The sequence below is a fragment of the Salmo salar genome, chromosome ssa22 (genome assembly GCF_905237065.1).
Source record: "Salmo salar chromosome ssa22, Ssal_v3.1, whole genome shotgun sequence".
In the NCBI taxonomy this organism is placed as follows: Eukaryota; Metazoa; Chordata; class Actinopteri; order Salmoniformes; family Salmonidae; genus Salmo; species Salmo salar.
This window is the reverse complement of record NC_059463.1, coordinates 29,441,487-29,575,000: the sequence shown is the minus strand read 5'-3', so window position 1 is coordinate 29,575,000 and position 133,514 is coordinate 29,441,487. Positions and strand designations below refer to the sequence as shown.

The window sequence follows — 133,514 nt, the reverse complement described above, 5'->3', positions numbered from 1 at the left end:
GCACTTAGATCCATCCATCCTTTGGTCAACTCTGCAGTATAAGTTGACGAACATACAAGAGCGAAGGGAGAGATGGAGATTCTGATTGTCCTAAGCCTTAAAGACATGCTTTGGAACTTTGACTAGTAAGTCTTTTTTTAAACTTCCAGCTTTGGGCTGGACGTGTCAATGTGTAATTCATGCATGCATAATCTATGAGCAGAGTTACTGTCTTACCTCAATTAGCTACGAAATCCCTAGTTTTCCGGAAGCTGTGCGACGCCATTTTCTCTACATTTCTCCCGCGTGGGCCAGCCCCCTAGCAAATCGAGTTCAAGCCAATGAGCTTCAGCCCCTCGCCATTTCAGTGACAGATAGGAAGATGCACACACAGCAGAGAGAAAGCAATGACATGGTGCACATATCTGAACATATGTGACGTAGCATGTAATTTCAGGGACCACTTTTGGCTCGTGAGCGCTATTTTCAGAACTACTGGCTAAAAGTATAGAAAAGTACTGGAGAATCTCTAAGCAAAAAAGCATGAAGAAACTGTGTGCACATGTACATTTACGTTGACATCCATCGACGCTGAGGATGACCCAAGCAGTAGAGGGATAGAACGAGACAACACAGCAGCTAAAAGGGGAAGAGAAAGGGTGATGGAGGGAGGAGAGATAGGAGAGACAGGAAATTGAGAGGTAGAGAGAGAAAAGAGGCAGTGTAGTATAAATTAAAGAATGCCCATTTTAATCATAGTTAATTACATTTGTGCAAGAGGGAAAGGCAAGAGGGAGAGGGACAGGGGCTAGAGGGTGATTCTATCTGAACCCATTCATTATTTGATCACTCGTGCTCATCACACAATGCAGGGGTTTTCTTTTCAATAGAAACAGTGACTATATTTCCGTCTTCATATCATCAATAACATAAAAATTGCCGCTGCTCTTTTATGACAAAGGTTAGATTATATTGTAAAGCACGAAGGATGACTTCATGTGAATACAGAGCTGTGACAACAGTACTATGAGACAGGGTTGTGTACTATAGGTGGGAACATTCACCCCATCTATCTTCTGAGCAAACTATGATCCAAAGACGCAGCCAGTGACTGGGAAGAATCCGCACATGATCCAAACCAATCATGGAGTAAAAAGACTGACACCACAAGTACAAAAGTCAACTAAAGAGAGAGAGAGAGAGAGAGAGAGAGAGAGAGAGAGAGAGAGAGAGAGAGAGAGAGAGAGAGAGAGAGAGAGGAAGAGTTGGGAGAAACAGAGAGAGGACGTCAGTAGCCTAACCACATGCCCACTGGTTAAACAGCTGTTAATTAACCACACTCTCGTTCATCAGTCAAACGCATGCTAATTACTCTTTTTAATCTTCTGCCTCTGCCTCGCACCACTTTCTCCTTCTCCCTCTTTTCTCTTACTTTCCTGTGTCAATTCCCCTCTCTTCATCTCCTTTTCTTGTGTTACTCTATAGCCTCTCTCTCTGTCTGTGTCCTTCTTCGTTCCTCTCTTCTGTTTGTAAATGTGGGTGCTCAGCTGTTGACCCCTGGCCCTGTCGTGACCCTGACGTCGTGGACAGAAACGATACTAGGGTCGCTGTAGACCTAAATTGAAACACGTCATTGATTGTCTGTTATCTCCGTGTGGAGGAGAGAAGACCTGGTGAAACCTCCCCATGAAATTGATTGTCTCAGTCACTGGATTCATTGTAGTTAAATACAGTGTGAGCATAGATTTACACATACAAGTAATCTAATAATATCACTTTGTGCAGTGAGTGTGGGTGTCTGTGTGCTGGCCTGAGAGTAAAGGTTTGATCGCTCTGTTTGTCTGGTGTCTGTCTCTTCTCCTCCTACTTGTCTGTATGTCTGTCTGTATGTCTGTCTGTTTGTCTGTCTGTTGTATTAGAAGAGGGGTGTCTGAGCTGGGACGAGAATGCACCCCTAGTCCCAGTCACATCGCCTTCTTGTCTGCCTCCTCCTGCCACAATCAGCCATGGCTCTAAAACCGGATTAGACCCCCCTTAACCCTCCTCACCTAAGCCTAGATTGGGCTCCAGCGATGCTCCCAGCACACACACACATACACACACCAACAGGATTAGCATGCATGTTATAATACACACACTGAAGAAAGCAGTGAGCACACACTGGCTTGTCTGTCTTAATGAACCGCGAGGAGATCTTTATCACGGAGGGAGAGAAGAATGAAGAGACGGATTGAAGACAGAGGATCACTTCTCCATATTCTGTTCCATCATGCCCCAACAAACACTGCTCAAATTGAAAAGTCATAGTCAATCGATTAATAATATAATAACTCTTAGCAAAACTGTTTATCTTTCATTTACAATCTGTAGAAACTATGAGAATAGAAAGTTTCGAAACTTTTGTGAAACCTCAGAGCGCAGTTGAAAAAAATATGGCAAATAGAAATCAAAACTAATGTTCAATATACTGCGTCTGTAAAATGTATATAGTATGTATAAGCTAGAAATAGAAGCCTAAGTATTGTTGTCTATATATATATATATATATATATATATATACAGTACCAGTCAAAAGTGTGCAAAGCTGTCATCAAGGCAAAGGGTGCCTACTTTGAAGAATCTCAAATATAAAATATATTTAGATTTGTTTAACACTTTTTTGGTTACTACATGACTCCATATGTGTTATTTCATAGTTTTGATGTCTTCACTATTATTCTACAATGTAGAAAATAGTAAAAATAAAGAAAAACCCTGGAATGAGTAGTCCAAACGTTTGACTGGTACTGTATATATATATAAAATATATGGGGGATTAGAAACGATGCAGACAGTTACATTTATAGAGGCCTCAATCTATCTGCAATATTAAAGCTGATCTACCCCTTAAACAAAAAAACACATTCTCTACGTTCTGTACAGTTTGGTCTTGCTTTGCAAAAAAACAGAAAACATAGTTTAGGTGGTGTGAATATTTAAGATCCATATAGTATGGGTTATAGATTATACAGGGAAAACCCCTGTTGATTATACATGATAAGTCTGCAGGACTACAGAAAAGAGCTAATAGGATGGATGATGGAGACTGTTTAGTACTCTTGTAACACAGTTATTCTCCATCTAGTTGGTGTGCTCATATCCAAGGCTTGTATCTGAAGTAACACCCAGTCACACTTGTCATATCACTTCACAAATAAAGACCAACACAATAAGGCAACATATATTGGTGGGAATTGTTTTAGCAAAAATATATTCATATTTCCTCATTCCCCAAATCCTCCTTGAGCCGCACTGTCTCCGTCTGAGGAAATGACAATGACACATGATCTGCACGTTATTGGGTACGTACACATACATTAGCTGGCACATGCACATGAAGCTAGGTACAAACACACACACACGCATACGCATGTGCACGCACGCACGCACACACACACACACACACACACGCACACACATGCACTAAATATACACAGCTGTGCAAATAATGTGTATATGAACATACGCATCCATGTTTTGTTGTTTCTGGTAAAGCCTTTCTGTTAACGCCACAACACAGAGAACAATATGATACAATCTGTGTGAGAGGAGAGAGGTTTCACACAAAGATAAGTGAGGTGCTACTGAGGACAACCAGGCAGAATGAGAGCGTGGGAAAATAGGAAGGCACAACGTGACAAGGGGATGAGAGAGTGACAGACCGGCAGAAACAGGCCGAAATAAAAAGCAGGATGGAGAGATGGAGAGACATGATGGAGCAGGGGAGAAATTTGAGAAAGAGAGGAATAAGGAGAGGAACAGGGAGAGGGTTTTTTCTCCCTCCGTCTGGTTTTCTAGAAGAGGAACTGGAGGAGATAAGACTAAAAGGACTGTCAGTCAGAGGAACAATCCTAGTAGTGTCCCCTTCTCCTCCCTCTCCCTCACTTTCACTCTCCTATTTCCAGTGATTCCTGCTCAGATATAGGAACGGTCCACAGAGACGCTTTGCTGACATCACACACTACATGCTCAATACCCCACTGGCTTACCAGTCCTGGTTTACCAGTCCTGGCTTACCAGTCCTGGTTTACCAAATCCACACTGGTTTACCGTCCTGGTTTACCAAATCCACACTTGCTTACCAGTCCTGGTTTACCAAATCCACACTGGTTTACCGTCCTGGCTTACCAAATCCCCACTGGCTGACCAGTCCTGGTTTACCAAATCCCCACTGGTTTACCAAATCATGTACAGTACATTCATAAAGTATTGAGACCCCTTCACTTTCTCCACATTTGTTACGTTACAGCCTTATTCTAAAAATGGATTAAATTGTTTTTTTCCCCTCATCAATATACACACACAATACCCCATAATGACAAAACAAAAACAGTTTTTTATAAATGTTTTGGAAATGTACTAAAAATAAATGGAAGGGTCTTGGTGGTTCCAAACTTCTAACATTTAAGAATGATGGAGGCCACTGTTCTTGGGGACCTTCAATACTGCAGAAATGTTTTGGTTCCCTTCCCAGATCTGTGCCTCAACATAATTCTGTCTCGGCGCTCTACGGACAATTCCTTCGACCTCATGGCTTGGTTTTTCCTCTGACATGCACAGTCAACTGTGGGACCTTATATAGACAGGTGTGTGCCTTTCCAAATAATTTCCAATCAATTGAATTTACACACAGGTTGACTCCAAACAAGTTTTAGAAGCATCTCAAGGATGATGAATGAAAACAGGATGCACCTGAGCTCAATTTCGAGTCTCATAGCAAAGGGTCTGAATACTTAAGTAAATAAGGTATCTGTTTTTTATTTTGAATACATTTGCAAAAATGTCTAAAAACCTGTTTTCACTTAGTCATTATGGAGTATTGTTTATTTAATCCATTTTAGAATATCCCTATGGTGAAGCATGGTGGTGGCAGCATCATGTTGTGGGGATGTTTTTCAGCGGCAGTGCCTGAGAGACTAGTCAGAATTGAGGGAAAGATGAAAAGAGCAAAGTAGAATGAGATCCTTGATGAAAATCTGCTCCAAAGTGCTCAGGACCTCAGACTGGGGCGAAGGTTCACCTTCCAACAGGCCAACGACCCTAAGCACACAGTCAAGACAACGCAGGAGTGGCTTTGGGACAAGTCTCTGAATATCCTTGAGGAACCCAGCCAGAGCCCAGACTTGAAGCCGATCGAACATTCCTGGAGAGTTGAAAATAACTGTGTAGCAATGCTCCCCATCCAACCTGACATAGCTTGAGAGGATCTGCAGAGAAGAATGGGAGAAACTCCCCAAATACAGGTGTGCCAAGCTTGTAGCGTCATACCCAAGAAGACTCGAGGCTGTAATCGCTGCCAAAGGTGCTTCAACAAAGTACTGAGTAAAGGGTCTGAGTACTGTATGTAAATGTGATATCAGTTGATTTTATATATTTAAAAAAATAATCTAAAAACCTATTTGTGCTTTATCATTATGTGGTTTTGTGTGTATATTGTATATTGATGAGGGGGAAAAACAATTTAATACATTTTCGAATACGGCTGTAACATAACAAAATGTGGAAAAAGTCAAGGGGTCTGAATACTTCCCAAATGCACTGTAAAGCCATAACACAACTTTTTTCAGCAGCAGACTATGATCGATAATGTCAAAAGCCACACTGAAGTCTAACAAAACAGCCCCCACAACCTTTTTATGAACAATTTCTCTCAGCCAATCATCAGTCATTTGTGTAAGTGCTGTGCTTGTTGAATGTCCTTCCCTACAAGCTTGCTGAAAGTCTGTCGTCAATTTGTTTATTGTAAAATATCATTGTATCTGGTCAAATATTTTTTGCTCCAAAAGTTTACTAAGTGTTGGTAACAGGCTGATTGGTTGGCTATTTGAGTCAGTAAAGGGGGCTTTACTATTGTTTGGTAGAGGAATGACTTTAGCTTCCCTCCAGGCCTGAGGGCACATGCTCTCTAGTAGGCTGAAATTGAAGATATTGCAAATAGGAGTGGCAATGTTGTCCGCTATTATACTCAGTAATTTTCCATCCAAGTTGTCAGACCTTGGTGGCTTATCATGGTGATAGACAACAATAATTCTTTCACCTCTTCCACACTTTACGGAATTCAAAATTACAATTGTCTTTCCTCATTTGATCAGTTATACTTGAATTTGTTGAGTCAGCGTTTGTTGCCTAAGTTTGCTAATCTTGCAAATGAAAAAAATCATGAAAATAATTGTCAATTACAGTGGGTTTAGTGATGAAATGATCATTTAGGTGCTCCAGAGCTTTTTACTATCATTCTTTATATCATTTATATCTTTGTTTCATAGTATAGTTTCTTATTATTATTGTTCACTTTAGTCACATGATTTCTCAATTTACAGTACGTTTGCCAATCGGTTGTGCAGCCAGACTTATTTGCCATTCTAACATGTATTGACTCAGGGGATTGAATTCTTATTAAAATATATTAGTGTTTTATTTTCCATTAATACAAATATGTTTTTCCCCACTTTGACAGAGTATTTTGTGTAGATCGTTGACCCAACAAATTACAATTAAATATATTTTAATCCCACTTTGTAGCACAACAAAATGTGGAAAAAGTCAAGTGGTGTGAATACTTTCTGTAGGCACTGTAGACATTACACACACAGCTGAAATCCAACAGAATCAACCCATGCCTACTCTGTCACCTGTCAATCACAATGATGTCATTGGGCAGGAGTCATTTGACGCCAATCACATGTATGTATTCACCAGACACATATGTATTCACCAGACACACACATCAATAAGAGACAGAAGTGGATGTTGAGCATGTGTTTCTTCTGAATAAACTCAGCAATAAAAGAAACGTCCTCTCACTGTCAACTGTGTTTCTTTTCAGCAAATTTAACTTCTCTAGGGTAGGGGGCAGTATTTTGACGTCCGGATGAAAGGCGTGCCCGCTACTCAGGCTCAGAAGGTAGGATATGCATATTATTAGTATATTTGGATAGAAAACACTCTGAAGTTTCTAAAACTGTTTGAATGATGCCTGTGAGTATAACAGAACTCATATGGCAGGCAAAAACCTGAGAAAAATCCAACCAGGAAGTGTGGAAATCTGAGGTTTGTAGTTTTTCAAGTGATTGCCTATACAGTATACAGTGACTTAGGGTTAATTTTGCACTTCCTAAGGCTTCCACTAGATGTCAACAGTCTTTAGAATGTTGTTTCATGCTTCTACTGTGAATAGGGAGAGAATAAGAGCTCCTGGAAGTAGCTGACAGAGAAAATGACATGAGCTCAGGGGCGCGCATTCCCATGAGAGTTAGCTGTGTTCCTTTTCTTTTTTGAAGACAAAGGAATTGTCCGGTTGGAATATTATGGAAGATTTATGATAAAAACATCCTAAAGATTGATTCTATACATCGTTTGACATGTTTCTACAAACTGTAGTATAACTTTTTTGACTTTTCGTCTGGACTTAGTAAGCGCGTGCCTTACATTTGGAGTAGTGGACTAAAGGCGTGAACAAAATGGAGGTATTTGGACATAAAGATTAACTTTATCGAACAAAACAAACATTTATTCTGGAACTGGGATTCCTGGGAGTGCATTCCGATGAAGATCATCAAAGGTAAGTGAATATTTATAATGTAATATTTGTAATTTCTGTTGACTCCAAAATGGCGGGTATCTGTATGGCTTGTTTTGATATCTGAGCACTGTACATAGATTATTGCAAAATTTGCTTTCGCCGTAAAGCTTTTTTGAAATCTGACACAGTGGTTGCATTAAGGAGAAGTGTATCTATAATTCTTTGAATAACTGCTGAATATTTTATCAACGTTTATGATGAGTATTTCTGTAAATTGATGTGCTCATTCACCGGAAGTTTTCGGAGGAAAAACATTTCTGAACATTACACGCCAATGTAAAATGGTTTTTTTTGGATATAAATATGAACTTTATCGAGCAAAACATACATGTATTGTGTAACATGAAGTCCTATGAGTGCCATCTGATGAAGATCATTAAAGGTTAGTGATTAATTTTAGCTGTGTTTCTGGTTTTTGTGACGCCTCTCCTTGCTTGGAAAATGTGTGGTTTTTCTTGTCTTGGCACTGTCCTAACATAATCTAATGTTATTCTTTCGCCGTAAAGCCTTTTTGAAATCGGACAATGTGGTTGGATTAACGAGAAGTGTATCTTTAAAATGGGATATAATAGTTGTATGTTTGAGAAATTTGAATTATGAGATTTTTGTTGTTTTGAATTTGCCGCCCTGCTATTCCACTGGCTGTTGAATAGTGTGTCCCGCTAGCGTCCCACATAACTCGGTGTAACACTCATTCCTTCGATGTTAAACGTGAATCCGACCATCACCCCCGGTGAGACAAAACCGCAACTCATCAGTGAAGAGCACTTATTGCCAGTCCTATCTGGTCCAGCGACGGTGGATTTGTGCCCATAGGCGACGTTGTTGCACGTGATGTCTGGTGAGAACCTGCCTTACAACAGGCCTACAAGCCCTCAGTCCAGCCTCTCTCAGCCTATTGCGGACAGTCTGAGCACTGATGGAGGGATTGTGCGTTCCTGGTGTAACTCGGGCAGTTGTTGTTGCCATCCTGTACCTGTCCCGCAAGTGTGATGTTCGGATGTACCGATCCTGTGCAGGTGTTGTTACATGTGGTCTGCCACTGCGAGGTCGATCAGCTGTCCGTCCTGTCTCCCTGTAGCGCTGTCTTAGGTGTCTCACAGTACGGACATTGCAATTTATTGCCCTGGCCACATCTGCAGTCCTCATGCCTCCTTGCAGAATGCCTAAGGCACGTTCACGCAGACGAGCAGGGACCCTGGGCATCTTTATTTTGGTGTTTTTCAGAGTCAGTAGAAAGGCCTCTTTAGTGTCCTAAGTTTTCATAACTGTGACCTTAACTGCCTACCGTCTGTATGCTGTTAGTGTCTTAACGACCGTTCCACAGGTGCATGTTCATGAATTGTTTATGGTTCATTGAACAAGCATGGGAAACAGTGTTTAAACCGTTTACAATGAAGATCTGTGACGTTATTTGGATTTTTACAAATTATCTTTGAAAGACAGGGTCCTGAAAAAGGGACATCTTTTTTTGCTGAGTTTATATCATTATTCAAATCGAAACTCTAGAGTAACTTCTCCCATTACAACTGGCAATCAGGCACAAAGGTCTGCTGCAACCCATCCAGAAATGTAAATGTCATTAAAAGGGAAAAATGACATTTGAAATCACATGAAAGGAATTAACGGGTCCATAACCAGAGAGAGGTGACCTTTCACCCCAACATGAGGGAGAGATCAGAGAGCAGAGCGGAGAGTTGGTGATGGGTTACGTTTGTAAAACGGATGATTGCTGTGGCAACACAAGCTAATGTGGTCATGCCTATTAAGGCAGAGAGAAAAAAGGCGAAATAGATATGGAAGAAAGAGCGCAAGAGCGAGAGACAGCCAGGATATTCAATTCAATTGAGTTTAAGGCTTAACTGAAATAACAACAGACACAAAATGCAATATGAAAGGTTATTAAAATAGTTTGGAGAGTGGCCTCGTCTCAGAGGGAAGACTCCCGGAGCTAAATGCTTTGATAGCACGTAGCCCTATTCGGAGCAGATGGCATCGAAACCCCCCCACTGGGAGAAAGGATTTCCAATGACAGGCCTCAGCTGGTAGGGATGGGGAGGTGCAGCGTTGTCTGTAACTTTTGCTGTAACACAGCAAGTAAGAGAACATGGGTAAGTTTGACATAAATACATCCCGAGATGTACGCCCATTGGTTGAGAGAAAGGTGAAAATTGCAAGAGCCATAAAGTTGAAGTCGTAAGTTTACAAACACTTAGGTTGGGTCATTAAAACTCGTTTTTCAACCACTTCACAAATTTCCTGTTAACAAACTATAGTTTTGGCAAGTCGGTTAGGACATCTACTTTGTGGATGATACAAGTAATTTTTCCAACAATTGTTTACAGACAGATTATTTCACGTATAACAGTGGGTCAGAAGTTTACATACACTAAGTTGACTGTGCCTTTAAACAACTTGGAAAATGTCAGAAAATTATGTCATGGCTTTAGAAGCTTCTGATAGGCTAATTGACATCATTTGAGTTCATTGGAGATGTACCTGTGGATGTATTTCAAGGCCTACCTTCAAACTCAGTGCATCTTTGCTTGACATCATGGGAAAATCAAAAGAAATCAGCCAAGACCTCAGAAAAAAATTGTACATCTCCACAAGTCTGGTTCATCCTTGGGAGCAATTCCCAAGTGCCTAAAGGTACCACGTTCATCTGTACAAACAATAGTACGCAAGTATAAACATCATGGGACCACGCAGCCGTCATACCGCTCAGGAAGGGGACATGTTCTGTCTCCTAGAGATGAACGTACTTTGGTGCGAAAAGTGCAAATCAATCCCAGAACAAGAGCAAAGGACATTGTGAAGATGCTGGAGGAAACAGGTACAAAAGTATCTATATCCACAGTAAAACGAGTCCTATATCGACATAACCTGAAAGGCCGCTCAGCAAGGAAGAAGAGACTGCTCCAAAACCGCCATAAAAAAGCTGGATTACGGTTTGCAACTGCACATGGGGACAAAGATCATACTATTTGGAGAAATGTCCTCTGGTCTGATGAAACAATAATAGAACTGTTTGGCCATAATGACCATCGTTATGTTTGGAGGAAAAAGGGGGAGGCTTGCAAGCCGAAGAACACCATCCCAACCGTGAAGCACGGGGGTGGCAGCATCATTTTGTGGGGGTGTTTTGCTGCAGGAGGGACTGATGCACTTCACAAAATAGATAGCATCATGAGGGTGGAAAATTATGTGGATATATTTTAGCAACATCTCAAGACATCAGTCAGGAAGTTAAAGCTTGGTCGCAAATGGGTTTTCCAAATGGACAATGACCCCAAGCATACTTCCAAAGTTGTGGCAAAATGGCTTAAGGACAACAAAGTCAAGGTATTGGAGTGGCCATCACCTCAATCCCATGGAACATTTGTGGGCAGAACTGAAAAAGCGTGTGCGAACAAGGAGGCCTACAGCAGCTCTGTCAGGAGGAAAGGGCCAAAATTCACCCAACTTATTGTGGGAAGCTTGTGGAAGGCTACCCAAAACTTTGATTCAAGTTAAACAATTTAAAGGCAATGCTACCAAATACTAATTGAGTGTATGTAAACTTCTGACCAACTGGAAATGTGATGAAAGAAATAAAAGTTGAAATAAATAATTCTCTCTACTATTATTCTGACATTTCACATTCTTAAAATAAAGTGGTGATCCTAACTGACCTAAGACAGGGAATTGTTACTAGGATTAAATGTCAGGAATTGTGAAAAACTGAGTTTAAATGTATTTGGCTAAGGTGTATGTAAACTTCCGACTTCAACTGTAGGTAAAACAGTAAGTGTGATGAAGGGGCATTATTGTGCTTATAGGCTATAAGATAAATAGGTGAATGAGATTCTGCACGTGGCTAATAGAAAAGAGGAGAGACATGACGCTATACTGATAAAGATACTCTTTTATACATTCCCACCACGCCGTAGAATAGGAAACGATGTGAATTATATTATGCTTACTGTATAAAGTTAAAGAGAGCTAACTATTAAGACCTGCTTTACTGACTGAACCATTGTATACTACATGACATTTGCCACATCATACATGAGCAACTTTCAGGTCAGCCAACAAAACAACGAGGGGGTGGCGTCTGCGATAACTGGGGAGTAACATGAGACAGAAAACCTAGGCTGTCACTACTGTCACTGGGAAAATGTGGTTGAAACAAAGAAGCACAAATATTTCCTGCTTTTCACTCAGGCTTCTCAGCAGACCACAATGATGGGAATTCAGGTGAGATCTTTAGGTCCTCAGTCTGTGTGTAAGAGAAGATGGAAGCATCTGTTCCCCAGATACAGAGGCCAGGCTCTACATGGTCTCTGAACCACTGTCCTCTCTCTCCTCTATCCATCATCACTGTAACATGGTCTTATCCAGTGGTATAGCGGAGGGAAAAAACGCACACAAACGACGCTTACGCACCTTTTTTTGTTTACATTTTTATTTATTTTTTAAATTGAACCTTTATTTAACTAGGCAAGTCAGTTAAGAACAAATTCTTATTTACAATGACAGCCTACCCCGGCCAAATTCTGACGACACTGGGTCAATTGTGAGCCGCCCTATGGGACTCCCAATCACGTCCAGATGTGATACAGCCTGTAATCGAACCTTGGACTGTAGTGACGCTTCTTGCACTGAGATGCAGTGCCTTAGACCGCTGCGACGATCGCAGAAAAATGCATTGAAAATATAGTGAGCAATACTTTCCCGGTGAACGGAGATCAGCTTTTACGCACAATTTATTTTTTTACACTACATCAAAGGTCTCATCCTATAGCTGCTGCTGCAGAGGTCAGATCTGAACCATCTTCTTGTGGGGGTCAAAGACGTATCTCTTGAATCGGAGGTTGATGCAGATTGGCTGAGAGTCTGTCTTGGCATCATCCTCTTTGGCTGGTTCCCCCTTAGCCCCACCCTTAACTCTCTTCTTGGCAGAGGAGGAGAGGAGCTGCTTAGTCTCTAGACTGAGACCCTCTGAAGAGAAGAGAGAGGGAATAGGGAAGAGAGAGAGGGAGAGATATAGAGAGAGATAATTCATATTAGCATTAGAATTGCTGTTAGTTTATACAAGTCATATTTCCCCCCCTTTAAAAAAAAGTCTTCACATATCATTTGTTTATTGGATAGGACAGAGGAATTAAATATGTATACATTACCAGTCAAAAGTTTGAACACCTAATTCAAGGGTTTTAATTTATTTTTACTATTTTGTGCATTGTAGAATAATAGTGAAGACATCAAAACTATGAAATAACACATATGGAATCATGTAGTAACCAAAAACGTGTTAAACAAATCAAAATATGTTCGATTTTAGATTCTTCAAAGTAGCCACCCTTTGCCTTGATGACATCTTTACACACACTTGTAATTCTCTCAACCAGCTTCACCTGGAATGCTTTTCCAACATTTACATTTTTACATTTTAGTCATTTAGCAGACGCTCTTATCCAGAGCGACTTACAGTAGTGAATGCATACATTTCATACCTTTTTTTTTCTGTGCTGGCCCCCCGTGGGAAGCGAACCCACAACCCTGGTGTTGCAAACACCATGCTCTACCAACTGAGCTACAGGGAAGGCCCCGAGTCTCAAAGGAGTTCCCACACATGCTGAGCAATTGTTGGCTGCTTTTCCACTCTAAGGTCCAATTTATCCCAAACCATATCAATTGGGTTGAGGTCAGGTCATTTGATGCAGCACTCCATCACTCTCCTTCTTGGTCAAATAGCCCTTACACAGCCTGGAGGTGTGTTGGGTCATTGTCCTGTTGAAAAACAAATGATAGTTCCACTAGCCGCAAACCAGATGGGATGGTGTATTACTGCAGAATGCTTTGGTAGCCATGCTGGTTAAGTGTGCCTTGAATTCTAAATAAAATCACAGACAGCGTCACCAGCAAAGCACCCCCACATCATCACACCTCCTCCTCCATGCCTCATCGATGGGTACCACACATGCGGAGATCATCTGTTCACCTACTCAGCATCTCATAAAGACACGGCGGTTAGAACCAAAAATCACAAAGTTGGAATCATCAGACCAAAGAACAGATTTCCACCGGTCTAATGTCCATTGCTTTTGTTTCTTGGCCCAAGCAAGTCTCTTCTTCTTATTGGTGTCCTTTAGTAGTGGTTTCTTTGCAGCAGTTTGAACATGAAGGCCTGATTCACACAGTGTTGCATTTAGCTGTGGTTTGGGGTTATGTGACATTATATGCTAGCTTGAAAAATGGGTGTCTGATTATTTCTGGCTGGGTACTCTGCTGACATAATCTAATGTTTTGCTTTCGTTGTAAAGCCTTTTTGAAATCGGACAGTGTGGTTAGATTAACGAGAGACTTGTCTTTAAAATGGTGTAAAATAGTCATTCCACTGGCTGTTGCAAGCGTCCCACCTAGCCCATAGAGGTTAACCTGTTGGGGCTAGGGGGCAGTATTTTCACGGCTGGATAAAAAACGTACCCGATTTAATCTGGTTACTAATCCTACCCAGTAACTAGAATATGCATATACTTATTATATATGGATAGAAAACACCCTAAAGTTTCTAAAACTGTTTGAATGGTGTCTGTGAGTATAACAGAACTCAAATGGCAGGTCAAAACCTGAGAGATTCCTTTACAGGAAGTGGCCTGTCTGACCATTTCTGGAACTTCTTTGCCATCTCTATCTTTTACAAAGGATCTCTGCTCTAACGTGACACTTCCTACGTCGTCCATGGGCGCTCAGAGCCCGGGAAAAAACAGAATGTCGTCATCCCAGCCCCAGGCTGAAACACATTATCGCCTTTCTCAAGTGGCCGATCAAGGGACTGTGGGCTTAGGCGCGTGACCTGGCCGCCCCGTCTTTGTGATTTTTTCCTCTGTTTGCCGAAAAGGAGATTCCCGGTCGGAATATTATCGCTTTTCTACGAGAAAAATGGCATAAAAATTGATTTTAAACAGCGGTTGACATGCTTCGAAGTACGGTAAAGGAATATTTAGAATTTTTTGTCACGAAATGCGCCATGCGCGCGACCGTTATTTACCATTTCGGATAGTTTCTGGAACGCACGGACAAAACGACGCTATTCGGATATAACGATGGATTATTTGGGACCAAACCAACATTTGTTATTGAAGTAGAAGTCCTGGGAGTGCATTCTGACGAAGAACAGGAAAGGTAAGACCATTTTTCTTATAGTAAATCTGATTATGGTGAATGCTAAACTTGCTGGGTGTCTAAATAGCTAGCCCTGTGATGCCGGGCTATGTACTTAGAATATTGCAAAATGTGCTTCATCCGAAAAGCTATTTTAAAATCGGACATATCGAGTGCATAGAGGAGTTCTGTATCTATAATTCTTAAAATAATTGTTATGCTTTTTGTGAACGTTTATCGTGAGTAATTTGGTAAATTGTTAGCGAATTCCCCGGAAGTTTGCGGGGGGTATGCTAGTTCTAAACGTCACATGCTAATGTAAAAAGCTGTTTTTTGATATAAATATGAACTTGATTGAACAAAACATGCATGTATTGTATAACATAATGTCCTAGGGTTGTCATCTGATGAAGATCATCAAAGGTTAGTGCTGCATTTAGCTGTCTTCTGGGTTTTTGTGACATTATATGCTAGCTTGAAAAATGGGTGTCTGATTATTTCTGGCTGGGTAGTCTGCTGACATAATCTAATGTTTTGCTTTCGTTGTAAAGCCTTTTTGAAATCGGACAGTGTGGTTAGATTAACGAGAGTCTTGTCTTTAAATAGCTGTAAAATAGTCATATGTTTGAGAAATTGAAGTAATAGCATTTCAAACGTTTTGAAAATCGCGCCACAGGATTCAACTGGCTGTTACGTAGGTGGGACGAATTCGTCCCACCTAGCCCAGAGAGGTTAAGAAGGCCCGTTAAATTGAAATGCATTCCAGGGGACTACCTCATGAAGCTGGTTGTGAGAATGCCAAGAGTGGGCAAAGCTGTCATGAAGGCAAAGGGTGGCTACTTTGAAGAATCTGAAATATGTTGTTTTGTTTAACCTGTTAGGGCTAGGGTGCAGTATTGACACAGCCGGATAAAAAACGTACCCGATTTAATCTGGTTACTACTCCTGCCCAGTAACTAGAATATGCATATAATTATTGGCTTTGGACAGAAAACACCCTAAAGTTTCTAAAACTGTTTGAATGGTGTCTGTGAGTATAACAGAACTCATATGGCAGGCCAAAACCTGAGAAGATTTCACGCAGGAAGTGGCCTGTCTGAGAAGTAGTGTTTCATCTTGGCTCTTTTTATTGAAGACTCAGGATCTGTGCAATAACGTGACACTTCCTACGGCTTCCATAGGGTCTCAGAGCCCGGGAAAAAGCTGAACGATATCGAGGCAGGCTCTGGCTGAAACACTTTATCGCTTTTGGCAAGTGGCCACTCAGAGTACTATGGGCTTAGGCGCGTGCCCGCGTCGACCGAATGCTTTCTTTTCCTTTGTCTGTTTACCTAAACGCAGATTCCCGGTCGGAATATTATCGCTTTTTTATGAGAAAAATGGCATAAAAATTGATTTTAAACAGCGGTTGACATGCTTCGAAGTACGGTAATGGAATATTTAGAATTTTTTTGTCACGAATTGCGCCATGCTCGCCACCCTTATTTACCCTTTCGGATAGTGTCTTGAACGCACGAACAAAACGCCGCTGTTTGGATATAACGATGGATTATTTTGGACCAAACCAACATTTGTTATTGAAGTAGAAGTCCTGGGAGTGCATTCTGACGAAGACAACAAAGGTAATACAATTTTTCTTATAGTAAATCTGACTTTGATGAGTGCTAAACTTGCTGGGTGTCTAAATAGCTAGCCCTGTGATGCCGGGCTATCTACTGAGAATATTGCAAAATGTGCTTTCACCGAAAAGCTATTTTAAAATCGGACATATCGAGTGCATAGAGGAGTTCTGTATCTATAATTCTTAAAATAATTGTTATGCTTTTTGTGAACGTTTATCGTGAGTAATTTAGTAAATTCACCGGCAGTGTTCGGTGGGAATGCTAGTCACATGCTAATGTAAAAAGCTGGTTTTTGATATAAATATGAACTTGATTGAACAAAACATGCATGTATTGTATAACATAATGTCCTAGGGTTGTCATCTGATGAAGATCATCAAAGGTTAGTGCTACATTTAGCTGTGGTTTGGGTTTATGTGACATTATATGCTAGTTTGAAAAATGGGTGTCTGATTATTTCTGGCTGGGTACTCTGCTGACATAATCTAATGTTTTGCTTTCGTTGAAAAAGCCTTTTTGAAATCGGACAGTGTGGTTAGATTAACGAGAGTCTTATCTTTAAAATGGTGTAAAATAGTCCTATTTTTGAAAAATTGAAGTAATAGCATTTCTAAGGTATTTGAATAACGCACCACAGGATTCAACTGGCTGTTGAGTAGGTGGGACGCAAGCGTCCCACCTAGCCCATAGAGGTTAACACTTTTTTGGTTACTACATGATTCCATGTGTTATTTCATAGTTTACATGTCTTCAATATTATTCTACAATGAAGAAAATAGTAAAAATAAAGAAAAATCCTGGAATAAGGTAGTATGTACGTGAATGTATAGTTAAAGTGACTATGCATATATATTTTATTCACTGCTTAAGCACACTCCGCCAACCCTGATGTTCTAGCCGTATCTGAAACCTGGCTTCGGAAGGCCACCAAAAATTCAGAAATTGCCATCCCCAACTACAACATTTTCCGTCAAGATAGAACTGTCAAAGGGGGCGGAGTTGCAATCTACTGCAGAGATAGCCTGCAGAGTTCTGTCATAATATCCAGGTCTGTGCCCAAACAATTAGAGATTCTACTTTTAAAAATCCACCTTTCCAGAAATAAGTCTGTCACTGTTGCCGCTTGTTATAGACCCCCCCCAGCCCCCAGCTGTGCCCTGGACACCATATGTGAATTGATTGCTCCCCAGCCATCTTCAGAGTTCGTACTGTTAGGTGACCTAAACTGGGATATGTTTAGCACCTCGGACGTCCTACAATCTAAGCTAAATGCCCTCAATCTCACACAAATGATCAAGGAACCTACTAGGTACAACCCTAAATCAGTAAACATGGGCACCCTCATAGATATCATCCTGACCAACTTGCCCTCTAAACGCACCTCTGCTGTCTTCAACCAGGATCTCTGCGATCACTGCCTCATTGCCTGCGTCCGTCAAGACCACCCCTCATCACTGTCAAAAGCTCCCTAAAACACTTCAGAGAGCAGGCCTTTCTAATCGAGCTGGCCCGGGTATCCTGGAAGGATATTGACCTCATCCCGTCAGTAGAGAATGCCTGGTTGTTCTTTAAAAGTGCTTTCCTCACCATCTTAAATAAGCATGCCCCATTAAAAAAATGTAGAACTAAGAACAGATATAGCCCTTGGTTCACTCCAGACTTGACTGCCCTTGACGAGCAGAAAACATCCTGTGGCGTACTGCATTAACATCGAATAGCCCCCGCGATATGCAACTTTTCAGGGAAGTCAGGAACCAATATACACAGTCAGTTAGCTTTCCTAAGGCCAGCTTTTTCCAAACAGAAATGTGCATCCTGTAGCACTAATTCCAAAAAGTTTTGGGACACCGTAAAGTCCATGGAGAATAAGACCACATCCTCTCAGCTGCCCAGCTGCCCACAGGCCAGGAAATACTGTCACCACCGATAAATCTACAATCATTTCAATAACAATTTTTCCCCTACCCGGCCAACAGCTCTGCACCCCCTGCAGCAACTTGCCAAAGCCCCACCCCCCCCTTCTCCTTCACCCAAATCCAGATACCTGATGTTCTGAAAGAGCTGCAAAATCTGTATCCCTACAAATCAGCTGGGCTAGACAATCTGGACCCTCTCTTCTAAAATGATCCGCCACAATTGTTGCAACACCTATTACTAGCCTGTTCAACCTCTCTTTCGTATCGTCTGAGATCCCCAAAGATTTGAAAGCTGCCACGGTCATCCCCCTCTTCAAAGGGGGACACACTCTAGACCCAAACTGTTACAGACCTATATCCATCCTGCCCTGCCTTTCTAAAGTCTTCGAAAGCCAAGTTAACAAACAGATCACCGACCATTTAGAATCCCACCATACCTTCTCTACTATGCAATCTGGTTTCAGAGCTGGTCATGGGTGCACCTTAGCCACTCTCAAGGTTCTAAACGATACCATAACCGCAATAGATAAAACACAGTACTGTGCAGCCGTTTTCGTCGACCTGGCCAAGGCTTTCGACTCTTGTCAATCACCACATTCTTATCGGCAGACTCAACAGCCTTGGTTTCTCAAATGACTGCCTCACCTGATTCACCAACTACTTCTCAGATAGAGTTCAGTGTGTCAAATCGGAGGGCCTGTTGTCCGGACCTCTGGCAGTCTCTATGGGGGTGCCACAGGGTTCAATTCTCGGGCCTACTCTTTTCTCTGTATATATCAATGATATCGCTCTTGCTGCTGGTGATTCTCTGATCCACCTCTACGCAGACGACACCATTCTGTATACATCTGGCCCTTCCTTGGACACTGTGTTAACAAACCTCCAAACGAGCTTCAATGCCATACAACACTCTTTCCCTGGACTCCAACTGCTCTTAAATGCTAGTAAAACTAAATGCATGCTCTTCAACCGATTGCTGCCCGCACCTGCCTGCCCACCTAGCATCACTACTCTGGACGGTTCTGACTTAGAATATGTGGACAACTTCAAATGCCTAGGTGTCTGGTTAGACTGTAAACTCTCCTTCCAGACTCACATTAAGCATCTCCAATCCAAAATTATATCTAGAATCGGCTTCCTATTTCGCAACAAAGCCTCCTTCACTCATGCTGCCAAACATACCCTCGTAAAACTGACTATCCTAATGATCCTTGACTTCGGCGATGTAATTTACAAAATAGCCTTCAACTCTCTGCCATCCGTTTTGTCACCAAAGCCCCATAAACTACCCACCACTGTGACCTGTATGCTCTCGTTGGCTGGCCCTCGCTACATATTCGGCGCCAAACCCACTGGCTCCAGGTCATCTATCAGTCTTTGCTACTTAAAGCTCGGCCTTATCTCAGCTCACTGGTCTCCATAGCAACACCCACCCGTAGCACGCGCTCCAGCAGGTATATTTCACTGGTCATCCTCAAAACCAACACATCCTTTGGCCGCCTTTCCTTCCAGTTCTCTGCCGCCAGTGACTGGAACAAATTGCAAAAATTACTGAAGCTGGAGACTTATATCTCCCTCACTAACTTTAAGCATCAGCTGTCAGAGCAGTTTACTGATCACTGTACCTGTACACAGCCCATCTGTAAATAGCACACCCAACTACCCCATCCCCATATTATTGATTTTTGCTCTTTTGCACCCCAGTATCTCTACTTGCACATCATCATCTGCACGTCCATCACTCCAGTGTTAATGCTAAATTGTAATTATTTTGCCACTATGGCCTATTTATTGCCTTACCTCCCTAACCTTACTATATTTGCACACACTGTACATAGATTTTTCTATTGTGTTTTTGACTGTACATTTGTTTATCCTATGTGTAACTGTGTTGTTAGTGTCACACTGCTTTGCTTTATCTTGGTCAGGTCTCAGTTGTAAATGAGAACTTTTCTCAGCTGGCCTACCTGGTTAAATAAAAGGTGAAATAAAAATACATTAAAAAAAAACATCTGTGGCATTGTGTTGTGTGACAAGTGCACATTTTAGGGTGGCCTTATGGTCCCCAGCACAAGGTGCACCTGTGTAATGATAATGCTGTTTAATCAGTTTCTTGATAATCCATCCACCTGACAGGTGTGGCATATCTTGGCTAAGGAGAAATTCTCACCAACAGGGATGTAAACAAATTTGTGCACAAAAATGACAGAAATAAGCATTCTATGAGTATGGAATATTTCTGGAATCTTTTATTTCAGCTCATGACACATGGGACTAACACTTTACATGTTGCGTTTATATTTTTGTTCAGTGTAGGAAGGTGTTCCTAATATTTGGTATACTCGGTGTATGTGATCTGGAGGCAGCAGCTTAGACCGCTAGATCACTCTAGGGCACACAAGTCACTTTTAAAAACCTCCACACCACTAGTCCCATTCTTACTGCTCTATAGTGGTGACTCAGGGTCAACAGTACATCTGCCCTTTACACTGACGATGACAAAGATAGGAGATGAGAGAGAGAACAGATAGATAGTGATCCTCTCTGCTCTACTTAAAGAGTGACAATGCTGGAGCCACTGTGGTCTGCTGAACCTGAACAGGATGGCCAACCTCAGCCTCCTGATCCTGCTGCTGATAGAGTGGAGACAAGGGTCATAGTCCTGCCTCACGGTCCTATTCCATGGTCATGTTTCATCTGACATTTACGCTCCAGATTGGGCATCCAATCACACATGCAACCATGTCCCACCAGTCATAGTCTCCTTAACTTATTAAGCAGTTGTGGTCTTGTCTCACGGTTCCCGTTTCACACTCAAGGTCGTGAAAGAACCTTGACTCTGTCTCTCTGTCAGGGTTCTGTGTGGCGGTTCTGTTCTGGCTGACATTTACGCTGATGTCTGACAGTCCTCAGGCGACTGGGCGCGTGCTGTGGATTCCTCTGGGGCATCTCTTCCTGTGTGTGTGTGTGCGTTTGACATGTTTGTTTGCTTGTTGTTCCACTCACGTAGAGGTGAGAAATGTTCCCTGAGCAAACCGTCGCACTGGCTGACCTCATCTACCCGCATCACATGGCGCCACCGAGGAGGTTGTTATGGTTACAGGCCAGGCAGAATGAATCTCTGATCTACAGAACTCACTTGGCCTTAGCTCACACCTCTCACACACACAAATTAATCAGTGTGATGTAATTTCAAATAAAATCCTTTATTTTTTGTTGTAAATGGAGTCAGCACACACACGCCCCCTTATTCAGCATAATTACAACAGACACTGAATTATCCTCCTAAAGCTGTCACCACAAACATAGAACAAGTTGTTTTTTGCATTAAACAACATAATGAACATGTATTTTATCCTTTTAATTACAGGCTTACATATCACATAGACAAAGTAGAGGTCCGATGTATATATGAACTCACTACTGTAAGTCGCTCTGAATAAGACCGTCTGCTAAATGACTCAAATGTAAAATGTGACCTGAATACCCGAGAGGGTCTGGATTCATAAATCAAACTTTTCCCTCGGGTCCAGGTTGGGTCCTGTTTGATTGTCCTTGGGTCTATGCAACTACAGCTGATTGAGCTGAGAGGACCCATAGCCTATAGCCAACATATAAAGATCTATTTGTTAACCAGAAGATCAACTTGGTTGATAAACATATTTTTATCATCACCCGGTCCAATCGGGTACAGGCCGGATCTAGATCTTGATGTCATCAGACCTGAACCCGATGGTCCTTGGGTCCATTCAGGTACCTCATTTCTTTTTAAATCGGTCCGATGGTCCTCGGGTCCGTTCAGGTACCTCATTTCTTTTTAAATCGGTCCGATGGTCCTTGGGTCCAACTTATTAGACCGGAGAAGATCTATACTTCAAAGCCTAAATGACAGCTATCCCCCTCCTCTGCTCCATTCCCTCAATCTGTCCACCTCTCTCTCCTCCTCTAGAATAGCCGTCTAGTGCCAGGCTGGTGGCCCTAAGGGGCTTGCAGGGGATGAGTTTGGGGTCAGGGCAGGTTGCGGGGGGGAATTGGACAGTAGTGTGTGTGAAGGGGGAGGTTGTGAGGGGTCTGGGGGGCCTTCAAAGACTCACTCAAATCTAACTAGCCCTCTTTTCCTTTCTCTCCCTCACTTTCTCCATTTTGAATCATGTGCCCTGAAGGGGCGAAAAACAATGAGAGAAAGGAAGCACACAGAAGCACACCCAGAGTAGCGAGAGGTCAGAAGAACACACAGAGGGCAAACTATGAGAGTGAATGATCAATGAGCATGCTGAATGTCTTAAGTGACTAGCCAGGTATGTGAGTGTATATATAAGAGCATGTTTGCGAGTGTGTACGCCAGTGTGAGTGAGTTGAGAGGAAGTAGGTATGGTTCTCTTTCTAAATGTTTTTGTTTTCTCTTCCCACCGGGCCCAGTGTGGAGCCTATCTGTGGGTCGGAGGTGAGTGGAGCGACAGAAGGTAAAATAAACAGGGTGCAGACTACCCCGGAACCAGAGCTACCCCCAGAGGAATCCTGGAGAGGGATTCCCAGCACACCACATCCTGATCCTGACAACGAACGGACCACGGACAACCACGGGAAGTAGAAGGAAAGACAGAGCATAATGAACGGAGGCCATGTGCAGTACTGCTGGGTGTCAACGAATGGTGGTGGTGTTTCAACATGTACAAACAGCAGGAAATTCATAGAAAATGGCTGATATCCGTTGGTCAGATGTGATCATACGCTGCTTTAAACCGATCAGCGGCGAGGTCTGTTTAATCATTAACACATTCATACAGGCCCATCCCTACGTACCTGGCACCCGAATCTTAAACTTCCCGCTCTGTCCGAAGCCGCCCTCGATGACCCCCGCCTCGCCTGTCGACAGCGTGACCTTTAACCCCACAAACAACTGCAGGTTGGTCTCCTTCTTGAACAGGTTTCGGCCAATCACAGTGTAGTCGTCTGTCACCTGACCAGAAGAAGGAGGAGACTTGAGAGAGGCACCAATGACAGATGCAACAAAATATAATTATTGTAATGTAATACGCCTAAATAATATTATCATTAAATGAGCAGCTTCCTGTAACAAATACAAGCAAATATCCTACAAATAATACCAATACCACCAATACCAACGTTCCAGCATATCCCTTAATGATTTGAGGCAGACAGTATAAGAGAGGTCAGTGTGTTTGTTTTTCATGTTCCGCTCTGATCTAACACACACACTACTGCATGATCTCGTGTGTTGCCATGCTGCCACTCTGTCGCCATAGTGACTGGTGGGGGGGTGGCTGACCCCACCATGACACTGTTTTGTCCCATCCCAACCCAACGCTGGCATGAGCCACATTCCCCTAGGACTGCCGTCTGTCTATCCTCGCATTCCTCTTCGCATTTTTCTTCTGTTTTGTATCTGTCCATCACGGAGACTCTCTCACCCGTCACTGATCCGATAAAGGGAGGGCACCGCTCCTTCCCTCGCTCACTCTGACGTTCGGTTCTGACTGTTGCGTCACCGCTGATAAGCTACAGATTGTTAAAATTATACTCTTATTTTAAATGTATGTTCTGTCCTTGAGCTGTTCTGTTTATTTTTGTTCTGTATTAGGTCATGTTCTGTGTGGACCCAGGAAGAGTAGCTGCTGCATTTACAACTGCTAACGGGGATCCTAATAAAATAACTCTAACTCAGTGACTAAGGGATGACAAAGTCATATCTCAAACGCAGATATTTGTCCTCTTAGAAAACATTCTAACAATTAGGACTTCCTCATTCTAGGAGGGGAACTCACGTCACAAGACCTGAGTCTGACCTCACAGGGAGAGGATCAACCTCAGGGTCAACGACCTATGTGTAACAGCCTAACAGCAGTAAAACTTGTCCACACACTTGACCTCTGAACTGTGAGTGATCCTGAGAGAGGGTGTACACACAGACACGCTGCTGGCTGCAGACAACACTGAAACAGACAGACAGGCAGGAGCAACGAGGCAGATAAGACTCTTATGAGTCAAAAGGGGAAGACAAACTGAGGAACAACAGAAGAGCCAGAGAAAGTGTGTTGAATTAAATGACAAAATAAGTAATTGAAGATATTACAAGAGCGAGATGGAGCCAGGGAGAAAGACGGTAAAGGTGAGAGATGGAAAAGCATAATGGATTGAGGACTCAAAAGAGAGAGAGAGATGAGAGCGAGAGAGCAGGGGCCAGAGTGAGGGCTGGGGGGAATGCAGAGAGCCATGTGGATGTGGGTATATTCCTGTGCCACTCAGGTACAAACAGCACCAGTCTGGCTGTTGCCGCTGGCGTCAGGGGGACACATGCCTGTGTCACAGCCCAGCACACGCAAAGTCCCTGCATTCTTCTCCACGCCACATCGCCGGGACTCGTGTGTGTGTGTGTGTGTGTGTGTGTCCACAATGAGAAACAGCCAAACAAGGACCAGAAGACAGGAAGGAGAGGGGGAAGGGGTAGAGAAACAAGGACCAGAAGACAGGAAGGAGAGGGGAAGGGGTAGAGAAACAAGGACCAGAAGACAGGAAGGAGAGGGGAAGGGGGTTAGAGTAACAAGGACCAGAAGACAGGAAGGAGAGGGGGAGGAGGGTAGAGGAACAAGGACCAGAAGACAGGAAGGAGAGGGGGAGGAGGGTAGAGAAACAAGGACCAGAAGACAGGAAGGAGAGGGGGAGGAGGGTAGAGGAACAAGGACCAGAAGACAGGAAGGAGAGGGGGAGGAGGGTAGAGGAACAAGGACCAGAAGACAGGAAGGAGAGGGGGAGGGGGTTAGAGGAACAAGGACCAGAAGACAGGAAGGAGAGGGGAAGGGGGTTAGAGTAACAAGGACCAGAAGACAGGAAGGAGAGGGGAAGGGGGTTAGAGGAACAAGGACCAGAAGACAGGAAGGAGAGGGGAAGGGGGTTAGAGGAACAAGGACCAGAAGACAGGAAGGAGAGGGGGAGGGGGTTAGAGGAACAAGGACCAGAAGACAGGAAGGAGAGGGGGTTAGAGGAACAAGGACCAGAAGACAGGAAGGAGAGGGGGAGGGGAGGGGGGCAGAGGAACAAGGACAGAGAGCCAAGCAGGAAGACTGATGGGAGTTGGGTGTGTGTGTTCAGACTATTAGAGGAGTGAGGGGGTGGAAGATGTGTCTGTGTGTGGCAGGGGGTCCACTCACCCTCTCCACCTGTCCCTCTTTGTGTTTGGTCTTGTAGATACGTAGTCTGGGTAGTGTAGTCTCAGAGTAGCTCTTCTCTTCAAAACCCTCCAGCAGACGCCCCTGGAACGCCAGTCGGCACGCGTTGGCGTGAATGTCTGTGTCCAGCTTGGAGCCAATCACCAGGCAGAGAGTGGGACATGTGACTGGACGCTCAAACTCCAGCAGCGCCCACTGCTCCGGGTCTTGTCCCGCCCCTCCGGCCTGCCGTTGGCCAATCACATACTCATCCTGGTGGAAGTACTCCCGGTCAAAGGAGAAGGGTGTGTCCAGGGGTCTACGGTCTGGCTCAGAGGCGTGGGGGTCTAAGGTGGGTAGCTGGGGGTCCGTGGTGGAGGTCTGGTGGGTCTCTCCAGGCGGCAGACCGAAGAAGGTGACCCTGGCCATGACAGTCTCATGTCCCACGGTGATGTGGAACTTGGCGCGGGTGGCCAGGGAACCCTTGAAGTAGCCAATCTTTCTGACAGAGATGAGGGCTGCGTGGAGAGTGTGTAGGGAACCAGGGGTACACACCACCCCCCGTTCTAGCAGTTTAGGGTCAAACTGGGTCACACACACACCCACCCGGTCACCCTGCATGGCCCCGGCCACCGGCCGCCGGAACATCTGAACTGACTTCACTTTCTTGGTCACCTAGGGGTTAAAAGACAAACAAAGAGAGACGGTCAAACTAACTCACCAGCTCTATTGATTGTTTGTGCAAGGTTAGGTATGCAATTGACAGATTATGAAGTATGAACATGTACAATATTACACTGAACAAAAATATAAAATGCAACATGCAACAATTTCAATGATTTTACTGAGTTACAGTCCATATAAGGAGTTCAGTCAATTGAAATACATTTATTAAGCCCTAATCTATGGATTTCACATGACTGGGAATACAGATATACATCTGTTGGTCAAAGATACCTAAAAAAGGTAGGGGGGTGGATCAGAAAACCAGTCAGTATCTGGTGTCACCACCATTTACCTCACGCAGTGTGACATCTCCTTAGCATACAGTCTTCAATGGCTGTGCGAAGTTGATGGATATTGGCGGGAACTGGGACACATTCACGTTGATCCAGAGCATCCCAAACATGCTCAATGGGTGACATGTCTGGTGAGTATGCAGGCCATGGAAGAACGAGAACATTTTCAGCTTCCAGGAATTGTGTACAGATCCTTACGACATGGGGTCGTGCATTGTCATGCTGAAACATGAGGTGATGGCAGCGGATGAATGTCACAACAATGGGCCTCAGGATCTCGTCACGGTACCTCTGTGCATTCAAATGGCCATCGATAAAATGCAATTAAGTTTGTTGCCCATACCCCCACCATGGTGCTCTCTGTTCACAAAGCTGACATCAGCAAAACGCTCGCCCACACAAGCCTACACGCTGTCTGACATCTGCACAGTAAAGTGGAGCTTCCCTGAGATGGATTCTGACAGTTTGTGTAGAAATTATTTGGTTATGCAAACCCACAGTTTCACCAGCTGTCCGGGTGGCTGATCTCAGATCTTCCCACAGGTGAAGAAGCCGGATGTGGAGGTCCTGGGCTGGCGTGGTTACACATGGTAGGCTTATGGTAGAGAAATTAACATTACATTTTCTGGCAACAGCTCTGGTGGCCATTCCTGCAGTCAGCATGCCAATCGCACACTCCCTCAAAACTTGAGACATCTGTTGCATTGTGTGACAAAACTGCACGTTTTAGAGTGGCCTTTTATTGTCCCAACACAAGGTGCACCTGTGTAATGATTGTGCTGTTTAATCAGCTTATTGATATGCCACACCTATTTTGGCAAAGGAGAAATTCTCACTAACAGAGAATGACAGAAATAAGCTTCCTGTGCGTATGGAATATTTCTGGGATCTTTTATTTCAGCTCATGACACATGGGACTAACACTTTACATGTTGCGTTTATATTTTTTGTTCAGTGTAGAACAGAATAATCTTTGAGTGTTGTTTTTATGTTGTGAGTGGGTGAGTATGGTCGGTGTGGCCTAACCACCATTTTTCTCTGACACTGAACGCTGAGACTACCTGCTGGTTTATCCAGGGTTCTGCCGCCACCCAGTGGAGGATGTTATGATGACACCAGTTGATAGTAAGGTTTAATAAACTGGGCTGGCCTACAAGTGTGAGTGACTGCATCTGGTCTAAATTAGCCAGCTCCTGTACTGCCAATACCCCACCCCTCGTCCCCAGTCTACCCAAAAACACACAGACACATCCTCCACCCCCATCCCTCCCCTTGCAGTCAACTTCTGAACTTCCCAAAAAATATCTGTAGCTTTTATCTTCTACTCCAGCCATCCAGGTCATCTGAGTCAGGGCTCTTCTACTACATCAATGATTCTCAACCTTTCTGGAAGCAGGGACTACCATCATGCTATAGTCTCTTTATAGGACCACATCAACTAAAATTACAACTAATTAAATTGGCTAATGCACGCAAATGTTCTGCAATGTCACAAATAATGGTTTCTGGTCTATAGACATGGGGGATTGAGGTTGAGAACCACTGATCAAGACTTATTTTAGTGGTCATGTACATCAGTGTTCTGTGGTAAGTGACCATACCTTGAGCGCAGGGATCTCCACAGTGTCGTTGACAGCCAGCGCCCCCTGTAGGATGGTTCCGGTCATGACAGTGCCCTGACCACGGATGGAGAAGCAGTGGTCCACAGCCATCAGCAGAGCTCCACCCGGATCTCTGTGAGGGAGGTACGTCTGGCTCTTCAACAACTAGGACACACACATACACATAAACACAAACACACACACTCCAAAGTCAAAACTGCTCTCATAACATTGTAACGTCCTTGTAGGCATGAGTGTGATTCAGAGTCATACACACAGAGAGCCATATAGTAGTGTTGAGTGTGTATCCTGTGGTTTAATCAACACTTCCTGACAGTGTCTATTGTGATTTAATTATAGGGCAGAACCCCTGACCTGACAGTGTCTGTCATATGTCTTTGTTCTGTAAGAGTGACCTTTTACTGAATCATACTGTGTGTACCATTGAAGGCTTCTAAACATCAGTCAGAATATTAAGCCAAACTGCTGATAGCGCAGACACTTCCTGGGGCACCAGTGTGTCCAGGGTCTTTACCTCTATTAACTCAGGCACGTCCTGGGGCACCAGTGTGTCCAGGGTCTTTACCTCTATTAACTCAGGCACGTCCTGGGGCACCAGTGTGTCCAGGGTCTTTACATGTATTAACTCAGGCACTTCCTGGGGCACCAGTGTGTCCAGGGTCTTTACCTCTAATAACTCAGGCACTTCCTGGGGCACCAGTGTGTCCAGGGTCTTTACCTCTATTAACTCAGGCACTTCCTGGGGCACCAGTGTGTCCAGGGTCTTTACCTCTATTAACTCAGGCACTTCCTGGGGCACCAGTGTGTCCAGGGTCTTTACCTCTATTAACTCAGGCACTTCCTGGGGCACCAGTGTGTCTAGGGTCTTTACCTCTATTAACTCAGGCACTCCATGGGGCTCCTCTGTTTCAGGGGCCTCAGGACCCCCAGGCTTTGCTGACAAGGCAATCACAGGACAGTCTTTAAATCTATCCAACAGGGGATGAAACAAGGGTTAGAATTATTGTGTGTGTGTGTGTCATAGACATTAAAACCAAAAGACAGTGATAGCATTGATGTCATCCATGTATTCCTTTGGAAAACTCGCGATGGCGCATGAAGTTGGTAGTATTTCAATTTGAAGCACACCATTATTGCTGAATGGGGCTGAATGGCACCCCAGAAAATAGCTAAGGATCATAGTGAAAGTGGCAATAAGTAGCAAAGGATCATGGTCGATGTAGTCATTTTCATCCTGCCTTAATGTCTATGGAGCCTCCTAATAGCCTGCAGGCCATGATTGGTCTGTGTCAGCACCTGATCCTGTGTGACGACAAATGTAGTAGTCAGAATGGATCACTATTTCATTCAATTCACATTTTACAGCATAAACAGCTGTCTAAACAAAATGTGTTTGGCAATACTGCCGATCGTAATTTACAGGCTTTCTAGGTCAGACCTGGGCCCATATCCACAAAGCATCTCAGAAACATTCTTAGAATCCTGTTAAAACCTGTTTAAAGACCAAGCTGGTAATCACAACAGTTGAGGTACCACAAAGGAAAGATGGTGATGACGCCCATTGACATGCTGCAAATTGGGGAATAACCAATCCTGATGAGGCGTCGCCAGCTGTGAACTCTATAGCACGTGTTTCTTCAGACAACCACAGTGAATGATCAAACGTTTCAATGGTAAAATGTTATATAATTTCCGACGGACACCATCACTTTGCCTACTCTTAATGATTGCTTAATATGTTGGCATGCATAAACTTTTTTAACCAATTCTGATGGTTGTTAAAAGCGGAATTTTGACAATTACCATTATATCAACACACTCGTCACTCCTGTTTAACATATCTAAATCGATTTGGCACAGTAGGCATCAATGTCACTTGCTGATAATGTTGCATACAATGTTTGAAAGGTCTATCATTTTCATCAAACAATCAAAGTTAACATAAGCCCTAGATTCCTTCAATTTCCCAACTTATAGACATGCCCAATTAGACATATTTATTAGCCTAGTGGTTCTAATTATTTAGGCTTATCATGTGTAATAGGCCTCATGTGAAATCATTGTGAAAGACGAGCATGAAGGTCTACATTATTTATAGATTTATCATATAGAAATATCTAAACATTCTTTCAACAACTCCAAAGCAGTTGCATGTGGTGCAGGAACCACTTTTCTATTATCAAGACACCTGCTGGTAACTATTAACCGGTTAGGACAGCTTATGAGGTGTCCTAAATAATCTGTCGACTTGGTATCTCTGTTGACTAAAGCCTTCCCTGCATAGCTTTATTTTTACCCGTAGGAGTAGGAGTAAAATGTCTCTATTCTCAGCACTTAGGACAAATGTTCTCCTCTGAAATGCATTGTGGTTACAGGCCCAGAGCTTTTGGCACCGCTAGGTTCCTACATAGTAGCCGACCAGCAGAACTGGTGACTTCACGCTCCAGAAAGGACACTGGGGGCCTGGTGTGTGTGTTACCTGGTGTTCTCCAGTGTCTTGTGCAGTCTCTTGGTCATCTTGTCGATGGCGGTCTGTCTCTTGTTGGGCGGCAGCAGGTCAGTCTTGTTGAGAATGACCACCATGCGGGGGCAGGTCAGCTCTCCTATCAGCAGACACTCTGCTGTCTGGGTCTGGATCCCCTTCACCACATCTACCACCAGCATCATCAAGTCTATGATCTGAGCCCCTGAAACACACACACACACACACACACACACACACACACACACACACACACACACACACACACACACACACACACACACACACACACACACACACACACACACACACACACACACACACACACAATTAGACTTACGTATGCTATATGGCTTGTCTATAATAAACACCCCAGTCCAAATACTTCAGTGAAATGATTGTGACCACTCAGCACTGCATGGTTACAGCTTATCTACACAGGGCCCATATGACCTGTCATAAGTTGCGCAATCAATGGAGAAACAGCAACAGACAACCAAGAATAATAACGAAGAGGGTGAGAGATGACGGAGGGTACAAAGGGTAAAGATGTAGAGAAGGGAGAAGGGCTAGAGGGCTGAAATTAGAGCCCCAGCTCACTTGGTTGTCTTTCCTCTCCCTCTTTTCTTTCCTTCACTTTGGCAGTCTTTCTTTCCTGTGCTCCCCTATTTTCTCTGCCTCTCTTTGGCTTTCCTTCTATCCTGTGCTCTCCCCATTGGGGACAGGAGAGGAAGTTGATTACATACCCTGATCCCCACACCTTCCTTCCGCCCTAATCCACAGCATGTGCCATCCACAGGGACACACTGGATTTATATAGCCAACTACCAGCCATATACACTGACTCAGGCCACACTCCCACTGTGTGTGTGCTCTCCTTATCCTGCTTTCCTTCAGCTCCAATCTTCTTCTCCCACCAATGCACCTTCGCCTCTCAGCCCTGTCAAAGCAGTCTCCACTTACGGCATACATAGTAAATTCCTTACCTAGAAATAATAAAACCAAAATAATAAAAATGTGGATAAAGCCTACAAACACTCCTCAGGAGTGGAGAGAGAGATCGTAGCAAGAAAGAGAGGGGGAATGACTAAGCAGGATTTAGCTGGGGCGTAAGGAAGTCACTTGTCCTCCTGGAGACTTCTACCCATTCCTCCTCTCTCTCTTCCTTGCCAAGCCACAGGCTAGTGGAGGGGCCAGTCAATCAGTGTGGGTTAACCATGTAATGGCTGCATTAAATGGTTGAGTCAAGAAATAATGTATATTTGTATCAGGTTTATGTGTACTCTTTATTCTGCAGTCCCAGTATGTTCCCATTTGCCATAATTGAAGCTGGCTGTCAAACTCATGGCTAGAGTACCAGGAGCTGTCAGACAGCTGACTGGACAGTTGAAATGTGTCACTACATGTCATGTACAGTCATTTAGTGTGAGTGATGGGATCTCCACCGTTACACAGGTGTCAACACCTGAACATTTGCTGTCTTGCTACTATGGTTAGGGTATCGATTTCTCTCTGCAGTAATATGATATTCTCCTCATTCACTTCTCTCACCCCCAATGATGGTGCGAATGAGGGACGCGTGTCCAGGACAGTCCACCAGCGTGAACTGCAGTTTGTCGTAGCCGTGGCCCCCGGGGTCCTCCCGCAGCTGCTCGGGGAGGTCCACGGTGAAGGAGGAGAAGCCGAGATCCAGGGTGATGCCTCTCTCTCGGGACTGGGGGTTCTTGTCAAAGGCAGCCGTCGACGCTGTGCTGCTGAGCGCCCTGGCAAGCGACGTCTTTCCGCTGTCGACATGCCCAAGTACCCCCACATTAAAATTGAGAGTCTTCGGGTGGTTGTTGCTCGAGTCTGCCATGACTGGTAGCTAGTTATCTGCTCCTGTCGCAACCTCAGCAGCTAGCGTTACTGGCTGGGCCTTGAACTCTAGTTACGTTCAGTAAGTTAATGACACAACACAATTGACAACATTTACGATAAACTAATATTCAATAACCTCATTCATTGAACTCCTTGCGTTACAATTAATTAATATGTTTGATGAAATATAGGTAGCTAAACACAAACGTTAGCCGTCGAGCTACACAAACTTTTCTTTCAACTTTTCTTCCTGCGTATCAGTAAAAACAGTCCTCTGGAAATAATGCAAGTGTGAGTAACGTTTTATTCCCTCTTGCAAGTAGAGGCTACAAAATCATGAGGTGGGAAGAAAATATCCGTCTAAAACTCAAAACTAATTATATTTATTAAGCAAACTTTTTGATAAGAGAGTGTTGGCGATGGAATGCGATCACAAAGGCAGGAATCAATCTCAAATGATGTACCAGTTTCCGTAAAGTCAAAGTGACGTGAACACAAGCGGAAATAAAAGCCCAAAAGAGGCGTGGTAGTTTTTGTATGAGTGAGATTGACAGTGCTTCTATCCAGTCGCTTTATAACAGAAGAGCATAATTGTCCAATAGTGTATCTCTTAGAGCTAAAAAAAAAGAACTTTCGGGTGGTATTTCCTTCAACTTCCTTGGTAACCCACATGGAAACAGTTCTTATCATACCTCACTGAAAAAGATCGCATCTGTTTGTTTTGTTTTACCGCGCCAATTCTAAAGGTGAATAAATAACTATCACGAAGGGAGCATTTTTGTTTGGGTTTGTTGCTTTCTTATACGACGTTCATAAAATACACAGACATGAAGATCGAGGAAGTCAAAAGCACCACGAAAACCCAGCGCATCGCGTCTCACAGCCATGTAAAAGGACTCGGGCTAGACGATGCCGGGAACGCAAAGCAAAATGCGTCAGGTCTTGTTGGACAGGAGACCGCAAGAGAGGTAGGTAAATTTGTATTGCATTTTTCTTAATGTATTACTTATTATTCTATTCCTCATTTTTAATTAAACTACCAACTGGGCTTGGCAAAGCCAAGTGTATTTTTTTATGGATGTTCTTTACCGTTGTTTTCTGTCAACAGGCTTGTGGTATCATTGTGGAACTGATCCGCTCAAAGAAGATGTCGGGAAGGGCTGTTTTACTTGCTGGACCTCCCGGTACAGGAAAGGTAGACAAGATGTTACTGCATTACTTCAATGATACCCCAAAGTCGTAATTGTGAAATGTCTGATATGCTTACTGTGTCTCCTGGCCTCCACAGTAATAGAAAGAATACAACTTTAGAGACTTTGACCAACCCTACTTTGCGCCATCTCATTCCGCAGACCGCCCTGGCGTTGGCAATGGCACAGGAGCTCGGCAACAAAGTGCCCTTCTGCCCCATGGTGGGCAGTGAGGTCTACTCTTCTGAGATCAAGAAAACAGAGGTGCTGATGGAGAACTTCAGGAGGGCCATAGGTGAGGGGCCACACACAAACACAGGGCCACTGGGAATGGATCACACATGCTAGTGCTGAGCGAGTTGTGCTTTTTGAGGTAGTTTCAGTTCGATTACGTAAAAAAAATTGTCAGTGAAGAGCACTTTTTGCCAGTCCTGTCTGGTTCAGCGACGGTGGGTTTGTGCCCATAGGTGATGTTGTTGCCGGTGATGTCTGGTGAGGACCTGCCTTACAACAGGCCCACAAGCCCTCAGTCCAGCCTCTCTCAGCCTATTGCGGACAGTCTGAACACTGATGGAGGGATTGTGCTTTCCTGGTGTAACTGGGGCAGTTGTTGTTGTCATCCTGTACCTGTCCTGCAGGTGTGATGTTCGGATTTACCGGTCCTGTGCAGGTGTTGTTACATGTGGTCTGCCACTGCGAGGATGATGAGATGTCCGTTCTGTCTCCCTGTAGCGCTGTCTTAGGCGTCTCACAGTACGGACATTGCAATTCATTGCCCTGGCCACATCTGCAGTCCTCATGCCTCCTTGCAGCATGCCTAATGCACGTTCACGCAGATGAGCAGGGACCCTGGGCATCTTTCTTTTGGTGTTTTTCAGTCAGTAGAAAGGCCTCTTTAGTGTCCTAAGTTTTCATAACTGACCTTAAATGCCTACCGTCTGTAAGCTGTTAGTGTCTTAATGACCTTTCCACAGGTGCATGTTCATTAATTGTTTATGGAACATTGAACACGCATGGGAACAGTGTTTAAACCCTTTACAATGAAGATCTGTGAAGTTAACCCGTAAAAATCCAAATATCTTTGAAAGACAGGGTCCTGAAAAAGGGACGTTTCTTTTTTTGCTGAGTTTATTTCACAGCGGTTTAGATGGTACAATGATTCTGTAAACATTGCTTTTTTTTCACATAAAGGCGGACTATTATAATTTTAGCAACCAGGAAATGGCAGAGCGATTTCTGCATATTGCACCTTTAAATGCATTAAGTGGGTTGAATGCTGTAACAACACAGAATAAAACAATCAATACAAGTACCATGATGGTAGTGACTGTCCATTACTGCTCATCACTTATTAACCATCATTTATTCACATTACTTCACTTTAATAAAATATTTCAGTTGTTATTACATTTGTTTTATTTGACTTTATTATTTAATTCCAAGTAATCTTATCTCTATAGAACTGCTGTCTGACAAAATCACTATTTTAGTAGTTCTTCAAAGTAAATAAGGCATACTTTTGATTGCTGAATACCAACTAACAATGACTTTGATAATGTATTTTGAGGCAGAGATACCTTGAAGCAACTGCTCTCTATCCCTCTCCATTATGCATTCTTCTCTCTTTTACATAGCAGGCGTAAAAGAAACACAGACCGGAGAAGTAGACGCGCAATGGATTATGGTGATTGTAGTTAATTACCACGTTTTAATGTGTGAAACTATACTGAACAAAATATAAACTCAACATACAACAATTTCAAGATTTTAGTTACAGTTCATATAAGGAAATCAGTGAATTGGAATAAATTAATTAGGCCCAAATCTATGGATTTCACATGACTGGGCAGGGGCGCAGCAGTGGGTGGGCCTGGGCAGGCATAGGCCCACCCACTTGTGTGCCAGGCCCACCCACTGGGGAACCAGGCCCAGCCCATCAGAATGAGTGAGTGTTTCCCGACAAAGGGCTTCATTACAGACAGAAATGCTCTTCAGTTTCGTCAGTTGTCCGGATGAAATCTCGCAGGTGAAGAAGCCGGATGTGGAGGTCCTGGCTGGCGTGGTTACACGTAGTCTGGTTGGACGTACTGCCAAATTCTCTAAAATGACGTTGGAGGTGGATTATGATAGAGAAATGAACATTCAATTCTCTGGCAACAGCTCTGGTGGACATTTCTGCAGAGAGTGTGTCAATTGCACTCTCCCTCAACGTGAGACGTCTGTGGCGTTGTGTGACAAAACTGCACATTTTAGTGTGGCTTTTTATTGTCCCGAGCACAACGTGCACCTGTGTAATGACCAGGCTGTTTAATCAGCTTCTTGATATGCCACACCTGTCAGGTGGATGGATTATTTTGGCAAAGGAGAAATGCTCACTAACAGGGATGTAAACAAATTTGTGCACAAAATTTGAGAAAAAATAAGCTTTCTGTGCATATGGAACATTTCTGGGATCTTTAATTTCAGCTCATGACACATGGGACCAACACTTTACATGTTGCTTATATTTTTGTTCGGTATATGTAGAATATTGGCCTGTTGGAAATTACAACTGCCTACTAAATTGCACAGTTTGGATAAAGCTGCACCCTTCATTCACCTGCTGCACCACCATCAGAATAGACTCCAGAGCCAGGCGTTCTCCTGCTGGACAGAAGCAGGACTAGGGGAGGGTATCAGTGTGGCTGACACTGGGGAGGATGGCCTTGGAGAGGGACTGTTGGAGTGTTGACATTACCTGTCACAGAGAAGGAAATGGAGCGTGGGTTGAGAGCGGAGTGGTGGTCAGCACCCTCACCCCACAGAACACACAAGTTTTACGATGGAGGAAAATGGCGGGGTACATTCTGAGCCTGTCGACACCCCCCTGATAAGAGCCCTCTGACAGATGGTCTCTCCCTCAGAAGTGTCTCCCCTCCTGCCACTCACACCGGGAGGCTGTATGCAGGAGGAACAAGGGCTACAGTGTGATCACATTACGAAGAGAGAGGACCATGCACTGTGCACACACTGTCTCACATTCTCCAATAAATGATCCACCAGGTAGACCAAAGGATGTGGCGTTTTTATTGATTCAGAGAGAGTAGGGCTTTACAGAGTCTTCATTCACTGTGTGACCCTGTCCTCCCTCCTCCAGGTCTGCGTATTAAGGAGACCAAGGAGGTGTATGAGGGGGAGGTTACAGAGCTGACCCCCTGTGAGACGGAGAACCCCATGGGTGGTTACGGGAAGACCATCAGCCACGTCATCATCGGACTGAAGACCGGCAAGGGCACCAAGCAGCTCAAGGTCAGGCACGAGTCCGAGTCTAGACCAGTCCGTATAGAAGTTGCCCATGTGTCTCACTGTCTGTGTCTCTGTTGTTTTTGTAGCTGGACCCCAGTATTTATGAGAGCCTGCAGAAGGAGCGTGTGGAAGCAGGAGACGTCATCTACATTGAAGCAAACAGTGGCGCCGTCAAGGTATCAGTACACTTCCACTTATTACAGTACACTTCTATACAAACACTCGCTTTGGAAAGGCTCCCATACACAAATTACACATTTGCAATGGCTCAAACATTTAAGTCCAGAGTAATTGTAAACGGAGTAAGTAGATAAACTAACAAACAAGTACACAAACTAAGAATACCCCCCCCAAAATAAAACAACACTAAAAGAACAGTGCGCAATCCTCCTGGGCCGCTCTGTTTCATCTCTGTTTCATCTCTCTACTGTAGGCATTCCTCCAGCTCTGTTTCATCTCTGTTTCATCTCTCTACTGGAGGCATTCCTCCAGCTCTGTTTCATCTCTGTTTCATCTCTCTACTGTAGGCATTCCTCCAGCTCTGTTTCATCTCTGTTTCATCTCTCTACTGTAGGCATTCCTCCAGCTCTGTTTCATCTCTGTTTCATCTCTCTACTGTAGGCATTCCTCCAGCTCTGTTTCATCTCTGTTTCATCTCCCTACTGTAGGCATTCCTCCAGCTCTGTTTCATCTCTGTTTCATCTCTCTACTGTAGGCATTCCTCCAGCTCTGTTTCATCTCTGTTTCATCTCCCTACTGTAGGCATTCCTCCAGCTCTGTTTCATCTCTGTTTCATCTCTCTACTGTAGGCATTCCTCCAGCTCTGTTTCATCTCTCTACTGGAGGCATTCCTCCAGCTCTGTTTCATCTCTGTTTCATCTCTCTACTGTAGGCATTCCTCCAGCTCTGTTTCATCTCTCTACTGTAGGCATTCCTCCAGCTCTGTTTCATCTCTCTACTGTAGGCATTCCTCCAGCTCTGTTTCATCTCTCTACTGTAGGCATTCCTCCAGCTCTGTTTCATCTCTCTACTGGAGGCATTCCTCCAGCTCTGTTTCATCTCTCTACTGTAGGCATTCCTCCAGCTCTGTTTCATCTCTCTACTGGAGGCATTCCTCCAGCTCTGTTTCATCTCTCTAGTGGTAGCATTCCGCGCTCTGTTTCATCTCTCTACTGGAGGCATTCCTCCAGCTCTGTTTCATCTCTGTTTCATCTCTCTACTGTAGGCATTCCTCCAGCTCTGTTTCATCTCTCTACTGGAGGCATTCCTCCAGCTCTGTTTCATCTTTCTCCTGGAGGCATTCCTCCAGCTCTGTTTCATCTCTGTTTCATCTCTCTACTGTAGGCATTCCTCCAGCTCTGTTTCATCTCTGTTTCATCTCTCTACTGTAGGCATTCCTCCAGCTCTGTTTCATCTCTCTACTGTAGGCATTCCTCCAGCTCTGTTTCATCTCTCTACTGTAGGCATTCCTCCAGCTCTGTTTCATCTCTGTTTCATCTCTCTACTGTAGGCATTCCTCCAGCTCTGTTTCATCTCTGTTTCATCTCTCTACTGTAGGCATTCCTCCAGCTCTGTTTCATCTCTCTACTGTAGGCATTCCTCCAGCTCTGTTTCATCTCTGTTTCATCTCTCTACTGTAGGCATTCCTCCAGCTCTGTTTCATCTCTGTTTCATCTCTCTACTGTAGGCATTCCTCCAGCTCTGTTTCATCTCTGTTTCATCTCTCTACTGTAGGCATTCCTCCAGCTCTGTTTCATCTCTCTACTGTAGGCATTCCTCCAGCTCTGTTTCATCTCTCTACTGTAGGCATTCCTCCAGCCTTCTCTCTGTTTCATCTCTCTACTGGAGGCATTCCTCCAGCTCTGTTTCATCTCTCTACTGTAGGCATTCCTCCAGCTCTGTTTCATCTCTCTACTGTAGGCATTCCTCCAGCTCTGTTTCATCTCTCTACTGTAGGCATTCCTCCAGCTCTGTTTCATCTCTCTACTGTAGGCATTCCTCCAGCTCTGTTTCATCTCTCTACTGTAGGCATTCCTCCAGCTCTGTTTCATCTCTCTACTGTAGGCATTCCTCCAGCTCTGTTTCATCTCTGTTTCATCTCTCTACTGGAGGCATTCCTCCAGCTCTGTTTCATCTCTCTACTGGAGGCATTCCTCCAGCTCTGTTTCATCTTTCTACTGGAGGCATTCCTCCAGCTCTGTTTCATCTCTCTACTGTAGGCATTCCTCCAGCTTTGTTTCATCTCTCTACTGTAGGCATTCCTCCAGCTTTGTTTCATCTCTCTACTGGAGGCATTCCTCCAGCTCTGTTTCATCTCTCTACTGGAGGCATTCCTCCAGCTCTGTTTCATCTCTCTACTGGAGGCATTCCTCCAGCTCTGTTTCATCTCTCTACTGGAGGCATTCCTCCAGCTCTGTTTCATCTCTCTACTGTAGGCATTCCTCCAGCTCTGTTTCATCTCTCTACTGGAGGCATTCCTCCAGCTCTGTTTCATCTCTCTACTGGAGGCATTCCTCCAGCTCTGTTTCATCTCTCTACTGTAGGCATTCCTCCAGCTCTTCATCGCTCCTGGGTTTTATTCTCCCTATCTCTCCATCTCTCCTCCGCTTCCTCTGTTCTGGTGGACAGCCTCATGGCATAGTTTGACGCTTGTGTTGACGGCTTCTTTAATCGGTGCAGGTGGGCCGAGGGTGTAGGTGGGACGGGGGGACAGGTGGGCTGGGGGCCTTACATTTGTTGCTGTTGACAGCACCCAGAGGACCCTCCCTGACTCTCTTTCATCCACCTGCCTTCCTTGAGATGGCATGGAGTCCAATCATATACCTGCTCTCACTCCTCCCATCCCTTCTTTTTGTTCCCCTATGAAGTGATTGGTCTAGTTTCAGCCACCTGACCACCTCTGATGGGATTGGCCTAGTTTCAGCCACCTGACCACCTCTGAATGGGATTGGCCTAGTTTCAGCCACCTGACCACCTCTGAATGGGATTGGCCTAGTTTCAGCCACCTGACCACCTCTGAATGGGATTGGCCTAGTTTCAGCCACCTGACCACCTCTGAATGGGATTGGCCTAGTTTCAGCCACCTGACCACCTCTGATGGGATTGGCCTAGTTTCAGCCACCTGACCACCTCTGATGGGATTGGTCTAGTTTCAGCCACCTGACCACCTCTGATGGGATTGGTCTAGTTTCAGCCACCTGACCACCTCTGATGGGATTGGGTTAATATTTGATGCCTGTGTTCTGTGTTGAACCATTTCTTCCATGTGTGTGGGGTGTGCGCAGAGACAAGGTCGGTGTGACACATTTGCCACAGAGTTTGACCTGGAGGCTGAGGAGTACGTGCCGCTGCCTAAGGGGGACGTCCACAAGAAGAAAGAGATTATCCAAGACGTCACGCTACACGACCTGGATATTGCCAACGCTAGACCACAGGTACACACAGTCTCTCCGAGACCCTGATTCAAGTCAATATGAGACTGCACTGCAGATATACATTTAGAAAATAACTATTGAATGAAAAAGAATTATGCACAAACAGACACACTTGATCTTTGGTTGTTAAAGTGAGGTTCCTGTCCTCTCAGGGAGGTCAAGATATCCTGTCTATGATGGGACAACTGATGAAGCCCAAGAAGACAGAGATCACAGGTAAGACCTGAAGCACGTAAACTAACTTTTTAAAACCCACAACCTTAGTTCTATCCTTGTAGTAATAGCAGCTTGTACTTTCAAAACACCAACCCCTCCCCCCAATAAGCATCATTCAAAAGAACCCCACCCTTTCTGCTCTGTCCTTGCCTTTTGATTGTCTCCCTTGCTTGATCCCTGGCTCTTCATTGGCTCTTCATGCTGTCCATTAGACAAGCTGCGAGCTGAGATCAACAAGGTGGTAAACCGCTACATTGACCAGGGTGTGGCTGAGCTGGTCCCTGGGGTGCTGTTTGTGGACGAGGTGCACATGCTGGACATCGAGTGTTTCACCTACCTGCACCGAGCTCTGGAGAGCACCATCGCACCCATCGTAGTGTTCGCCTCCAACAGGGGCAACTGTCTCATCAGGTGGGTGTGTGTGTGCTAATGTGCATGCATGTCATTTCCTCTCCCAGTCAGTTTGAATGTAAGTTACTGTGACAGTTTGTTTTGGAAGTTATAAAAATAAATAAAGTTGCACACTAATTATGCTCCCAAACATGTAAGGGTTATAGCAACCTATTACCCTGTTTCCTAACCTTTCTGTTGTGTGGTTGGTTATCAGGGGGACAGAGGACATCAGCTCTCCCCATGGCATTCCCCTGGACCTGCTGGACAGAGTCATGATCATCCGCACCATGCTCTACACACCGCAGGAGATGAAGCAGGTGTGTGTGTGTGTTATCATGTCTGAGATGGCATTCCTACATATGAAGTGTGTGTGAGTGATGGTATGTTAATATATGAAGTATGTGGTCACTGTGGCGTGATGCTGACAGCGTGTGTGTGTTCTCTGTAGATCATTAAGATTCGTGCTCAGACTGAGGGGATCAACATCAGTGAGGAGGCCCTCAGTCACCTAGGAGAGATCGGAACCAAGACCACACTCCGGTAACACTCACCATTCAGTTACTCTGTGCATGAGTGTTCATTCCACTGTCTCTAGTGCAGGGGTCTCCAACAGGTCGATCACAAGGTATGAGGAGCTCGCAGCCCAGCTATGAGGAGCTCGCAGCCCAGCTATGAGGAGCTCGCAGCCCAGCTCTGAGGAGCTCGCAGCCCAGCTCTGAGGAGCTCGCAGCCCAGCTCTGAGGAGCTCGCAGCCCAGCTCTGAGGAGCTCGCAGCCCAGCTCTGAGGAGCTCGCAGCCCAGCTCTGAGGAGCTCGCAGCCCAGCTATGAGGAGCTCGCAGCCCAGCTCTGAGGAGCTCGCAGCCCAGCTATGAGGAGCTCGCAGCCCAGCTATGAGGAGCTCGCAGCCCAGCTATGTGGAGCTCGCAGCCCAGCTATGAGGAGCTCGCAGCCCAGCTATGAGGAGCTCGCAGCCCAGCTATGAGGAGCTCGCCTAATAATTCACTTTCAGAATTGTTTAAAGAAATAGTCGTGTGTGATAATTTCAGCACCGTTTTGATTGGGACAGCGCCATCGCGTGGATTTGTGACTAGCGTGGTGTACTCTTGATAAATCACTCAATGTCAGATTTTTGTTTTCATTGAATCTCAGTTTGGATATTTGGTAACAATTAGGCTGGAAAAATGTTAGCTATGTTGAGATGAGTCCTAATGATTATCTTTATTATATATAGTTTGCTCACATTTTAGCTGATCAAAACATTTTGCTAGCATGTTATGTAGCTTAAAATAAAATTCCATCCCAAAACTTGCCCAGGCAGAGATCAATTAACCAAATGTACAGATGGAGATGAATTGAAACAAAATCATATTGATTGATAATCAGACATGTCACAGGCAGTTGGTCGGGAGAAGGACGGGCTACTACATGAGTGAAGAGCAAAATCCACTTGTTAAAGGAAAACTCCACCCAAAAACCATCTTTTGGTGTTTGTTTCATTAGTCTATTTTGGCATAGTCACAAACTGTTTTGCTTGTCAGCAATCAAGTTTTCAAGATGGGTAACTCAAAATACAGAAAGCATCCCCGTATGGAGATGATTCTTTTTAAAGTTACATACAGTATCTTGAAAACGAATCTAAAAAGTAAAAGAATGGAATTAAGAAATATAGAAATGTTACAACGAGCAATGTCAGAGTCCGGTGTATAAATATATGTGATGGAATGTGTACTATATATTCTATCCAGCCTGTCTATATCTGAAGAATACATAGAATAGTATATGTACAGCAATAGTTGAATAGGATGGACTTGACTAGAATACATTATATACAGTGCATTCGGAAAGTATTCAGACCCCTTGACTTTTTCCATATTTTGTTACGTTATAGCCTTATTCTAAAATGTATTAAATTATTTTTTCCTGCATCAGTTTCCACACAATACCCCATAATGACAAAGCAAAAACAGATTTCTAGACATGTTTGCAAATATATATATATATATATACATACATACATACATAAGTTTTCAGACCATTTGCTATGAAACTCGAAATTGATCTCGGGTGCATCCTGTTTCCATTGATGATCCTTGATGTTTTTACAACTTGATTGGAGTCCACCTGTGGTAAATTCAGTTTATTGGACATGATTTGGAAAGAAACACACCTGTCTATATAAGGTCCCACAGTTGACGGTGCATGTCACAGCAAAAACCAAGCCATGAGGTTGAAGGAATTGTCCCTAGAGCTCCGAGACAGGCTTGTGTACCAAAACATTTCTGCAGCATTGAAGGTCCCCAAGAACACAGTGGCCTCAATCATTCTTAAATGGAAGGTGTTTGGAACCACCAATACTCTTTCTAGAGCTGGCTGCCCGGACAAACTGAGCAATCGGGGGAGAAGAGTCTTAGTCAGGGAGGTGACCAAGAATCCGGTGGTCGCTCTTACAGAGCTCCAGAGTTCCTCTGTGGAGATGGGAGAACCTTCCAAAAGGACAACGATCTCTGCAGCACTCCACCAATCAGGCCTTTATGGTAGAGTGGCCAGACAGAAGCCACTTCTCAGTAAAAGGCACATGACCGCCCGCTTGGAGTTTGCCAAAAGGCACCTAAAGACTCTGACCATGAGAAACCAGATTCTCTGGTCTGATGAAACTAAGGCTGAACTCTTTGGCCGGAATACCAATGGTCACATCTGGAGGAAACCTGGCACCATCCCTACGGTGAAGCATGGTGGTGGCAGCATCATGCTGTGGGGATGTTTTTCAGCGGCAGGGACTGGGAGACTAGTCAGGATCGATGGAAAGATGAATGGAGCAAAGTACAGAGAGATCCTTGCGCGCTCAGGACCTCAGACTGGGGCGAAGGTTCGCCTTCCAACAGGACACCGACCCTAAACACACAGCCAAGACAATGCATGAGTGGCTTCGGGACAAGTCTCTGAATGTCTTTGAGTGGCCCAGCCAGAGCCCGGACTTGAACCCGATCGAACAGCTCTAGAGAGACCTGAAAATAGCTGTGCAGCGACGCTCCCATCCAACCTGACAGAGCTTGAGAGGATCTGCAGAGAAGAATGGGAGAAACTCCCCAACTACAGGTGTGCCAAGCTTGTAGCGTCATACTCAAGGCTGTAAACACTGCCAAAGGTGCTTCAACAAAGTACTGAGTAAAAGGTTTGAATACTTATGTAAATATGATATCTGTTTATTTATTTTTTATACATTTGCAAAAATTACTACAAACCTGTTTTTGCTTAGTCATTGTGGGGTATTGTGTGTAGATTGGGGGGGGTTAATACATTTTAGGATAAGGTTGTAACAAAAATACATTTGGAATAAGTCAAGGGGTCTGAATACTTTCCGAATTCACTGTACATATGAAATGGCTAAAACAGTATGTAAACATTAGACATGGAACACTGGTCACTTTAATATGTACATAGTACAGCAGCCTCTAAAGTGCAGGGTTGAGTAACCGGGTGGTAGCCGGCGAGTGACTGAAGTTCAGGACGGTACTGGGCGGAGGCCGGCTAGTGGTGACTATTTAACAGTCTGACGGCCTTGAGATGGAAGCTGTTTTCCAGTCTTTCTGTGTCAGTTTTGATGCACCTGTACTGACCACACCTTCTGGATGATAGCGGGGTGAACAGGCTGTGGCTCGGGTGGTTGATGTCCTAGATGATATTTTTGGCCTTCCTGTGAGAGCGCGTCCTGTTTTCTGTCTAAACGTAACTTCAATATAATCATTCATTCATTCATGCCATTACACAGCATCCAAGTCATTCATGCTGTTAAATGCAATCAAGCATGTTACTATTATGTATAAGACCAGCATGGGTGGTCAGCCTCTACCGCAAACTGTCCAGTATCAGACACCTCAAGCTCCTGGCTTCTATCAAATCCACATTGACATTATCCCTAGTTATCACAATTGGCTTTAAAAAAACAAACGTAACACTCTCTGTCGATTAATTTCCAGCCATATTGCCCCTGTATGTGTGTCACAGGAGGTTGGTGCACCTTCATTTGGGAGGACGGGCTCATGGTAATGGCTGGAGTGGAATAGTTGGAATGGTATCAAATACATGGTTTCTATGTTTTTGATGCCATTCCATTTGCTCTGTTCCAGACATTATGAGACGCCCTCCCCTCCACAGCTTCCACTGATGTGTAGCCAGTTAGCTACTTCTTTAACCTTTCTCCTCCCCTTCATCTACACTGATTGAAGTGGATTTAACAAGTGACATCAATAAGGGATCATAGCTTTCACCTGGATTCCCCTGGTAGTCTGTCATGTTTTGTATAGTCAGTGTATATCATGATTATTTGTATAAATCGGGTAGGCTTTTGTTTTGCAAGCTGTATCATGGCATATGCAGCAGCAAAAACATCACTAGACCAGCAAATTCCTCTCTTGCAAAATGCACAATTAAAGGGGTATTAATACACAAATCTGAATTATTATTTTTTTTCAGCACGCAAAAATTGTATTCTCATGTGATTTAAGCATTGATATGGACTCCAAACATCCAATTTCATTGTTTCTCTATGAATAGTTGTGATTTTGAGTGAAAATCCCCCCCCAAAATACCCATACCAGGAAAAATGAATGAATGCTAGGGGGGAAATTGAGTAGCTCTTGACATATTTCACAATTCTAAAGTAGCTCTCATGCTAGAAAAGGTTGGAGAGACCCGTGTGTGTGTGTGTGTGCGTATTGACTCACCCACCCCTCTCCTCTGTCAGGTATGCGGCTCAGCTGCTGACCCCAGCCAGTCTGTTAGGCAGAGTCCAGGGGAAGGAGGTAGTAGAGAGGGAGCAGGTGGAGGAGATCAACGAACTCTTCTACGATGCCAAGTCCTCCGCTAAGATCCTCCAGGACCAGCAGCACAAGTTCATGAAATAAAGAACTACCCTTCTCTACCTCCCTCCATCCTCACTTTCTACCACAAGGCTAGCATCAAATGTTTGTAAACCCTGACAGTCTCTTTTTCTCTCCTCATTCTCCTTCATGTAAAGTTCATCCTGCTCTTTCTTGTTTCTCTCTTTCCAGCCTTCCTCTCATCCTTTTGTTCAGAACCTCAAGCTGTTCAGAACCTCAAGCTGCCCCATCTGTGCCTCATCCACTGTAGTAGTTTGTTACGTTCAGATAAATACATTGTTTTAAAGGATCTTTGCTTGTTAATAAAATTAGATTTTTTCAATAAAAAGGAAAACTTGATGTTTGTCATTGTTGCTTTCAGACTTATCAGATACACTAGCTAGAGTTAACTGATACAGTACAGGACTGGGAATGGCAAAGAGATGCTCCTTAGCATAATGATGAGAACATCCACTTCTAAATGAGCACAGCTGAACAGCTCAAATATATATTTTGGGTATTTTTTTAATTTTATTTTTACCCCTTTTTGGTGATATCCAACTGGTAGTTAGTCTTGTCCCATCGCTGCAACTCCCATACGGACTCTGGAGAGGCGAAGGTCGAGCGCCATGCGTCCTCTGAAACCGAAGTCAGCGTGTGTCCGCCCGGCCGCCACAAGAGCGTGATGGGACAAGGACATCCTAGCCAGCCAAACCCTCCCCTAACCTGGACTACGCTTGGCCAATTTTGTGTCGCCTCATGGGTCTCCCGGGATCGAACCCGGATCTGTAGTGACGCCTCTAGCACTGCGATGCTGCGCCATTCGGGAGGCCCAACTCAAATATATTCACACACAACCAATACAGCCTACTCAACTGACATCCAGTTAATGCCCACTTAAACTCCTTTCTTAACAATCAGACTCCTGACAGAATGAGGGTTCAAGCTTTTTATTAAAAAGTTAAGAAATACTTGACCATAAGGCCCATTCAGTCACAAGTGTGGTTTTAAATATAGGCCAGGCTGGAGTATAAGAAGTGGCTTTGCTGCCTCTGCTACTTCTTGATTTGTCGAGCCTGGGGCTTGTTGAAGGCGGTCTCTCTCCCTGAACGCACTCCACTGAACACAGAAGGGGCGACTTTACCCGCACGCTCTGTGAACACAACACAGATCCATCCATCACTCTGAAGTCAAGTAGCTACAGTCGAAGAGCTATGTAATACAGTAGATATGTATAAACATCCATAGTTCATGCAGCAAGGAGACGGGCAGTGTGTTTGACAGTCTTGACCATCCTCAACTGTGCTGTATATGGAGTGGAAACTTCATCATGGTAAGGAACGCCCCCTCTACACACTAACTCCCTCTCTTGTTCAATAACACTCTGGCTTTGCTTAGAAAGGCAGCCCAATTCTGATATTTTTTCTCTCACTAATTGGTCTTTTGACCGATTAGATCTGATGTGAAAATATCTGATGTGATTGGTTAAAAGAACAGTTAGTGGAAAAAAATGCCTGTCTAAACGCAGCCCAGGTTCTCTACATGTACACTTATTTCCAATCTTAAAGGGGCAATCAGCAGTTGCTACATCCATTCTTGGACTTAATTCATATTTACCCATTGATTCTTGAAGAATATAACTTACAAATGCCTCACAAGCTTAATTCAACTGTCATATCCCATAATAACCCATAATAAGTTTTATTAAAATGTTTGTAAACAAATAAATGCAAACAAACACTATATAGCCTCAACAATATTCAAACTCTAATTTCGATATGTATAGCCAGTCCTTGCATCCATAGCTCTGTATATGAATTGAGATGTTACATTTCTTCAGCCCCATCCCTCAACCTTTTTACGGAAACGGGTGGGGAGTATATTTTGTTATAGTTTCAACTGTTGATTGCCGCTTTAAATCCGCAACAAAAACGACAAACAGATTTCAGAGGTTTTTAAATATATACTCCTACCCCGTAGACTTACCCCTTAACCCAGGGTTTCCCAAACTCCGTCCTCAGGATCCCAAAGGGTGCACATTTTGGTTTTTGCCCTAGCACTACACAACTGATGAAAATAATCAGCAAATATTCATTCTTTGATAATTTTAATCAGTTGTGTTTGGGCAAAAAACAAAATTGCACCAAGTTTGGGAAACGCTGCCCTAACCCCATTGTCATGCCAATAAAAACAGCACTCTGCTCACCACACTCATCCATCACTTCTATGGTCTTGCCCTTCAGCTTTCCTTTGGAGCTCAGGTTATCCTTCGCTCCGATCAGATCCTCCTCGCTCACCTCAGGACGCTTCAGCTGTCCCTCCTCCCCCTCTTCGGGCTGGAGAAGAGGGAAGAAATGGAATGCAGAAGAAAGACAGCTGAAGAAAAGTTCCCATGTAGAGTTCTCCAGTAGGTTTATTAAGCAGGAACTTTCTAGGCAAGTTTCAGTGAGATCATGTCATAACTCTACATGTCCCTCCCTAGTCCAGCACTGTAGTCTTACCTGAGACATGGTGACTGACTGTGAAGTAGTGGATGATTCTCCTGGATAAAGACTGTTGTGGTCAGAATGACTGCTGCGCTCTTTCTCCCTCTCTGCAGTGCAGGCCAACACACACACACTAACTCTCCAGTGAGCTATAAGTCTGTCCGCAGGCCCAGTAGATGACTCAGTGGACTCCTCCCTTCTTTCTTCTCTCTCACGTTCTCTGGGTCTGTTTGTTCTCAGGGTGGTGTATCATTAGGGAGTGAATGACGTGATCTGCTCTACAGTTGGAACGATCTTGCCTTCTTTTAAAGCAACTCCTCAAGGACGAATAAAAGATCCCAAATCAAAGTCTAAAACTCAACTCCTCCTCCACTATGACAACATTCTGTCATGGCCCTCCTCCTTTTCTCCTGTCACTAGGCCAAAGTTGAAATGAGATCAAGACTTCTTTCTGTCCTCAACAATAACAACCTAAGGAACCAATCTAACCCTTACACTCATCAATGGATAGAAGAGACCCTACAGTCAAAGAGCAACACTTTACCATGCATATGTCCATATCTCAATCATTCAATGGACAAACAAATAACATTGGCAGAGAAACAACTTACATGGCAACAGAGGTATGTGTCATTCCCTCCCCTTCCTTCCTCTGTTCTGTAATTAAGTCATTATTCTGTTCCTCTTCAGAAAAAAGGGGGGGCTGACAGAAGTCCCATATAAAACCTAGTAGGATTTTTAATTAACACTGTGAATCATGGAGAGAACAGCTGGAGCTACAGAAGGCTGTTTCCACCTTACATCTCCCTCTAGACATTTGAGAGCCAATACAATATACTCATGTTATCATTCTGTGCTGCTAGGCAATAGTTTTCAAAGGTGGACCCTAGCTTCACTAAATATGAATGAGATCATTCAGTGAAGATAGCTTCCTGGGATTAAACAAATGACACAATACAGGAAATATAAGAAAATCAGTTTATCATTTTGAGTTTCAAAAGCAATAACTTTAATAACGATCATTCTGTAAACATATTCACATTGGAAACATCCACAAACCAATAATAACCATTTACATTTTTGATTGTTTCATGAGAAACCCCTTTAGTTTACATTAACGACCAACACTTATTTCCAATATGAGCAACAGGGATGTAAAATCAAGTGTAATCGATATAGTGAATGAGAATGACAGCCCTGAATGAAACCAAGCTGATGTGGAATGTGAAAACGGATACATAAATAACAGGGAATGTCTCAAACATGGCACAACATTTTGTTTTTCAACAAAACCAACCTGAACCATATACAGAACTAATAAAAATGTAATATTACATTTAACAAAACTTCTTCAGCTTTGCCTTCAGTACCATTCGTTTTTTTAGATATAGCATTAGTGTATCATATTATCCTCAAAACATTACATACAAAAAAACCCAATAAAGACATGTTTTAGCTTACTCAAAGCCATCTGCAGAAAGCTTCCGAGCATAGTTTATATTCAATCTTTAGAAATACTTGTAAAAACATAACTTTATACTTTGATCAAGCTGCAATATACACGAGGTAAAATGAGGACAGACAGGTCCAACAATCTATAAAAAATATTTGTATGAACCGAGATGTCAATAATTGTCAGGACCATCTTATAACGCTGTCGTACACCCCATGGCCACAGAACGAGTGACTTACTATACTACACACAACTAAAGTGACAAAGTCATCATAAAGACAAAAGGTTAAGAACAGCCTAACCCCTTGAGAATCTAATAGGATGCATTTAAAATGCAATTAATCACAATCCAATGGCCGATTTCAGAGATCAAGACTAGTCCTGGACTAAGAACAACTTTCAATGGAGAATCTTCATTGAACTTGCTTTTTAGTCTAGGACTAGGCTTAATCTGTGTGTTGGAAACCGGACCTAAACGTCTGAGCTGCTATTTATATTCAAGAAGAAGTCAGTCAAATTGATAACATACCCCTATAGACCAATGTAAAAACCTAGCTGTGATAGTGCAAATGTGTCTCCCCACATTACGTGCTGTTGGTTATTCACATTATTCCGATTTTTACTGTTTCACAATGAGGGGTGAACTAGTACCTAAAAAGGAATCCAGATGTATTTTGTTGACATACTTTACCTTGGGTGTTCATTATACCCTGAATAGCTCAGTCATGGATGGATGAAAAAGAATTCCATCATGACTCCATACAATTATCTTGTGCTTTTCAATTCCCCTCCACGATGTATCTGATCGTACACAAACAAAATGGTAAACAAACACATACAGTGCCTTCAGAAAGTATTCACACCACCCCTTGACTTTTTCCACATTTTGTGGTCCTGTAAGGCTCAGTTGGTAGAGCATGGTGCTTGCACGGCCAGGGTTGTGGGTTCGTAAAATGTATGCATGACTAAGTCTGCTAAATGTCATATATTATTATGGTTGTGTTACAGCCTAAAATGAAAATGGATTCAATTTAGATGTGTCACTGGCCTACACACAATACCACATAATGTCAGAGTGGAATTATGTTTGAATAATATATATAATAATATATATATATATCAAATTCTAAGCTGAAATGTCTCGAGCCATTAAGTTTTCAACCCCTTTGTTATGGCAAGCCTCAATAAGTTCAGGAGTACACATTTGCTTAACAAGTCACATAATAAGTTGCATTGACTCACACTGTGTGCAATTAAGTGTTTAACATCATATTTGAAAGACTACCTCATCTCTGTACACCACACATACAGATAATTGTAAGGTCCCTCAGTTGAGCAGTGAATTTGAAACATATTCAACCAGGGAGGTTTTCCAATGCCTCACAAAGAAGGACACCTATTGGTAGATGGGTAAAAAAAAGAGCAGACATTGAATATCCCTTTGAGCATAGTGAAGTTATTACACTTTGGATGGTGTATCAATACACCCAGTCACTACAAAGATACAGGTGTGCCTCCTAACTCAATTGCCGGAGAGGAAGGAAACCGTTTAGGGATTTCACCATGGGCCAATGGTGACTTTAAAACAGTTACAGAGTTTAATGGCTGTGATAGGAGAAAACAGAGGCTGGATAAACAACATTGTATTTACTCCACAATACTAACCTAAATGACAGTGTGAAACAAAGAAAGCCTGTACAGAAAAAATAAAATGACTCCAAAACATGCACCCTGTCTGCAGTAAGGCACTAAAGTAAAACTGCAAAAAGAATTGGCAAAGAAATGAACTTTATGTCCTGAATACAAAGCGTTATGCTTGGGTCAAATCCAACACAACACATCACTGAGTACCACTCTTCATATTTTCAAGCATGTTGGTGGCTGCATCATGTTATAGGTATGCTTGTCATCGGCAAGGACTAGGACGTTTTTTTAGGGATACAAATAAATGGAATCGAGCTAAGCACAGGCAAAAACCTAGAGCAAAACCTGGATTAGTCTGCTATCCAACAGACACTGGGAGACAAATTCACCTTTCAGCAGGACAATAACCTAAAACACAACGCCATATACAGTTGAAGTCGGACGTTTACATACACTTAGGTTGGAGTCATTAAAACTTGTTTTTCAACCACTCCACACATTTTTTGTTAACAAACTATAGTTTTGGCAAGTCGGTTAGGACATGTACTTTGTGCATGACACGAGAAATTTCTCCAACAAGACCTCAGAAAAAGAGTTGTAGATCTCAACAAGTCTGGTTCATCCTTGAGAGAAATTCCAAAGCGCCTGAAGGTACCATGTTCATCTGTACAAACAATAGTACACAAGTATAAACATCATGGGACCACGCAGCCACAATACCGCTCAGGAAAGAGACGCGTTCTGTCTCCTAGAGATGAACGCACTTTGGTGCGAAAAGTGCAAATCAATCCCAGAACAACAGCAAAGGACCTTGTGAAGATGCCGGAGGAAACAGGTACAACAGTATTTATATCCACAGTAAAATTAGTCCTATATCGACATAACCTGAAAGGCCGCTCAGCAAGGAAGAAGCCACTGCTCCAAAACTGCCATAAAAAAGCCAGACTACGGTTTGCAACTGCACATGGGGACAAAGATCGTACTTTTTGAAGAAATGCCCTCTGGTCTGATGAAACAAAAATAGAACTGTTTGGCTGTAATGACCATCGTTATGTTTGGAGGAAAAAGGGGGAGGCTTGCAAGCCGAAGAACACCATCCCAACCATGAAGCACAGGGGTGGCAGCATCATGTTGTGGGGGTGCTTTGCTGCAGGAGGGACTGGTGCACTTCACAAAATAGATAGCAAAAAATTGTGTGGATATATTGAAGCAACATCTCAAGACATCAGTCAGGAAGTTAAAGCTTGGTCGCAAATGGGTCTTCCAAATGGACCCCAAGCATACTTCCAAAGTTGTGGCAAAATGGCTTAAGGACAACAAAGTCAAGGTATTGGAGTGGCCATCACAAAGCCCTGACTTCAATCCCATAGAACATTTGTGGGCAGAACTGAAAAAGCGTGTGCAAGCAAGAAGGCCTACAAACCTGACTCAGTTACACCAGCTCTGTCAGGAGGAATGGGCCAAAATTCACCTAACTTATTGTGGGAAGCTTGTGGAAGACTACCCGAAACGTTTGATTCAAGTTAAACAATTTAAAGGCAATGCTACCAAATACTAATTGAGTGTATGTAAACTTCTGACCCCCTGAGAATGTGACGAAAGAAATAAAAGCTGAAAGAAATAATTCTCTCTACTATTATTCTGACATTTCACATTCTTAAAATAAAGTGGTGATCCTAACTGACCTAAGACAGGGAATTTTTACTAGGATTAAATGTCAGGAATTGTGAAAAACTGGGTTTAAATGTATTTGGCTAAGGTGTATGTAAACTTCCAACTTCAACTGTATACACTGTAGTTGCTTACCAAGATGACATTAAATGTTCTTGAGTGGCCTAGTTACAGATTTGACTTAAATGGGCCTGAAAATCTATGGCAAGACTTGAAAATGGCTGTCTAGCAATGATCAACAACTAACTTGACAGAGCTCAAAGAATAAATAAAAATATTATGTACAAATATTGAACAATCCAGGTGTGGAAAACTCTTAAGAGACTTACCCAGAAATACTCACAGCTGTAATCGCTGCCAAAGGTGATTCTAACATGTATTGACTAAGGGGTGTGAATACTTATGTAAATTAGATATAAAACTTGTTTTCACTTTGTCATTATGGAGTATTGTGTGTAAATGGGTGAGAAAATAAATCAATTTAATCCATTATGAATTCAGCCCGTAACAACAAAATGTATAGTCAGTCAAGGGGTGTGAATATCTTCTGAAGGCACTGTAAACATGAAATCCCTGAAAGATACAGAATCCAGTCACATTCCAGGGTGAACAGCTGAGGCTATAAGCTGTGCCCATCCTGGAGCAGCACATACTGTACATTACAACAACGCTGGATGTGATATGGCTTAGTAATGAGCTTGAGACCAAACACACACACACATACTCCTCAGCTGGCAAAGTGCTGGTAAAAGGTCAGTTTGACCCTCTCTATAAGGTGGCACAGTTTGATGGCAGGGCCCAGCTTCAGCCCCATACACTCCTGTACTGTGGGCAGGCTCAGCAACAGCAGGGCCTGGCCGTCTATCTCCTGTCAACACGCACAACAACATGGCTCAGAAAATTTGCACACTGTGCGTGTGCGTATGTGAGTGTGTGTTTTTCCTGGTGTGTGCGTCACTCCTACCTGGTCCCTGAATATGCGTGCTAGCGGGGCACAGTCAGTAGTTCTGATGAAACGGGTCACATCAGTAATGCTCCAGCCCAGAGGACTGCTGTCCAGATGCAGCTTCTCCTGCACCTCCACCCGCCCACTCTGAGACAGAACACACACAAGGGGGGGGTTACACATATATAGTTCCAGGATCAGTGTGTGTTTGTGTGTGTGTATATTTGTCTGCATAATTATGTAACCATCACTACCTTAGGTAAGGTGGGCCCGTTCTCATCGTCTGAGTAGGAGGGTGAGCGGGCGGGTTTCCTGCGCTGGCGACGGGGTCTGTCCCGGGGGCGAGGTTCTGTAGGGGTGGGACAGGGGGAGGGAGAGGGGGGCTGGGACTTCCTCTCTGATACCTCATAGTCATCCTGCTGCTCTGAACCCGAGTCCTCCTCACTCAGATAGTAGTCCTCATCCAGGTCCTCCTCTTCTCCACTAGCCTGGGGTGGAAGAAATGTGGACAGTTATGATTAGTTTGATTACTGGCTCCTTCCATATAAAAGTTCCCCGAAACATCAGATCTAGAATTAGATTTCTCTGCAACATACCCCAAATCCTAACCTTAACCGTTAGATAACATCTGACCCTGGACCAATGGTTAGGGGCAACTCTTCTGGCTTCTCTGTGATGACTAAGTTAGTGGCAGTTGAAGGAGATGAATGATGTAAGAATGTGCAGTACCAGTGGGGAGCCAGCAGGGGTGCTGTCTACAGAGGTAGACAGGTGTTTCTTCTTGTGGACAAACAGGGGCTTCCTCTTCTTCCTCCTGCTCCCCTGCTTGGTGCTGCTCTCCAGGTTGGTGTAACCGCCAAGGGGAAGGCTGATTCGCTTGGTCTTCTGCTTACCATAGTAATGAGCTATAGAGCACATAGACATACACCAAGGAAACTATTTAGTAACCAAAAAAATTGTTAAACAAATCAAAATATATTTTAGATTTTAGATTCTTCAAAGTAGTCACCCTTTGCCTTGATGACAGCTTTTCACACTCTTGGCATTCTCTCAACCAGCTTCGTGAGGTAGTCACCTGCAATGCGTTTCAATTAACAGGTGTGCCTTGTTAAAAGTTAATTTGTGGAATTTCTCTCCTTCTTAATGCGTTTGAGCCAATCAGTTGCGTTGTGACAAGGTAGGGGTGGTTTACAGAAGATAGCTCTATTTGGTCAAAGACCAAGTCCATATTATGGCAAGAACAGCTCAAATAAGCAAAGAGAAACGACAGTCCAGCATTACTTTAAGACATGAAGGTCAGTCAATACGCAACATTTCAAGAACTTTAAAAGTTTCTTCAAGTGCAGTCGCAAAAACCATCAAGCGCTATGATGAAACTCACTCTCATGAGGACCGCCACAGGAAAGGAAGACGCAGAGTTACCTCTGCTGTAGAGGATAAGTTCATTATAGTTAACTGCACCTCAGAAATTGCAGCCCAAATAAATGCTTCACAGAGTTCAAGTAACAGACACATCTCAACATCAACTGTTCACAGGAGACTGTGTGAATCAGGCCTTCATGGTCAAACTGCTGCAAAAAAAACACTACTAGAGGACACCAATAATAAGAATAGACTTGCTTGGGCCAAGAAACACAAGCAATGGACATTAGACCTGTGGAAATCTGTCCTTTCGTCTGATGAGTCCAAATTTAAGATTTCTGGTTGAAACCACCGTGTCTTTGTGAGACAGACGGTTCTCACCATGAAGCATGGAGGAGGAGGTGTGATGGTGCTTTGCTGGTGACACTGTCACTGATTTATTTAGAATTCAAGGCACAATTAACAAGCATGGCTACCACAGCATTCTGCAGCGATACACCATCCCACCTGGTTTGCGCTTAGTGGGACAATGACCCAACACACCTCCAGGCTATTTGACCAAGAAGGAGAGTGATGGAGTGCTGCATCAGATGACCTGGTTTGGGAAGAGTTGGACTGCAGAATGAAGGGAAAGCAGCCAACAAGTGCTCAGCATATGTGGGAACTCCTTCAAGACTGGAAAAGCATTCCAGGTGAAGCTAGTTGACAGAATGCCAAGCGTGTCCAAAGCTGCCATCAAGGCAAAGGGTAGCTACTTTGAAGAACCTAAAAAATATATTTTAATTTGTTTAACACTTTTTTGGTTACTACATGATTCCATATGTGTTATTTCATAGTTTTGATGTCTTCACTATTATTCTACAATGTAGAAAATAGCACAAATAAAGAAAAACCCTAGGTGTGTCCAAACTTTTGACTGGTACTGTATGTATGCGTGTGTGCGTGTTTGGTATCACATACTGTATTTGGTCTTGGTGAGAAGGGAGCAGTTCTCCGAGCAGTGTTCCAGCACCATGTGAGGTGCGATCAGGTTGGGGCAGCACTCCAGCCTCACACACGTCTTCCTGCAGAACTCAGCCACCTGGTCAGCCGTACGGGCAATCCCCACAGTGGCCCGGTAACTCTTCCCTTTGTACCTTCACACCACAACATGGTCCAGAGCAGAATCTGATTCATTACTGTCTGTCAGAGACCAATGTGGAGGGGAGCATCTCTTCCAGTATGATATTTATGCAGTAGAGAGAGTGTATATCCTCAGTGTCACTTGACTACTACCATACAGTGGCTTGCGAAAGTATTCAACCCCCTTGGCATTTTTCCTATGTTGTTGCCTTACAACCTGGAATTAAAATAGATTTTTGGGGGGTTTGTATCATTTGATATAAACAACATTCCTACCACTTTGAAGATGCAAAATATTTTTTTATTGTGAAACAAACAAGAAATAAGACAAAAAAAACAGAAAACTTGAGCGTGCATAATTGCCACCTTTTGCAGCAATTACAGCTGCAAGTCTCTTGGGGTATATCTCTATAAGCTTGGCACATCTAGCCACTGGGACTTTTGCCCAATCTTCAAGGGAAAACAGCTCCTTCAAGTTGGATGGGTTCCGCTGGTGTACAGCAATCTTCAAGTCATACCACAGATTCTCAATTGGATTGAGGTCTGGGCTTTGACTAGGCCATTCCAAGACATTTAAATGTTTCCCCTTAAACCACTCGAGTGTTGTTTTAGCAGTATGCTTAGGGTCATTGTCCTGCTGGAAGGTGAACCTCCGTCCCAGTCTCAAATCTCTGGAAGACTGAAAACAGGTTTCCCTCAAGAATTTCCTTATATTTAGCGCCATCCATCGTTCCTTCAATTCTGACGAGTTTCGCAGTCCCTGCCGATGAAAAACATCCCCACAGCATGATGCTGCCACCACCATGCTTCACTGTGGGGATGGTTTTCTCGGGGTGATGAGAGGTGTTGGGTTTGCCCCAGTCATAGCATTTTCATTGATGGCCAAAAAGCACAATTTTTGTGTACCTTCTTCCATATGTTTGGGGAGTCTCCCACATGCCTTTTGGTGAACACCAAATGTGTTTGCGTATTTTTTTCTTTAAGCAATGGATGTTTTCTGGACACTCTTCCGTAAAGCCCAGCTCTGTGAAGTGTATGGCTTAAAGTGGTCCTATGGACAAATACACCAATCTACGCTGTGGAGCTTTGCAGCTCCTTCAGGGTTATCTTTGGTCTCTTTGTTGCCTCTCTGATTAATGCCCTCCTTGCCTGGTCCATGAGTTTTGGTGGGCGGCCCTCTCTTGGCAGGTTTGTTGTGGTGCCATATTCTTTAAAAAAATATTATAATGGATTTAATGGTGCTTCGTGGGATGTTCAAAGTTTCGGGTATTTTTTTATAACCCAACCCTGATCTGTACTTCTCCACAACTTTGTCCCTGACCTGTTTGGAGAGCTCCTTGGTCTTCATGGTGCCGCTTGCTTGGTGGTGCCCCTTGCTTAGTGGTGTTGCAGACTCTCGGGCCTTTCAGAACAGGTGTATATAATCTGAGATCATGTGACAGATCATGTGACACTTAGATTGCACACAGGTGGACTTTATTTAACCTTTCTTAGGTTGGGGGCAGTATTTTGAATTTTGGATGAATGAGGTGCCCAATGTAAACTGCCTGTTACTCAGGCCCAGAAGCTAGTATTGGATAGAAAACACTCTAAAGTTTCCGAAACTGTTAAAATGATGTCTGTGAGTATAACAGAACTGATATGGCAGGCAAAAAACTGAGGAAAATCAATCCAGGAAGTGGGATATTTTTGATGTGGGTACTTTTCTAATTGAATGCCTATACAGTATCTAAATGGTTAGTACCCAGATTGCAGTCCCTATGGCTTCCACTTGATGTCAACAGTCTTTAGACATTGTTTCAGGCTTGTATTCTGAAAAATGAGGAAGAATGAGACCATTTTGTAAGTGGCATGCAGAATGAAGCAGAGCTCGTTTACGCACATGACCGCTGTTCGTTGTTTTTCCTTTCTATTGAATGTGCTATTGTCCGGTTGAAATATTATCGATTATTTAGACAATAGACAACCTGAGGATTAATTATAAATATCGTTTGACATGTTTCGACTAACTTTACTGGTACTATTAGGATGTATTCGTCTGCATGTCGTGACCGCCTTTGAGCCAGTGGATTACTGATTACTGAGTTTTTGGGACATAAAGAGGGACTTTATCGAACAAAACGAACATTTATTGTGTAACATGGATTCTTGTGACTGCAACGATATGAAGATCATCAAAGGTAAGTAATTAATTTTATCGCTACTTCTGACTTTGGTGACTCCTCTACTTGGCTTGAAAATGTTTGTATGCTTTTGTAAGTGGGGCACTGTAAAATCTGACACAGCGGCTGGATTAACAAGAAGTTAATCTTTAAACCGATGTATAACGCTTGTATTTTTCTGAATGTTTAATTTGACTATTTCTGTATTTTGAATTTGGCGCTCTGCAATTTCACCGGATGTTGGGCAGGTGGGACGCTAGAGAAGTTAACTAATTATGTGACTTCTGAAGGTAATTGGTTGCAACAGATCTTATTTAGGGGCTTCATAGCAAAGGGGGTGAATACATATGTACGCACCACTTTTCCGTAAAATTATATTTTTATAATTATATATATTTTTTTCTCACCAATTTGGACTATTTTGTGTATGTCCATTACATGTAATCCAAATAAAAATCAATGTAAATTACAGGTTGTAATGCAACAAAATAGGAAAAACGACAAGGGGGATGAATACTTTGCCATGCACTGTATATAGTGGTGTTATGGTGCATACATAGTGACCTAGAACAGACCAAATCTACAGCACACAGAAATAAATTGTGTATGGTTTCTCATTTTATCACAATACTGTACAATAAATAGTATAATCTAAACTGTAATTATACAACGGGTAGGTCTAATCCTGACTAGTTAAAAGCGCATTCCAGCAGGTGTCTATTCCACAAGTTAACACCGCCTAAATCTATGACGTTAAAATACCTATTTACTCTGTTCCATCTGACTGTGCAATCCACTGTCGCATCAGCCCAGCCAGGCAATTTATAATTTTGATCTCCACTATAAAAAGCATCTAGACATTATCTCACATTTCTTTTAGACTAACATTTAGTTTTCAACAGCGTAGATTTGTACAACATTTTACATTTTAGTCATTTAGCAGACGCTCTTATCCAGATCGACTTACGTGAATGCATACATTTCATACATTTTTTCTCCGTACTGGTCCCCCGTGGGAATCGAACCCACAACCCTGGCGTTGTGGGTACAGCAACTGCTCTACCAACTGAGCCAAAAACCTTGCTGTTTGTCTATCCGACATTTGCAACATTGTTTCAATATTCAGATTCAATCTCCAGCAGTCCCAAAGTAATGAACGTGTCGGGAGTCGGGACGAGACAGACAGGCAGGCAGCGTTTCTCAGCCAGTTGAAATCATGAATCAGCTGGCATCATTTTTATGGGTATATACAAAGGAATGTCAGTTGAAAAATGGTAAAACAAAACCAATTGCTGCTAGTTTGCAGTCTTTCCAGCTTCAATTTGAATAAATTGTGTGAGCTGTGTTGTTGGCAAGGTCCTCTGAACAACAGTGTCCTGACGAATGAGCACATTTTCTATGCCAGGCGAAATCAGCCTCATTAACTCATTGTTATGGATGTATCCAAATAAATGTCACTAGAAAACAGCTTAAACAAATGCAAAAGCAGCTACTTTGCTGTTATTCTGGCTGTACTTTTTGATGTGACCTAGCCGTAGTTGGCTAGCTAGCAAGGAAGGGAAAATAAAGTTGCCAGCCAGTATGGCAATGGAACATTTAGAACGAACGACTGGGTCGCGTCCATAGATACAGAACAAAAAGACTGAACGACTGGGTCGCATCTCTGGCAACCGAACCGATAGAACGAACGACCAGCCGGCTTGGGTAGCAACCCTAGATTTGCCTTGGAACTAGATCTTGTGGAAGGAAAAAATAGTATGAATAAATTCATCAAAATAATGTTTTTAATTAAAACATGTCAATCATTATTTGAATATGTTAGTAACCCGTTATCCTCTCCTGTCCTGTGGTCCAGGTGTTGACTCTGCTTATCAGCTCGGCCTACAAGCCCAGCCAGGTGCTGAGGGAGCTGCAGCAGGACGCAGAGCTTAGGGGTACAGCCAGGGAGGGACTCTGAAGGCCAAGTCAGTCTACCCACCACACTATAACACCATAATAACGCTAATTAAGTGATAATGCCCTCGAAGCCGGTGTTTGTAGGATTTATTGGGACGGTTTGCCGGCCCTCGCCTTTGTCTCGGGCCCAACAATACCCATGCCAATATATCCTCCAAACACCGGCTTCTCGGACGTTATCACTAGAGGTCGACCGATTATGATTTTTCAACGCCGATACCGATTATTGGAGGGCCAGAAAAAGCCAATACCGATTAATCGGCATTTTTATTTATTTGTAATAATGACAATTACAACAATACTGAATGAACACTTATTTTAACTTAATATAGTACATAAATACTATCAATTTAGCCTCAAATAAATAATGAAACATGTTCAATTTGGTTTAAATAATGCAAAAACAAAGTGTTGGAGAAGAAAGTAAAAGTGCAATATGTGCCATGTAAGAAAGCTAACGTTTAAGTTTCGTGCTCAGAACATGAGAACATATGAAAGCTGGTGGTTCCTTTTAACATGAGTCTTCAATATTCCCAGGTAAGAAGTTTTAGGTTGTAGTTATTATAGGAATTATAGGACTATTTCTCTCTATACGATTTGTATTTCATATACCTTTGACTATTGGATGTTCTTATAGGCACTTTAGTATTGCCAGTGTAACAGTATAGCTTCCGTCCCTCTCCTCGCTCCTACCTGGGCTCGAACCAGGAACACATCGACAACAGCCACCCTCGAAGCAGCGTTACCCATGCAGAGCAAGGGGAACAACTACTCCAAGTCTCAGAGCGAGTGACGTTTGAAACACTATAAGCGCGCACCCGCTAACTAGCTAGCCATTTCACATCGGTTACACCAGCCTAATCTTGGGAGTTGATAGGCTTGAAGTCATAAACAGTGCAATGCTTGAAGAATTGCGAAGAGCTGCTGGCAAAACGCACGAAAGTGCTGTTTGAATGAATGCTTACGAGCCTGCCGGTGCCTACCACCGCTTAGTCAGACTGCTCTATCAAATATCAAATCATAGACTTAATTATAATATAATAAACACACAGAAATACGAGCCTTAGGTCATTAATATGGTCGAATCCGGAAACTCTCGAAAACAAAACGTTTATTTTTTCTGTGAAATACGGAACCATTCCGTATTTATTCTAACGGGTGGCATCCCTAAGTCTAAATATTCCTGTTACATTGCACAACCTTCAATGTTATGTCATAATTACGTAAAATTATGGCAAATTAGTTCGCAACGAGCCAGGCGGCCCAAACTGTTGCATATACCCTGACTCTGCGTGTACTGAACGCAAGAGAACTGACACAATTTCACCTGGTTAATATTGCCTGCTAACCTGGATTTCTTTTAGCCAAATATGCAGGTTTAAAAATATATACTTCTGTGTATTGATTTTAAAAAAAGGCATTGATGTTTATGGTTAGGTACAGTCGTGCAACGATTGCGCTTTTTTCGCAAATGCGCTTTTGTTAAATCATCCCCCGTTTGGCGAAGTTGGCTGTCTTTGTTAGGAAGAAATAGTATTCACACAGTTCGCAACGAGCCAGGCGGCCCAAACTGCTGCATATACCCTGACTCTGTTGCAGAGGTGACACATTTTCCCTATTTAAAAGAAATTCATGTTAGCAGGCAATATTAACTAAATATGCAGGTTTTAAAATATATACTTGTGTATTGATTTTAAGAAAGACACTGATGTTTATGTTTAGGTACAGGTTGGAGCAACGACAGTCCTTTTCGCGAATGTGCACCTCATTGATTATATGCAACGCAGGACAGGCTAGATAAACTAGTAATATCAACCATGTGTAGTTAACTAGTGATTATGATTGATTGATTGTTTTTTATAAGATAAGTTTAATGCTAGCTAGCAACTTACCTTGGCTTCTTACTGCATTCGTGTAATAGGCAGGCTCCTCGTGGAGTGCAATGTAAAGCAGGTGGTTAGAGCGTTGGACTAGTTAACCGTAAGGTTGCAAGATTGAATCCCCAAGCTGACAAGGTAAAAATCTGTCGTTCTGCCCCTGAACAAGGCAGTTAACCCACCGTTCCTAGGCCGTCATTGAAAATAAGAATGTGTTCTTAACTGACTTGCCTAGTTAAAAATATTATTAAAAAAATAAATCATAAAAATAAAAATAAAAAAAAAAATATATATATATTTTTTAAAATAAATAAATTCTTTATTATTATTTATTTATTTTTAATCGGCAAATCGGTGGCCAAAAATACCGATTACCGATTGTTATGAAAACTCGAAAAAAATGTGTTATTACATACAGCCCGGAAATAACTTTTAGTTATCAGGGTTGTGTAATTCAAAATTACACAAAATTATTCAAAATGTGTAATTCACCAGCATTACGACCATGAATACGACTTTCACGAATTGGATCCTTCGTTCGTACCCCCCACGGCAATTTAACTTATTCCAGAGGCTGCTCCAAAACACCACCGGCGTAGAAAACGTATTCGGAGTGGACTTCTCGTCTGACTCAGAAGGCATTCACACCATCCCCCGCTTCCGAATATGTTACTCGGTGATGTTCAGTCTCTGGATAATAAAGTAGACAAGCTAGGGGCGAGGATCTCCTTCCAGATAGACATCAGGGATTGTAACATACTGTTTCACGGAAACATGGCTCCGTCCATACAGCCAGCTTGGTTCTCAGTATAACGCGCAGACAGGAATAAAGAATTCTCCGGGAAGAAGAAAGTCGGGGGTGTATGTTTCATGATTAACTACTCATGGTGTGATTGTGATAACAAAGCAACTTAAGTCCTTTTGTTCACCCGACCTAGAATACCTCACAATCAAATGCAGACTGCATTATCTCCCAAGAGAATTCTCTTCGGTTACAGTCACAGGCGTGTATATTCCCCCTCAAGCCGATACAACGACGGCCCTCAAAGAACTACACTGGACTTTATGCAAACTGGAAACCACATATCCTGAGGACGCATTTATTGTAGCTGTGGATTTTAACAAATCAAATTTGAGGACAACGCTACTGAAGTTCTACCAACACATTGACTGTAGTGTTCGCTCTGGAAAACCATTGCACCACTATTACTCAACTTTTTGAAATGCCTACAAGGCCCTCCCCAACTCAATTTTGCTCCTCCCTAGGAAGAAACTCAAATAGGAAGTACCCTAAGGTCTATTCAACGCTGGTCTGACCAATCGGAATCCATGCTTTAAGATTTTTTGATCACCCGGACTTGGATATGTTCAGGGTAGACCTAAGAATATCGAAAAATACACAGATACGGTGACTGAGTTCATCAGGAAGTGTACAGGATATGTTGTACCCACTGTGACTATTAAAACCTATGCAAACCAGATACCATGGATAGATGGCAGCATTCGAGCAAAACTGAAAGAGCGAACCACCGCATTTAACCTGTTGGGGCTAGGGGGCAGTATTTGCACGGCCGGATAAAAAACGTACCCGATTTAATCTGGTTACTACTCCTGCCCAGTAACTAGAATATGCATATAATTATTGGCTTTGGATAGAAAACACCCTAAAGTTTCTAAAACTGTTTGAATGGTGTCTGTGAGTATAACAGAACTCATTTGGCAGGCAAAAACCTGAGAAGATTCCTTACAGGAAGTGGCCTGTCTGACCATTTCTTGCCCTCCTTGATCATCTCTAACAAATACAGGGGATCTCTGGCATGACGTGACACTTCCTACGGCTCCCATGGGCTCTCAGAAGGCGGGAAAAAGCTGAACGATGTAATTCCATCCCCAGGCTGAAACACATTAGCGCGTTTGGAAAGTGCTCTATCAGAGGGCCATTAGACTGAGGCTCGTGCATGAGGGGATAGCATGCTTTTACTTTCACTCTCTTTGTAATAAAAAACGATTTCCCGGTCGGAATATTATCGCTTTTTTACGAGAAAAATGGCATAAAAATTGATTTTAAACAGCGGTTGACATGCTTCGAAGTACGGTAATGGAATATTTAGAATTTTTTTGTCACGAAATGCGCCATGCTCGTAACCCTTATTTACCCTTTCGGATAGTGTCTTGAACGCATGAACAAAACGCCGCTATTTGGATATAACAATGGATTATTTGGGACCAAACCAACATTTGTTATTGAAGTAGAAGTCCTGGGAGTGCATTCTGACGAAGAACAGCAAAGGTAATAACATTTTTCTTATAGTAAATCTGACTTTGGTGAGTGCTAAACTTGCTGGGTGTCTAAATAGCTAGCCCTGTGATGCCGGGCTATCTACTTAGAATATTGCAAAATGTGCTTTCACCGAAAAGCTATTTTAAAATCGGACATAGAGTGCATAGAGTTCTGTATCTATAATTCTTAAAATAATTGTTATGTTTTTTGTGAACGTTTATCGTGAGTAATTTAGTAAATTCACCGGCAGTGTTCGGTCGGAATGCTAGTCACATGCTAGTCACATGCTAATGTAAAAAGCTGGTTTTTGATATAAATATGAACTTGATTGAACAAAACATGCATGTATTGTATAACATAATGTCCTAGGGTTGTCATCTGATGAAGATCATCAAAGGTTAGTGCTGCATTTAGCTGTGGTTTGGGTTTATGTGACATTATATGCTAGCTTGAAAAATGGGTGTCTGATTATTTCTGGCTGGGTACTCTGCTGACATAATCTAATGTTTTGCTTTTGTTGTAAAGCCTTTTTGAAATCGGACAGTGTGGTTAGATTAACGAGAGTATCGCGCCACGGGATTACACTGGCTGTTGAGTAGGTGGGACGCAAGCATCCCACCTAGCCCATAGAGGTTAACCATGGCAAGGTGACTGGGAATATGGCCGAATACAAACAGTGTAGTTATTCAATTCGTAAAGCAATCAAACACGCAAAACGTCAGTACAGAAACAAAGTGGAGTCGCAATTCAACGGCTCAGACACGAGACGTATGTTGCAGGGTCTACAGACAATCACGGACTACAAAGGCAAAACCAGCCACGTCGCGGACACGGACGTCTTGCTTCCGGACAAGCTAAACAACTTCTTTGTCCGCTTTGAGGATAACATAGTGCCACCAATGCGGTCCGCCACCAAGGACTGTGGGCTCTCCTTCTCCTCGGCCAACGTGAGTAAGACATTTAAGCGTGTTAACCCTCGCAAGGCTGCCGGCTCAGACGGCAAACCTAGCCGCGTCCTCAGAGCATGCGCAGATCAGCAGGTTGGAGTGTTTACGGACAGATTCAATCTCTCCCTATCCCAGTCTGCTGTCCCCACTTGCTTCAAGATGACCACCATTGTTCCTGTACCCAAGAAAGCAAAGGTAACTAAATGACTATCGCCCCGTAGCACTCACGTCTGTCATCATGAAGTGCTAGTTAAGGATCATATCACCTCTACCTCACATGTCACCCTAGACGCACTTCGATTTGCTTACAGCCCCAATAGATCCACAGACGACGCAATCGCCATCGCATTGCACACTGCCCTATGCCATCTGGACAAGAGGAATACCGATGTAAGAATGCTTTTCATTGACTATAGCTCAGTATTCAACACCATAGTAACCTCCAAGCTCATCATTAAGCTCGGGGCCCTGGGTCTGATCCCCGCCTTGTGCAACTGGGTCCTGGACTTCCTGACGGGCCGCCCACAGGTGATGAAGGTAGGAAACAACACCTCCACTTCGCTGATCCTCAACACAGGGGCCCCACAAGGGTGCATGATCAGACCCCCTCCTGTATTCCCTGTTCACACATGACTGCGTGGCCAGAAACAAAGAACTTTCTTCTGAAACTCGTCAGTCTATTCTTGTTCTGAGAAATGAAGGCTATTCCATGCGAGAAATTGCCAAGAAACTGAAGATCTCGTACAACGCTGTGTACTACTCCCTTCACAGAACAGGGCAAACTGGCTCTAACCAGAATAGAAAGAAGAGTGGGAGGCCCCGGTGCACAACTGAGCAAGAGGACAAGTACATTAGAGTGTCTAGTTTGATAAACAGACGCCTCACAAGTCCTCAACTGGCAGCTTCATTAAATAGTACCCACAAAACACCAGCTTCAACGTCAACAGTAAAGAGGCGACTCCGGAATGCTGGACTTCTAGGCAGAGTTCCTCTATCCAGTGTCTGTGTTCTTTTGCCCATCTTAATCTTTTCTTTTTATTGGCCAGTCTGAGATACGGCTTTTTCTTTGCAACTCTGCCTAGAAGGCAAGCATCCTGGAGTCGCCTCCAGGATGTTGTGAATTGTTAGATACTACTGCACTGTCGGAGCTAGGAACAGAAGCATTTCACTACACCAGCAATAACGTCTGCTAAATGTGTATGTGACCAATACAATTTGATTTCTTGTTATGGTGTATACTCTGTAATGTCCACTGACTTAGCCTAAGTCATCGTTCCCTGGCTCTGCATATAGTTAATGATCCCTATGAAGCAGTGCGAGTGTATCTCATCCATATCATCATATAAGGTGAGTGTTATTAACGTAGCATTATTATGGTGTTATAGTGTGGTGGGTAGACTGACTTGGCCTTCAGAGTCTCTCCCTGGCCGTGCCCCCTGAGCTCTGGGTCCTGCTGCAGCTCCCTCAGCACCTGGCTGGGCTTGTAGGCCGAGCTGATCAGCAGAGTCAACACCTGGACCACAGGACAGGAGAGGATACAGGGGGGTTAGAAAGCCATAGAAGATGACATGGTAGGATACACCACAGAATTAAATAAAATATGTATCTCTATGGGAATAACAATGGGTTGTCATCTACAGTTGTGCCTGTGTAAGATAGAGAGGAGCTGGTAGAGGTGTGCTGCTCTCTCGTTCACCTCTTTCAGCACCAGGACACAGTTGCCGGGGCCAATGCTCTGGGGCAGCTCAGCGATACGGCCCTTGTTCAGGTAGGGGCCAGAGAAACAGCGGTGGTTGAAATAGATCTTTGGGCAGCTGTACTTCCCGTTACCCTGAGCTGCTGACATAGACAGTCACACACACACGTAAGATTTTCTTATACGCATTATTTTTGCACCAATTATTTTACACAAGGAATTACACTCACCGTTCTCCGATTGGTTCAGATCCTGCTGCCTCGCTGCATCAGGGGCCGTGGCTTTAAGTGGAGATCTGCAATCGGATAAAACCAAAATAAACATACAGTTGAAAATAAAATAACACACGTTACAAAGTTGGGTAACAGTAGAGGTAAGTATCGCTTTTTTTATTTCGAATCCCTCGCTCTCTGTAATAATCAAGGTCTGCAAAGCTCACTGCTTCTCTGGTTGCACCACGGCCACACGGCTCTTCCTCGGAGCTGCAACAGAAGAGGAACAAAAGTCAACATCTATAACCTGCCAGTAACCTTCAGATAAAACACTGATATAGACCAATCACCAAAATGGTCAGGAGGTTCTTGTTTGGAGCCTGACCTCTAGGTTTGTAGGGGTGTTGGAGAGGATAGCCATTACTCTCACACCAGCTGACTGGAAAGATGTCCAGGGAGTCCACATGAGTGATGATGTCAGGGAGAGGCTGCTTCAACCCTGAGGAGAACACACAGAGCAGAGGGGAGTTTATGAGTGGCTGAACATGTGGCTGAATAGAATATGTAAAGTACCAGTAAAACAGGTTTGGACACGCCAACTCATTCAAGGGTTTTTCTTAATTTGTAATATTTTCTATACTGTAGAATAATAGTGAAGACATCAAAACTATGAAATAACACATATGGAATCATGTAGTAACCAAAAAAGTGTTAAACAAATCAAAATATATTTTAGATTCTTCAAAGTAGCCACCCTTTGACTTGATGACAGCTTTGCACACTCTTGGCATTCTCTCAACCAGCTTCATGAGGTAGTCACCTGGAATGCATTTCAATTAACAGGTGTGCCTTGGTAAAAGTTAATTTGTGGAATTTCTTTCCTTCTTAACCTCTTACATCGAGACGTTCCGCTAGCGGAACACCTGCTCCAATATCCAATGATGGGCGTGGCGCGAAATACAAACTCCTTTAACCTGTTATGGCTAGGGGGCAGTATTTTCACGGCTGGATAAAAAACATACCCGATTTAATCTGGTTACCACTCCTACCCAGTAACTAGAATATGCATATACTTATTACATATGGATAGAAAACACCCTAAAGTTTCTAAAACTGTTTGAATGGTGTCTGTGAGTATAACAGAACTCAAATGGCAGGTCAAAACCTGAGAGATTCCTTTACAGGAAGTGGCCTGTCTGACCATTTCTTGAACTTCTTTTCCATATCTGTCTTTTACTAAGGATCTCTGCTCTAACGTGACACTTCTTACGTCGTCCATAGGCGCTCAGAGCCCGGGAAAAAACAGAATGTCGTCATCCCAGCCCCAGGCTGAAACACATTATCGCCTTTCTCAAGTGGCCGATCAAGGGACTCTGGGCTTAGGCGCGTGACCCGACCGCCCCCGCCTTTGTGATTTTTTCCTCTGTTTGCCGAAAAGGAGATTCCCTGTCGGAATATTATCGCTTTTCTACGAGAAAAATGGCGTAAAAATTGATTTTAAACAGCGGTTGACATGCTTCGAAGTACGGTAATGGAATATTTAGAATTTTTTTCTCACGAATTGCGCCATGCGCGCGACCCTTCTTTACCATTTCGGATAGTGTCTGGAACGCACGAACAAAACGCTGCTATTCGGATATAACGATGGATTATTTTGGACCAAACCAACATTTGTTATTGAAGCAGCAGTCCTGGGAGTGCATTCTGACGAAGACAACAAAGGTAATGAAACTTTTATAATAGTAAAGCTGATACTGGTGAGTGCTAAACTTGCCGGGTGTCTAAATAGCTAGTCCGTGATGCCTGGGCTATGTACTTAGAATATTGCAAAATGTGCTTTCACCAAAAAGCTATTTTAAAATCGGACATATCGAGTGCATAGAGGAGGTCTGTATCTATAATTCTTAAAATAATTGTTATGCTTTTTGTGAACGTTTATCGTGAGTAATTTAGTAAAATGTTAGCGAATTCCCGGAAGTTTGCGGGGGGTATGCTAGTTCTGAACGTCACATGCTAATGTAAAAGCTGGTTTTTGATATAAATATGAACTTGATTGAACAAAACATGCATGTATTGTATAACATAATGTCCTAGGGTTGTCATCTGATGAAGATCATAAAAGGTTAGTGCTGCATTTAGCTGTCTTCTGGGTTTTTGTGACATTATATGCTAGCTTGAAAAATGGGTGTCTGATTATTTCTGGCTTGGTACTCTGCTGACATAATCTAATGTTTTGCTTTCGTTGTAAAGCCTTTTTGAAATCGGACAGTGTGGTTAGATAAAGGAGAGTCTTATCTTTAAAATGCTGTGAAATAGTCATATGTTTGAAAAATTGAAGTTTTTGTATTTTAGAGGAGTTTGTATTTCGCGCCACGCCCATCATTGGATATTGGAGCAGGTGTTCCGCTAGCGGAACGTCTAGTAGAGGTTAAAATCCGAAAACTTCAATTTTTCAAACATATGACTATTTTACATCATTTTAAAGACAAGACTCTCGTTAATCTAACCACACTGTCCGATTTCAAAAAGGCTTTACAGCGAAAGCAAAACATTACATTATGTCAGCAGAGTACCCAGCCAGAAATAATCAGACACCCATTTTTCAAGCTAGCATATAATGTCACAAAAAACTAAACCACAGCTAAATGCAGCACTAACCTTTGATGATCTTCATCAGATGACAACCCTAGGACATTATGTTATACAATGCATGCATGTTTTGTTCAATCAAGTTCATATTTATATCAAAAACCAGCTTTTTTACATTAGCATGTGACGTTCAGAACTAGCATACCCCCCGCAAACATCCGGTGAATTTACTAAATTACTCACGATAAACGTTCACAAAAACATAACAATTATTTTAAGAATTATAGATACAGAACTCCTCTATGCACTCGATATGTCCGATTTTAAAATAGCTTTTCGGTGAAAGCACATTTTGCAATATTCTCAGTAGATAGCCCAGCCATCACGGCTAGCCATTTAGACACCGACCAAGTTTAGCCCTGACCAAACTCCGATTTACTATTACAAAAGTTTGATTACCTTTGTTGTCTTCGTCAGAATGCACTCCCAGGACTGCTACTTCAATAACAAATGTTGGTTTGGTCCAAAATAATCCATCGTTATATCCAAATAGCGGCGTTTTGTTCGTGCGTTCTAGACACTATCCGAAATGGTAAATCAGGGTTACGAGCATGGCGCAATTCGTGACAAAAGATTTCTAAATATTCCATTACCGTACTTCGAAGCATGTCAACCGCTGTTTAAAATCAATCTTTATGCCATTTTTCTCGTAAAAAAGCGATAATATTCCGACCAGGAATCTGCGTTTCGGTAAACAGAGGAAAGAAAACAAAGCATTCGGTCGACGCGGACACGAGCCTGAGTCTCACAGTACTGTAACCAGCCACTACCCAAACGCGCTACTTTGTTTCAACCAGAGCCTGCAAAGCCACGATTCAGCTTTTTGCCGCCTTCTGAGAGCCCATGTGAGCCGTAGGAAGTGTCACGTAACAGCAGAGATCCTTCGTAATGGATAGAGATGGCAAAGAAGGCCAAGAAATGGTCAGACAGGGTACTTCCTGTACAGAATCTTCTCAGGTTTTGGCCTGCCAAATGAGTTCTGTTATACTCACAGACACCATTCAAACAGTTTTAGAAACTTTGGCGTGTTTTCTATCCAAAGCTGATAATTATATGCATATTCTAGTTTCTGGGCAGGAGTAATAATCAGATTAAATCGGGTATGTTTGAAAATACTGCCCCCTATCCATAACAGGTTAATGCGTTTGAGCCAATCAGTTGTGTTGTAGGGGTGTTATACAGAAGATAGCCCTATTTGGTCAAAGACCAAGTTCATATTATGGCAAGAACAGCTCAAATAAGCAAAGAGAAACGACAGACCATCATTACTTTAAGACATGAAGGTCAGTCAATACGCAAAATTTCAAGAACTTTCAAAGTTTCTTCAAGTGCAGTCGCAAAAACCATCAAGCGCTTTGATGAAACTGGCTCTCATGAGGACCACCACAGGAAAGGAAGACCCAGAGTTACCTCTGCTGCAGAGGATAAGTTCATTCGAGTTAACTGTACCTCAGAAATTGCAGCCCAAATAAATGCTTCACAGAGTTCAAGTAACAGACACATCTCAACATCAATTGTTCACAGGAGACTGTGTGAATCAGGCCTTCATGGTCAAACTGCTGCAAAGAAACCACTACTAGAGGACACCAATAATAAGAATAGACTTGCTTGGGCCAAGAAACAAAAGCAATGGACATTAGACCGGTGGAAATCTGTCCTTTGGTCTGATGAGTCTGAATTTGAGATTTTTGGTTGCAACCGCCATGTCTTTGTGAGACGCAGAGTAGGTGAACGGATGATCTCCGCATGTGTGGTTCCCAATGTGAAGCATGGAGGAGGAGATGTGATGGTGCTTTGCTGGTGACACTGTCTGTGATTTATTTAGAATTCAAGGCACACTTAACCAGCATGGCTACCACAGAATTCTGCAGCCATACGCTATCCCATCTTGTTTGAGCTTAGTGGGACTGTCATTTGTTTTTCAACAGGATAATAATCCAAAACACACCTCCAGGCTGTGTGACGGGTATTTGACCAATAAGGAGAGTGATGGAGTGCTGCATCAGATGACCTGGCCTCCACAATCACCCGACCTCAACCCAATTGAGATGGTTTGGGATGAGTTGGACTGCAGAGTGAAGGAAAAGCAGCCAACAGGTGCTCAGCATATGTGGGAACTCCTTCAAGACTGTTGGAAAAGCATTCCTCATGAAGTTGGTTGAGAGAATGCCAAGAGTGTGCAAAGCTGTCATCAAGGCAAAGGGTGGCTACTTTGAAGAATCTAAAATATAAACTCAGCAAAAAAAGAAACTTCCCTTTTTCAGGACCCTGTCTTTCAAAGATAATTCATAAAAATCGAAATAACTTCATAGATCATCATTGTAAAGGGTTTAAACACTGTTTCCCATGCTTGTTCAATGAACCATAAACAATTCATGAACATGCACCTGTGGAACGGTCGTTAAGACACTAACAGCTTACAGACGGTAGGCAAGTAAGGTCAAAGTTATGAAAACTTAGGACACTAAAGAGGCCTTTCTACTGACTCTGAAAAACACCAAAAGAAAGATGCCCAGGGTCCCATGCTGCAAGGAGGCATGAGGACTGCAGATGTGGCCAGGGCAATAAATTGCAATGTCCATACTGTGAGACGCCTAAGACAGCGCTACAGGGAGACAAGACGGACAGCTGATCGTCCTCGCAGTGGCAGACCACGTGTAACAACACCGGCACAGGATCGGTACATCTGAGCATCACACCTGCGGGACAGGTACAGGATGACAACAAAAACTGCCAAATTACACCAGGAATGCACAACCCCTCCATCAGTGCTCAGACTGTCCGCAATAGGCTGAGAGAGGCTGGACTGAGGGCTTGTAGGCCTGTTGTAAGGCAGGTCCTCACCAGACATCACCTGCAACAACGTCGCCTATGGGCACAAACCCACCGTCGCTGGACCAGACAGGACTGGCAAAAGTGCTCTTCAATGACAAGTCGCGGTTTTGTCTCACCAGGGGTGATGGTCGGATTTGCGTTTATCGTCGAAGGAATGAGCGTTACACCGAGGCCTGTACTCTGGAGCGGGATCGATTTAGAGGTGGAGGGTCCGTCATGGTCTGGGGCGGTGTGTCACAGTATCATCGGACTGAGCTTGTTGTCATTGCAGGCAATCTCAACGCTGTGCCGTACCCTTCCTGCAGGCTCATCCTGACATGACCCTCCAGCATGACAATGCCACCAGCCATATTGCTCGTTATGTGTGTGATTTCCTGCAAGACAAGAATGTCAGTGTCCTGCCATGGCCAGCGAAGAGCCCGGATCTCAATCCCATTGAGCACGTCTGAGACCTGTTGGATCGGAGGGTGAGGGCTAGGGCCATTCCCCCCAGAAATGTCTGGGAACTTGCAGGTGCCTTGGTGGAAGAGTGGGGTAACATCTCACAGCAAGAACTGTCAAATCTGGTGCAGTCCATGAGGAGACGCACTGCAGTACTTAATGCAGCTGGTGGCCACACCAGATACTGACTGTCACTTTTGACCCACCCCCCTTTGTTCAGGGACACATTATTCAATTTCTGTTAGTCACATGTCTGAGGAACTTGTTCAGTTTATGTCTCAGTTGTTGAATCTTGTTATGTTCATACAAATATTTACACGTTAAGTTTGCTGAAAATAAACACAGTTGACAGTGAGAGGACGTTTCTTTTTTTGCTGAGTTTATTTTGATTTGTTTAACACTTTTCTGGTTACTACATGATTCCATATGTTATTTCAAAAATATAAACTAAAGGAAAATAAAGGAAAACCCTCGATTGAGTAGGTGTGTCCAAACTTTTGACTGGTACTGTATATATAATAAGACTGAGTATTCAGGTAGGTGAAATTGACACCCAACAACATTATTGTCCCTCTCCCAAAACCTTACATCCCTCCAACCCAGCCCTTTTCTCTCTCCTCTAGCTGTTCTGTTCTCACCTTCCAGATGCAACCAGATGTGCTGACCTCTGACCCTAGTTATGGTTGCCACGTGAACTTGCTCAGGAGAGACAGGATTCACCGCCTCCAGCCTCATGGACTCAACAAAGTCATGATCACTCTGCCCCTGGGGAGAAAACACCTGTCATCATATCAGTTGGAGTGGTGTGTGTTTTTGGTTTTACTATCCTTGTGGGGACCAGAAGTCCTCACAAGGATAGTAAAACAAGGAAAATTCGGACAAGTGGGGACATTTGACTGGTCCCGACAAGGAAAAAGGCTATTTTAGGCTCAGGGTTTGTTTTACAGTTGGGGTTAGAATTAGGGGTTAGGTTTTGGGTTAGGATAAGGCTTAAGGAAAAATAGGATTTTGAATGGGAATCAACTGTTTGGTCCCAAAAAGGATAGTAAAACAAACATGTGTGTGTGTGGTTGTGTGTGTCTCACCACGGGGAAACAGCTCTCTGGCGCTCCTTCTGCTCCACACTGTTTCAGGTAATCCGCCCAGTCAAAGTTCTGGCCCTGGTAACCTACACACCCACATACCCAGGGACACAGTAAACTCTGTGATCCATTTCACTGGACCAGTAGAATGCCTGAGGTGAGTGTATTCTGCCCTACCTGGAGGGGGACTGAGGGGTACCCCATTTTTAAGGCTCCATTGGGCAGGGAAGATTCCGGTGCTCCCATAGTGACAGAGTAAGGATAAGCCAGGCCCCGCCCCTTCACTGTCTACCTGCAGGCTGTCCATCTGCACCCTGAAGTACTGGTCGCTCAGCACCTGGGGAACACAATGATGACATCACTGCTAAAGCCCCATACAACTAGGGGAAACCTACCACATGATAATTGTGTCATTGGTAAACACTTATCAGGAGAAGACGGATGCTGTGTGGATGAGGTGAGGGTGTTACTATGGTGAAATGTGAGCGTTACCTTGGTGACAGTAGCTGGGCGGGTGTTGAAGGGGGCAGCGGGGTCCACTGCCTCTAACTTCATCCCCTCAGAGAAGCAGTGAGGCGAGAGGACAGGCCTGTCCTACAAACACAGAAGATATGCCAGAGGGAGAGGGACACAGAAAGAGGGTGAGAGAGAGAGAGAGAGAGAGAGAGAGAGAGAGAGAGAGAGAGAGAGAGAGAGAGAGAGAGAGAGAATACCTTAAAGAAGTCTTCATTGATGGCTTCTTCTTTAGGCTGTCTAATGTTCTTTCTCACCTCCTCCCACTCTGTCTCGCTGCGCAAACCACGAAGCACTGCAACACAACACAGTGACATTATCACTAACTTTCACTAATACTTAAACACACACACACACACACACACACACACACACACACACACACACACACACACACACACACACACACACACACACACACACACACAAAACAACAGTGGTCACCAGGCAACCAGCCCAGCATTAACACATCTTATTCAACAAGATCTTGATGATTCATTGATTGAGGTGTATTTGTGTTTCTGTAGGATTCCAAAACCCGGGTTGGTCAACAGCGCCACAAGGTGCAAAGGCAGTTCTGTTCCTTACCAGCAGGTGGGGTGAGAGAGAAGCTGTTCTCCTCAGCCCAGCCAGGTGGGTGTAAGAGGGGGTCCAGGTAGAATACCCAGCGCCTGGTCTGTGACTGGGTGAGCCCCTCCGTCCCAGTGTAGCGCAGACACAGCCGGCCCCCTACGTTGTCCTCCACCTGGGCCCCCCAGGCCACCCCCGGGTCTACACTGTCCTGCAGCTCCACACAACACCCCAGGGGGAACAGGTCTCCCCCTGTCTGGGCCTGGACACAGACAGAGAAGGTTTTTTAAAAAATGGACATTTATTGATACTAAACAATCAACCTGTTCTGAAATTATTAGTAATGTTGAATAGGTCCCAACTATAGTTATGGTCCTAGTGTCCCCACCCTCCCCGCTCCTCCCTCCCCCAGACTCACCCCCTCCAGTAGGTGTGCTGGTGCACTCCCTCCCTGAGCCAGAGCCTCCTCTAGGACAGCTTCCCAGTCAGCATGTTTCTCACGGACACCTGGACACACATCATATTTATACATTTTGTACATCTATATCCTGTTCATTCCTGTATGAAAAGCTTTAACAGAGTTTTCCAATGCATTTATCTGAGCACAGGGCCAAACCGGTCTACAGCAACACAAACATCTATTTCCATCAAACCCTATGTCCCCCCTGCTCACCCTCAGGCGGTCTCATTGGTTGCCTGTGCTGCCTGCTCCAGCCCAGAGGGTGGAGGTCAGAGGTCATGATGTCACACCAGAAGTCTGCTCGTCGGTCGTCGTGGTAACCCTCGTAGCGCAGCAGCAGCAGTTGGCCACAGGTGGCGATGATGGTGGCTACCCAGTAGGGTTGGTCAGGCTCCGAACGCACACACACCTCCAAACTCATCCCTGGAGCCAGCCCTGTCTGCAGGCTACGGTCCACCTGAGAGGGAGGGAAGGGTGTGTATGTGGATATACAATAAATAGGACCATGACCACAAAAAGCTCTGGGCCCTAAATATAAGTACCATATCTGCAAATGGGCCCTGATGCAGTGTGATAAGACATACATGTTTGAAGGCGTGATGTGGAACCGCCAATACTCCATTCTCCTCCAGATACTCATCCCAGTTGAAGTCAGACTCCAGTTCAGAGCCGCCTTCTGAAAGGCACACACAAACTTACTTACAAAGACAGAAATATAATCTGAATACACCTCCGCCATTCAACAATTGTGAGACTCACCAGATTCCTGTGTCTCGGGGTTCATGATGCCCCCACTGTGTTCCCAACCCCACCCAGGAGACTGTATCAGCAGTAGCTAAAACCACTTTGATCCAACTGAAAAAGATACAAAGACAGGATGTTAATATTTAACATCCTGTCTTTGTTGAAGTACATCTGTTTAGGGCCTGGTACTCAGTGGCATTTAGATCTCACACACTACACACTTATACAGTTGCAAGTCCACCATCTCCCTCTTTCTCCATCTTATATTATACACCCATTCCCGAACTCACGCTGAAAAACCCCTTCCTGTCAAAGCAGTAATATCAAACGGTCATGGGATGTGATCGCAATGCGTGTGGAGTCTGCACTTTTGAGGTTATAAATTGCACCCTGGCAGCCTCTGCCTCGCGACAGGTGTTCCCGCCAGTATCTGAAAGAGATATTCCTATCTCAGAAAAGGTGTTGGTTGACCATGACAAACTCAGCACAAAAATGCTAATGCCAGCCTATACATAATATCTTCATATTTGGTTGCGAAAGGGGCTGAAAGAAACATTCAATATAGTATTGGTCACATACAAGGATTTCATTGGTCACATATAGCCAGCCATAGACTACAGTGAAACACTGTAATAGGCTGTACTGTGTAATAACTACGATGTTAAAATGTTTACGATGTTACTACATCAGGCCGCTTGCAATGACACATCGCAAGCTAAACAAACATCAGATAAAACACTAATCTCGAACAAGCTAGTCTGACTTTTCAGGGATAGTTTATGTCAGCATCAGCAATATTGCAATCTACTGTTGACACAATCTAGCAGGAAAAGGCGTAATGCGCCACCCCAACTTTCAATGTTATATTGTGTTCAAGTAAAATTTTATTGACAACATTGAAAAGAGAAAAGGAGAATAACAAAAGCTGGCTTGCCTATGACGGGTTTACAATGTTGATCGTGGATATTAAAGTCAGTGCGAGGAAATTGATCGGGCGCGCGAAGCTGGTGCAGTTTCCACTGACCACGAGCAAGTTAACAACTGAAATGTCAAGTATGGGTATGGCGCTGCCTACTCAGTCGAGCACAATACAGCTTATTTGACACCAGGAAAAAACACACGGGAGCCACCAAGGCAGCTGAAAATAGTACATAATAAATAATAGGTAAGTATTTCGTCCACGTACGTGAATCTCACCTTTTCCTAGTGCTTCCAAGTAAATTGAAAACGTTACCCCCGTCTTTCTCCTGTCCTCTACCTCGTTCCAATATGGCACGAACCTCAACTGCGCATGCTCGATCATTTACTTTCTCAACCTGGTGCTGTCAAGAGGCGTCCCGCACTGATGGACTTGTTCATGTATTTCAGCGATTAGAGGGGAAATATTGACATACTCTGCCCAAGGCATTGTGTTCTCTTTGTTTAAATTACAAATGCATATCTAAATTAATTCAACTTATATCCTGCCACAAACAACGACGTGCGGACCGAACAAGGATAAAGCATAAGAAAACAAGCATACACAGCCAGTCGTCGCGAACCACGCAATAAAGCACTAGTTAATACAAAAAAATGCAATTCAATACAGACCTATCTCGAGATCATTTTTCTGCATCAATTCTCTATCCTAAATGCTACTTTTCGTTTGTATCCCCCCATGTTCTTTTAAATCAAAGTCTACTTTTGTAGGCCAAAGACCAGGTTGGACTTTTTTGATTCCATAGCCTTCTTTCCTCTCGCAGGGTGGGGACTCGTGCAGTAGGTCTGACTGCTCCGTTTCCATGGCAACAACATCACGAGAAGCACAAAAGGATGGATGTGCGATGGCGGGAAACTCGACGCAATTATTTCCATTGAATTTCAATGATTGATTGATACTAGACAATATTCGCTGCCATGCAGAGTAAATTAGTAATGTTTTTTTATACAATGATATGGGACACATTTCCCTAATACACTGCATCTAATCTGGCATAGGCTACAAATAACAATTAGTCAAAATCCACCTGTTTTTATTTATCAAAACCTAATTTGGTTACAAAATAGCCTACCTCTCAAGCAGTTTACATGAAAAAACTCAACAATGTGCAGGTGAAACAGTGTTTTCCGTGCTTGCTCATACTGTACACACAAAAAGAGCTCTATTTTCATGTCATCCAATAAATGTAAACGCATGGAGTTTGCTAAACGCATTTGGACTGGAACCAGTGCTATGGTCAGATGAGATGAAAATAGAGTTCTTTAGCCATGCACACCAGTGGTGGGTTTGGTGTCAAAAGACAGATGCATATGCCGATAAGAACCCCATATTTACTGCAAAATATGGTGGTGGATCATTGATGTTATGGGGCTATTTTGCTTCCACTGGTCCTGGGGCCCCAAAGGCATCATGAACTTTACCCAGTACCAGGACAATTTAGCCAAAACCCTGGTTGCGTCTGCCAGGAAGCTGAAACTTGGCTGCAAGTGGATTTTCCTGCAAGACAATAACCCCAAGCACATATTAAAATCCACCTTTTTTTTGTTAATTGACCACAAAAATCTATATTTTGAAATGACCATCTCAGTCTCCAGACTTGAACCCCATTGAAAACCTGTGGTTGAATTAAAGAGGGCAGTCCATAACAGCAGATGGAGGATATCAAGGACCTGGAAAGATTCTGTATGGAGGAATGGTCTAAGATTCCTCCCAATGTGTTCTCCAATCTCATAAAACATTTTAGGAAAAGGCTCAGTGCCATTATCCTCACAAGGTGTACTGGAGTATTGACCACTATCTTTTTGAGAAAAAACAAACAGTACTTGTTAAACAAAATCTCTTTCTCTGAGCAATTGTATTAGTATATAATAAAGTATATAATAATATAATTTCCCCAAAATTTGAGCATACAATATACCTCAGTATTTGTATTTATTTATTTTATACAGTCTTTTTTGCTCATCTTTATCAATGTTGCCAATATTTTTAGACCTGACTGTACACACACACACGCACGCACGCACGCACGCACAAACATTTTTGGCCAGTGAGCTGCTCATTCCAACTTCACCCTCAGTCCATGACAGGGTTACTTAGGATTGCAGCTGTTTCCACATTCCCCTCCAAGTCACTGTGTTCAGATCCATCTATCCTTCTGCCATTCGGTTTATCCTGTCTCTCTCTCTCTCTCATTATAGCTGGCAGGTTACTCCTCTGCTGGGCAGGTTTAGGTGTGTTTCTTCCCATAGCGAGGTAAGAGCTGAGTCCAAACAAACTGAACAAGTTTTGTCTCTGTGAGAAGGACAGTGACAAGTACACCCAGTAGACACCCGGCCCCCACGGCGATGTGAACCAGCCTTAGTAGCCATCCTCCGTCACAACAGAACACACCCTGAAACAGCACAGTACAGACAGATGGGAAATCGGATTATATGGTAAATAAATGAGATAAGACAATCTGACTCACTATTAGCTCTGATTATTTGAGAAGAATAAATATATAGTTTGTATACTAACTCCCATTTCTATGATTGTAAGGTAGAAACAATAACTGTTTCATTAAACGTCAGAGACAGACTTAAGTGTGATTGGCTGATATGTGATTGGATGGTGTATACACTATGTGGGGTGTATCAGAGGAGGCTGGTGGGAGGAGCTATAGGAGGATGGGCTCATAGTAATGGCTGGAATGGAATTCATGGAACGGTGTCAAACACATCAAACATATGGAAACCACATGTTTGACTACGTTCCATTTATTCCATTACAGCCATTACAATGAGCCCATCCTTCTATAGCTCCTCTCACCAGCCTCCTCTGGCGTGTCCAGTAAAGCAGTGAGGAGAACAGTTATAGTGTGGTACCTCAGAGAGAGCAGTGAGGACTGCACTGAGAGCCAGAGCCAGCAGCAGAAGAGGGGAGGGCATCAGGCCGCGCAGAGGCGTCCACTGGCTGGACAGGAAGTAGCGGTGGATGTAGAACATGCTGTGAAGGATACGCAGGCCCATGTTCAGACAGTTAGCCAGGATGAAGCCAATGCCCCCTGCCCACCACGTCAGCATGTAAGACAGGAGCAGGAAGGAGATAGACAACGCCAACATCACCAGGTTATACCTGGGGACAGACGAGAGGACAACGTAAGCAACATGATACACACTGTGTGTGTGTGTGTGTCTGTGTGTGCCTGCCTTCTCTCACCTGTCAACCTCTTCCTTGCTCATGGCAGCAAAGACAAAGCACTCAGTAATTCCATTAATGGCCAGTAGGAGCACATAGGAGCTGTAGCATCGCAACAGACTGGGCCCTTCAATATAACACAAATATCATTACACACAACCACTCACATAAAACCAGTAGCTTGAGGAATTAGAATATTCCAATCATTGCTGAATAAGTTCCTTTATCTCTCTATAACTCCAGTGATTCAGTTGACTATGGTGGTTGACTCACTTAATTCATCAATTCATTTGGTTAGTTGACCCACCTGCACCACTACTCAGTAGAGATCCCCCATAGATGTCCAGAGCCAGGTGAGAGTAGGCGTAACCAAACACTGTGATGATCAGACCAATCACAAGCACCAGCTTCAGCAGACACTCTAGAACTTCAGCTGCTATGGCAACCTCCTCCTGCAGACCAATCAGCAAGCGGCATCAATGCACCTGCATGAGCTATGATGTGTGTGTCAGACAACTTTATTTATCATTGGCTACTGACAAATGGTGAAATGAGTGACAGGTATTTGATTGGCTGACTCTGCCCTCTGACCTGTTTCTGCTGCCTGACGTCCCGCCCCCTCTCCAGGACTTTGGCAAAGAAGACGTAGAAGCTCTCTTCGATGGGCAGGAAGATGAAACGGGCAACCATTGAGCCCAGGTTGTTGACGATGTCGTACACGCCCTGCTCGCCGAAGCTCAGCACATTGAGGAAGGTCATGACATAACGCTCGCCCTCCGTCAGGATCTGCTTCAGAAAGGACTGCTTGAAGAAGCTCCAAGTCAGCCTGGCCAACGTCCAGTCAATGACAGGCTACAGACACACACACAGCGGGATGACATAGCACACACAGTTGTGACCTGACATAGTATATGAATGAATGAACCAAACAATCAATTTATCATTGATTTGTCAGTTAATACAACCAATTGCTTTCGGGTATACTGTATACTAGCTCAGTGAGGAGTGTATGTGGTGAGTGACGGTTAGTGCTGTTGGGGTGAATGTTACCTCTCCTTCAACTCTGGAGGGCAGCAGGTCTGCCACACGCTGCAGGGGGAAGTACTTCCTGTTGGCCTCCCCAGAGCCCAGGAAACGCAGGAAGTAGACAAAGTAGCACAGCACCAGGAACCCTGTGTACACCAGCTATGAAGTACAGGCCAGTATAACAGTTAGCTAAGTAGACACTCGTTCGCAGTGATTTATGAGTGTTGCATGCAATACCATCTCCCCCTATATAAATTCATATTTACTAACACAACCTTACTCCATGGCCACTTCATCTTTTTGACAATACCTTCTATGCACACAACCCTCTAACCATACTCCCTTGTAACTAGTGATGTAGTGGTAAAAAAAACAACAAGTGGGTAAACGCTGATTGCTGTGAATTAAGCAGTGCTGCCTATACTTTCAATGCATTTTTTCTGCAAAAGATGGGTAAACGCTTGCGCTAAATAGACAAACATAAGATAATTTGCATAAGGGATGGGGCTGCGTACGTATGTACCTGAGCAGCAGAGAATATGTAGAGCCCCCACTGAGGAGCAGAGACCACCAGCACCACTGTCAGAACACACTTAGCCACCATGGCGAGGCTCTCAGCAACCACCTTCAGCCTGACAAACATGTGGGCCTGAGCCAGGACCCAGAGAGGCTCAGCCAGCAGCTCCTGCAGTGCGGCCAGGGCAAAGAGCCCCACAGCGGGGCCGTAGTGAGGGATAGTCAGGGGATCCGGAACCTCCAGGAGCCACAGCCACACACACACCAGGAGAGATGCCCATAGTACACCCAGCGGCAACCTGGGAGGATGACACACACACACACAATCATTTGTTTTGCAGATAGTGCCGATAAAAGACCCAACTGTGTATGTTCTGAACAGAGCCAACACTGTGGAGCAGCAGCTCCCCTATAGTCTCACTCACGTCAGCCATAGCAGGTTGATGACTTGTCTCCAGTGGTGATCTGTTCCGCCACTCAAACAGGCTCTCCTGAAGGCCTCTCTGGACAAGAAGACCAGCGTGGAGTACAGCAGTGTCAACCTGCGCACACAAACACACATGCGCGTACACATGCACGCACACACACACACACACAGTATGTAGTGGTGTTAGTTTTTGTTTAACTGCAGGTTTGGACAGCTCATATTGCAGCAGGTGTAATGTTATACAGAAGGCAATTCCACAGTAACAGACTGATGCTGAGACACTTTCCACTTTAAAATGTACGTCAAACCGAAACCAATGATTGCAAAGTTAAACAAACCACACAACTCCCTAAACTTTGCTTCTGCACTGTTCTTCAAGTAAATGTTTTTGTAAAATATTCTGTGGAAATTGCTCAAAGTCATCCTTGTGCATAGAGTTGTACAGTTTGTTTAACTTTGCCATCATTGTTTTTTTGTTTGGCATTCATTTTAAAGTGAAAAATCTGAATCCCAGCATCACTCTGTTACCATGGAATTGCCACAGTAAAACCATCTTACCTGACGTTGACCACACCAATCAGCTCTTTGGACACAAAGCGCAGCGTGAATGCGTTCAGAAAAAAGGTGAGCACACGAAACATGACCTAAAAATAACCAGGAACATATTCAGGAGGCACATAGATAGATATGCAATGGATAGAAATGTCATCATTATGATTATCTCACGTGGAATAGAGATTGCTCTGTAACTTAGATGTCTTTCTGCCACTTGAATATTTTATGCCTTAGGACAACAAACACACACTTGCTTATGTTAGCCCATCGTATCCGTTGACGACTTCCACTTCTGAGTTAACGGTGAATTCTTGTATGTCTCCTGAGCTGTTTTTGCTGTGACTTTGTGCTCCTCTCCTCCTCCCACCTCTGTACACCGCTCTGGCAGAACTGCACCAGGTGGAACGGTTGGCTGCAGCATCCTCTAGGTCTGTGGGTTTGATGTTGCATTTCTTCAGCAACGTTTTCAGCTGGTCCATGTAGAGCTTCATCTGGCCCCTGCAGACCACCGGCCAGAATGTTCCACGGCAAGCACTCCTGAAACATTCTAATGACATGCCCAAGCAAGCGCAGTTGGTATTGGATGACCATGACCTCTATACTCTTACAGTTGGTGTTGGGTGACCATGGCCTCTATACTCTTACAGTTGGTATTGGGTGACCATGGCCTCTATACTCTTACAGTTGGTGTTGGGTGACCATGGCCTCTATACTCTTACAGTTGGTGTTGGGTGACCATGGCCTCTATACTCTTACATTTGGTATTGGGTGACCATGGCCTCCATACTCTTGCAGTTGGTCTTAGTATATCTGTATGGGCCACACGGTTGCACCAGATGATTCCCAGGATGCGCTGCAGGCATCTTATGTGGAATCGCTTGAGCTGCTTGTTGTGGCGACTGTAGGTGACCCAGGCTTCACAGCTGTAAAGAAGTGTGGTGATGCAGATGGCTTAATAGACGGTAACTTTGGTGTAAAGGTGGAGAACCCTGTTTTGGAAGAGCCTGCACCTGAGTTTCCCGAAGGCAGCTGATGCTTGCTTGATCCTATTTTGAATTTCGAGGTCGATGCTGCAGTCCTCCGAAAGGATGCTGCCCAGGTATTTGAAGGACGGGACTATTGCCAGTGATTTGTGTTCAATGGTGAAGACAGGCATGGTGGGTGGAGGGCTGGATCTCCATTGGCAGACTACCTCTGTCTTGGTGGTATTGATAGACAGTCCCATCCTACTATAGACCCTCACAGCTGCTACAAGGACGGACTGAAGGTCTTCCGGAGTGTGGGCCACAAGAGCACAGTCATCAGCACACTGCAGCTCAAGAAACTGCTCCATCAAAACCTTGGTGGTTGCTTGGAGCCTCCTGATGTTGAATAGGTTTTCATCCAGCCTGAAGTCCACCGCAACCCGCTGCTGTCCTCAAGCTCCTTGTGGAGAAGCTGGGTGACACATAGGAGGAAGATGTTAAAGAGTATCGGTGTCAGCACACACTCCAACCAAGGCGCACTGACTCCTGCCCTCCTATGGCCACCCGAGCCATCATCCCATCATGGAACTGGCAAAGGATGTTGACAAATATGTCTGGACAGCCAAATTTGAGTAGAATGCCCCATAGTAGTTCCCTGCTCACAGTGTCGAAGGCCTTGGAGAGGTCGACAAAGGCCATGAAAAGGTCCTAATGTTGTTCGCGGCACTTCTCCTGGAGTTGCCGTGCCGTGAATATCATGTCAACCGTACTCCTGTTCTTTCTGAAGCCACATTGTGACTCTGGCAGCAGTTCCTCTGTGATGTTGTTCGCCAGCCTGTGTAGCATCACCTTAGCCAGGGATATCCCCCGGCTGTTGCCGCAGATGGACTTGTCACCCTTGTTCTTATAGATGGTGACAATGTTTGCATCCCGCCACTGTTGGGGGACGATCTAACGGTCCCAAACCTCAGTGATGTACTGGTGGAGCGTTCTGGTGCAGAAGTAACCTCCCTTCTGAAGTAGCTCTGCCGGGATGCTGTCAGCGCCAGGAGTCTTGTTGTTCTTGAGGGAACGGATAGCTGGTAACACCTCTTGGAAGGTCTGTAGGAGAGTGCTGATTGAGTAGTGCGTCAAAGTGGTCAGCCCACTTCATCAGGATCTAGTTTTAGTCCTTCAAGAGAGTCAGACCATCAGCTGTTTTCATGGGAGTGATGGAGCGACTTCTAGGGCCGACTTCTAGGGCCCGGCTCCCGAGTGGCGCAGCGGTCTAAGTCACTGCATCTCAGTCATTGTAAATAAGAATTCTTAACTGACTTGCCTAGTTAAATAAAGTTTAAATAAAACATTTAAAAATAAATGTGCTTTAGTTGATTGGTAGAAATATGGATTTCCTGTGACTTATCGTCCACCATTTGTTCTGCAGAGCACGCAAGGTTGTTTGCACTTCCTTGCGCAATGCATGCCATTGCTTGTGAATGGTAGCAGATGTGGGGCTGTTGAGAGTAGCCCTGTGCGCTTTGTGCATATTGTCCAGTAAGGTTGTGATGGTGTCAGAGTTCTCATCGAACCAGTCCTGATGTTTCCTACCTTTGTAGCCAATGGAGTGGGCCGCAGCCTGATAGAGCACTGAGCTAATAGATGCCCACTTCTGGTCCTCTGCGCTCAGAAGAGGCTCAGCCTCACTCAGCCTTTCAGCGAGAGAGCGACCGATGTACATATCACCTCAAATATGTCGACTAACCGGTGCCCCTGCACATTGACTCTGTACCGATAGCCACCTCACTATTGTTATTTTACTGCTACTCTTTTATTATTTGTTACTTTTATGTCACTTATTTTTTTCTCTTAAAACTGCATTGTTGGTTAAGGGCATGTAAGCAAGCATTTCACTGTAAGGTCTACACCTGTTGTATTCGGCGCATGAGACAAATACAATTTGTAGCATAACGCATCTTGGCTAGGGGGATACGGAGAGACATGAGTCTCACTTATGCAGACAGGTGTTTCGGTGAGGCTGGGTAGAAGGCTGTTCTTAATTGCCAGTCACACACCATGCTGATGTTGTCCACACGGAGGGTAACCTTACAAGAAGAAGGTGTAATCTTCTCCCTTCTCTCACAAGGAATCTGGTCTCACTCAGGGCACACACTAATCGCATCAACAACTGCTACAAAATTGCTACATAAAAGGATATTTCACTACAACTAACATAAAAGTATGTCCTCCACATGCTACTCTGAGGGAGTGGATATAAGGAATTTTAGCAAGGACACTATTGTCATCATGTGCAAAAAGGAGTTTGGCATAGCTAATTATAATAGCTAGCTACTTTACCTGAAGCAAGACATTGTATGACGCGAGAGTGGAGGCATTCTTCAACATATCTTGGGAACTCATCGTACAGCTAGCTAGCTAGCCCTCTTCCTTTGAGGCTTATGACAAGGCTTCTCCAGAAACTGCACCGTGAAAAGGAGCAGACTCACAGATACGGACAGTAAGTGCGTTATGAAGTATGAATCTGTACTAATTGTTGTGCCATTTGTCTTTTCTGGTGGATCGTATGACCAGACCTGACTACATACAGCTTTAGAGATTTCATGCTATCAACTTCCGTACACATGGAAAGTCACTACTACGTCACCAGAACGATTTGTGTACATTATACCACGCCCCGCTAGGCGGCGTGGTCACCCCAACGTTGAGTTTTTGATGCAGGAACAACTGTAAATAAGAAATGAAAGTCTCATGGGAATACTGCTATGTTACATTCAACATCGCATACCAAAAAAATATATTTGATTTTAGAATGGACATAACATTTACTTATGCCAATTGTGTGCGTTTGTGTGTCTGGTCACAATTTGCATAAAGCAAAGGCCATTTCTTCTTGAGTGCAGTGATAGCATGGTTTATAAAACGTCACTCCCTGCTATCTAAAGTGCTTTATATGGTAGAATGACTGAAGACACTAGAAGTTGATGATTTTTTATTAAGATGTAAAAGATGGAGACAGTAAAAAAAGCACATCCTTAGCACACCAATAATATACATTTTACAACAATATACATATAGATATATAAGATCTATATACAGCATCTCAATAAGTTCAATTCAAATAAAGAGATTCACGTAGCATCATACACAATAAGCACAATAATCATACACCAAATCTTTCCCTGTCCCTTAAGAGGCTACATGTAATGGCAGTGATACCTGTAGTTGCTCAGTCTGAACTTGGTCTTCTTAACACTACATGGCACACAGTCCAAATGACCACACAATAGAGGCAAAGGCTCCCCATGCAGTGACGAACTGGACATTTGGATTAAGTCAATCTTTCAAGAATATGTGACACATTTAGAGGTTGTTGTGATTGAGAGGTGGTTGGTGTTGGTATGAGGTCTTTAAACATTTCCTTTCACAGCCACAAACACACACACATGCACCTTCCAACCCTAATACAAGTCAGGTCACTAAAATATAAGGCCCCCAGTGTAAATCTGGACACCCTAGCATGCACACAAAACAGTAACACCTACAGTATATCTGTACAGCAGAGGCCCATTCCTGTATAAGTTTAAATCCTATAATTTCTCTAAGTACCAAAGACTGCTTGTGCTTCTATTGCAGTCACAAATACTAAACATACAACAGCTCACTCAAGTTGAGGGTTTGATCACATGAATGAGGACACCTTGACGCACTGACCCTGACCCTAGGGTCGTTTCACGAAATGGGTGCCTTTTGCGTCCCTTTGATATTTTAAGTAGAAACGATGCACCAATATTGAATTTTAAAAGCCTGTAAATGAAGTACACTATAATTTAAACCACATCAAAAATTCAATAAATCAGATTTTTTTTACATGAATAAAGGCCAATATTCTGCATTTTGTCATGTCCCTCCATCAACCCTGTGTTACTTATAGGAACATTTCATCCCACTTAATCCCAAAATATCTCAAGGTTTCACCATCATTGTAAAGGCCTAGTTATTGTGCTGCTATGACAGTCATTTCTGAAGATGATTATTTATATTCATGTGATTAGTGATGCATTCACGTCTGTCCCTCATTTTTAAGGCCAACCCTTATGCAAACAAATTGTCCCTTTTAAATAATGGACCATTCCTACCAGTGGACATCAATTGGGTCTTCTGAACAGCATGGTGGAAAGGGAAGGAAGTCTTCTCTCTCTTTTTGGTCTATTTATAATTGTTTTATCATCTTTGACTGAGGTGGTCGATCTCAACACATTAACCCTGTTCGCTCAATTAATGTTAGGAATATTTTTTATTTAATTAAACTTTCATTATGTGTGGAACATAAATATAGTTCCTAATTTCATGAGCACCATGTGGTCCCATGCTCTTCACCACATGAGGAGTAATGGCTGATCTTCACCTGAATCCTTAACCCTGTTATCGTCAACCCTGTTAAACGCCCAACGGTAACTTTATCAGTTTGATATTATATGTGAGTTATTTGTTCAAGGAATATTTAATCAATGAGAAAATGCTGGATTTATTTCAAACATGCTTTTAAATAATAGTTAGGCAGGTACATACGTGTCTTAGGTAACAGGGTTGACAATGCGGTACAAGTGAAAATAAAATGCTCTTAGTTCATAGGATTTTTATGTCTGAGATGTAAAAATGTGTTTTTCCGTAGGAGACTGCTTGTGTTTCTATTACAGTCACAAATACTGAACATTGAACAGCTCACTGAAGTTGAGGGTTTGATCACATTGAATGCAATTGAATGTTGAAAGAAAATATATTTGTATATTCATTTCTTAAAAGTTTGCATGTCCAAAAGGCAACCATTTCATGGAACGACCCATTAGTAATGTATCCCTGGCTTCCCCTATGACCCCAGTAATGTCACTGAGAACTAAGAGCATGAGGATTGGTTGACAGGCCCCTCCCTCACTTTTCCAGGAGAAGCTCCATCTCTGGGTTGATGAAGGAGAACCCAGCGAAAGCTGATTGGTCCATGGAATCCATGAAGTTCTTGTCACCATGGGAAAGGCAGGGTTTCTCACTGAGGAACTCCCGGTCGAAGTTGCTGCAGTCGTTGGGGGCTTTCTGTTATTGGCAGGAGAGATGTCAATCAGTAGGGAGGACAAGTGATACATGGAGACAATTGGTGATGAATCAAATTATGCCTAATTTCTACTGAGCATTCAGTAGTTTAATTATTGTTGATCTTTGTTTAGATACATGAATGGCTGTCAGTGACAGCCTCTTCTCCCCTTTGAAACGACCCCAAATACTGTGTGTTATATTATGGTAGGCCTATATATTACAACTGTTTTATCATTACTATAAAACTTCATGTCTATACCACTTTGGGTCTGAAGGGGGGTTCCACCTCCCTCCTCTCCAGGGCGGGCCAGCTGATGGTCTTGAAGAAGGGGTGGACACGAATGTTATCAACGATGCCTAGCCTGCGAGTCGAGTCTCTCTCAAACAGCTGCAGCGGCGGAGGAGAGAAACAGTGAGTAAAAACACACAAAGGAGGAGAGAAATAGACTCCGAGGCAGAATAGGACACTGTATGGGAGGAGGGAAAGGGGGTGAGCAGACCTTCTCCATCAGGTCCTTGGCCTCCTTGGTGATCCAGCGAGGGTAGTGTGGCGTGTCCATGCGGATAGACTCAAAAAGCTCGTCCTCGTCATCACCATGGAAGGGTGACTGACCAATCAGCATCTCGTACAGCAGCACCCCAAATGACCACCAGTCCACGGAGAAGGAGTACTTCTGACCCAGCAGTATCTAAAAGTGATGTCATCAGATAGAAAGGCACGGTCAGTGACATCATCATAGTGAGACACTCGCAAAGGTATATTCGCAGTGGATTGCTTCTCAAATAATACCCTATTCCCTATAGACAGGTTGGTTGTTTAGCAACAAAACCGGAGAAGAGAAACGGTGAACAAGGGATTAAAACACACAAAGGAGGAGAGAAACAGACTCAACTATGGGGCAAAACAGATAGGGTTGGCTTAGATTGTTGAGAACATGTAAACTGTACTTAGTCTCCAATTTTTATTGAAAACATAAATACATTTGCACAATGAACACTTGTTGTCTCTCAAATACATCATTACAGTTGTTGGTTAGCTAGCTTCAAAATTGTTGCCATATTAGCATAAACTTGACATCAGTGAAAAAAACTCAAAACAGCCACCTATGATTCCCCACATGGCAGCTTCTTGTCATTGTTGCTAGCTATCTGGCCATCCAGAATCACAACAACACATGGACGCAGACTTCTGCCCCATTGAAGCGTGTGCATCGATTTTGTGATGTTGTCACCTAACCCATCTCTCAGTGCACTACTTTGGCTCTGGTCAAAAGTAGGGTACTAAATAGGGAATAGGGTGTCATGAGATGCAGCCATGTATACAGTACACTCTTAGAAAAAAAAGGTGCTATCTAGAACCTAAAAGGGTTCTTCGGCTGTCCTCATAGGATAACCCTTTAAATAACCCTTTTGGGTTCTACATGGAACCCAAAAGAGTTCTACCTGGAACCAAAAAGGGTTCTCCTATGTAGACAGCCAAAGAACCCTTTGGAAGCCTTTTTTCTGAGAGTGTATGTCTGTGTTCCATACCTCTGGAGCGATGTAGTCAGGAGTCCCACAGAAGGTTGTGGCTAGGCTCTCTCCAAACACGTTCTCCTTACACATGCCAAAGTCTGCTATCTTTACGTGGCCGCTATGATCTAACATCACGTTGTCCAACTTCAGGTCTCTGAGGGCAGAAAAACAAAACAAGTGAGGGAGAGTTGGAGGGAAGACAGGGTGGGAAGAAATGTGTGGTGTAGAAAGGTCGAGAGGGTGACTAGAGTTGTGACAGTATAGAAAAGCACAGCTAATAATCACATACTTACTGTCCCACAACGTGATACTATCACTATATCAATCCTTGGTGGAAGGGCTCTGGCCATTTTCTTTTATCTGTATGGTAATGTGATTGAGTGAGTAAGAAGTTAGTGAGTGTACATTAGAGTGCTGATGATGGCATTTGCGATTTACCTGTAAATGATCCCTTTGGAGTGCAGAAACTGAAGGCCACAGATGATCTCAGCAGAGTAGAACCTGGAGGGAGGGAGAGAAGAAAGGAGGGAGGAAAAAGAGAGATAAATATCACTACACAGTCTAGAGATCCAGCTGGCTGGCAGCAGAGTACTACTCTATCTACTTTCCTATTGAACACTGCTGTCTGTCGCTGAGGACTCCAGTCCAGTGTGTAGCTAGCTGCATTATTGAAGAGGCCATTTGTATAGAGTGGTGCTCAGAGAGGAGAGCTGAACAATGGCCTCATACTGTAGGGTGAAACCTGAGAGGTGCTCCTGGCCCAGCGGCCCCAGCCTAGCCACAGCTGAAGGATTAGCCTACAGTATCTCTGACCTGCTTTTCTTTTCAACTCTGGCATGGGGAAACTGATTGGGCCTTGACATAGGTGGATAGAGACTCTGTATGCTCTTGTCGCTGGTGATTGATTGGGATTGAGAGACTGAATGATTGACTTGAAGTAAGCTTTGTCCAGACAGGTTTCTCCTCTGACTCTCACTCAACACACAAGTAGATACCGTCACACACATCAGCCGTATCTAAGATGTCCTGGTATCAACTGGCTACACACACGTCATCATATGGGTAGTTTGTTCAACGAACAGAGTGCTTTTGATATTTTAAGTAGAAATAGTGCACCAATATTGAATTTTAAAAGCCTGTTATATTAAATGATGTGCCCTTTAATATGAACCACATGGAAAATTCAATAAATCAGATTTTTAATATGAATAAAGACTTGTTAAAGTTCCAAAAATCAGCGTTTTGAGATGTCCCTCATCATGTTTTTCTGACTTATTGGAATATTTTAACCCACAAGTTTTCATCATTATGGTAAAGCCCTAGTTATTTTGTTGATTTGACAAAGTCATTTCTGAAGATGATTATTTATTTCATGTGATTACTGATTCATTTACCTCTGTACCTCATTTTAAGGTCAACCCTGTTACGTGAACCAAACTTGTAATTGCCCCTCAGTGTTGCACACAACAAGCTTCCATTCCCCCTGTCACAACAGGATTTAATGTTGAAAACATCTGCTGTGTTAGGGTCAACCCTGTTACTTTATTTGGCAGTTACTAAAGTATTTTTTTTATTTAACCTCTTGAGATGGGAAAACATGTTTTTATGACAGAATGTTAAAATTATTTAATTTCTTTACCAAATTACACTACCCAAATGGCACTATATTGGTGGAACGACCCATATACACTCACACACACACACACACACACACACAGTGTAGTATTCTGGGGTAATCGCACAACAATATGCCATATTGTGAAGAGGCAACGCAGTAAGAAACAGTGTGTATTGGGTTTTACTGTGTTAAGTCTGTTTAGGGTGTGGCCCAGTGTCTGTGCCACTGTGTTAACCTGTTTGGGATAGGGGGCAGTATTTTCACGGCCGGATAAAAAACGTACCCGATTTAATCTGGTTATTACTCCTGCCCAGAAACTAGAATATGCATATGATTAGTAGATTTGGATAGAAAACACTCTAAAGTTTCTAAAACTGTTTGAATGGTGTCTGTGAGTATAACAGAACTCATATGGCAGGCCAAAACCTGAGAAGATTCTATATGGGAAGTGCCCTGTCTGACCATTTCTTGTCCTTCTATAGCCTCTCTGTCGAAAATACAGCCTCTGTGCTGTAACGTGACATTTTCTAAGGCTTTCATTGGCTCTAGGAAGGCGCCAGAACGTGGAATGATAGCTCTGCAGTCTCTGGGTGAAAAACAGCAGGGGTTTTGGTGAGTGGTCCTTCTGAGGACAATAAGAGGTTTTAAGATGCTTAGGGTCAGTTAGTGGATACAGGTTTATTGTTCTGTGATAGTGGGACTCATTTGAAACTCAACAGTTCACCAAACTACCCAGGGAAACATATTACATAACCAGGAAACCAAACCCACGAGACTTTCCATTCTGCACTGCCAGCTTGTGTTCTGCGCAAACACACACACACACACACACACACACACACACACACACACACACATATACACAATTAGCTAATGATTAATACAGTGAGAGCAGAGAGGTGAGCATCTCTCTTCCTTTCTGAAACTGTCCTTGAGGACCCGGGGAGTGTGTGTGAGGACAATAGGAGCAATGCTGGATCAGTTATAGCTGGCAACAGTGTAGAAGTGAATGTCTCCTGTCATCTCACCTGTCCTGAGCATAGAGGGGATAGAGGCACCTAACGACTGAAAAACCTTAACACCACTAAAACTAAGCACCAGTTAGTTTAACATCACATTTCAGATCCACACTCAGAAGGGCTCAACAGCCATGCGACTCTGTACCTTCTCTGTGTTTGACCTCATTCAAACTATCTGAATCTAGTCTTTCTCTTGTGGGACTTCTGCAAAAACAAATACAGTCACACTGACAGAGAGAGAGGCACACACACTCCTTTGCAAGCTGAACAGCTACCCATAGACGGTGACCAACCCAAAATCCACCAATACATCATTTCCCTGTATGTAGAAGGGAAACCCCATAACACACAGCTACAGTCTCACACTGTGTAAACACCGTCTTTGCTTTATAGCTGTCTGGTTTCCATCAAAGTATTGGTGGTGAGTGTCTGTATGTCTCTTTGAGTGAGTAATAGTGACATTTGGGGTGTGTGTTTATCTCTGTGTGTGTGACTGGGGAAACTCACGTTGCTCTGTAGAGGTCAAAGCGTCCCTTCTCCTGAATATGGAACATCAGGTCTCCTCCATTCAGATATTCCATGACAAAGAACAGGTGTTCCTGTGGACAACACGGTCAAGGTCAGGCATCATAACACATACTGTAAAGCTACCTAGCACAGTAGTAGTGTAATAAGCTATGATAGCGAGTTTGTGTTTACATCACTTCTTATTGGAGACAGCTTTTGTAGACACTTATTGTTATTAGTAATGTTAATCAGAAAAAAAATGGTGTTGCTATAATAACCAGAATAACACACAAAAAGGGGAGCGAGGAGTGTGTGTAGGGTTACAGTCCGTACCTTGGACTGGAAGGTGGAGTAGAGGTGTGTGAGGAAAGGGTTGTCCCAGGCCAAGGCCAGGACTCTCTTCTCCACCATGGTACACTCCACATCATCATCCATCAGAACTACGTCTTTCTTCAGAGCCTTCACCGCAAACCACTCCCCCTGACCTTTCAACTCTGCCAGCAGAACCTGGGGAGAGAAGGGGGGGGGGGATTGGAGAGAGGAGGGATAGAATAAAGGAAAGAAGAGAAGAAAATAAGAGAAAACAAATGAAGAGAGGAGAGCCTGATTAAATATTATATTGATGGTAATATTAAAGTCTGTTGTTACTGCTTCATTGTATGTGAACTGTACTGTGGTGAGCTTTACTGCTTTACTGCTCTGGCATCCTGAATGTCTGCTGTACCAGGCTTACCTTGCCAAAGCTGCCCTTGCCTAGAACCTTGTGAAAGACAAAGTTGTCTACGTTGATGAGTGTCAGGTGGGTGAGGCGAGATGGGGGATGCAGGCTGGAGCCCTTCCACAGCCTGCCATAAGGGTGGCCGTCTGGGGAAGACACAGCTTATAAGGTCATCACCACAATTGTCATCATAATCATCATTATTATAATTAACGTTATATATAAAAACATATTTTACTCCAAACCATTCACACAAACTTGATTTCAGTGAATTTAAAATAACACATCATCATAAAATATGTTCATAAAATCAAACACACACAGACTGACCATTGACATCCAGACCACTAGTGGAATTTCTATTGACTTCCTGATAGACCCCTATATCTGGGTCAGCTAGGGTTGGGTCCAAGCGCCGAGTGGAGGATTTCTGAAAGACATACAGGAGATATAGGGAGAGATAATACATATATAGAAGGGTGATGAGAGGGAGAAGCAAATAACACCTTCGTTGTCACCTTTGACAGATATCCATAAACAAAGATGCATTACACTGTATGGGGACAGGGCTGTAAAATACTGTTGTTGAACAGTTATACAGCATTTCACTTGACCCCATTGTTATACTGCCTACATAATGCTGACTTAAGAATGACATAGCAGCTTATTCAGTCAGACCATAGTCATAACATGATATATAAACATAGTGTCCAGGGGGAGGTAGGTATTAATTGCTATTGGCTAGACAGGGCCATGATAAGGAGCATTAGGGTTGTTGGAAGCCTCAGCACCACAAAAAGTCTTCCTGTCCATAAACATACCAGGGCCCAGTTTTTCAGAAGTTATCTATCTGGATTTCACCCATCGGATAGGATAAAATGCATAGAAATAGAATGAATAGAACAGACAAATCATTGACTTCAATTGGGACTCCCGTCCTATTAATTCTTTTTCTATGCATTTTATCCTACCCGATAGCCGAAATCCAGAACTTTTGAAAAACTGGGTCCAGGACAAGAAGCTCAGGTTCCCATAGCCATACAGATAGAGTAGATCTGGGTCAGGTGTCACACACACATTCAGTAACATATTGCAACGCACACACACCCACACGTGCACTTGCAAGAACCCACATCCACACACATGCCCGAACGCTTGCACATGCACACAATCAGCTCCCTCACTCACCTGGCTGACTTGTGTAAGCGCTTCAGCCAGTAGTTTCTGGTTGATTCCACAAAGGTTGGCCACTTTATCCTGACACTTATGATGCACATTCATGGCACAATCTACGAGAGCATAGAAGAGTTACAGTATACAGTTAAATACAATGACAATGCAGACACAACACACACACACACACGCAGCTCCTTACCTTCACACTTGAGGCCCTGCCTGACAAGGCCCCAAAGCAGACTGCCACAGTGGTCACAGAAGGTGGGACTCATGTAGTTGTGGTTCTTGAAGCGGTGTGGCATGTCTATCTTAAAGCGCTCCTTCTGGAACTGTGATGGACACACACACACACACACACACACACACACAACTCATCAACACCCAGATCCATCGGTACGGGGGGGGCAAAATACCCGCCTGGGAGGGTACCTCATGGCCCGCATTCATCTCTCTCTCTCTCTCTCCTTCCTTCCTTGTTCTCTCCTCATCTTCTTTTGTTTTGCGTGCCCTGGTGTTATTCTTCCTGAGCCTAGGTCCTGTCTGTAGTAGTTTCAGTGGGGTCCTGTAGACTGCCATAGACAGGCACACTTTCTCTTGGTCTCCTCTCCTGCTCTCTCTCCAGTCTAGAGAGGGCCTTATATACGCCCCTTTCTAACTCAGAACACACCCCTTCTCACCACCCCTTACGTATGAGTGAAGGGAGATTCCCTCATGTTTGAATGTAACCTCTAAGCTCAGTTACCTGTGCTCTTTGGTCCTTTCTATTGATGAATATTGATGGGGCTGTGAGGGGACCTCATCCTTGGTCGAGGTTACATGTCTGATTGATGCCTGCTAGTTTGGACTCTGACCCTGTAACACCTTGACAGCTAATGGCATCACAGCTGTTGTTCACATTATTAATGGAGGAAAACCTCCGGACCAGTTTAATCAATGGAACCGAAAACTCATAGGGAGTAAACTCCACATCGGATTGACACAAATAAGTAAATGAATAAATCATCTAATTAATGAATGAATTAGTAGTCCCAACGTACCACAGTGTCCCGGCTGTTGGCTGCCGTGCCCGTACACCTGCCGATGATCTTGTCGATGCATTTCTTGTGAATAGCTGCATTGCATTCTGGGAGAGAAGAGATATGGACTACATTGATGACAAGTGAGCACCATTCATACAGGCAGATATCGAAGTCACTGGTAGGGCTGTACAATCTGCTCTGCATTGAGGTAGTGTTCATAACTACAGTGTTTATAGATGTGTATCTATGATGTTGTGTGTATGTGCTTGTATAGCAGTAGGTTGTCCACATTATTGTACACTTACGTCTGCACTTGTAGCCTTGCTTGTTGAGCCCCCTGTAGAATACAAAGGTATAGGAGTGAGAGATTGTGGAGGGCCAGTGAGGATGAATGGAGACAAAGTGAGAATGGGGTATATAGATGACAGGTCCGTTTATACAGCAGCACACAGAGACTCATCCACCGTCTCCTGAGACAACCTATTCTACCAGAACACAACTCACTCCAGTTTAATAATACAGGACTAGTAGTGGAAGCTGTGCTGATTTTGCGAATACATTGCTAAATGTTGATAAGTCTTGTGTGGGTATTTCCAGACAATGCAAGACTTCTGACCCGCTCCCGGAAACACAACCCTAAAGTTAGATAGATAGGAGGAGATCATAGTCCGTACTAAGACATCGCCTTATCTTATCCCTCCACTCAGTCTCTCAGTATAAAGTAGACCGACCAAGACGTTGCCACTTAAATTGGATGAATGGAACTGATAATAAAACTCGTACATAGGGAATGACTTCTGTTAGCATGAAGCGAACAGAAAGTAGAGCTAGGAGTAAAGAGCCATGAGGACAGGCCGCTGGACAAAATGAATAACTGACCAGACAAACTCTCTGCAGACGGAGCAGAAGGTGGGCTGTCTGAAGAAGGTGGCGATGAACTCGTGACATTTGACCTCGTGGATCTTGGCCTGTTTGATGGCTCCTCGTCTGCGGTTTATGGTGGGACCCCCTACCTCCTCCTTTGTGGGAGGCTTGCCCTCTATAGGTGACAGGCAGAGAGTCAGGCTAACAGCAGAGCGTTATGGTTAAGAAACATTAATGTAGCGTTAGGAACAGTAGTGACAACATTTGGAGTGCTTGGTCCACTGTTGGTTTGAGAAAACAGGCAAAACCTTATAGAGCCGGTAAGAGAACTATGTTTAAAAAACTAACAGACATGTATTCATACACAAAACCAATACATGACTGCAAGAATGTGTGTGTGTGTGTGTGTGTGTGTGTGTGTGTGTGTGTGTGTGTGTGTGTGTGTGTGTGTGTGTGTGTGTGTGTGTGTGTGTGTACGTGCGCTTGAGTGAGACAGATGAGAGCGGAATAGATAGCGCGTACACACAGTAGAGTGGGTCTTTGTGTAAAAGGATTAAGACTTTAGAACAGGGACCAGGGACTCAGGCTTATACTGTAGATATGATTCAATGCAGTGGACATATACTCCCAATCTCTCCAAGTCCTCTCTGTCCATGCTGACACCCACCCACACACACACACACAAACACCCACACACACACACACAAACACCCACACACACACACACACACACACACACACACACACACACACACACACACACACACACACACACACACACACACACACACACACACACACACACACACACACACACACACACACGGTCTTGTACTGCTAACCTTGTGGGGACACACAATTCAGTCCCATTCAAAATACTATTTTTCCTAATCCCTAACCCTAACTCTAACCCTAACCAGTACTCTTACCCTAAACCTAACCTTAACCCTAACCTTAACCCAAAGACCTAATCTTAACCCTAAACATAACCCTTGCTCCTAACCCTAAAACTAATCCTAGCTCCTAACCCTTAACGTAATTCTAACCCTAACACTAATTCTAACTTTTGGTCCCCACAAACACAAACACAAACAAACAGTTTGCTCTGTTCCTTCTTGCTCCGTCTGTATTCCAAAAGTGAGCATTGAACAGATGAGAACCAAGGCAACAGACAGACAGCTTCAGAGTGACAAACATGACATATAAAATATAGATCAAAAACAGACCAGATAGGAGGGGAACAGAGGAGGATGAGAAGAGTAAAGCTGGGCTTCATCTCAAGAGTCTCACCTGTATCAGTTGCTCCCTCCAAGAAGTACTGCACTGCCATCATCACCTTCCCTGAGGGCTGCAGGTCAACCTGAACACACACACACACACACAATCATCTGCAAGTTAGACACACAATTCATGCAGGACAGTAGAGAATCAAAGTCCATCTTACCCAGAATTCAGCGTGGCTGTTGGCCTTTTTGCAGCGCTCGGCAAGGACAGACATGCCCACTGTGACCTCGGCCAATGGCTCCTCTGCAGTCTTCATCAGCAGCACCTGCAGGACACGCCCCTCGTAGATGTGGGCGTCGAAGCTGGCCTTCCAGGCTGGAAACATGGTAGGCTTCTTCTGAACCAGCGTCTTACCACGCTCTGTAGAGAATGAGGGTGAGAGGGAAGGAGGGGGAGGGAGAGAGAGGTTAGATAGAGATTGATTTCTTTCATACTTGTCTAACAATCTAAAAACCTGCATATCTGTACCACACTGGTCCTCGTGTATGACTTTCATAGGACATACAGTATACAGTATTTAATGACAGGATTACAATGTGACTGTGTGGGACAATGGGACTAATATATTTCTACTATAACACACTAGAAACTATAGTAATAGTCAGATTCTCACCGGTGGTGAGGGCCTCCTTCATCTTGATGGCACAGAAGGGGGTATCAGAAGGGGCCAGGGGGGACAGAACACCCAGATCGTAAGAGTTGAAGGCGATCCGCAAGAAGGGTGCCATGTTGACGCGTCACTGGGCCACCTGTTCAAAGACATGGCCAAGCAGAATGTAACCACGGCAACATATTTCTAGTAACAGTCCATCACTCAGCCTTCTGTTCATACGCATATGACAGCCGTGATTCAGTTACAGATGTAGGATATTAATTTGAGCCAGTTTGCTACAGCAGGAAAATAATCCTGCAGCAACAGGAAATGTCAATTGTTATGTGGATTATAATTACTGGACATTTTTTGTAGGGGTTGATACATTTTTAATTAGGGCAAATCAAGTCTGACATTTTTGAGTGGAAATTACAAACTTTAGAAGCCTTTTTAAACCTTGAATACACCACTTAAAAATGTTCCTGCAACAACGGGAGGATCAAATTAAGATATGGCATCTGAACATCCCCAGCAGTGATGAGAGCTATACATACACATACACACACCCTGCATCATCAGTCACATGCTACTAATATGGATATTTGTTTAATTCATTGTTTGATCATTGTAAAAGTATAAGCAAAGCCTAAAGTGTGATATGTATCCACTCAAGATGACAAGCAAAATGGATTAGGTAGAGGGAAATGAGGAGAGACAGAGAGAAAGGCAGAAGAGATTTGATATCAGTCCCATTATCCAGTCATATGACAGAAAGAGATTGTGTGTGTGTGTGTGCGTGCGTGCATATGTGTGTGTGTATGTGTGTGTGAGAGTGTGAGAGTGTGAGAGTGAGAGAGACGTGTGTGAGAAAGAAAGAGATTCTATGAGTCACCTAAACAAACAGAAACTCTCTCCGTGAAATAGGCCTGAGATCCGTCACTGAACTAAGTAATTATTATAAACTGAGAAACAATGCCCTTCTCACATACTGCAACAAGTAGACTCTGCCTTTAATGACACTGTGAACTACCGATTAAACTTAAACTGAAGGTTCAATATCACATTAGGATAATCCTAATTCAAAGCAACACACTCATAGGCTACAGTAGGAACACAGAAAGGCAAAGCACTTCTGTTAATGACAGCTGCTTTGATCATTTTGTCCGTGAAAACGTATGTATGGTGTGAAATTATAGTAGCAGGTGTTGAAGAAGTGTGTGTGTGTGTGTGTGTGTGTGTGTGTGTGTGTGCGTGCGTGCATGCGTGCGAGCGTGCGCGCGTGCGTGCGTGTGTGTGTTTGTGTTTTGACGTGTTTAACTATTCTCGTGAGGACCAGAAGTCCCCACAAGAATAGTAAACAAACAAAAATTTGACCAACTGGGGACATACACTGCTCAAAAAATAAAGGGAACACAAAAATAACGCATCCTAGATCTGAATGAATGAAATAATCTTATTAAATACTTTTTCCTTTACATAGTTGAATGTGCTGACAACAAAATCACACAAAAATAATCAATGGAAATCCAATTTATCAACCCATGGAGGTCTGGATTTGGAGTCACACTCAAAATTAAAGTGGAAAACCACTCTACAGGCTGATCCAACTTTGATGTAATGTCCTTAAAACAAGTCAAAATGAGTCTCAGTAGTGTGTGTGGCCTCCACGTGCCTGTATGACCTCCCTACAACGCCTGGGCATGCTCCTGATGAGGTGGCGGATGGTCTCCTGAGGGATCTCCTCCCAGACCTGGACTAAAGCATCCGCCAACTCCTGGACAGTCTGTGGTGCAACGTGGCGTTGGTGGATGGAGCGAGACATGATGTCCCAGATGTGCTCAATTGGATTCTGGTCTGGGGAACGGGCGGGCCAGTCCATAGCATCAATGCCTTCCTCTTGCAGGAACTGCTGACACACTCCAGCCACATGAGGTCTAGCATTGTCTTGCATTAGGAGGAACCCAGGGCCAACCGCACCAGCATATGGTCTCACAAGGGGTCTGAGGATCTCATCTCGGTACCTAATGGCAGTCAGGCTACCTCTGGCGAGCACATGGAGGGCTGTGCGGCCCCGCAAAGAAATGCCACCCCACACCATGACTGACCCACCGCCCAACCGGTCATGCTGGAGGATGTTGCAGGCAGCAGAACGTTCTCCACGGCGTCTCCAGACTCTGTCATGTCTGTCACATGTGCTCAGTGTGAACCTGCTTTCATCTGTGAAGAGCACAGGGCGCCAGTGGCGAATTTGCCAATCTTGGTGTTCTCTGGCAAATGCCAAACGTCCTGCACGGTGTTGGGCTGTAAGCACAACCCCCACCTGTGGACGTCGGGCCCTCATACCACCCTCATGGAGTCTGTTTCTGACCGTTTGAGCAGACACATGCACATTTGTGGCCTGCTGGAGGTCATTTTGCAGGGCTCTGGCAGTGCTCCTCCTGCTTCTCCTTGCACAAAGGCGGAGGTAGCGGTACTGCTGCTGGGTTGTTGCCCTCCTACGGCCTCCTCCACGTCTCCTGATGTACTGGCCTGTCTCCTGGTAGCGCCTCCATGCTCTGGACACTACGCTGACAGACACAGCAAACCTTCTTGCCACAGCTCGCATTGATGTGCCATCCTGGATGAGCTGCACTACCTGAGCCACTTGTGTGGGCTGTAGACTCCGTCTCATGCTACCACTAGAGTGAAAGCACCGCCAGCATTCAAAAGTGACCAAAACATCAGCCAGGAAGCATAGGAACTGAGAAGTGGTCTGTGGTTACCACCTGCAGAACCACTCCTTTATTGGGGGTGTCTTGCTAATTGCCTATAATTTCCACCTGTTGTCTATTCCATTTGCACAACAGCATGTGAAATTTATTGTCAATCAGTGTTGCTTCCTAAGTGGACAGTTTGATTTCACAGAAGTGTGATTGACTTGGAGTTACATTGTGTTGTTTAAGTGTTCCCTTTATTTTTTTGAGCAGTGTATTATTGGTCCCCACGAGGTCAAATGCTATTTCTAGGAGGTTTAGGGTTAAGGTTAGAATTAGTGTTAGGGTTAGAATTATGATAAGGGTTAGGAGCTAGGGTTAGTTTTAGGGCTAGGGTAAGGAGCTATGGTTAGGTTAGGTTTAGGGTTAAGGTTAGGGTTAGAGTAAGGGTATGAGTTAGGGTTAGGGAAAATTGGATTTTGAATGGGACTGAATTGTGTCCCCCCACAAGGTTAGCTGTACTAGACTGATTCTCTCTGAGTGTAGCTCTGGGAGTGAAGGTATTTCCCTGCATTCCTGGGAGGGAGCAGGTCTCAATATGTCCAAAGTCCTGTGTTTCTGTTCACCAGCTCTACACCACCACCCATACACATCAATAAGTCAGGAGGCAAGGAAATGGTGGCAAAAACAAGGAAAGAAAAAAAAGAAAACGTAAGAGGACAGAAAAGAGGCGGAAGAGAGACAGAGAGAGGAATGTCATGCAGTGTGTACTAAAGGAGGTGTCCATGTGTTCAAGCCTTGAGCTGTGCTGCTTTCAGGTGTTGATCAAAAATAAACTCTGTGTGTGCGTGCCTGTGTTTGTGTGACTGCGTGCCTGCCTGTGTTTGTGTGACTGCGTGCGTGCCTGTGTTTGTGTGACTGCGTGCGTGCTTGTGTTTGTGTGACCGCGTGCGTGCCTGTGTTTGTGTGACTGCGTGCGTGCCTGTGTTTGTGTGACTGCGTGCGTGCCTGTGTTTGTGTGACCGCGTGCGTGCCTGTGTTTGTGTGACCGCGTGCGTGCCTGTGTTTGTGTGACCGCGTGCGTGCCTGTGTTTGTGTGACTGCGTGCGTGCCTGTGTTTGTGTGACTGCGTGCGTGCCTGTGTTTGTGTGACTGCGTGCGTGCCTGTGTTTGTGTGACTGCGTGCGTGCCTGTGTTCGTGTGACTGCGTGCGTGCCTGTGTTTGTGTGACTGCGTGCGTGCCTGTGTTTGTGTGACTGTGTACCTGCCTGTGTTTGTGTGACTGCGTGCGTGCCTGTGTTTGTGTGACTGCGTGCGTGCCTGTGTTTGTGTGACTGCGTGCGTGCCTGTGTTTGTGTGACTGCGTGCCTGCCTGTGTTTGTGTGACTGCGTGCGTGCCTGTGTTTGTGTGACTGCGTGCGTGCCTGTGTTTGTGTGACTGCGTGCCTGTGCGTGTGTTACCAGGGAATCACAGAGATCGATATTGATTACCTATCAGATCATAGCCGGGTTGACAAGGACAAGGGACTCTTTCTATGTTCAAGGTCAGTTGTTAACTAATCTTGTCCACCAGTTAGTTCTCTCTCTGTACAGTATATGTGGTAGGAATTTAACCTAATAATAACACATTTATGTAGCGGTCACGATCTTGGAAATGAGCGGACCAAGGCGCAACGTGAATTGAGTTCCACATCTTTAATTACAAAGTGAAACTATAAACAAAACTTACAAAGATCGTGACGACGTAGTGCTCAAACACACTAACACAAACAATATCCCACAAAACACAGGTGGTGAAAAGGCTACCTAAATATGATCCCCAATTAGAGGCAACGATTACCAGCTGCCTCTAATTGGGAACCATACAACTCACCAACATAGACATATAATGACTAGAACACCCCCCTAGTCACGCGCTGACCTAAACACCATAGAGAACCAAGGGCTCTCTATGGTCAGGGCATGACAGTAGCGCTTTTCAAGGACCCAATGTTGCTGTGAGCTCATAATCTCTTCCTTTTCATCTCTCTCTCTCTCTCTCTCTCGCTCTCTCTCTTTTATTTTATTGTTTTGTCCCATGCAGACATGCATTCACACATCTTCCCCTTATGACTCACAGACAGCTGACTGTTAGCACCTCAGACAATGACATCACACACACACTGGGCTCTATTTCAACAAACCTAACAAAATGGTAAATCAACCACAGGCGGTAGCTTATATATTCAGGGGTGTGTCAGAAATAGTTTTGCTATTTTCACTATCACAATTATTGGCGAACTTGCTGGCGTTGGCTCGAAAGAGCTGGGTTTTGATGAATAAACAAGTTGTGGGTGTGTCGAGGCTTGGCCCTCACTGGCCAATCAGAGCGTGTTCAAAGGCAAAATATGTGGTTGCTTCAATTTGTGTATTTACAGTCTTTAATGTATTGTGTATAATCAACTCCAATTCCAATCTTAGTCCGCTATAGTTTGTTAAATGGCTTACAGAAAAAAATACAAAATGTAGACCTATCTTTTCTAAATACGTTAAGTAATTGCTTGGTTTTAAAGTGAAAATATATACATAGAATTAGCACTGATATAGGGCCTAGGATTACTGTAAATTGCATTATGGCTGAGCATGGACATGCTAAACGTTGTCAATAAGCAATTTTAAATGAATGATTGATAAAGCCTAAGAAGATAACGAATAATTGTAATCAAAACGAAACAACAACTTGTTTTAAATCGGCTATGCCACACTTACAGGCACCATAATTTCTCCCCATGGGCATTTAATATTAAAACAACGCAGACAATGGAGGGTTTACGTACATCCAAACTTTTTACAGTTGCTGGACAAAGATCCAATATAAATAGAAAGGGAGAATATCCACGCAGCGTTATACTGCTCCCAATAGGCCTATGTTTTATGAAAATAATCGGAACAATCTTACAGATCAGATCGCATTCACACATCTCCAGAAGTTGCAAGCACGCCACGGACCTTGTCACCATAATACCAGGAAGGTGAATCATTCTAATAAGTTTGGTTGTCATAAAATGTAACGGAAAACAAGCCACCAGTTTTTTTTTAAACAACAATAAATACATGTAAAATGTAATGATATCATAAAATCTCCATGATAAAAAAAGACAGGCATTGCTGTTGAACCAGCCTTCGTTATAGTAGGCCTATGGGAGGGCTTGGGTTTTGAACATATGAAACGGAAAACAAGCTATTTTTACTGGTTACTTATGACTTCTAAATACGAGGTTCACCAGTATTCACCAAGGTTATCATCTCTCGTTTCATGATGGGCATGGAAACGTAGCCTACATCATGGAGGGGGTTTTACGCACGTCCAAAACGGGACCTGCATAACTAAAATACTGTGAGCCTGCCTACAATGCATAAAAAGGGAATGTCAGCTCACTGTTTTACTCCTCTCAAACTTGATATTATAATAAAGCTTTTAATGATTAAGATTTATTTTCAAGCGGTTTCAGGAGCCAAACCCTTTATCGACAGTCTTGACTACTTTGTGATTGCATTGGGCAGACAAAAAAAGCCTTAATTGAGAGGAGGGGAGGCTATATTTGGTTTTTAATAAAATAAAATGGGGAAAAAATATGAGTTTTTATATTTCTAAATACAGGCACCAAAAGCACATTGGGCTACTTTTGTTACATGTGCACATGGGCATTAAAATGAATGCCATAACCAACTGTTAGCGCTAAAACCAGCTTTTGGTTGGTCTTAAATATCCCTACCAGCACTGCCTGAAATCATCACTTTGGGTCATGTTTTTAAGGACACGCCGAAAATATTTCCACCTTTCCCATCTGAGCGCAAGCGTGCTGGTGTTAGACAGGTAAATTGCCGAACCTGGCGTTAGAGCTGGAAAATGCCAGTGCACCAGTTTTTACATGATGAAATTTTAACTAACGTGCGTTTGACACGAAAATAGAGCCCACTCTCTTTCAGAGAGCTCTTTACACTGCGTGTCTGTGATCTGTCAAACTATGGAAGGGATTCTTACAGGCTTTTTTTAATCGCTTCGGTACAATTTTCACAAGTATGTGGTAAATTTTCACAACTCTTAGTACAACTCAAAATAGATCATCAAAAAGGCAGTTGTTTCACAACTCTAAGCACACTTTTTATTGACTAAGTACATTACACAAAATCATATAGTCACTTTTTCACCAAACCTATTTTTTATATATATATATTTATTTCTCCTTTATTTAACCAGGTAAGCTAGTTGAGAAAAAGTTATCATTTACAACTGCGACCTGGCCAAGATAAAGCAAAGCAGTGCGACACAAACAACAACACGGAGTTACACATGGAATAAACAAACATACAGTCAATAACACAATAGAAAAAAATCTATAAATACCTAATCAGTGTTTCATCTAGAAATACATGTTTCACATTGCAATACATGTTCATATTAAGTCATTGCCTTTCACAATGCAGTGCGCACATTACTTTTGACATGATTATCTTCTCTTTTGTTAAAATATATTTTACTATTACTTAATCCGACTGCTCTTAATTGATGATCACTTAAACATTTGGTAAACCTTTAGATTTGACATGTAATCTGGTTTGTCTACTATAGATTAGCAGATGTTACAGCAGGTGCAGCGAAATGCTGTGTTTCTAGCCCTTACAGTGCAGTTATACAATATCAATACAATACCAATACGCAAATAATCCAGAATGTCCAAAACAAGAAAGGGTTCATACTGCTTTACTAAAATTGCGTTGGCCAATACTGTGCTGTAATACTGTAATATATGCAATTTATGTAGCAGACACTTTAATCCAAAGTGACAACAGTCCACACATTTTGGTATGTGACCCCAGTGGAAGATGTTTGCTTGTCATCCCCATGAGCGTACCACCCTCCTTCAGGCCATGGATGAGGCATGCAATGACTTCAGTCCAGACCTAAATCAGGCCATGCCAAAAGGTTTTTTCCCAGGTGCATGAACAATGAGGATATTCACTGCGATTTCGATGGGAACCTATGGCCAAATGCTCAAGACAGGTTTGATGCAAACTAGTGCCTGCTAAACATTGTTTAGTTCATTTCTTCAGTGATCACACATGGTATAGAAATGATGGAAATTTGATGTTTAGTCAATTTTAATGGGTAGTGCAAGTGTATTGCCTAATGTGAAAACAGTGTAATGTACTGTAGCATACTACATTCAAAGGGCAATTTGTATGTATCGTACATTTTTTTGCTATTGGATAACTGGTTGTTAAAATAACAAAATTGAGAGAAGAGATAGAGAAGAGATAGATTAGAGATAGAGAAGCGATAGAACGAGGATCGGAAACGGAACGAAAAGCTCCACTCTCTTCCAAGTTACGTAAAGTCTATGGGCCAAATATTCCCTCCTGAAATTCGAAGGATGTTAACAGCTGCGAAATTGTGATTTGTCCAAATAACCAGTGATAAAAAAGCCACCGGAAGTAATGCGGCTTGTTATCTCACACATCCCGCTGTATCATGACAGATCTACGGTACCATTTATGTTTACGTAGTTTGTCCATGAGAGATTAGAGCCAGTCTTGTGTTGTACTATATATATAGTGCAATTTGGGGTTGGAGTCTGTTACCAAACCGACGGGCAAGAACAAATACTTATGACCTAACAGAGAGAGGGAGATGAAGGGAGAGTGGGATGAACGGAGAGAGAGCGGTAATGACTACAAGATTTCTAACACAGACTCATAACTTAAATGTAATGGGCCATTCAAAGTGATCATTATTCAGCTGTTACTCTATGACAAACAGATCCAATGCAGTCACAGCCGAAGCCATGCAGCTAGTGAGCTGAACAATGTTACAGTGTAGGCATGATCTTCGGACCGTTGAGCTGTGCAATTACAAACACTGTAATTGGCTTAAAAATGCTAAAATTGCAACAACAAAAAACACCACCAAGATGAGGGTCTCTAAAATGTTCTCTAAAATTCAGTCCGCCAGCCGTGCCCATTGCCACGCCCCTTGTCACGCTCACCACCTAAACCCTTTTTAATCCAGAACAAAAAGCCAGGTAGTATATGGATAAAGATGAATACCCTGTGATGGAGGATGCAGCACAATGCACAGTCCAGTGTTTATAGTGGGACACAATGGAATAGGAAGTTAAATGATATCTTTACTCCATGTACCTGTACACACTTCCACACACACACGCACAACATCATCATCAGATCAGTACAAGTTGGTTAACGGGTGGGTGTGCAGAAATCATGTCTTGTTCTTGCTTCATCTGTGCACTGTTTGTCAAATGTGGATGTGGTTCACAAAATTCAGTTGGCATTATGATAAGACACAGTGGTGACTCATCAAATGCAATGCAACTTAAAAAGGGGCTTCTTTTAGCAAGTAAAGTTGCATATAAAAGTTTGACAGTAAATGTATAGAAACTACCTTTGTTTTCAACCTAGTTATTAGTGAACAACAAACATGCAGAAGTGGTCATGACATGTCCAGTAATTGGGAAATAGACTGAACAGTGTGGATAAGTGGAAGTCTTCAAAACGGCTTCTACATCATTGGCAATGCCTTGCATCATGCATGTCACAATGAACCCACAGAATGTCATGATCTTGAGAAACCCCAGAGTGCTTTGAAAGCAAGGTATTACAAATGAAGAAGAATGGTTTCTCTCATTGTCTCATAACCGAGTATGGTCTGGTTTTATGTATTTAAACATGTTGACAGTCTGCCCACAATAAGATCCGTGCGTTTACAGTTGAGAATAATTTGAAGTATTGAAGACCACGGTTGGTTGTCTCATGGATTGATTGTCACTGCTTATTATTGCTGTGTAATCATTTCAAGATAAACATGTGTGTCCTCTATAGGAGAGGTCATCCATGTGGTCAAATCAGGACAGGATCACAAAACATTGAGGTGAGAGGAATATTAGAATGTTTCATGGTTGAAAGCAAACATTTGTCTGCTTGTTATTTCTTTAATAAATAGTTGATGGAAGTATCCATAAAATATATTTATTGGAACGTGGAAAGGGATAGCTTTATTTCAAGCCTATTTGTGAGTTCCTAGGTCAAGCAATGTGGTAACTAGCATGTTAATTAGCATTGGGGTGGTTGGCCATGGTTGTTAAATTGATGTTGTCACAATCTGACAACCATCCCCATTGTAACAATGTACCCAGTAAGCTAAATGACTTCGAAAAGATGCCTAGAATACTTATTTTCACAAGTTTGGACAGCACAGTACAGCACAGTACAGCACAATACAGTACAGTACAGCACAGTACAATACAGCACAGTACAGCACAGTACAGTACAGTACAGTACAGCACAGTACAGTACAATACAGCACAGTACAATACAGCACAGTACAGCACAGTACAGTACAGTACAGTACAGTAGAGCACAGTACAGTACAGCACAGTACAGCCTAGTACAGTACAGTACAGCACAGCACAGTACAATACAGCACAGTACAGCACATCACAGCACAGCACAGTACAGTACAGCACAGTAAAGTACAGTACAGCACAATACAGTACAGCACAGTACAGTACAGCACACAGTACAGTACAGTACAGCACAATACAGTACAGCACAGCACAGTACAGTACAGTACAGCACACAGTACAGTACAGCACAGCACAGCTCAGTACAGTACAGTACAGTACAGTACAGCACAGTTCAGTACAGCACAGTAGAGTACAGTACAGTGCAAAACAGTTTAATTTGGTAGAGTACAGTTTAGTTTAATTCAGTAAATTATAGTACACCACAGTACAGTTGAGTACAGTAGGATACAATACAGTACATTATACTGTAATTTACCCTACTGTGCTGTACTCTACTGTACTGAACTATACTCTATTTTACCTTACTGTACTGTACCCGACGGTATTCTACACTACTCTACTGTACTGCACTGAGTACATTATACTTTTATTTACTTTACTGTACTGTACTCTACTATGCTCTACTGTATACTGTGCTGTCCAAACTTGTGAAACACAGGCATCTCTGATTGGTTCAGATTTGGTCCAGTCCGGACCTGCTTGTCAAAACTGTGAGTCATGTGACTCCGACTGAGAGTCAGCAACATTCACACACACACACACACACACACACACACACACACACACACACACACACACACACACACACACACACACACACACACACACATTTCATTTTCATCCAAATATCTGATGGTTACTGTTTATTTTATTAAGCGTTGATATGACAATTTGAGTGGAGTAAGAACTACATTGTCAAAGCAAATATTGAACTATGTTGAATACATTTTTACTTATTTATTTGTATTATGTTAGATAGAAATACTGTTAAATAAATAAAGACTTTACTTTTTTCAGATAACGGCTTAACTTGTTTATTTTATTGTAAATTAGTTAAATTGTTGCTAGAAAAAAAGGCAAACACTGCAACAATTGTCAAATACACCAGATAGGTGCAATGAAATGTGTTATTTTACAGTGTCAGCCATAGTAGTATAACTGCCTTGCTCAAGGGCACTTCAACACATTTTTCACCTTGTTTGCTCGGGTGTACTTGGCTCTGCCCACCTCCTTACTTGTGCTGCCCACTATGATTCATTTGCTCCATTGGAAACGACAGGCTGTGGTCTATCTTGGGTTAGATATAAACATCTTTGCCCATACTGTGTGACAACCAACCCTGGATGCAGCTGTTTGTCACAAGTGGTGTGTTTAATGGCTTGTAACTCTATGTTGGAATAAGATATGGGGATACAAAGGTTCCCCATTTCAACCCAAGACCTTGGTATTTCTCCTAATATTGAAAATAGTATCGTAAGATATAGCCTAATGGTGGGGCTCCCGAGTGGGGCAGTGCTTGTGTCACTACTGGCCCTGGTTCGATTCCAGGCTGTATCACAACCGGCCGTGATTAGGATTCCCATAGGGCGGCGCACAATTTGCCCAGCGTCGTCCGGGGTAGGCCGTTATTGTAAATAAGGATTGATCTTAACTGACTTGCCTAGTTAAATAAATGGTGTTGAGAAATACACAAATTAGTAAAAAGTATGAAAACCAACCACGGTTTCCCCCGTATTCGACAATGCCAAGTTTCTATTGAATAATTAATTTGCCAATTGCACATGAAATTGTACTGTACCATTTTTTTACCCGGAATGTAGCGGATTTCAGTGCACGCCAATATCAATATATAACATTACAGTTGACAACGCTTTCTTCATTTTTTCTGGGGTTACGGAAATACTAGCTACCTAGTATTCTCGCAAGTTTTCGTAGTTTCCAGTGCACAGTATGTAGCCTAATGTTTTCTTCAATAAAGGCTATTTAAATAATCAACCTAAAAAAAGGTATTAAACTACATTGCAAAACGTAACAACAGCGAAGTTACCAACGTATATGCGTCTTTATTGTTCAAATGACCGAAAGTATTTCCCCATTGACTTACCTCGTCTTGCAAATGTTCGGATTATTTATTGTTCTGTGACTTTTCTTTTTCTTGTCTTCCTTCCCGTTGCTCGTTCTGTGATTCCGTTGATCGAGGAAGTAGCTGCTCGCTCGCTCGCTCTGTAGACCGTGGCAATGTGACGTCGACCAGGTAGCTACATACACACTGCACTGTGGACGCAGCAGTCTTAGTTATTATGCACGTGTCCTCGTTTGGTTTCACAGATTCTTGGTCATCTCCTGTGTAACATTGAATGATCTTACTATTGTACACACATCAGGAAACATTTATACCAATGGGAGATGATGATTGACTTCCCTCTTCAACCTTTGGTTTTACAATAGTGCAACTGCTTAGTCAAAACTGCCTCCACTCCCTCACTGAATTTCACTGTGACTTGTTGTAGTCTCCTAAACAGGCTAGAGTGTAGTATATGTGCAGTACTGTGAGTATGTCTGTCCTAAAACTCTCAATGTGGGAGAAGACTTGTGCTGAGTTTTACGTAAAGTCCTGATGTGTGTGGGTTTGGATCACACGGGTAGGCTGTGGGTGTAGTCTGGGTTTGGGCAGAACTCTGCGGGTGTGGAGGTGGTAAGAGTTGGCTGCTGCTGCTGCTAGCACTGTCCCTGAGGCTAAACTGGCACCAGAACTGTAAATTACTCAACATCATCCAATGTTTCGGCATCATGTGCAAATATATCCACCACACACGCAGGCACACACATCGGCAAACACGCATTCACAGACACACACACCATCACTACTAAAGAGCTCATCACAGAGTTAAGTTAAGTGCACATAGAAATGTGTCTATAGCCATATAGAGGCTTAATTATACATTAATTAAACTGTGTGTGTGTGTGTGTGTATGCAGGTGTATGCATGCATGTGTGTACGCCCTGCTGTAAGGTAAGACATCTGTGGGACAGGTAGGTACAGGTGTGTGTCACTGCTCTATTCCAGTCATGGTTACATAACAGGTAGATCCTGACTCATGACAGAACTGGGGAAGTCCTTATCCTGCAGGATGCCACTCTGTACACCTGTGGTGTGGAACTCAGCTTCTGACTCTGCACTTTTGATTTAGTACTACTACACTGAGTCTCTACACTGAGTCTCTACTACTGAGTCTCTACTACTGAGTCTCTACACTGAGTCTCGACACTGAGTCTCTACACTGAGTCTCTACACTGAGTCTCGACACTGAGTCTCGACACTGAGTCTCGACACTGAGTCTCTACACTGAGTCTCTACTACTGAGTCTCTACACTGAGTCTCGACACTGAGTCTCTACACTGAGTCTCGACACTGAGTCTCTACACTGAGTCTCTACACTGAGTCTTGACACTGAGTCTCGACACTGAGTCTCGACACTGAGTCTCTACACTGAGTCTCTACACTGAGTCTCGACACTGAGTCTCGACACTGAGTCTCTACACTGAATCTCTACACTGAGTCTCTACACTGAGTCTCTCTGGTAAGTTAATGAGAACCGCTCAGTGTAATGTGGTAATGTAATCATTGTTTGATTAAATTGAAAGGAAGCCCTGTCGTGCTGGTGAGCATAATGGGACTTTGCGTTGTTATGAAAGCCCAGCTAATGACCCCCAGCCAATAAGATACCTTTATCCCCCAGGGACAGTTTATACCACCCACCACCACTACAGACAGACATAGCCTGAGTCCCAAATGGCACCCTATTCCCTATACAGGTATAGTGCATTACTTTTGAACAGAGCCCTATAGGCCCTGGTCAAAAAATAGTGCACTAGGGGATAGGATGCCATTTGGGACACAACCATTGACACAGACACCGGCACCTACCCACTGAGCTGGACTTTAGTGGTGTCCATTTGGGCTCCTGAGTGGCGCAGCGGTCTAAGGAACTGCATCTCAGTGCTTAAGGTGTCACTACAGGCACCCTGGTTCGAATCCAGGCTGCATCACAACCGGCTATGATTGGGAGTATCATAGGGTGGTGCACAATTGGCCCAGCGTCGTCTGGGTTTGGCTGATGTAGGCCGTCATTGTAAATAAGAATTTGTTCTTAACTGACTTGCCTAGTTAAGCATAAATTTAAAAAGTGCTGCTCGCATGTTTATGTTCCCCCTCTGCAGACTGACACTGATGACACAGAATATGGAAACCATGACACACTCCCCATGTATAGATAACACAGGGCCGGGAGGTCACTCTCCATGTATAGATAACACAGGGCCGGGAGGTCACTCCCCATGTATAGATAACACAGGGCCGGGAGGTCACTCTCCATGTATAGATAACACAGGGCCGGGAGGTCACTCTCCATGTATAGATAACACAGGGCCGGGAGGTCACTCTCCATGTATAGATAACACAGGGCCGGGAGGTCACTCTCCATGTATAGATAACACAGGGCCGGGAGGTCACTCTCCATGTATAGATAACACAGGGCCGGGGGTCACTCTCCATGTATAGATAACACAGGGCCGGGGGGTCACTCTCCATGTATAGATAACACAGGGCCGGGAGGTCACTCTCCATGTATAGATAACACAGGGCCGGGGGGTCACTCTCCATGTATAGATAACACAGGGCCGGGGGTCACTCTCCATGTATAGATAACACAGGGCCGGGGGGTCACTCTCCATGTATAGATAACACAGGGCCGGGAGGTCACTCTCCATGTATAGATAACACAGGGCCGGGGGGGGTCACTCTCCATGTATAGATAACACAGGGCCGGGGGGATCACTCTCCATGTATAGATAACACAGGGCCGGGGGGGATCACTCTCCATGTATAGATAACACAGGGCCGGGGGGGATCACTCTCCATGTATAGATAACACAGGGCCGAGGGGTTGAGGGACTTTATGTTTTGTTCAGGGAGGGAGAGCGGGAGGATTCTAAACCTGGACTGGTGGAGGGACGGAGGTATGGAGGAAGGGGGAAGAGGTGTAACAGTGACTTGTCAGTGTGAGCGGCATGTAGAGTCACAAAAAATGGGACATAACAGCTTGTCCCTCTCTTCTTCCACCCTCCTCTACCTCTCCCTTTCTCTTCTCCCCTCTCCTGTTCTCCTCTCTCTCTCCACTGCGTTGCGAGACAAGGTGCAGACCCAGAAATGTCAACCCAATGCCATGAGAAAGTATTTTGTTCTCTTTTTTCTCAATCTCTTTTCTTTTTTTCTCATCTCTTTCTTTCCTCTCTTTCTCTGTCACATATCCAGTTCTATGACTCTTTAAGTCTCTTTATGGGTTAAACCACCTCCTACATCCCTATTGATAATGCTTTCCGTTTTTGAACATAAAGCAGCAGAAAAACCCTGTTTGTGGGTGATGCTTTACGCACAAGAAAATGAGGGTGTATATGGTAACCAATGGCAATAATATTTTCAGAACTAATACACACGCCTTATTCACCTCTCTGGTGAGTGGGTCAGATAGCTTATCCTTGTAATTTTTTACCTTCATTTAACTAGGCAAGTCAGTTAAGAACAAATTCTTATTTTCAATGACGGGCTAGGAACAGTGGGTTAACTGCCTTGTTCAGGGGCAGAATGACAGATTTTTACCTTGTCAGCTCAGGGATTCAATCTTGCGGTTACAAGTCCAACGCTCTAACCACTAGGTTACCTGCTGCCCAATAAATGATGTGTGTGTCAGTGTGAATTTGGCCGTGGGAGTAAGGCAGAGTTCAGACAATACAGCTCTCACTTTGTCATTCTCTAAGGTCAGAAGGAATAGTTGAATAAGTTTACTTCATTATAGATATTTGAGCAGTCTTTAATAATTTGATGTGCATTTGAGAGACAATTAGAGCCCAGGGCAGCTGACCTTATTAAGCAGTTCTGTTCTTTGTGATTGATGAGCAGCATGCTTTGCTCTCTGTGGCTCATGCCCGGGGTGTGTGTGTGTGTGTGTGTGTTAGGGTTATGATACTGTTACAGTACCATCTCACTAAAACAGCATATCCTCCCACCTTTGACCTCCATCCTAAAGCACTCAACACTCAAGTGCACTCAACACTCAGTCAGTGTCAGTAATTAGCACACAGGGAAGAAGTAACAGGAAGAGAAGAACTGACCTCCCTCCTCTCTCTTTTTAGTTCTCACTTCTCCTTCTCACTACTTCTTACTTGTACAGACACCACCATTTTTCTAATATCTCACTCTATCTCCCTGTTTCATACTGTCCCGTCCCGTCCCGTTCTGTTTCTAATATCTCACTCTATCTCCCTGTTTCATACTGTCCCGTCCCGTCCCGTTCTGTTTCTAATATCTCACTCTATCTCCCTGTTTCATACTGTCCCGTCCCGTTCTGTTCTGTTTCTAATATCTCACTCTATCTCCCTGTTTCATACTGTCCCGTCCTGTTCTGTTTCTAATATCTCACTCTATCTCCCTGTTTCATACTGTCCCGTCCCGTTCTGTTTCTAATATCTCACTCTATCTCCCTGTTTCATACTGTCCCGTCCTGTTCTGTTTCTAATATCTCACTCTATCTCCCTGTTTCATACTGTCCCGTCCCGTCCTGTTCTGTTTCTAATATCTCACTCTATCTCCCTGTTTCATACTGTCCCGTCCCGTTCTGTTTCTAATATCTCACTCTATCTCCCTGTTTCATACTGTCCCGTCCTGTTCTGTTTCTAATATCTCACTCTATCTCCCTGTTTCATACTGTCCCGTCCTGTTCTGTTTCTAATATCTCACTCTATCTCCCTGTTTCATACTGTCCCGTCCCGTCCTGTTCTGTTTCTAATATCTCACTCTATCTCCCTGTTTCATACTGTCCCGTCCTGTTCTGTTTCTAATATCTCACTCTATCTCCCTGTTTCATACTGTCCCGTCCTGTTCTGTTTCTAATATCTCACTCTATCTCCCTGTTTCATACTGTCCCGTCCCTGTTCTGTTTCTAATATCTCACTCTATCTCCCTGTTTCATACTGTCCCGTCCTGTTCTGTTTCTAATATCTCACTCTATCTCCCTGTTTCATACTGTCCCGTCCTGTTCTGTTTCTAATATCTCACTCTATCTCCCTGTTTCATACTGTCCCGTCCCGTCCCGTTCTGTTTCTAATATCTCACTCTATCTCCCTGTTTCATACTGTCCCGTCCCGTTCCGTTCTGTTTCTAATATCTCACTCTATCTCCCTGTTTCATACTGTCCCGTCCCGTTCTGTTTCTAATATCTCACTCTATCTCCCTGTTTCATACTGTCCCGTCCTGTTCTGTTTCTAATATCTCACTCTATCTCCCTGTTTCATACTGTCCCGTCCCGTCCCGTTCTGTTTCTAATATCTCACTCTATCTCCCTGTTTCATACTGTCCCGTCCTGTTCTGTTTCTAATATCTCACTCTATCTCCCTGTTTCATACTGTCCCGTCCTGTTCTGTTTCTAATATCTCACTCTATCTCCCTGTTTCATACTGTCCCGTCCCGTTCTGTTTCTAATATCTCACTCTATCTCCCTGTTTCATACTGTCCCGTCCTGTTCTGTTTCTAATATCTCACTCTATCTCCCTGTTTCATACTGTCCCGTCCTGTTCTGTTTCTAATATCTCACTCTATCTCCCTGTTTCATACTGTCCCGTCCTGTTCTGTTTCTAATATCTCACTCTATCTCCCTGTTTCATACTGTCCCGTCCTGTTCTGTTTCTAATATCTCACTCTATCTCCCTGTTTCATACTGTCCCGTCCTGTTCTGTTTCTAATATCTCACTCTATCTCCCTGTTTCATACTGTCCCGTCCTGTTCTGTTTCTAATATCTCACTCTATCTCCCTGTTTCATACTGTCCCGTCCCGTCCCGTTCTGTTTCTAATATCTCACTCTATCTCCCTGTTTCATACTGTCCCGTCCTGTTCTGTTTCTAATATCTCACTCTATCTCCCTGTTTCATACTGTCCCGTCCTGTTCTGTTTCTAATATCTCACTCTATCTCCCTGTTTCATACTGTCCCGTCCTGTTCTGTTTCTAATATCTCACTCTATCTCCCTGTTTCATACTGTCCCGTCCTGTTCTGTTTCTAATATCTCACTCTATCTCCCTGTTTCATACTGTCCCGTCCTGTTCTGTTTCTAATATCTCACTCTATCTCCCTGTTTCATACTGTCCCGTCCCGTCCCGTTCTGTTTCTAATATCTCACTCTATCTCCCTGTTTCATACTGTCCCGTCCTCCGTTCTGTTTCTAATATCTCACTCTATCTCCCTGTTTCATACTGTCCCGTCCCGTCCCGTTCTGTTTCTAATATCTCACTCTATCTCCCTGTTTCATACTGTCCCGTCCCGTCCCGTTCTGTTTCTAATATCTCACTCTATCTCCCTGTTTCATACTGTCCCGTCCCGTTCTGTTTCTAATATCTCACTCTATCTCCCTGTTTCATACTGTCCCGTCCTGTTCTGTTTCTAATATCTCACTCTATCTCCCTGTTTCATACTGTCCCGTCCTGTTCTGTTTCTAATATCTCACTCTATCTCCCTGTTTCATACTGTCCCGTCCTGTTCTGTTTCTAATATCTCACTCTATCTCCCTGTTTCATACTGTCCCGTCCCGTTCTGTTTCTAATATCTCACTCTATCTCCCTGTTTCATACTGTCCCGTCCTGTTCTGTTTCTAATATCTCACTCTATCTCCCTGTTTCATACTGTCCCGTCCCGTTCTGTTTCTAATATCTCACTCTATCTCCCTGTTTCATACTGTCCCGTCCCGTTCTGTTTCTAATATCTCACTCTATCTCCCTGTTTCATACTGTCCCGTCCCGTCCCGTTCTGTTTCTAATATCTCACTCTATCTCCCTGTTTCATACTGTCCCGTCCCGTTCTGTTTCTAATATCTCACTCTATCTCCCTGTTTCATACTGTCCCGTCCCGTTCTGTTTCTAATATCTCACTCTATCTCCCTGTTTCATACTGTCCCGTCCCGTTCTGTTTCTAATATCTCACTCTATCTCCCTGTTTCATACTGTCCCGTCCTGTTCTGTTTCTAATATCTCACTCTATCTCCCTGTTTCATACTGTCCCGTCCCGTTCTGTTTCTAATATCTCACTCTATCTCCCTGTTTCATACTGTCCCGTCCCGTCCCGTTCTGTTTCTAATATCTCACTCTATCTCCCTGTTTCATACTGTCCCGTCCTGTTCTGTTTCTAATATCTCACTCTATCTCCCTGTTTCATACTGTCCCGTCCCGTCCCGTTCTGTTTCTAATATCTCACTCTATCTCCCTGTTTCATACTGTCCCGTCCCGTCCCGTTCTGTTTCTAATATCTCACTCTATCTCCCTGTTTCATACTGTCCCGTCCCGTTCTGTTTCTAATATCTCACTCTATCTCCCTGTTTCATACTGTCCCGTCCTGTTCTGTTTCTAATATCTCACTCTATCTCCCTGTTTCATACTGTCCCGTCCCGTTCGGTTCTGTTTCTAATATCTCACTCTATCTCCCTGTTTCATACTGTCCCGTCCCGTTCTGTTTCTAATATCTCACTCTATCTCCCTGTTTCATACTGTCCCGTCCTGTTCTGTTTCTAATATCTCACTCTATCTCCCTGTTTCATACTGTCCCGTCCCGTCCCGTTCTGTTTCTAATATCTCACTCTATCTCCCTGTTTCATACTGTCCCGTCCTGTTCTGTTTCTAATATCTCACTCTATCTCCCTGTTTCATACTGTCCCGTCCCGTTCTGTTTCTAATATCTCACTCTATCTCCCTGTTTCATACTGTCCCGTCCCGTCCCGTTCTGTTTCTAATATCTCACTCTATCTCCCTGTTTCATACTGTCCCGTCCCGTTCTGTTTCTAATATCTCACTCTATCTCCCTGTTTCATACTGTCCCGTCCTGTTCTGTTTCTAATATCTCACTCTATCTCCCTGTTTCATACTGTCCCGTCCTGTTCTGTTTCTAATATCTCACTCTATCTCCCTGTTTCATACGCTGTCCCGTCCCGTTCTGTTTCTAATATCTCACTCTATCTCCCTGTTTCATACTGTCCCGTCCTGTTCTGTTTCTAATATCTCACTCTATCTCCCTGTTTCATACTGTCCCGTCCTGTTCTGTTTCTAATATCTCACTCTATCTCCCTGTTTCATACTGTCCCGTCCTGTTCTGTTTCTAATATCTCACTCTATCTCCCTGTTTCATACTGTCCCGTCCCGTTCTGTTCTGTTTCTAATATCTCACTCTATCTCCCTGTTTCATACTGTCCTGTCCTGTTCTGTTTCTAATATCTCACTCTATCTCCCTGTTTCATACTGTCCCGTCCTGTTCTGTTTCTAATCTCTCCCATTCAGTGTTTTCATTGAAACAGTATGGTAGTATGGGATAATGGCGTATGACTGCTAACGAAGACTTTTTAAGAAAACCCAGGCTGGATAATAGGAACAGGTGCAGAAGGCAGGTGGGGGGGGGCTAGTTTCTGGAGAGGGAGAGGAATTGGAACAAATGAATGGCCATTAGTCAAGAACAGCAAGCATCACTGGAATGGTATGCAGTATGAGTAGGGCCTGAAGTTTTTCCTAGTCAGATCATGAAAATAAGATGAGACCTACATGAACTAAAGAAGACCTAACCAACAGCCTTACAACTGAGAAACAGGATACGTTGTGAAACACAAAGAGAGCTAGACAAAAATAATGAGGAAGAGTTGAAAGAATGAGGGATGCTGTTGAAGAAAGTAAAGAGAAAGATAGGGAGCCTGGGACATAGAAGAAAGGAGAGCACTGGATGATGAATCATCCAACCTATATAGAACAAGGTGTCTGCAACTTTCAGGTACCCCAGAAAACAAACTTTCCCCCTTACTATTCTGGGTCACGAAACCTCAGGGGAGAGGTAAGAAACAGAGCAGAGCTGCCCTTTCTCCTGCCCTACTCTCCTGTACTGCAACCTGCTGCCTGTCTGTCTATCTGTCTGGATCACCCAGGCTCTGTTGCCTTACTGCTGCAGCCTTCACAGTAATCTAATTTTCACTCAGGACCCCCTTCCAGCATTGGGGAACATTGTACTATTGCAACTTCTGCTTATTTAGTGCCCTGTTAGGCACAGTGGAAGTAAGGGCGGTAGTCTAAGGGTGCGTTCGTATATTCGCTCTGGCTATATTCTCCGATTTCAGAGCACTCTTGTCTGAGTGTGCCAGAGCGCAGAATAAAACGCTCAACACCTGTTGAATATGGCCGGTGCCGGTAAATGCCGGCAAAAAAGCGTATTTAAATTGTTGCCAGCAGCACAGCTACAGTCCCCAACGCTCTGGATAACGTGAAAACAGACTAACCAGCTCTGCTAGGGTGAGTAAAATGGTCAGAGTGAGGTGTTCTCCCATTAGTGTCTAGAAGTAGCTAGCAAGCTAGCCAACGTTAGCCAGTTAGCTTGGGTGCTTAACTCTCTTTGTGAGGTCAGAACTCTCGGACCAACCCTTCTCCTTGGCCAGAGGGTCCAGTGTGCGCTCTGAGCGCTCCGAGAGCGAAACGCTCTGTGGATGGTGGGATAGTTTTGGGGCAACAATCAACATTGTGTGTATGTGCGTGTGCGTGTGTGTGTGTGTAAACAATCTGACAATGCTCTGAATTTACAAACGCCCAGAGCGCGAATTTACGAACGCACCCTAAATCAGCCAGAGTGTTCTCACACCTGGTTTGGTCTTTCATCACAAACAGTAAATATGTTACATTCATATCATATCAAATCAACTGATTTTCAACTGTCGCTGTGCTTGTTGATTTTTGCATGTTTGAATAGCAGCGCGCTGATGTCCATGCACTGTAACTATATACAGTACTCTCCTGTACCCTCATGATACAGACATGACAGATGTCAGTCAGTCTGAATGTCCCCTGATTCTACACTGAACAAAAATATAAACGCAACATGTAAAGTGTTGGTCCCATGTTTCATGAGTTGAAATAATAAATCCCAGAAATGTTCCATATGCACAAAAAGCTTATTTCTCTCAGATTGTGTGCACAAATTTGTTTACATCCCTGTTAGTGAGCATTTCTCCTTTGCCAAGATAATCCATCCACCTGACAGGTGTGGCATATCAAGAAGCTGATTAAACAGCATGATCATTACACAGGTGCAACTTGTGCCGGGGACAGTAAAAAGCCACTCTTAAATATGCAGTTTTGTCACACAACATAATGCCACAGATGCAATTGGCATGCTGACTGTAGGAATGTCCACCAGAGTTGTCAGATAATTGAATGTTAATTTCTCTACCATATGCCGCATCCAACGTCATTTTAGAGAATTTGGAAGTACGCCCAACTGGCCTCACAACCGCAGACCACGTGTAACCACGCCAGCCCAGGACCTCCACATCCGGCTTCTTCACCTGCGGGATCTTCTGAGACCAGCCACACAGACAGCTGATGAAATTGAGGAGTATTTCTGTCTGTAATAAAGCCCTTTTGTGGGGGAAAAACTCATTCTGATTGGCTGGGCCTGGCTCCCCAGTGGGTGGGCATATGCCCTCCCAGGCCTACCCATGGCTCTTCCCCTGCCCAGTCATGGGACATCTATAAACTAGGGCCTAATTCATTTATTTGAATTGACTGATTTCCTCATATGAACTGTAACTCAGTAAAATCTTTGAAGTTGTTGCATGTTGTGTTTATATTTTTGTTCAGTGTATATGCCATCTAGTGACCAATATAGGAATAGCACAGGGTAGCGAGAAGAAATCACACAAAATGATACACACAAAGGATATCCAACGTTAGTCACTTTACTTGTTTGAGAAACCCCAACAGTTTGAAATAAATAACTCATCCATTTCAAAGTCCACTACAGTGATTATGGCTGATAGCAGTGTTTCACATCAGGGTAACCACTCCCATTATAAGGTGGAGCTGAGGCTTGGTACAAATAGGAATTTTACATAATATGCAACTTAACGTTGAGGACAAGCCTCTTTTTTGTCATTGATCTGATATAGTTGATATATCCATGGTTTGCTAACACAGAGAACGAACTCCAGGCACTGGGCTTAGTGAGTTTGGCACAGGCTGACCAAGACACATGATCAAATAAAAACATTTAGAAGAAGAGTGCACTTCACTACTTTGCTCTTTAAGTTCCATTCTTCTTTTATGAGTGCAAATAAAGCAAAATCATTTTTGCCTATCAAAATCTCTACATATGTATTTACATGAACTAATTGCTGTATGTAAGGCCATTTCAGAAAATACAGTACATGGCGAAAATACGTAGCTAAGAAACACATTAAATGCAAAACAATACAAGACAACAGTCATACTTTGAGCAGAACAAGGGCTTCAAAATGTCAGGCACGTGAAGCTGGCTAAGTCCAGCGCAGAAATGTGTTCTGATAAAACGATGGAAATAGGGAGTCCATTCAGTAAATAGAGGGAGATCTTTTAAAGTACCGCTGTGTTGGTGCAGAAAGGCTGTATTGCACTGTGAACATGGAAGCACATACTGGGTCTACCAGGAGGGGGAGTGACCTTACGACCTCAGACCTTGGTGGATGGTAGAATAATACATGGAGATCCACTCTCATTCTTCTGACATCACATTAAGACTGCAGTCACGTTGGCATGTGGTCAATGTGTATTAATAACAGAGTCATCATTTTCATAACCTCTGCATGTAGGTTACACACTAGTAGGACATGCAGTTTAATAACATTTACTGCTAATGTTCTGTTTCCTCTTCTTTACCCCCAAATGTAACCCCTTGTCAGGGTTCTTAGTGTCAAAAACATGTCAGATAGCTTGATATCAATGAACATATTCTTCTTTGCTTTGATAACATCCAGCATTTTTTTTGCATGTCATTTTCCTTCCATTTTTATAAGTAATCCAGAGTAGTTAATTCCACGAAAAATCGGAGGGGGGGTGGGTCATAGGTAGTCTTGGTGGAATTTTCCAGAATGGAACATATCTCTGCCAGCTCCTCACTTGGCTCTGGGCGTCACACCTTCTGTAGCAGCGGGACGGGGACATTGGAGGGTGACAAAGTAGGCGAGCGTGTCCCCTCCTTTAAGAACACCATGTTTCCTTCTCTCCTCTCTCGGTCCATACACAGTAAGACACAGCCGTCACAGCTGACTAAAGGCAAAATTAACATATTCCTCCTTCTTCCTCTTCCCTTTTTGTTTTACATTCAGGCATTCTGAGGAAGGCTATGTGTAACAGGAGAGTGGCAGTGAGGTCCCCAGGGTAAGTCTGGAAGGTGAGTGATGCACATCCAAAGATACAGTCTCAACAACCCACCCAAGATGGCCACTGCTATAAAACTGTGGCTTCCTCCATGGCGTTGACCCATCTGGGTAGAAAGAAAAGTGCTGACTGTAATTATAATACATTGTAATAACAATCTGATTGTTGTGTTGATGCTGTTGCCAATGTGAGTCATGCCTATGACATGTCTTAATGATGCCTGTAAGTGGGGCCAGGAGTTTTACCTCACCACGTAAAAAGCTAAAGACTATAACTATGGCCCAGAGTCAGTTTTGGTCAGATGATGTGGTGATATATTTTTGGTGCAGTGCAGGGCTCACCTCTTAGCAGTGTGGTTGTCCTCGGCCTTAAAGGTGTAGTACAGGGTCTTCTTGTGGTACAGCTCAAAGACGTTGGTAGTCTCCTCTCCACCTGGCCTATCAGGCAGCTTCACTGTGAAGCCCAACAGAGGCAAACTCTCAGACGCCACCTTCTCCTGGAGACAGAGAGAGACAGAGAGAGAAGGAGGAAGAGAGAGACCGAGAGAGAGAGAGATAGAGACAGGGAGAGAGAGGAGGAAAAGAGACAGACAGAGAGAGAGAAATACACAGTGATCATTAACCTGCATCGTTTTAAGGATGCAGTTTGTGGAGGTTTTGCTGACTAAAAAAGTAGAGAGGGTGAATTAGCTTTACTAGAGAAACTCTATGCTCTTTCTCCATCTGAGTCGGGTATGTGTACATTACAGAGTTACAGGGAATGGTGGTTTGGGTAGAGGTGTGTGTGAGGGTTCAGGTTTAAGGGGAGTGTGTTTTCCCCCTCACCTCGCAGGCCTGGTAGGTGTAAAGCACCTTGTCTTTGAGGAGGAACCACAGTCTCTTCCAGTTCCTCTTGCTCCTCTTACTGCGCTGCAGAGTCCCGCTCATAGAGCCCTCCTCTGACACACTCACCTGGAGAGAACACAGGAACACACAGAGAGATTACTTACATACATAACATACTGCTACTACCTCAGTACAACCAAGGTGCTTGAATTGAAGATCAAGCTGGAAAAAACCCCGTCAAAGAGCCACTTCTGGAGGAAAATGTATGTTTACATTAAAATATAAGTTTAGTGCGTGGACAATAGCTTTTACCATTCATTTGGTAGAATATTAGTGGTTTGTGTGTGTGTGTGTGTGTGTGTGTGTGTGTGTGTGTGTGTGTGTGTGTGTGTGTGTGTGTGTGTGTGTGTGTGTGTGTGTGTGTGTGTGTGTGTGTGTGAGATTACCTGGGTCAGAGAGGCGGTGCCCTTGCGTCTCCACAGGCTGGGAGGGTGAAAGTTCTGGAAGACGGCAGAGAGCGGGCGGATGGAGCGGCGATTAGAACGAGGACTGTCAGTACCACTCGTCCCAGACACATTTCCTCCTATGGAGACAGAGAAGCACTGACCTTAACACCTGGACTCACACACATTCAATATGCTCCAGTAGTCAAGAGCGGCATATACAGTACAGTACAATACAGTATAATACAGTACAGTTTAGTACAATACAGTATAGTACAGTACAGTTTAGTACAATACAGTATAGTACAGTACAGTTTAGTACAATACAGTATAATACAGTACAGTTTAGTACAATACAGTACAGTACAGTTTAGTACAATACAGTATAGTACAGTACAGTTTAGTACAATACAGTATAATACAGTACAGTTTAGTACAATACAGTACAGTACAGTTTAGTACAATACAGTACAGTATAGTACAGTTTAGTACAATACAGTATAGTACAGTACAGTTTAGTACAATACAGTACAGTACAGTTTAGTAAAATACAGTATAGTACAGTACAGTTTAGTACAATACAGTATAGTACAGTACAGTTTAGTACAATACAGTATAGTACAGTTTAGTACAATACAGTATAGTACAGTACAGTTTAGTACAATACAGTACAGTACAGTTTAGTACAATACAGTATAGTACAGTACAGTTTAGTACAATACAGTATAGTACAGTACAGTTTAGTACAATACAGTATAGTACAATACAGTATAGTACAGTACAGTTTAGTACAATACAGTATAGTACAGTACAGTTTAGTACAATACAGTATAGTACAATACAGTTTAGTACAATACAGTATAGTACAGTACAGTTTAGTACAATACAGTATAGTACAATACAGTATGGTACAGTACAGTATAGTACAGTACAGTTTAGTACAACACGGTACAGGAAAGGAGGAGGAGTTATGCACCTCTCTTCTGGAGCTCGCTGTAACAGTGGTCACACACGTTGGCCATGCGGTCCTGCAGGTACTTCAGAGGGGATCTGTTCCTGGAGCAGCTCCGACACACAATCTGAGTAGAGCAGGACCACATCACAACACCCAACACACACAGGTCAGGCCTGACTGTGGAAAACACACTCCAGCCACATCATACTGCGCTAAACTGTCCTAGGTGACGTAGCCATGCATTGTCTGTGAGAGACTCACCCTCCCGCAGGCGTGGCAGTGGTGTCTGCGCAGTGTGAGGCTGAAGTCTGAGGTGCAGTTCATACACATCATCACATGGGACACAGGCACCAGAGTAGGAGCCTTCTCCCCCAGGGACAGCCACAGACGCTCTCTGGCCTGGAAGAGAGACAGGACAATATAGTTAGAGCTACGTCTACCATACTAGACTTCACAGTCTTACTCAGTGACTCATACTCAACTTAAAAGAGAAAATACTCCCTCTGCAATGTTAATATAACCTCAGTAAATGTATGAGTATTGGTTTGCTATTGTCATTGAGTGGGGAGCATTGTAATGCTATTGCTAACAACGCTAGCATCACGTTTGTGTATGCTCTGTGTATGCTCTGTGTATGCTCTGTCTCCCAGTCAAAGTCCTCCTCACCTCTCCAGAGCAGCTGCTGAATGGCGCAGGTCCTCTGGCGTGGTCAGATACTGTCCGACTCAGAGTGTGGAACCAGTCCTCTCTCTCACTACAGGAGCTGCACAGGGACACACAGAGCACATGTCATTAAGCCCTCTCACCATACTTCTCATATACCAGTGATGGGTTTGACTACACTACTTTCAGGGCTATAAATGGCCCAGAGTGGTCTAGACAGATGGTCAGGAAAGCAACACTGACACTACTTATAAAAGATCCAAAAAGCCTGGCACGAGAAGCTTTACTATACTTAATTCACTGTTTAAACAGTGTATTTGGTGACCGTGGGAACTGTGAACTACAATCATTATACCGACCATGCCACCCAAGGTGTGAGTGTGTGTTAGTGTGACCCACCTGGCTGCCAAGGTGATGGAGATGTCTGCTCCCTCGATACTCAGAGCGTTCTGTACATTCTCTATGACGGGTTTACCGATCTGGAATGTCAACAACACATTACACAGACCCATCAGGAATCAGTGAGCGAGAGGACAGATCGGTTTGAGAAGGGTATAGAGAGAAAGAGAGGATGAGGAAAGAGAGAGAGGAAAGGAAGGAGAGATATAAAAGTGAGAGGGTGTAACATAGAGACAAAGACAAAATTATAGAGAGGACAAGGGAGAGAGGACAAGGGAGAGGGAGAAGTGAGGGGGGTGAGTGATATTGACAAAGAGAAGAGAGAAATTTGGTAAATGGTGATGGGAAAAAAACGGGAGAGAGAGAGAGAAACGGGAGAGAGAAAAACGGGAGAGAGAGAAAAACGGAGAGAGAAAAACGGGAGAGAGAGAAAAACGGGAGAGAGAGAAAACGGGAGAGAGAGAGAGAAACGGGAGAGAGAAAAACGGGAGAGAGAGAGAAAAACAGGAGAGAGAAAAACGGGAGAGAGAGAAAAACGGGAGAGAGAGAAAAACGGGAGAGAGAGAGAGAAACGGGAGAGAGAAAAACGGGAGAGAGAGAAAAACGGGAGAGAGAGAGAAAAACAGGAGAGAGAAAGAGAGAAAACGCGAGAGGGAGAGATGGAGGACTCTGACCTTCATCCCAGTCAGTGGGAGGCTATTCTTCAGTCTGTATTTCCCGTCCTGCTGAGGGTAGGTGTATAGCAGCACATCATTCATCTGTTAACACACAAACACACTCAGAATTCACTAACAAACCTCAGAATCACACATACTTTCATTCTGTATCCTCAGAGCCAATGAACAAGATAATACTGTATACAAATATTTCACTGATTCAGCTGTTGGACAGGACAAGTGCATGGAGAAATGACTTATTATTGTCAGTACTCTCCAATCCAAATAGCATGCTACTTAGTATTATATATCTTGATGCCTAGTCACTTTACCTCTGCCTTCATGTACATACTGTATCTACCTCTATAACCACATGTCCCTGCAAATTGATGTGGTTTTGGTACTCCTTGTATATAGCTTCATTCTTGTGTTTAATTTTGTCTTGTTTAATTCTGCATCATTGGTTAAGGGCTTGTAAGTAAGCCTTTCACTGTAAGGTCTACACCTGTTGTATTCAGCGCATGTGACAAATAAAAATGTATTTGATTAAAAATACATTGTACATTATTTCGGCATGTTAAATAACCACATGGTGGTGCCCTAAACTAAGAGGAAACCATCTGTTCCTCAACGAAGAGTTGGGCTGTTTTACTTATCATCATTTCATTACATTTTACAGTTAAATGCACTGGCGGTTTTAGCATATAAATCTTGGTGGGGCAAAAAATAAATACAAGTGGAATGCATGCCAGCAAAGCCACTACACAACACTAAACAATACATTCATTGCACTATAACAAACGGTGCCCACCACCTGTTAGGGTCTGCATAAAGCTGTCCCAACACCTCACCACTGCTACACCTGGCTATCAGCGGAGCCTATCTGGCTATCAGCCGAGCCTATCTGGCTATCAGCACAGCCTATCTGGCTATCAGCGGAGCCTATCTGGCTGTCAGCGGAGCCTATCTGGCTATCAGCGGAGCCTATCTGGCTGTCAGCGGAGCCTATCTGACTATCAGCACAGCCTATCTGGCTATCAGCGGAGCCTATCTGGCTATCAGCACAGCCTATCTGACTATCAGCGGAGCCTATCTGGCTATCAGCGGAGCCTATCTGACTATCAGCGGAGCCTATCTGACTATCAGCGGAGCCTATCTGGCTATCAGCGGAGCCTATCTGGCTATCAGCACAGCCTATCTGACTATCAGCGGAGCCTATCTGGCTATCAGCACAGCCTATCTGGCTATCAGCGGAGCCTATCTGACTATCAGCGGAGCCTATCTGACTATCAGCGGAGCCTTGTCTGGCAGCGAAACAGTTCATTCAGCCTCATTTACTGTCTTTTAAAAAAACATAGCTGATATGGCTGACTTGCTTAAACAAGTGTGGATTCTACTGACAATTGAGATGTACAAACTATGGCATAAGGGGGTGACAAGCGGATAAGAGGCAATCTGTAATTTTGATTTAGACATTAATGAGCGAGCTAGGACGGACGTAATCAATATAACTATTTGTTCAGCACTTCTGAAATGTACAGCGACAGAATTCAGAACATGGTCTGATCTTACAGTGTTCTCCCTGTACACCAAGTCAGAACCGTAGGATAAATAAAGGGGGCATATAAGCAGACAATGAAAGCTCTTACAATATTAGATGATTACATTTCTCTAGAACAGGTTATAGGCTACATGTGCACCACCAAGTCAGAACAGTAGGCAAAATTAAGAGGGGAAAATAGACCAAATTATTAGGGTGAGGCACATGGGCTACTAACAGCTTACTACACAACATACACTTAGTATTACTTTCTTAGCTACAGTATACATATCTCCCTGGCATATTACATCATTTATGAAGCAGCATACAATACATTTTTTGACTCACATTGGTGGGCTCGGTTCACTTGAACAGGATGAGTTCACAGTTGTTTTGAGCGCTGCACAAAGCATGCTTTATTGACAGCATGACCAATGTCGAATGTTTATCATTTTAAACTTGGATTTTGGACCACACAGCCACTGTCACTGGTTCCTTCCAAACCACTCATTAAATTTGCGATTTACAACTTGTTGTGTAATGTTTATGTTCAATGGCCGATGAGCACCGATACATTTTATCTATAATTTCTCTTCGTTATTTAACTTCATATGACAAGGATTAAGAAGGATTTGCCAGTAGATTGTGAACTTAATTCATGATGATGTCTGCTAGCTAAGATTGTGAAAGTATGACATTGACATTAAGTCCAATCAAAGCTACTGTGCCAATGTCCTTGAGCCTTCTTGGATGGGCACTTCTATGGCAGTAGCCGAAGGGCTAGAATTTTCAATGTCTCCTCTTACACTTGGCAATGACATAAAGTCCCCATGAGTGACAGAACACTGAGCCAATCACGTCGCAACGCTCTGTATTTTCTGCTGGCTGCCCCACCACCACAGAAAGCACTGAGCTAGGCTGAAACACCTGCATTTTGGAGCTGCTTTACTCAAGAAAACAAAAAAGAGACCGTGTTTGTATGCAGCTTTGTTTGCAAACTGATACGTGACATGTATTAATGCCAAAATAACATGCAAAACAGGCAAGCCCAAAAAATGTCTGCCCCACCTGCCCTGAATGGCGGGTTGCCACTGGTTAAATGTGTCTCAATGTCAAAAATCAAGATTTCTTCCTGTTTTTCTGACCGCATGACTTGACCAGTTAAAACTCTGGGCATGAGTCATCCTTCCACTGGGGCCCTAAGCACACCATAACTCCATCTCCTTAAGAGAGTGAGAGATGTTGCAGATTTTATCTCAGAAAAAACCTAAATGGATTCTAGTTGTGTGTGATCATGAGTGGACTGACTGCAGTGTTTTATTCTTAAATGTTAACGTGGTTCCTATAGTTTATCCTATAATACTACAAATTAGGTTTTATCCGCTTGGATAATATTTCCAAAATATGATTGAGTGAATCGTCTTAGTGCAAATCCCTGTAGTTGGACAACAGTGACCTAGAAAACCTTAAAGTTGACTCATTCTGGGTAGATGTAAACAAAGGTCATTGGTCATTCAAGAATAGGCATTTGGGATTATCTTTTCATTTTCACATAACAGATTTTTCTTTCGTTAACTCTTTCGTTAACTCTATTGTCGATCATAATTTACCATCACTGAGAGGGCTGTACATTTGAAAAAATAAGGAAGTCCCCTTTAATTCTGTAATTTTCCATCATATTAACCCATTCCTTGATTTAAGCTCTTTCTCTTCTTCTGCCGACATCCTTCTCTCTCACTTTGAGATGGCAGAATCAGAGTGTTCTGTTGGCATAGTTACAGAGGGGGCTTTCACTGCCAGGCTGCTAAAGAATGGCCTGTCTGAAGTCGTTACTCTGTTTGGACTTATGGCTATATAAATAACACCCTCCTCCTCCTCAGACATGTCGCCCCTACTACCATATCCTGAGTGTGGTTGTGTGGGTGCTAAAGACAAGTATGTTCTTTTTTAAAGATGACAGATTCTAGGTGGGGGAGGTGGGTTTAATCTAAGAAATTAGGAATGAAACAATTTTAGATGAACATGGCATGGTAAAACAATAGAAGGACATCCATGTTAATATCTACTGATATACATACAAAATAGATATCTAAATACAATTATGATTGGACAAACTAGCATCAGGTTTAAACAGAGAGAGAAGCAGGTCTACTGTGTGTGACTGTATTCAACAGAGAGAGAAGCAGGTCTACTGTGTGTGACTGTATTCAACAGAGATAGAAGCAGGTCTAGTGTGTGTGACTGTATTCAACAGAGAGAGAAGCAGGTCTAGTGTGTGTGACTGTATTCAACAGAGAGAGAAGCAGGTCTAGTGTGTGTGACTGTATTCAACAGAGAGAGAAGCAGGTCTAGTGTGTGTGACTGTATTCAACAGAGAGAGAAGCATGTCTAGTGTGTGTGACTGTATTCAACAGAGAGAGAAGCAGGTCTAGTGTGTGTGACTGTATTCAACAGAGAGAGAAGCATGTCTAGTGTGTGTGACTGTATTCAACAGAGAGAGAAGCAGGTCTAGTGTGTGTGACTGTATTCAACAGAGAGAGAAGCAGGTCTAGTGTGTGTGACTGTATTCAACAGAGAGAGAAGCATGTATAGTGTGTGTGACTGTATTCAACAGAGAGAGAAGCAGGTCTAGTGTGTGTGACTGTATTCAACAGAGAGAGAAGCAGGTCTAGTGTGTGTGACTGTATTCAACAGAGAGAGAAGCAGGTCTAGTGTGTGTGACTATATTCAACAGAGAGAGAAGCAGGTCTAGTGTGTGTGACTGTATTCAACAGAGAGAGAAGCAGGTCTAGTGTGTGTGACTGTATTCAACAGAGAGAGAAGCAGGTCTAGTGTGTGTGACTATATTCAACAGAGAGAGAAGCAGGTCTAGTGTGTGTGGGTGTATTAAACAGAGAGAAGCAGGTATAGTGTGTGTGGGTGTATTAAAAAGAGAGAGAAGCAGGTCTAGTGTGTGTGTGTGTGTATTAAACAGAGAGAGAAGCAGGTGTTGTGTGTGGGTGTATTAAACAGAGAGAGAAGCAGGTCTAGTGTGTGGGTGGGTGTATTAAACAGAGAGAGAAGCAGGTCTAGTGTGTGGGTGTATTAAACAGAGAGAGAAGCAGGTCTAGTGTGTGGGTGTATTAAACAGAGAGAGAAGCAGGCCTAGTGTGTGGGTGTATTAAACAGAGAGAAGCAGGTCTATTGTGTGTGTGGGTGTATTAAACAGAGAGAGAAGCAGGCCTAGTGTGTGGGTGTATTACACAGAGAGAAGCAGGTCTAGTGTGTGTGTGTGGGTGTATTAAACAGAGAGAGAAGCAGGTCTAGTTTGTGGGTGTATTAAACAGAGAGAGAAGCAGGTCTAGTGTGTGGGTGGCTGTATTAAACAGAGAGAGAAGCAGGTCTAGTGTGTGGGTGTATTAAACAGAGAGAGAAGCCGGTCTAGTCTGTGGGTATATTAAACAGAGAGAGAAGCAGGTCTAGTGTGTGGGTGTATTAAACAGAGAGAAGCAGGTCTAGTGTGTGTGTTGGTGTATTAAACAGAGAGAGAAGCAGGTCTAGTGTGTGGGTGGGTGTATTAAACAGAGAGAGAAGCAGGTCTAGTGTGTGGGTGTATTAAACAGAGAGAGAAGCAGGTCTAGTGTGTGGGTGTATTAAACAGAGAGAGAAGCAGGTCTAGTGTGTGGGTGTATTAAACAGAGAGAAGCAGGTCTAGTGTGTGTGTGGGTGTATTAAACAGAGAGAAAAGCAGGCCTAGTGTGTGGGTGTATTACACAG

General features: G+C 43.5%; 7 protein-coding genes across 16 annotated transcripts in view; 1 reads left to right on the top strand and 6 right to left on the bottom strand.

Annotated features, from left to right (window-relative positions):
• Positions 1–12,171: 12,171 nt before the first annotated feature.
• Positions 12,172–32,876, bottom strand: eefsec (eukaryotic elongation factor, selenocysteine-tRNA-specific). 3 transcript variants are annotated; one of them, XM_014167118.2, is made up of 7 exons: positions 32,128–32,872; positions 30,574–30,781; positions 28,966–29,062; positions 28,074–28,238; positions 25,457–26,128; positions 23,091–23,247; positions 12,172–12,583 (listed from the first exon to the last, which is right to left on the bottom strand). In XM_014167118.2, exons 1-7 carry the CDS (start codon positions 32,429–32,431, stop codon positions 12,402–12,404), a joined length of 1,785 nt encoding a protein of 594 aa, XP_014022593.2. In that variant the 5' UTR covers positions 32,432–32,872; the 3' UTR covers positions 12,172–12,401. The 3 variants fall into 3 exon arrangements, with proteins under 3 accessions (XP_014022593.2, XP_045561141.1, XP_014022594.2); XM_045705185.1 differs by lacking the exon at positions 12,172–12,583 and adding an exon at positions 13,118–13,375 and having other exon boundaries at positions 32,128–32,874; XM_014167119.2 differs by lacking the exon at positions 12,172–12,583 and adding an exon at positions 21,475–22,840 and having other exon boundaries at positions 32,128–32,876.
• Positions 32,877–33,065: 189 nt separating this feature from the next.
• Positions 33,066–46,171, top strand: ruvbl1 (RuvB-like AAA ATPase 1). Its single transcript, XM_014167120.2, has 11 exons — positions 33,066–33,401; positions 33,542–33,628; positions 33,786–33,918; positions 36,760–36,911; positions 36,995–37,084; positions 40,193–40,342; positions 40,495–40,558; positions 40,771–40,969; positions 41,166–41,268; positions 41,400–41,491; positions 45,697–46,171. Exons 1-11 carry the CDS (start codon positions 33,261–33,263, stop codon positions 45,854–45,856), a joined length of 1,371 nt encoding a protein of 456 aa, XP_014022595.1. The 5' UTR covers positions 33,066–33,260; the 3' UTR covers positions 45,857–46,171.
• Positions 46,172–46,745: 574 nt separating this feature from the next.
• On the bottom strand, positions 46,746–48,637 carry mustn1a (musculoskeletal, embryonic nuclear protein 1a). Its single transcript, XM_014167009.2, has 3 exons — positions 48,313–48,637; positions 48,018–48,147; positions 46,746–46,964 (listed from the first exon to the last, which is right to left on the bottom strand). Exons 1-3 carry the CDS (start codon positions 48,319–48,321, stop codon positions 46,867–46,869), a joined length of 237 nt encoding a protein of 78 aa, XP_014022484.1. The 5' UTR covers positions 48,322–48,637; the 3' UTR covers positions 46,746–46,866.
• A 4,761-nt stretch (positions 48,638–53,398) lies between these two features.
• LOC106583211 (scm-like with four MBT domains protein 1) lies at positions 53,399–78,693 on the bottom strand. 7 transcript variants are annotated; one of them, XM_014167124.2, is made up of 22 exons: positions 78,511–78,693; positions 77,211–77,350; positions 76,936–77,031; positions 76,761–76,852; positions 76,390–76,633; positions 76,135–76,223; positions 75,735–75,978; positions 75,347–75,441; positions 75,126–75,227; positions 74,811–74,970; positions 74,637–74,719; positions 74,190–74,316; positions 68,012–68,125; positions 67,854–67,896; positions 67,645–67,709; positions 67,415–67,557; positions 67,122–67,231; positions 56,334–56,509; positions 54,741–54,916; positions 54,266–54,499; positions 54,030–54,158; positions 53,403–53,933 (listed from the first exon to the last, which is right to left on the bottom strand). In XM_014167124.2, the coding sequence occupies exons 3-22, from the start codon at positions 76,958–76,960 to the stop codon at positions 53,793–53,795; spliced, it is 2,592 nt and encodes an 863-aa protein (XP_014022599.2). In that variant the 5' UTR covers positions 76,961–77,031; positions 77,211–77,350; positions 78,511–78,693; the 3' UTR covers positions 53,403–53,792. The 7 variants fall into 7 exon arrangements, with proteins under 7 accessions (XP_045561245.1, XP_014022599.2, XP_014022600.2 ...); XM_014167125.2 differs by lacking the exon at positions 78,511–78,693 and adding an exon at positions 78,118–78,466; XM_045705289.1 differs by lacking the exons at positions 77,211–77,350; positions 78,511–78,693 and adding an exon at positions 78,118–78,468 and having other exon boundaries at positions 53,399–53,933; positions 76,761–76,849.
• Positions 78,694–78,915: 222 nt separating this feature from the next.
• On the bottom strand, positions 78,916–87,186 carry LOC106583213 (protein RFT1 homolog). Its single transcript, XM_014167129.2, has 10 exons — positions 86,900–87,186; positions 83,604–83,689; positions 83,044–83,160; positions 82,626–82,917; positions 82,127–82,261; positions 81,668–81,928; positions 81,384–81,528; positions 81,098–81,203; positions 80,764–81,013; positions 78,916–80,291 (listed from the first exon to the last, which is right to left on the bottom strand). The coding sequence occupies exons 1-10, from the start codon at positions 86,960–86,962 to the stop codon at positions 80,127–80,129; spliced, it is 1,620 nt and encodes a 539-aa protein (XP_014022604.2). The 5' UTR covers positions 86,963–87,186; the 3' UTR covers positions 78,916–80,126.
• Positions 87,187–87,536: 350 nt separating this feature from the next.
• On the bottom strand, positions 87,537–112,429 carry LOC106583214 (protein kinase C delta type). The gene is made up of 18 exons (XM_014167130.2): positions 112,124–112,429; positions 99,984–100,119; positions 99,531–99,730; positions 99,377–99,446; positions 98,102–98,261; positions 97,528–97,559; positions 97,241–97,326; positions 96,403–96,532; positions 96,216–96,316; positions 95,358–95,457; positions 95,043–95,173; positions 94,643–94,816; positions 94,310–94,401; positions 91,604–91,666; positions 91,181–91,319; positions 90,151–90,339; positions 89,910–90,038; positions 87,537–89,650 (listed from the first exon to the last, which is right to left on the bottom strand). Exons 2-18 carry the CDS (start codon positions 100,096–100,098, stop codon positions 89,492–89,494), a joined length of 2,070 nt encoding a protein of 689 aa, XP_014022605.1. The 5' UTR covers positions 100,099–100,119; positions 112,124–112,429; the 3' UTR covers positions 87,537–89,491.
• Positions 112,430–122,806: 10,377 nt separating this feature from the next.
• The window catches only part of LOC106583215 (FYVE, RhoGEF and PH domain-containing protein 5), a 52,529-nt gene continuing 41,821 nt past the window's right edge, over positions 122,807–133,514 (bottom strand). Inside the window, exons 13-21 of one of the 2 annotated variants that reach the window (XM_014167132.2) lie at positions 128,237–128,320; positions 127,563–127,642; positions 127,167–127,263; positions 126,762–126,899; positions 126,522–126,624; positions 125,549–125,685; positions 125,103–125,228; positions 124,620–124,774; positions 122,807–124,384 (exon numbers count right to left, since the gene is read on the bottom strand). In XM_014167132.2, the coding sequence (XP_014022607.2) occupies positions 124,348–124,384; positions 124,620–124,774; positions 125,103–125,228; positions 125,549–125,685; positions 126,522–126,624; positions 126,762–126,899; positions 127,167–127,263; positions 127,563–127,642; positions 128,237–128,320 (957 nt within the window). In that variant the 3' untranslated portion in view covers positions 122,807–124,347. The remainder of the gene's footprint in view (positions 124,385–124,619; positions 124,775–125,102; positions 125,229–125,548; positions 125,686–126,521; positions 126,625–126,761; positions 126,900–127,166; positions 127,264–127,562; positions 127,643–128,236; positions 128,321–133,514) is intronic. The other variant, XM_045705476.1, reaches the window with a different exon arrangement.

What these genes read in the sequence shown, in the direction of transcription:
- eefsec (XM_014167118.2), bottom strand. Translation starts at nt 32,431, where the DNA reads ATGGCAGACTCGAGCAACAACCACCCGAAGACTCTCAATTTTAATGTG. An exon ending in CATTCGCACCATCATTGGGG is followed by an intron (nt 30,782 to 32,127) that starts GTGAGAGAAGTG and finishes TGTGTGTTTCAG; the next exon opens with GGGCTCAGATCATAGACTTG. An exon ending in GTTTAAGATTCGGGTGCCAG is followed by an intron (nt 12,584 to 23,090) that starts GTACGTAGGGAT and finishes TCTTCTCTTCAG; the next exon opens with AGGGTCTCAGTCTAGAGACT.
- ruvbl1 (XM_014167120.2), top strand. Translation starts at nt 33,261, where the DNA reads ATGAAGATCGAGGAAGTCAAAAGCACCACGAAAACCCAGCGCATCGCG. An exon ending in AGGGCACCAAGCAGCTCAAG is followed by an intron (nt 36,912 to 36,994) that starts GTCAGGCACGAG and finishes TTGTTTTTGTAG; the next exon opens with CTGGACCCCAGTATTTATGA. An exon ending in CAAGAAGACAGAGATCACAG is followed by an intron (nt 40,559 to 40,770) that starts GTAAGACCTGAA and finishes GCTGTCCATTAG; the next exon opens with ACAAGCTGCGAGCTGAGATC.
- mustn1a (XM_014167009.2), bottom strand. An exon ending in AGAAGTGATGGATGAGTGTG is followed by an intron (nt 46,965 to 48,017) that starts GTGAGCAGAGTG and finishes TTGTGTTCACAG; the next exon opens with AGCGTGCGGGTAAAGTCGCC.
- LOC106583211 (XM_014167124.2), bottom strand. Translation starts at nt 76,960, where the DNA reads ATGAACCCCGAGACACAGGAATCTG. An exon ending in ACCCCTCAGTCCCCCTCCAG is followed by an intron (nt 74,720 to 74,810) that starts GTAGGGCAGAAT and finishes GTGGGTGTGTAG; the next exon opens with GTTACCAGGGCCAGAACTTT. An exon ending in CAGAGAGCTGTTTCCCCGTG is followed by an intron (nt 74,317 to 74,636) that starts GTGAGACACACA and finishes TTTTCTCCCCAG; the next exon opens with GGGCAGAGTGATCATGACTT.
- LOC106583213 (XM_014167129.2), bottom strand. Translation starts at nt 86,962, where the DNA reads ATGAGTTCCCAAGATATGTTGAAGAATGCCTCCACTCTCGCGTCATAC. An exon ending in CCTCCAGAGTTGAAGGAGAG is followed by an intron (nt 81,929 to 82,126) that starts GTAACATTCACC and finishes GTGTGTCTGTAG; the next exon opens with CCTGTCATTGACTGGACGTT. An exon ending in TCCTCACTGCTCTCTCTGAG is followed by an intron (nt 80,292 to 80,763) that starts GTACCACACTAT and finishes GTGCTGTTTCAG; the next exon opens with GGTGTGTTCTGTTGTGACGG.
- LOC106583214 (XM_014167130.2), bottom strand. Translation starts at nt 100,098, where the DNA reads ATGGCACCCTTCTTGCGGATCGCCTTCAACTCTTACGATCTGGGTGTT. An exon ending in ACAGCCACGCTGAATTCTGG is followed by an intron (nt 99,447 to 99,530) that starts GTAAGATGGACT and finishes GTGTGTGTTCAG; the next exon opens with GTTGACCTGCAGCCCTCAGG. An exon ending in TCCAAAGGGATCATTTACAG is followed by an intron (nt 91,320 to 91,603) that starts GTAAATCGCAAA and finishes TTCTGCCCTCAG; the next exon opens with AGACCTGAAGTTGGACAACG.